At 42.0% G+C, this 119,344-nt stretch overlaps 4 protein-coding genes across 7 annotated transcripts; 1 reads left to right on the top strand and 3 right to left on the bottom strand.

Annotated features, from left to right (window-relative positions):
• Positions 1–8,533: 8,533 nt before the first annotated feature.
• On the bottom strand, positions 8,534–46,929 carry TMF1 (TATA element modulatory factor 1). Its single transcript, XM_081106189.1, has 17 exons — positions 45,849–46,929; positions 42,186–43,393; positions 40,412–40,515; positions 39,622–39,748; positions 37,022–37,127; positions 29,161–29,303; positions 28,760–28,926; positions 27,860–28,016; positions 25,816–25,908; positions 25,018–25,174; positions 21,541–21,733; positions 20,620–20,689; positions 20,128–20,220; positions 18,324–18,425; positions 16,649–16,801; positions 14,925–15,050; positions 8,534–9,768 (listed from the first exon to the last, which is right to left on the bottom strand). Exons 1-17 carry the CDS (start codon positions 45,988–45,990, stop codon positions 9,625–9,627), a joined length of 3,285 nt encoding a protein of 1,094 aa, XP_080962315.1. The 5' UTR covers positions 45,991–46,929; the 3' UTR covers positions 8,534–9,624.
• A 1,915-nt stretch (positions 46,930–48,844) lies between these two features.
• Positions 48,845–74,212, bottom strand: UBA3 (ubiquitin like modifier activating enzyme 3). 4 transcript variants are annotated; one of them, XM_081106193.1, is made up of 18 exons: positions 74,154–74,212; positions 73,930–73,971; positions 72,244–72,364; positions 70,906–70,986; positions 67,028–67,110; positions 64,983–65,063; positions 60,469–60,512; positions 59,805–59,869; positions 59,356–59,511; positions 58,529–58,631; positions 58,282–58,395; positions 51,967–52,020; positions 51,426–51,462; positions 51,259–51,340; positions 50,589–50,689; positions 50,406–50,469; positions 50,258–50,312; positions 48,845–49,936 (listed from the first exon to the last, which is right to left on the bottom strand). In XM_081106193.1, exons 1-18 carry the CDS (start codon positions 74,171–74,173, stop codon positions 49,848–49,850), a joined length of 1,392 nt encoding a protein of 463 aa, XP_080962319.1. In that variant the 5' UTR covers positions 74,174–74,212; the 3' UTR covers positions 48,845–49,847. The 4 variants fall into 4 exon arrangements, with proteins under 4 accessions (XP_080962319.1, XP_080962316.1, XP_080962317.1 ...); XM_081106190.1 differs by lacking the exon at positions 73,930–73,971 and having other exon boundaries at positions 74,154–74,206; XM_081106191.1 differs by lacking the exon at positions 70,906–70,986 and having other exon boundaries at positions 74,154–74,197.
• Positions 74,213–80,002: 5,790 nt separating this feature from the next.
• ARL6IP5 (ARF like GTPase 6 interacting protein 5) lies at positions 80,003–101,609 on the top strand. Its single transcript, XM_081106093.1, has 3 exons — positions 80,003–80,602; positions 97,779–97,996; positions 100,108–101,609. Exons 1-3 carry the CDS (start codon positions 80,427–80,429, stop codon positions 100,278–100,280), a joined length of 567 nt encoding a protein of 188 aa, XP_080962219.1. The 5' UTR covers positions 80,003–80,426; the 3' UTR covers positions 100,281–101,609.
• A 3,847-nt stretch (positions 101,610–105,456) lies between these two features.
• On the bottom strand, positions 105,457–119,081 carry LMOD3 (leiomodin 3). Its single transcript, XM_081106515.1, has 4 exons — positions 118,962–119,081; positions 118,255–118,577; positions 114,583–115,995; positions 105,457–105,846 (listed from the first exon to the last, which is right to left on the bottom strand). The coding sequence occupies exons 2-4, from the start codon at positions 118,546–118,548 to the stop codon at positions 105,820–105,822; spliced, it is 1,734 nt and encodes a 577-aa protein (XP_080962641.1). The 5' UTR covers positions 118,549–118,577; positions 118,962–119,081; the 3' UTR covers positions 105,457–105,819.
• Between the last annotated feature and the right edge of the window lie 263 nt (positions 119,082–119,344).

The following is a 119,344-nucleotide window of genomic DNA, read 5'->3' as shown; positions in this document are numbered from 1 at the left end:
GCATGCAGGAGGCAGCTAAGTGTTTCACTCTCATATTGATGTTTCTCTTTCTCCCTCTCCCTTCCTCTCTCTCTAAAAATCAATTTAGCCAAAACTGGTTTGGCTCAGTGGATAGAGCGTCGGCCTGCGGACTGAAGGGTCCCGGGTTCGATTCCGATCAAGGGCATGTGCCTGGGTTGCGGGCACATCCCCAGGAGGAGATGTGCAGGAGGCAGCTGATCGGTGTTTCTCTCTCATCGATGTTTCTGGCTCTCTGTCCCTCTCCCTTCCTTTCTGTAAAAAACCAATAAAATATATTTTAAAAAAAATAAAATAAAATAAAAAATAAATAAATAAATAAAAATCAATTTAAAAATCTTTATAAGCCCTAACCGGTTTGGCTCAGTGGATAGAGCGTAAGCCTGCGGACTCAAAGGTCCCAGGTTCGATTCCAGTCAAGGGCATGTACCTTGGTGCAGGCACATCCCCAGTAGGGAGTGTGCAGGAGGCAGCTGATCGATGTTTCTCTCTCATTGATGTTTCTAACTCTCTATCCCTCTCCCTTCCTCTCTGTAAAAAGTCAATAAAATATATTAAAAAATAAAAATCTTTGTAAAAAGTACATATTAATAGTAACAGTATCACCCGACCCACGTGGCTCAGTGGTTGAGCACTGACCTATGAACCAGGAGGTCACAATTCAATTCCCAGTCAGAGCATTTGCCCAGGTTGAGGGCTTGATCCCGTGTGAAGTGTGCAGAAGGCAGCTGATCAATGGTTCTCTCTCACTATTGAATTTTTTCTCTCTCTCTTCCTTCTTCTCTGAAATCAATAAAAATGTATTTTTAAAAAACAGTAATAGTATCTTATAATGAAAATATTTACCACTTTAATCCTCAAAACCCCCCTGCAGCTGTTATAATGTTTCAGATGTATATAGCTGTCAGAAATGAAACACATTACCTAAAAAGATGCAGTAGTAGTTTTTACTACCCAGGTGATATTTTGAGTCAATGATAATAATAAGAGAGAAAAAAATTGATGAGATAACCTGTAAGCAAAGGGTCTGGCACTTAGTGAGCTAAGGCCTAACTAAATAAAAGGCCTGGTTGCTGGTGCTCTCTCTCTGCCTTAATGAAACCACACTCAGAGTTACAGGTACCAACTTCGCGCTGAGCAGGAAGGAGAAGCAGGCAGCAACTGGTACAGGCGGATAAGCATTCCTAGCAGCAAACAACTTGCCGGCTCTCAGCCTGGTAACCCCACTCACTGAGTCACACTCGGACTGGACTTGAGCCTCCCTGTGCAAAGGACCGGACATCCTATCCTTTGACTCATCCTCCCCAGAAATAAAGTCATTGTTGTGACCAAGTCCTCCTGCCCGTTGGTTATCCACGTGTATTGTCCTGGACCGAGCTCTAGCCATAACTAAACCCACCATCACAGATCAGAAGCCTGGTTTTTGCAGAGGGCACGCACTCACTTGCATAAGCTAGGGGCAGGTGGCTGCTGGTGCAGGAGGCACACCCCGGCCCGGTGGAGGCCTTTGGGTGTGGAGTCCTGCCGCCAGGCCCCTGGGGAGGGGTGGGGGCCCTTCTCGGGCAGATGGAAGCTTTGGCAGCTGAGCTACTTTTTCCTTCAGCACAAAGCGGCCGGCTCCCTCCACTCCTGCAGCCCGAGTGGGTTTCCACAGGCCTAAGAGGAGGCAAGAGAAAACGGAAAAGCCTAAGAGACGACGAGAGAGGAAACACGGCGGCGGCCGGGGCGCAGTGGGTGGGCTGGGGCGGTGCTCCGAGCGGACGGGAAAGCGTGCAGGATGCAGTGGACCAACGGGCAGCTACACGCGGCTGAACAGGGACCCCCGAGCGCTCGCCCCGCGGTGCCCGAAGCCTGGCGGCGGCAGATGGCCGGAGAGCGGCCTGGCTGCCCGACGGAGAGGCCGCCAGCTCGGCTGGAACGTCAACGGGGACCAGCGCGGAGGAGTCGGCGCGAGCGCCCTTCCGCGGCCGCCCTGCCGCGCTCGGCTGCACACCCGGGCCCCGCGGGGCTGCCCCGGGGACTCCGGGATCCTGGGCCGCCCGCACCTGCCCCGCACGCCGCCCCCGCCGACTGGTCCCCCGCGCGCCCAGGGCCACGCGGCGCCGCCCGCGCCCAGAAGGGGCCAAGCGCCCGGGGCCGGGAGCCGGGAGCCGGGAGCCGGGAGCCGCGCCGGGAGACGAGGCGCTGGGGCCGAGGGCGCGCAGCCCGGCCGCCGAGGGAAGGGAGGGAAGGAAGGGGAGGGGGTGGGAAGGCGCCGCGGGTCCCGGGGAGAGTCCCACCTGAGCCGGGGAGTCGGGGCTCAGCCGGAGGAGAGGCCGCTGCTCAGGAGGAGGGAGTCAGCGCTCGCCACGGCGGCTCAGCGGAAACCCGCCGCCCGGGCCAGGGGGCGCCAGGGAGCCCCGCTCCGCCAGCCCACGCGGGCACGGAGGCGGGGAGGCGGGGAGGCGGGGAGGCGGGGAGGCGGGGAGGCGGGGAGGCGGGGAGGCGGGGAGGCGGGGAGGCGGGGAGGCGGGGAGGCGGGGAGGCGGGGTCGGGGTGCGGGCTCCGCAGAGCTGGGAGAGTGCGGGACTCCGGGACGGGCAGTGGGAAACCGGCTCTGTTCACCGGGCTGCGTGGCACGGAGGCGGGTTTGCTGTTCCCTGGATCAGACCGAAGTGCCCCTGGCTGTCAGAGCTGGCCCTTCCTGGTGGTGAGATTTCTGGGGTCCACTCACACTGTATGCACACTCTCTCCTACTATCAGAAACTCACCAAGTTCAAATGCTGCCTGTGGAGTTTAATCTTTACCAGTTTGTTATTTTATAATTATTTTAACTCTTTTATTGTATCATTTTTTGAACCCCCATCTACCCCACTGGTATAGAGCATACTAGAGTTGATCAATACTGACTCAACTTGAACGGATTGCGGGTTACATGAAGGCTGGCACAAAGTAACCTTATGCACAGAAAGTCACCAGTGTTAAGTAATACGATTACAGGAAACACAACAGTTTATTTCTGTTGTGGGCAGCGGAAGGGCACCGGGTGTTAGACTGGTGGGGTCTGACCGACCTGGGTTCAGCAACCTCGTCCAGCAACCTCGGTAACCTGAATTCTGGCTAAGAAAGAAATCAGAGCCAAGACCCAAATTAGAGAAACATTTGATAAATCAGAGGTGGAAAAAGTAATTCCTAGAAGAGATGGGCTTAGGAAACCAGTTACTGAGATAAGCGAAGGGGCCTTGGAGCTTGGGAGTGAGGAAGGTGATGGTAAGGCGCCTGCTAGGGGGGTTGGAGGAGGGGGCCTGGGGGGGACAGGCTCCCTGTGCTCCTGGGAGGGAGAGGCACCGAGCCCTCCATCCTGAGGGTTCTAAGGGTGAGATTTTAGGGGCGGTCCCAGAAAGATCTCAGTGGCATATTCAGCAGCTTTCCAGGGGTGTCCTTTCAGGGTCGGGGTCTCCACTGATGAATGGGTCCGAGCCTGGCAAGGGGTCATTATTTAATGCAGCTGGTCCTGAGGTCAGCCCTGGGGTCACTTGTCTGGTTTGGCTGCTTTCGAGCCAGGAGCTGAAATGTAACTGAGGCCTAAATGTTATCTCTAGGGAGGAAAGGTCAGGGGTCCAAAAAGCATGACCAGCAAATGCTAGGGGAGAAAAGAGTCACCCTGAGGGCCAGGTCCCACCCTAGCATTGTCCTTTGCAAGTCGCCCAGGGCTTTCCACCGGTGACCTTATGTGCCTGGCCCATCATCCTTGCTCTGCTCATGTCTATCTATCTAATTGCCGACCACATCTCCAAAGGCTTACATGCTTTTAAAATAAGTTTGTAGGTGCTACAAGTTCCATTAATAACCTGCTAAATTAGGAATGTTATCTGGACTTTTTTCAAATAACACAAAAACACATGGTATTTGACATGGGCCAGTAATTGTTCTGAATCACTTTACGGTATTAACTCATTTACTCTTCATGTAAGGACTTGGCCTATTTCATACTTTGCCCACCCCTTACCAATAAGGACAGTAATTTCTTTTTAATATTTTTATTGATTTCAGAGAGGAAGGGAGAGGGAGAGATAGAAACATCAATGATGAGAATCAATTGGTGGCCTCCTGCACGCCCTACACTGGGGATCGAACCCGCAACCGTGACCTCCTGGGTCATAAGTTGGTGCTCAACCACTGAGCCACGCTTGCCAGGCAGGATAGTAATTTTTGAAAATGCTTTTCTGAGCTTACTTGCCACCATCCTATTTTTGTTATGCACAGGAAGTGTAGCTTTCCTGTTAGTTGATTCAAATGAATTGCAGCCATTTAAAATAATTTTTTTAACAAGCTGGTTTGCCACAATAAAGAAATATATATAGCCCTAGCTCAGTGGTTCTCAACCTTCTGGCCCTTTAAATACAGTTCCTCATGTTGTGACCCAACCATAAAATTATTTTCGTTGCTACTTCATAACTGTCATGTTGCTACTGTTATGAATCATAATGTAAATATCTGATACGCAGGATGGTCTTAGGCGACCCCTGTGAAAGGGTCGTTCGACCACCAAAAGGGTCGCAAACCACAGGTTGAGAACCACTGCCTGGTTTGGTTCAGTGGATAGAGCATCAGCCTGTGGACTGGGTTCAATTCCAGTCAAGGGCACATGCCTGGGTTGCAGACTGGGTCCCCAGAAGGGAGTGTGCAGGAGGGAGCCGATCAATGATTCTACCTCATCATTGATGTTTTTTTCTCTCTCTCCCTCTCCCTTCCTCTCTGAAATCAATAAAAATAAAAGAAGCCAATAATGGCATCAACTTCAAAATATTGATTTAAAGATTAAGTGCAGGTATACAATCCCTTTTCAAATTCCCTGGGATCGGTCATGTATTCCTGAATTTTTTATGGAATAGGGTAATATGCAAACCATTTACTAACCAACCCCCTCAATGTGCCCTGGGTCAGCAACAAATGAACAAACAAAACAAACTCATAGACACAACAGTATGGTAGTTACCAGAGAGGAAGGCAGTGAGAAGAGGATGAAGAGGCCAAATGGGTCAACTATATGGTAATTCAAGTTAAGTACACAATATACAGATAATGTATTATAAACATGTACACCTGAAACTTATATTAACCAATGTTATCCCAACTAATTCAATTTAAAAAACACCAAAGCACAGGGCTCACTTAAGGCAAAGATAACCCCTTTGCTAAGGAAACTATAGGCATGACTGCCATTATGACCTACCCAGTTAGGAATTTATGACCACACCACCATGTGGTTACTCTTGCACTGGGCTCATCAGGCATACCAAGTAGCCCGAGCTTGTCCAGTTTTCTATATAGTCCCTTTTTCGTTCACACCTCATATTTACTACTAGAGGCCCGGTGCACAAATTCGTGCACAGGTTGGGGGTCCCTTGGCCTGGCCAGCGATTGGGGCTGACAGGGGTGGGAGGGGCAAAGGGGGGAGTGGGGAGGTTAGCTGTGGAGCTGTCGGAGTGCACTAACCACCAAGGGACAGCTCCTGCATTGAGTGTCTGCCTCCTCGTGGTCGGTGCACATCATAGTGACTGGTCATTCGGTTGCTTAGGCTTTTATGTAGATAGATTACTTGAGGATTCTAAAATTAAATGTATCTTACTAGGGAGTGGGGCAGTATGATGAATAAATTCTGGACAGCACTAGAGTAAATTCTCTGCATTGCAATCGGAATACTGAAGCATTTGGGGTTTTTGTGTGTGTTCTGTTTGTTTTGGAAAAAAAAGTATTAAGAAGATACTTTTAATTTCCATCCTATCTTGTTAAAAGATCTTTGTTTGCTAAAAGGTAACATGGATATGTATAAAAACAATAGCTTACAAGTACTTTAAGGGATTAAGTTGCAAAGTTCAAGAGTATAAGCCCCAATATAAACTCAAAAACAGAGGGTAGCATATCTGTTATCTGAATATAGAAATATTGTAAGACATTTAGTATATATTTTGATACTGTTCAAGATTTTTTTAAAAAAATATATTTTATTGATTTTTTACAGAGAGGAAGGGAGAGAGATAGAAACATCAATGAGAGAGAAACATCGATGAGTTGCATCCTGCACACCCCCCACTGGGGATCTGCCCGCAACCAAGGTACATGCCCTTGACCAGAATCGAACCTGGGACCTTTCAGTTCGCAGGCCGATGCTCTATCCACTGAGCCAAACCGGGTAGGGCTGCTTAAGATTTTTAAAAGACACAAAAATCATCCTTACAGTAATTGCCAGTTATAATCAGTAAGTCTTAAAATTGTTTTCCAAAAATACATCTTAATTAGAAAACTATGCGTAATACTAATAGTCTTAATAATGCCTACTAAAATTAGGGCTTATCCTCATTTTCTTAAAATATGAATTCCAAACTTATACAAGTTATATTATCTTCATAAAACAGTACCAGCTCCATTCACTGGTATTGGCCACTTTAAATTAAGTAAAAAATGAAATACATTACTATTTTAAAAATTTTATTCAAATTAGATCCATGCTTATTATTTACATTTCATTTAAAATTAAAATATTTATCAATTTGTAGTTTAAATCATACTTTCAGCCCTTTACAAAATTTTATAACTTAAAATTGAATAAGGAAAATTAACTTTTTAAATAAAAATGAAAAATTACGGTATTATAATACAAATGTATACATACTAAACAAACAAGTAAAACAAGATAAAGTGTCTACAGTCATTTTGTTTTCTTATGGCTACTTTCTAAATACTATAAATCATATACTTCTAATATTCATTATTAATTCAATTAATAAATCAAATGCCAATTGAGGGATCATGAGAACAAATTTTCCCTGAACATTCTTTTTCTTTTAATGTATTTTCATTGATTTCAGAGAGGAAGAGAGAGATGGAAACATCAATGATGAGCATCATTGATCAGCTGCCTCCTGTAAGCCCCACACTGGCAATCAAGCCCACAACCCGGGCATATGCCCTAATCGGGAATTGAGTCATGACCTCCTGGATCATATAGGTCGACTGCTCAACCACTAAACCACACCGACTAGGCTGAACATTCTTTTCATTTAACTACAAAAACTAATGTTTCCTTAAGTCAGAAATTATCCATACTTAGAATATCTTAAATCGCAATATAGATACATTCCTCTCTGTGCTAAATACTGTTTACACTGGAAGTTCGCAAAACAGAAGCAAAGGGGGAAAAGGAATGGTATTCTCAATTTAGTTTCCCCAGAGTTGGAAGGATGCCTAGCATCTGTGCTTAGATGTTTATACATAAAAACAATGTTCATACCTCTTTTACTCTTCTTTCATATTCTTGAAATTAAGATTTATAGTATCTTTCTGTTTTCTTCCAAGAATAGAAACGTCTAACTGCAAACTATATTCTTATCCATTAAAATATTATTTTTTTAGAATATAGATAGACAAACCTTAATGACAAAGTAAAATATGGCAACCAATATTCAATACATATTCTTTTATTTAGTGGAGTCTTTCAAGAAATTGATTTAGTATACTTTTCAACTTAAAAATGTATTGAGATATCTAAGTTTACAGTAAAATAGGATTAGTATGAATATCAACTATTCACAACATATGGTAATATACAGCCAGAGATGAAATTAGCTGCTTTGAATTTTTTAATTAAATAAATTGAAAACTCTTTAAAGTTTCAAGTTGAACTGGTTTTATTAATGTTAAGAAGGATTAAGAGAAGAGAATGTTTAATATGAAAATAGATATCGTTTTATTTCAATTTTTCCCCACAACTGAAGTGTTTTTTCCTCTCACTAATGAATATTTTAAAAACAATTTCATAATTCCTAAACTTCTAATTTCAAACATTTGTCAGAATTTTGCAACTTAAGTTTCCTGTATCTTCTAATTCTGAATATTTCTTATTGCTATCAGTCTTGCCATTCCCTGTCAGTCCCTGAATTTAAAAAAAAAAAAAAAAAATATCAAGGAGACAAAAAGCAATTACACTGATCTTACCACTAAAATATAGAAAGTTAATTTTATGAATTTGGCTCACTTTGAAAGAATATCTACTAATGCTAAATAAACATCAGAAATCCAGTGCCAGGAATGCGGTCTGGAATACAAAAAGAAAAGAAAAAGAATGTCACTTGAATTGCCCTGAAAAGCATTCCATTCCTTAACACGGCTTACTTATAGTTATACTCCAAAGTTCTAGTGTTTAAAATTTAACTCACAATTGAAAGTTTTTATTTTGTAAGTAAAGGCAGCTACATGACTTTCAGTAATAAAAGCTATTAAAATTAAAATATTTCATAAGTATACAACACAGACTGGTTAACTTCTGAATAAAATAACATTTGGAAGAAGGCATAGCTATTTTTAAAAGCTATTTTGCCCTATTTTTGTGTTTAAAGGTTCAAGAAAAAAAATAAAATTACACAGAATTGCAAATGCCAAATTTAAATTGATTCCTACATTTTGTTATGAATGTTCTATAACATTCACTTTTAATGTGCTAAAAATAAGGTTTTACAAAATGTGAAAGTATTTTCAAGAGAAAATTATATTAATTTTATTATGTTGATTCATTTCATAGGGTAGTACAAACAAAACCTCTTCAAAATCGCTTAAATGTTACTGATACCATCACAAATCATTCTGAGCACATTTTCCCCATTATCCAACCATGCCTAGATAACTGCACAGCTTAGCTTGCTCCAGACAGTAACACAATTTGTACAGACTTAATTGTGGAATCTGGGTAAAATAAATCTTGACCACAAAAATGTTTTAGTTTTTTTTGTTGTTGTTGTTAATCCTCACCCGAGGATATTTTTTATTGATTTTTAGGGAGAGTGGAAGAGAGAGGGAAAGACAGAAAGAAACATTGATGTGAGAGAAACACATCAATTGGTTACCTCCTGCAGGAGCCCCAACCCAGGGCCTGGGCCAGGAGGAACCTGCAATCAACGTATGTGACCTTGACTGGAAATCGAACCCAGGACCCTTTGCAGGTTCTATCCGCTGAGACACAAACCGGCTAGGGCCACAAAAATGTTTTTAACTTAAATTATTCATCCTTTAATCTCCTGTGTCAGTGTGACTTCTACTTTAAAGGAAAAATATTAAGTTCAAAATTTAGTAACAGGAAGTTTAATATTTTTTTAATATTGGACACTTAATACCCATTTTCATGAGCAGTAAATAGAAATGTTGAAGATTTAAGTGTGAAAGATTTCAAAGTTTCAATATGTCAATATCACTCATTAAATGTTCTCAATATATACAAACATATAAATTATAGATATAATTAGTTTTTATCTATAATACAATGTATGAACACCATTCTTCTTCCCCAACCATACTGACGTAAGGATAAAGTAATAAATCTCGGTGCTATTCATGGGAAAAAAAAAAAAGATGCTTTAAAAAATAAATCTTTAAAGATAGTTTCAAAAATAAAGTTCAAATATTGCACAAAATAATTTAACTGCAAATATTACTATATACTATAAAACTTTTTCCAATGTTTTATCTCTATAATAAATTCCACTTTCTAATTCTACAAGAGAATTTATTGAAAGTCTGCATTTAGTTATTAAATGATTACATTCAGTTTGATGGGAATGCAATTTTCAGAAGTTAACTGAGCCTCTGTCTTAAAAGTTCGTCTATTTGAGTCTTATACATATTTTTTACATCTTCAAGATCTAATCGAAGTTCTTCCGCCTCTTCTGCTTTTTCTCCATACATCTGCAAAATAGTGTTGTATCTCTGATCCAAATCCTACAAAACAGATTTGTTTACAATTTGTAAAGTAACTGTACAGAACATCTTGATTATATTTATATTATCATAAGTCACCAATAAATACATTACAATCTAAATAAAAGTATATAGTCAGCTCTTATGAAAATTAAATTCATACTCTAGTCCAGGGGTAGGCAAACTTTTTGACTCGAGGGCCACAATGGGTTCTTAAACTGGACCGGAGGGCCGGAACAAAAGCATGGATGGAGTGTTTGTGTGAACTAATATAAATTCAAAGTAAACATCATTACATAAAAGGGTACGGTCTTTTTTTTTTTTAGTTTTATTCATTTCAAGCGGGCCGTAGTTTGCCCATGGCTGCTCTAGTCTGTTGGAATAAACAGCAAGTAAAGGAACTTAAAGAAACTCCGTCAACATGGCAAACACTCTTCTGTCCCCCTACAGACTTATTTTGCATATTTGTCAGGCCATATCGCTTTACTTTTTAGGAAAACACTTAGTTCTATAGAAACTTCAAAGATTACCTTCGAAAGAAACTTTAAAGTGCCCTGGGAGGATAGGGATAGATTAAAATAATTTCTGGCTAGCATTTTTGAGCTGCTCCCAACATCTTATTAAAATACCTGTAAAGACCATCTTAAAGGTAAAATAGCCACTTTCAACAAAATTATGACTCATAGCTGGTAAGCTTATGGTTTAGGTCTAGCAAGAATTTCTGCTAAGAAAAAGGCAAATCTGAAAAGAATTAGAATGTAGCATTCACTACTATGTATGTCCCCCACACATACAAACATACATTCAAGCATTGTCAACCCAAAAGAAGGTGTGAGAACACCAGGTCATTCACACCCTGTGTCCTGACTCAAAGAAGCATCTGGTATGGAAAAACATTTCTCCAGGTGCATCAAGCAAAAGCACATGCAGGCCCAGTAACCCTGGTTTTAGGAGCCATGCCTAAAGAAAGAGCCAGATGGAGATTTATGCATAAAGTTGTTTATAGCACTTTTTAAAAAATATTTTATTGATTTTTTACAGAGAAGAAGGGAGATGGATAGAGAGCCAGAAACATCAATGAGAGAGATCGATCAGCTACCTCTTGCACGCCCCCCACTGGGGATGTGCCCACAACCAAGGTACATGCCCTTGACCAGAATTGAACCTGGGACCCTTCAGTCCGCAGGCCGACGCTCTATCCACTGAGCCAAACCGGTTTGGCTGTTTATAGCACTTTTTAAAAATCAAGTCAAAAAATTCACAACCACCTGAACAGCCACCAGCAAGGGAATTAAATAAATTATGATATAGAGAGAAACCAAGGTGGCGACATAGGTAAACACCGGAAATTGCTGCCTTGCACAACAACTTCAAAAATACAACTAAAAGACAAAACGGACATCATCCAGAACCACAGGAAGGCTGGCTGAGTGGAATTTCTACAACTAGAAGGAAAGAGAAAAGCACACTGAGACTCAGAGGAGGTGCGGAAGCAAAGTGCAGAGATACAGAGGCACACGCGGAAAGGGCTGGCAACTGAGGACACGGTTGTCTTTTTGAATCGGGAGGGAGACACAAGCTCCCGACTGCTCTGAACTCCAGTTCCGGGCGAGTCTCTAGGGACCCAGATTCATACGGGGAGAAACTGGACTGTCTGGAATCAGGCGGAACTCGAGGGCAGCTTCTCTCAGAGGTGCTTGCAGCAATTACCAGGACACTGTGACCCAGAGCCTCTTAGGGCAGGGCTGAGGATCCACCATAGCTGTTTGCTCTGCCCTGTTGATCCCCCGAGACCCCGCCCCACCCCACCCAAGCTGGGGCAGAGGCTTTTGCATATGAATGGCCTGGTCCTTTGCAATCTAAAATTACCTAACAAACTGCAGCTGGGTCAGAGAGACCCAGAACATCCAAAAGAAGGCCCAAGGCCCCATAGCAGCTTGCATTGCTTCACAGCTAGGCCTCATCTGGGCACCTCCAAACCCCAAACAAAGAAGAGGAATCTGCAGATCTCTCCTTAGCTCCTGCTAGGTAGCCTGCGGCAGAGGCTAAATTAGCACCTCCTTAGAGGTCCAAGAGCCAGCTTACCCAGTAGTCAGAGTGGGACCATCCAGATTACAACTCCTCAGATCCATAAGGGACACACTCAGGGGGCAGACTCAGAGAGCACCAAAGCCCCACTGAAGCAAGTCTTGCCCCAGAAGGGTGTTTCCAGCACAGAAGTTCTCCCTCTGTAGACACAGCTGATTCTCACAGCCAACTGGCCTGGAGTTCAATTCCTCCCAGTGATACCAACTACAATCAAGGCTTAACTACAACAAGACTTAGCACACAGCCCACAAAGGGGTGCACCAAGAGTGTCCACCTCAGGTAATTGGGGAGGCTGAGCCACTGGGCCCTATAGGACACCTAGTACACAAAGCCACTCTATCAACACAGGGAAGCAGCCAAAATGCAGAGGCAAAGAAACAGGTCACAAATGACAGAAATGGAGGAAAGCAAACTACTGGATATAGAGTTCAAAATCACCATTATAAGGTTTTTCAAGAATTTTCTAGAAACCACCAATAAATTTAGTAATACCCTCAATAAGTTTAGTGAGACCCTTGAGGATATGAAAAAAGGACCAACTAGAAATTAAGCATACACTGACTGAAATAAAGAATATTATACAGAGATCCAACGGTAGACTAAAGGATCACAAGAATCAAGTCAAAGATTTGAAGTACAAAAAAGTAAAAAACACCCAACCAGAAAAGAAAAAAGAAAAAAGAATCCAAAAATACAAAGATAGTGTAAGGAGCCTCTGATGAGCTGAGCTTAAAAGGAACAATTTAATTAAAATAACAAATGTTAAGTGTAAAATCAATTCTAGCACAAAGTAGGCATGAACAAATGCTAGCCAAATCTGAATACATGCCATGGAAGTAGTGATTTTTCAAAATAAATAAATTAGTCCATTGCAGATCAGTATTTCAATTGCTGCTTCAGCACAGGCATGGGGACTCTCCAGCTCACACTGTGCCCCCCACAATTTGGAAGGTGTTTCCAAATCCAGGAAACAACCCTCTCTTTGATGGATGCCAGACAGCATGGAAAGCATTGGAGCAGAGCCAGAAAAAACACAAGACATACAGAAATGAAAATAATGGAAGACCTAATTCCTATTAATAAAAGCCGAATATCCTAAGTGTCCAGTTGACCCTTCGGCCATTCAACCAATCAAAGCATAATATGCTAATGATATGCTAAGGTTGCTCAACTGCCCGCTATGATGACATACACTGACCATCAGGGGGCAGATGCTCCAAACGGTAGGTTAGCTTGCTGCTGGGGTCTGGCTGATCGGGACTGGGCAGGACGTACCGGACACGCTCTGGAGCCCTCCCGTGGTCCTTTCCTGGCAGGCCAACTCCCTGAATCCCTCTTCGGCCCCAGTCGTGCACAGGTGGGGTTCCTTGGCCTGGCCTGTTGCCTCTCGCAATCTGGGACCCCTGGGGGGATGTCAGAGAGCTGGTTTTGGACTGATCCCTCAGGCCAGGCCAAGGGACACCACTGGTGCACGAATTCGTGCACTGGGCTTCTAGTACAGGAATAAACCACCCCATTCCTAATTCCATACCAAATTCTCCCATCAGTGCCTGGGGATCAATTCACAGCTTCTTGTTAAAACTGTGTTTTCATGTCCCACAAGGACATGGAGTAGATTACCCTAAGACAAAAGCATCAGTGTGTCAAATGTACATAGAGATGTCCTAAGGCAATGAGAAATACATTTTCATTTCATTCTTTTAATTTTTTATCTGAATTGCATTTCTTGTTGTCTGGTGTTCTATGATCAGCCAGGGCTGTTATTTCTAGTCAGAATGGTACTTGGCCTCTCATATTTATTCTTCATTGTCTCCAAATAAAATTGTAAAGCTTTATCCAGGAACTAGAGGCCCGATGCACAAAGATTCGTGCAAGAATAGGCCTTCCTTTCCCTGGTTGCCAACACCGCCTTCACTCTGACCCAAAGCCGCCTTCCGCCTTCACGTGCTGCCCAGAGGGCCGGAGCGGTGAGGGCGGGGCAGAATGCCTGTGTCGTTGCCATGGCGACGACGCAAGCATCCTGGTCCGGCTGCCGCCATCTTTGTCGCATCAATTTGCACATTCCCTCCTTATCAGCTGTGGGCACCACCATCTTTGTCACAAAGTGACAGTCAATTTGCATAGTCCGTCTTTAGTAGATAGGATAACAGCACAAACTCAAAGACCTTTAGATTTTTAGAATAAATCATTATCCATCCAGAAAAGGAACATATGGAGTACTCAAATTTTGTCAGTGAAAACCTTCAACAAAAACAAGATAATTCTGAATATGTAGGTGTTTAATATTTTTAATGCAAAAGATGCTAATTAAATGTTTACAAATGCTAAAAAACAAAACAAACCCTAAGCCAAATGGCTATCAATCTTTTTTTTTTTTTAAGTATTTTAATTGATTTCAGAGAGGAAAAGAGAGGGAGACATGAATAGAAACACCAATGATGAGAGAGAATCACTGATCAGCTAACTCCTGCATGCCCCCCACTGGGGATTAAGCCCACCACCCGGGCATGTGCCCTGAGCAGGAATTGAACTGTGACCTCCTGCTTCATAGGTCAACTACTGAGCTATGCTGGCTGGGCAAATGGCTATCAATCTTACCACATCGCTCCACTACACCTACAATTTCCCCCATATATAGCCTAATCAGTGATTTCTCCAATTAATTGAAGCACATCTGATGACATTTTAGTCTCTTTGGTTCACTGTGGTTTAAATATTACCTGGCATTTACCCAAATTAAATATGGCTTAATAGTGACTACTAATACCAAATATGCTAATTATGATATATATAATATCAATAAACAAGTAGTATGGAGATAATATAAAAGTGTTTTATAAATGATCCTTGGCCAAATGAAATCTAGTTATTTTCCAAATGAGATTAAACATGATTGTGAAAAATGCTTTGACTGTATAATGAGACAAGCAAGATAAAACATTTATCCTTCAAGTTATTTAATGAAATATTAATACTCTAATTTTCAAATAAATCATTAACACATATGCATTTTACATAAATTAAAAATATGAGATTTAATGTAACTGGATTAAAATATCTGAGGTTCACCTTAAGTGAAGAATACTTACTCTTAGCTGAGTTCGAAGTTTGGGTATCTCCTTCACTTTCTCTTCAAGTTCATCATTTTGATTTGTTAATTTAACTAGCTCTTCAGCCATTATGGAGCGTGTTTTTTCTAGACTGCCAATTTCTACCTGAGAAACATTATCAGAAAGAAATTTAGACAAAAATATATCTCGTTTAATGTTCCTACTAATGTAAACATATTTAATGTGTTATTTTTAAAGAAAAGTATAACAGCATATAACCATGAGGTAGCTCTTAAGTAAAAGGAAATAGTGACCAAAAAAAGGTTTCAACTTTCTTCAGAGGTGTACCACTGATAGGGTGTACCATGAAAGACAAAGAACTAAAGAGAATTCAAGCATCTGTTTGAACTATGCAACCTTATATTTTTCTCTAATTTAAGGAAATAGCATATATTTCAGTTATTCTAAATTACTACAAAATCCCTGAGAAATAAAACCATACTTTAGTGTATCTCCAACTGTGTTGATCATATTGACAGACTACCAAAAATGTTCATTTGGTCCCTCAAGCATAGCATTCTGGGCTACATAAACATAAGTATTAAGATTATTCTAACCTATTTTTTCCCAATTCAAGATCTTCTTTAATAGAGTAATATTTTCAACTTATTAAAGTCATACAAAGGGAATAAATGAGGAAAGTTTTACTTATGAGTATATCAAGTTTAACAAAAAATAGTTTAAATGTTTTAACATTTCTCACTACATTATATTTAAAAAGGCAAGATATGATGAGCGGCTCCTCCCTTCCCACTTACAATGTTTACTTTCATGTGCACAAGGTTGTAGTTCTAATCTCTCTACTCCAACGGTTCTCAACCTGTGGGTCGCAACCCCTTTGGCGGGTGAACGACCCTTTCACAGGGGTCGCCTAAGACCATCCTGCATATCAGATATTTACATTATGATTCATAACAGTAGCAACATTACAGTTATGAAGTAGCAACGAAAATAATGTTATGGTTGGGTCACAACATGAGGAACTGTATTTAAAGGGCCAGAAGGTTGAGAACCACTGCTCTATTCATTCCTCACGGGAAGTCAGAGCAACTTATATGAGTGGTAAATCCAGGAAGAATAAAATGGGTATGCTCAGATCAGAAGCTTCCTTTTTTTAAAACTATGTTTTATTTATTGATTTTTTAAAGAGGGCAGAAGGGAGAGGGAGAGAGAGAGAAACATCAATGATGAGAAAGAAACACTGATAGGCTGCCTCCTGAACACCCCACTCCTACTGGGGATCGAGCCCACAGCCAGGGCCTGGGCCCTGACCAGTAATCAGAATGGTGACCTCTAGGTCCCTGATGGACGATCAATCACTAAGCCACGCCAGCTGGGCAACAGCTTTTTTTTTTTTTTAACGTGTGGAAAAGCTGCTTGAAAGGAGCACTCTGCTCCCAGATGCCTAAGTCTTACCTGGGCAGCTACCACACCTGGGAGCCCACTCCAGCCCAGCATTTCCCGTGATGGTGGTAAGTCAGTCTCCCCAGTTCTGGCCCTCAGCAGGCTCACTTGGCTCTTATCCTTGGTGAATTTCTCCAACCAGCCCTTATCATTAACATAGGATACATTTTGGTCTTCACATGCCACTATTTCATTTTATTTCTAAACTTGCTCAGAATTCAGGTGAATATAAATTCAAGTATACTTATTGGCCCTCAAATTTTCACCTACTTCTATAGCATATTTAATTTTTCCAATACCTGTAAATGAGTAATTTCTCCTTCCCTTAGTTGTAGCTGGGACTGTAGATTTTCGATAATGCTGGATCCTGCCCCCATCCTCACAGCCTCATAAAGATTGCTTCCACTTGCTGATACAGACATTGGTCCAAGTGAGAGATCATGAGGCTCATCCTATGTTAAGAAAACACACAGTTATTCAGAGAGTACAGACTGTATGCCCTTATAAGGTTCAAACAAAAGATCTGTCAATTCTTGCTTTAAAATGTCTTAACTCTCAAAGGCAGAAAATCATCTATACTTCCTCAGTTTTACAAATATTCAGATGACTTGCCTATGGAATGGCAAGATCATGATGATAGGCTAACTGCTACCTGCATATTCCTTTTATCATTATTCAGCTTAGGAATAAGCACATATCCTACATAATAAAGAGGTAATATGCAAATTGACCATCACTCCAACAAACAAGATAGCCGCCACAAGATGGCCAGCAGGGGAGGGCAGTTGTGGGCGATCAGGCCAGCAGGGGAGAGCAGTTGGGAGGAACCAGGCCTGCAAGGGAGGGCAGTTGGGGGTGATCAGGCCTGCAGGAGAGGGCAGTTAGGGGCAATCGGGCCGGCAGGGGAGGGCAGTTGGGAGGGACCAGGCCTACAAGGGAGGGCAGTTAGGGGTGACCGGGCCGGCAGGGGAGGGCAGTTAGGGATGACCAGGCCGGCAGGGGAGGGCAGTTAGGGGTGACCAGGCCAGCAGGGGAGGGTAGTTGGGGACAATGAGGACAGCAGGGGAAGACAGTTAGGGGCAACCAGGCTGGCAGGAGAGGGCAGTTGGGGGCGACCAGGCCTGCTGGCGAGGGCAGTTGGGGGCAACGAGGCCGGCAGGGAAGGGCAGTTAGGGGCAACCAGGCTGGCAGGGGAGGGCAGTTGGGGGTGGTCAGGCCTACAGGGGAGGGCAGTTAGGGGCGACCAGGCCTGCAGGGGAGGGCAGTTGGGGCAATCGGGCCAGCAGGGGAGGGCAATTGGGAGGGACCAGGCCTGCAAGGGAGGGCAGTTGAGGACAATCAGGCCTGCAGGGGAGGGCAGTTAGGAATGACCGGGCTGGCAAGGGGAAGGCAGTTAGGGGCAATCGGGCTGGCAGGGGAGGGCAGTTAGGGGCAACCAGGCCTGCAGGGGATGGCAGTTGGGGGCAACCAGGCCTGCAGGGGAGGGCAGTTGTGAGCAACCAGGCCTGCAGGGGAGGACAGTTGGGGGAGACCCAGGCCTGCAAGGGAGAGCAGTCAGGGGTGACCGGGCCGGCAGGGGAAGGCAGTTGGGAGCAACCAGGCCAACACAGGAAGGCAGTTAGGGGTGACTGGGCTGGCAGGGGAGGGCAGTTCAGGGCACCAGGCCTGCAGAGGAGGGCAGTTGGGAGTGACCAGGCAGAGGCTGTTAGGGACAACCAGGCCGGCAGGGGAGGGCAGTTAAGGGTGATCAGGCTGGCAGGCAGAGGCAGTTAGGAGCCAGCGGTCCAAGATTGTGAGAGAGATGTCTGACTGCCAGTTTAGGCCTGATCCCTGTAGGATTGGGCCTAAACCGGCAGTCAGACATCTCCCATGTGGTCCCCTGGTGGAGAGGGTGCAGGCTGGGCTGAGGGAACCACCCCCACCCCCGTGCACGAATTTCATGCACCAGGCCACTAGTATGAAATAAAACATCACCTGAGACAGGAAAGATGTTTGCAGCCCTGCCATCTCAACTCCACTTATTGAACTTGATCGTGACATTGTGGGTGTGCTAGAAACAGAAAATGGTTTCCGTTCCTTTAAGGAGTAAGAAAAAAATTCGGTTAGGATTAAGAGCAAAGTGGTAAATAAAAAAACAAGAAACTTTTCTAGGATTAATGACAACAAAGACTCATTCTAACTTCCTCATAAAATGTTACAGATATAACTTCTGAAGTCTTATCCTTGCAAGGCACAATATTTAGTAATCTGAAAGTATAGGCAGACTTGGTCAAATCATCTAGTCCAGTGGTTCTCAACCTTACTAATGCCGCGACCCTTTAATACAGTTCCTCATGTTATGGTGACCCCCAATTTCATTGTTGCAAATTGAACATAATTAAAGCATAGTGATTAATCACAAAAACAATATGCAATTATATGTTTTCCGATGGTCTTAGGCGACCTCTGTGAAAGGGTCATTTGACCCCCAAAGGGGTCGCGACCCACAGGTTGAGAACTGCTGATCTAGGGACTCATGTATATTGCAACAACATAATTTGATTTATTTTTAATGGAATGAAAATGTATTTTTTAAAACGTATTTCTTTTATTGATTTCAGAGAGGAAGGGAGAGGGAGAAATAGAAACATCAATGATGGGAGAGAATCACTGATCAGTTGCCTCCTGCATGCCCCCCACTGGGGATTGAGCCCACAACCTAGGCATGTGCCCTTGGCTGGAATTGAACCCAGGACCCTTCAGTCCGCAGGCCGACGCCCTATCCACTGAGCCAAACCAGCTAGGGCGAAAATGTTCTTGTTAAAACAATTATATGAACTCACTGCTTCCTATTATATAACCTATTTCTTCCTTTGTTGTTGTTCTTAATCCTCACCCGAGGATATTTTTTCCATTGATTTTTTGAGAGAGTAGAAGGGAGGGAGGAAGGGGGAGAGGGAGAGAATGAAAGAGACAGAGAAACATTGATGTGAGAGAGACACATCAATTGGCTGCCCCAGCACACAGCCCAATTAGGGTTAGGGATTTAACCTGCAACCCAGGTACGTTCCCTTGACTGGGAATTGAACCTTCAGTGCATGAGCTGATGCTATAACCACTGAGACACAACAGCCAGGGCAGACTAAACCTCTTTCTTTCTTTTTTTTTTTTTAAAAATTGATTTCAGAGAGGAAGGGAAAGGGAGAAGGAGAGGGAGAGAGGGAGAGAGACATCAATGATGAGAGAGAATCATTGATCGGCTGCTCCTGCATGCCCCAAACACCAGGGATTGAGCCAGCAACCTGGGCCTGTGCCCTGTCCGGGAATCGAACTGTGACCTCCTGGTTCATAGGTTGAGCCTCAACCACTGAGTCATGCTAGTGGGGGTAAACCTGTTTCCTAGAATAAGATTACCAATGAGTTTTATAAACCTTAAAAAGTTTCTGGCTTATCTACTTTATTTTTAGTGTATTTTTTAAAATTCCAAATAAATTTAAAAGGTAATTTCAATGTTGATACAGGTAGTTTCTATATATTATGCTAACTACCGAGTACATGCCAATACTTTAAATATAGGAAACTCACTTTTAAAAAGAGGTTCTACAATTCAAATCCTAGAAATCACTGATCTGTTTGGATAAACTCAAAATATTTTGGATCTACTCTGAACAAGACACTGATTACATTATTAGGGTTCATCATCCTACTGATTTTAGACATTAGAAATGTTATTTATAAAATTACAAAACAATGATTAATCACAACAGCTACTAACCGGTTACACCAAAAAATTCAATACCTTTTCTTTTATTGCTTCTTGAGTAAAAATGGCTTTCTTCCGTTCTTGCTCAACTTTCATTTTCTCCATTTCTAACTGACTGTTCAACAGTGTCTAATAGACAGAAATACAGTTAGATAATTCCTATGATACTAAATCATCCCCAAAATTAGGAGCATAAAGGATATACCTAGTTGTCTTACTACTAAAGAGCAAGTCCCAAAAGCAGTAAGTTCCTTCATTTCATCTTGTCATTACTTTGCTACCATCCCCTAGCCCAGCTGTGGGCAAACTACGGCCCGTTTGAAATGAATAAAACTAAAAAAAAAAAGACCGTACCCTTTTATGTAATGATGTTTACTTTGAATTTATATTAATTCACACAAACACTCCATCCATGCTTTTGTTCCGGCCCTCCGGTCCAGTTTAAGAACCCATTGTGGCCTTCGAGTCAAAAAGTTTGCCCACCCCTGCCCTAGCCCTAAGAGGTGAGTGAACAACTAACAGAAATACCTTTTCTTTCCTTGTCTCTTCCAGTGTTCTCACATAATCATCTTTTAGGTTTTCTAATTCAACCTGGTACCTATTAAGCAGAAGGAAATGAAACAAAAAAGATGACAGTACAGACTATTAAAAACTCACTACTTTATTAACTCCAGCTACATATATATAGTCATTTTTATTACCAGACTGATTTTCCTACTGTTGCTTTTTTCCAGACGACTTGGGTTTTACTCAGAAGCCAAACTACTACTTTTGTGCATTGTATTTATTGGTGCTTTGGGTTAAGATTTCATTTAAAAAGAACTTTCCTAAAAGAATTTTGAATGCAACCATTCCACATGTTCAGATTCTGCAAAAGGTTGTTAGGGGGTCCAATGAAAATGTTTGCAAAAGTTCAGGTATTTTACTTTATAAAGCATTTTTACTTGACTACATTTTTAAAAGTAAAATTTCCAAGAAAGAACTGAGGGTAAAAATGCACTAATCATAGCCTTTATATATAAAGATAGCCCTATATAATTTCAGGTGGATGTATTTTATAGCTGTGGTTTCCAAAGAACCAATACATTTATTTAGAAAGACTGAAACACTGCTAAAACCCTTGTAATATAAAAATAACTCCAATGAAATAACTCCAATATGTTTCCAAACTATTTTCTGGTTACAGACTCCTTTAACAAATCTGATTAAAGCAATGAATCTTTTCTCTAGAAAATGCACATATAGAACATGCAACACAATTTCCAGAATACATGTAAGATTCAATGACTCCCAGTACTATGTCTTGATGTCATATCCTATTACTAATGGCCCTAACTTTAAACACTAAGAGCATGTATTTTCAGTTCTCAGGGCCACGTAGCTAAAGCCAACGGCACATGTTTTTAAGTGCTTTAAAATGTCATCAAATAACTCAAGAAATATGCTCACCTATTTTTTTCATCTTCCAGTTTTATTAGCCTATTTTTCTCTGATTCTAGCTGGGCCTGAAATCTACTGTTTTCCTGTCTTAAGAGAGAATTCTGTGACTCCATGGAAGACAGCTGAATTTTGTTGGCAAGGAGTTCTTCCGTAGCCGCACGTTCTCTTTCAACGGCTGCTGCCAACAAGGTCTGAGATTCACCTGCATGGAGGATAAAAAGAGAAAATTCACATATACAGATACCCAAGAGGCCAAGACACCAAGTAGTTCTGACTTTCAGTGATGCAAGTAGCCACACTTAAAACTCTTAACTGCTTACTGCCCAAGGCAGGACTTTTTCCAAATTTTAAACTTTTGCTCTATGTGAACAGGATGAAAAGGCAAGCCACAGACTTGCAGAAAACAAATGCAAACCACACTATCTATCGAAGACTAGTATCTACAATATATAAAGAAGTTTCAAATCTCAGCAGTGAAAATACAAACAATCCAATTAGAAAATGGGCAAAAGACTTGAACAGACATTTCACTGAAGAGAATGCACAAATAGAAAATAAATATCTCAGCAATAAAAATAAATTAAAAATAAAAGCAGCACATGAAATAATGTTTAACATGATTAGTCATCAGGGAAATGCACATTAAAATCATAATAGATATCACTGCACACCTGTGTGGACGACTATATAAAAAACAGGGCCCTGGCTGGTGAGGCTCAGTTGGTTGAGCACTGTCCCAGCGCTAAAAGGTCAGTGGTTCCATACCTGGTCAGGGCGCATACCCAGGTTGCAGGCTCAATCCCCAGTAGGAACCATGTAGGAGGCGGCTGGTCAATGTTTCTCTCTCACATCGATGTTTCTCTTTCTCTCTCTCTCCCCCCCTCCACTCTCTCTAAAATAAATAAAAACATATGAAAAATAAAAAAACAGGGAGACACAAAATCCTGGCAAAGATATGGAAAAACTGCCCATGGACACAGATCATAGTGTGGTGAAGGCCTGGGAGGGGCAAGTACAGGTTAAAGGGGGTCAATGGGGAAAAAAGGGGGGGCGCACATCTGTAATACTTTCAACAATAAAGATAAATTTTAAAATAAGATATGAAGAAACTGAATTACTCACATACAGCCATTCTGGAAAACAGTTTGGCATTTTCTTTAAAAACTAAACATACACCCCAGAGGGAAAGTAGGGGAGGGTGGGAGTAAGGGGAAGGGATCAACCAAAGGACTTGTATGCATGCACATAAGCCAAACCAATGGACATGGACACCAGGGGGATGAGAGCATGAGTAGGGGGGAGGAGGGAGGGTGGGGGTTAATGGGGGGGAATGAGGACACATTTGTAATTCCTTAACTAATAAAGAATTTAAAGATAAATAAATAAATAAATGTAAACAGGACAAAAAAAAAAAAGAATGTATCCTGGAAAAGTATTCATTGTTGTTTTGTATTTTTATATTTATGATTTCGATTTACATAAATGCTGTTGTCTTCTAAAAAAAAACCAAAAAACTAAACATACAACTATCCAAACAACTCAGCAATTGCATACTTGGGCATATATCCAGAGAAATAAAAAACGTATGTTCACGCTAAAACTTGTATGTGAATGTTCATCATAGCAGCTTATCTGTACAGACAAAATCTAGAATCAGCCCATACAGCCATCATCAGGTAAACAAAATGTGGTACATATATATGAAAAAACACCTAGTAATAAAAAACCTAATCATTGACACACACAATAACTTGGATACATCTCCAAGGATTTATGCTGAGCAAAAAAGCCAATCCCCAAATGTCAGCTTGATATCTTTATTACAGTGATGAAAACATGAACCCGCACCAAGTGGTAAAATTGTGCAGAGCCTAATATACACACAGAAGCGCACACACACAAACAAGTACCAGCAAAACTGGGAAAATCTGAATAAAATCAGTGAACTGTATCAGTGTCAATACCCTGGTTGTAATATTGTAATTCTGCAAAATGTTAGCATTTGGATATACTGGAGAAAGTGAGAATTATTACTGCATGTCTATCTACAATTACCTCAATAAAGTGTTTCAATTATACTGCATCTATGGTCCTATTAATAGCATCACAGGCTATGTGTGTCCTGTGGCTCTGCCTATATTCCACCACATACCCCCGAGAGTATGCAGACCCCAGTGTAAAAACCACCAACGCGGGGCTTCTAGCCTCCACTTACTGCTAGATAGGTATTGGTTTCAGGGGTCATTTTCAGATACCTCACATTTCCTAACAAATTGGTCTCAAACTGACAGAGATAAATGACAGATCTAAAATGTATACACATAAATTAAACAATATATGAAGAGTCATCTAGTTCAGTGATTTTCTTTTTAACCAGGTAAGTCTTTTCTGAGACAAAATCAGACATGGAACTCAAAAAAAGATAGACAGCGGAGGCACTACTTCCACTGTGGCAGCTGGCGGGCCCAGCACATGACTGAGGAGCTTCCCTGGCACAGTGACAGCCCTGAAGAGCCTGCCGAGGGCCGTCTGAAAGCCACTAACTTACTTTACTGCTCAGGACTTCCAGTGAGTAGCCCGGAAAAGGGAAGTGACTCGTCAGCTGTGGGCAAACTACGGCCCGCGGGCCGGATCCGGCCCGTTTGAAATGAATAAAACAAAAAAAAAAGACCGTACCCTTTTATGTAATGATGTTTACTTTGAATTTATATTAGTTCACACAAACACTCCATCCATGCTTTTGTTCCGGCCCTCCGGTCCAGTTTAAGAACCCACTGTGGCCCTCGAGTCAAAAAGTTTGCCCACCCTTGGAGCTGGATGACTCAAAACAAAACAAAGCAAAGTCTTGAGTCCAGGTCTGCTCTGATCACTACACCATGATGTCTCTCAAATTCCATTGACTTTTCATGAATTTGCTAGCTGCTGGGATATCTAGTATATACATATATCACCTGTCTGTGCTTGAATAAACATCTTGGAAAAACAATTCTTTTTATTAACCACAGAAGGGCAAATTGGGACATTCCTATAAAGAAACAGAATATGAAATCTTAGGACTGCATAGCACCTGAATACTGGATTTATTTAACCTTGATCCTCCACAGACCTGGCTCTGCTCTTGGAGTTCCTCCACTGACTACAATATATCTACCCTGTACCTTCCACACAATCGCAGACAAGCTAGAAAAAGGTCAGATTTAGCAACAAACAAGGGGGAAACCGAGTGCAGTCTGTAAAAATGAATGAAAAAATGACATGACAGTAATTAGACAGGATCTGATAGGTTGTGTTAGGGAAAACAAATGATCTGGGAATCAATTAAGATATTAGAAAATAAATGTAAAACAGGAAAAGAGGTAAAAATCTACCAGTTAGACACAAAATACAACTATCAGATCAAGTGAATTTCAATTTCAGACCATTACCCCAATTCCATAGACAAGATGGAAGGGCTTCTGCATTGAGCTTAAGAACTAAAGCAGTTACCCAGCCTGTCAGAGAGATTCTTCTCTAACTTCTCCCACGACGATGTCTGGGACCCTAGTGTTGCCTGCAAATTTTCTATCTGTCGAAGCAATGGTCTTGTCGTTGACGAAACACTTTGACTCAGTTCCTGGTTTCGATTTTCTGCTTCCTGGAGTCTCTGAATCATGAAATTCTTAAGTTATTACCACTGACAACAATAAAAACACTAGCAAACAAACTTTATGGGATTTATGGAAAAAATTATTTCTCCAAGATAGAATTACTTTTTGAATTAAATTATTTTATAATTATTCAATCCTAAAGTTAGTTATGTTGCATGATTATCTAAATAAGTGCTCTTTTAGAAAGCATTTTCTAAGATAGAGAGAGCCTTTGACCATCATAAGGTAAACACAAGTATCGTCCAAACCTCCCTGTAGTAACCTCCCCATCCACATTTCTAAGTATTTATTAAGACAGGCAAGTTGATCGGAATTGCATTGCCTCTCCCTTTTCCTATGCATGCTCACTGACTGGAAATGAATAGCGGGTAACATAAAAACCGGGCAGTGCTCAGGCTGATAATAATGAATAAAACACCTATTACAAATGAAAACAATACTGAATAAATTTTTCATAAAATGATTTGCTCTAAAACAGAATTAGGGCTTTTCTTATATATTTTTAAGGTTCCAACTCTGATTTTATTCACACAAGCCACACAAAAATAGCAAAGGATACATATGGGAGTAATCCTCCCAATTCCACGAACATTACCCGCTGAGTCACTTTTTATTTCTAAAAGAACTGTGGCAGCACCTGCTGGAGTTCACTGATCTCATGGCGCAAATAATCCTCTTTTCTGGCAGCTGTTTGTTCTGCACGCTGCAGGGCCAGCCTCAGGTCCCCCACCTGCATGAGGAAAACCAATCCACTATCACCGTCTCGAACATGGCCTGCTAACTACATATTCTGTGTTCTGTTGACTTACTGTTCATGTATAATACTGTATACTATCCAATGAGCTTTAACGTATGATTATCACACATCCCATTCATCAAGCAATTCCGAAACTATATGTATGTTCACTTCGTACTAAGAAAAGTACTGTTAGGCTGTTAGGCAAAAAAAACTGTACGTGTGTGTATACAAGGCACAGCCACTGCCCCATAAGATAAGAGATGACGTATCCATATATGTCTGCAGTGCAGGCTGCATGTGACAGCTACATGAGCTATGAGAGCTAGTCCTGAGAATTCGCTCTATGGAAGCAGATCTCTATAAACACAGACATGTTTCCTATATACTGTCAGCTACATCAACAATAACACACAAATCATGAAATATTGTAAATATCCATCAGTAGTCATCTATTTTTACAAGTCTCAATACAACATAAGCATACTCATTAAAAATTATGGTACATGTAAAAATGTATGATTTAATCGTAAATGAAAAAAACTGTAAAATAATAAAGTATAAAAATATGTACATGGAAATAAGAACAAGAAGGTAACACACAAAATTGACAGTACTCCTAAAGGTGATGATTTTATGAATGATAGTGCCCTACACTCTAATTCCCATTCCAATTTTTCTTTATTATTTTATTTTTCTAGTGTATTTTTTTAATGTAAAACATTAATAATTTCTCTATCCTAGTGATAGAGTTGCAGAAACACAAGGGGAGTATGGACTATCGCATGACTTAAACAACCCAAATATCCATTATTAAGAACTGACTGAATACAATGAAGCGTTATAACTGTAAAAATAATTTTTTTAAAAAGCTTTAGGTTAAAACAAAAGTTCTATGTTCTAGTATGGAATGATCACAAAGATACTTTATTTTGTAAATAAAGCAAGCTGTCAACAGTATAAACAGTAAACTATATATATTTTTTCTTTTTTATCTTCCTTGCCTCTTTACTTCATCAAAATTAAAAACTTTTGTGCATCAAAGGACACTATCAAGAAAGTGAGACAACCTATATAGAATGGGATAAAATATTTGCAAATCCTGTGTCTGACAAGGGTCTAGTATGTAGAATATATAAAGATTAAAAAAAGACAACCCAATTTAAAAATGGGCAAAGGATTTAAATATTTGAAAAAACTTCTCCAAAGAGGATACATAATGGCCAAAAAGTACATTAAAAGATGCTCAACATCACTAGTCATTGACACCACAATCAGATATTACTTCACACCCACTAAAAGGGTTACATTGAAAAAAAAAATAGACAATAAGGAATACTGGGAAGCATGTAGAGAGATTAAAACGCTCATATATGGCTGGTGGGAATGTAAAATGATGCACGTTTGCAGAAAAGTTTGGCAATCCTCAAAAAAGTTAAATATACGGCTACCATATGACTCGAGGGTACATATCTAAGAGAAATTAAAATATATGTTCACACACAAAAATTATAAATGAAGGTTTAAAACAGCACTTTTCATATTAACAAAGAGTGTAAAAAATCCAAATATCCATTAACTGATGATTTTATAAGACAAAATCTGACAAATTTGGGGGTTCCTCATTCATCTGAGTTTCATGGAGTTACACAGATTCTCCTTAAATTATATGAACGTTTAGTATTTTTCTGAATACATGCATTTCTCTGGTAAGAGGTCCTTAGCTTTTATAATATTTTCAAATAAGACTGAAATTCACAAAAAATTAAGCAATACTTGTATAATTTAAGCATCACTTTAATAACAGTTAAAAAAATACACAATTAAGTTAGCCTAACAGCATTATAAAGGAAATATAACAATAAGGTTTGACTCTAACGGATTTTTTAATTCACAGAAGCACCAGGATCTAAAAAGCGGATGTAATTCATCCTCCACCGCGTACCTGAATGGCTAATGCTTCTTGCTGCTGACGGGCTTCTTCTTGGACCTTCTCTAGAGCTGCAGAAAGTTCTTCCTTAGCTTTCATTTCGTGACTCAGAGCAGCTTCCTGTGCCTCACTAGCCTTTGCAGCATTGGCTTTGTGGAGATCAGTAAGTTCTCTTAAAAAAATTAGATTGATTTAAAATAATAAAAATTTAAATAAAATTTGTTTTATTTAAAACAATATGCAGTAGCCCTGGCCGGTTTGCTCAGTGATTAGAGTGTCAGCCCACAGACCAAAGGGTCTCGGGTTCAATTTCAGACAAGGGCATGTACCTTGGCTGCAGGCTCGATCCCTGGCCCCAGACAGGGCACATGTGTAAGGCAGTCAATCGATGTGTCTTACATCGGTATTTCTCTCTCTCCCCTTCCTCCTTCCCACTCTCTCTAAAAATGGATCCTAGCAAGTGTGGCTCAGCGATTGTGCATCGATCCAGGAACCAAGAGGTCATAGGTTTGATTCCCAGGCAGGGCACATGCCCAGGTTATAGGCTCGAACCCCATCAGGCGTTCAGGAAGCAACCTATCAATGATGTTTCTTTCTCATCAATGTTTCTCTCTCTCTCGGGTGAGGATTAAGGAAAAAGATAAATTAAGTAAAATAATTTACAGTAATTACATGGCCAAGGATATGAAGGTTCCATGTAGATTTCCATCAGATTTACAGAATGAGGGAGAGTTCACCACATAATAAACAGTGACTGCAGTTAAGTACTCTCTGTTGAATTTGCTTTGGAAAGTTTCAAGTTCATTTACAGCTACATTTATGCGTTGTCAGTGATCAAATAATAGAAAAAGGATTTCTTCAACATCCTGCATTTAACGGATTGTGAATGAGTTGCATATTTATTCATTTTCTTACTTGTATGCACTATCAAGAGCAGCCTGAATACTTCGGTTCTTTTCTTCAAGTTCATTCATAGCTACTTGAAGTTGGCCAAGATCTTTCTCTTGACGTTCGACCACAGAATTTAGTTTTTTAATATTTTCTCTATGTTGTTTCTCAACTTCTTCTTTACCATCAAGGACCTATATTATAAAAACAGGTAAAAGTATTCTTCAATAAATAACACTATGGTAAATAAGTGTATTCCAGGAATCTCAAGTATTATAACAAATAATAATCTTAACATTTGTCTATTAAATTGTTGAAAAATACTTCCCATGTGATATATCCCAATAAATCATTCCAAATATTTTATAAGCCACAGTGAACTGTTCATATAGTAATAACAATTTATATAGAAAACAATTAACATTCACCTGTTTCAAATGTTGCAACTCTTCTTCTAGCTCTTTAACTTTTTTCTTCAGCTTTGCAATAATATTTTCATTTTCTTTGTCTTTAGCTCTTAATTTCTTAATGATGTTAGAACTCTGCAACTGCTGTTTTGAAAGTTTTTCTCCTGGCAATGGCAAAAATGTATACATTCAAATAACAATGATTCCCTAAGAATCTAAATTGAATATTTCTCTAAACAGTGATAAAAAAAAAAGAAAGAAAAAAAAAGATAGGATGTTTTTAAAAATCACAATACTGTAAGCACCAATGTTTTGGATAAGAATTATTAATGAATGCTAGAATTAGTAGGTGGAAGCATGGTGGGAAACAGGATATATACAGTCTTAAAGAAGCATTCCCACATATTTCTTATGAGTTCCAAAAGCAAAGATGTGCTTTTACAATGGAAAACTCTGGCAGTCACTACCATAATGAAACATTATCAATGCCTGTGGTACAGCCTGACATTATGTGTCTACTGATGGGATAAAGTGGCAGGTGCACAATATCACTTATAATATTTCTTATTAGAAATTTGATTTGAATATAATCATGATGTGAAAAATTCCTGAACCTGGGGCACTCTGTGAGACAACTGGCCCGGACTCTACACAGTCTTCAATGTCAGGAAGAAGATAGAGCTATCCTAGATGGATGAAGTCATGGCCAAATGCAATGAAATAACGGCCAAATGCAATGAAATAACGGCCAAATGCAATGTACAAACTCTGAATGGATCTTGAGGCAGGACAAATGACCAGCTATAAAGGTCATTTTTAGAGGCAATTGGGATAAATGATGAAATATATACTGGAATACATTTCTGATTTTCTTATATGTGATTATGATGTGCTTGTGGAGGAAAATTAATTGCCCTTAGGAGATGCAGACGGAAGAATTCAGGAGTGGACTACAGATTCAATGCAATCCTATCAAAATTCCAAGGGCATACTTCATACACACACACACAGAAATAAATAAATCCTAAAATTCATCTGAAACCACAAAAGACCTCAAATAGCAAAAGCAATCCTGGATAAGTACAAAGTCAGAGGTATCACAACATATTACAAAGCTACAGAAATCCAAACAATATGGTACATACATAAAACCAGACATACAGACCAAATGAACAGAATAGAGAGTTTAGAAATAAATCCACACATTTATAGCCAACTTATCTCTAACAAGGATGCCGAGAACACACAGTGGGGAAAGGATAGTCTGATAATAAATGTTACTGGGAAATTGAATTTCCATATGCAGAAGGATGAAACTGGACTTTATCATATACCAAATATAAAAATAATTTGAAAACAGATTAAAAACTTATATGTTAAGGCCTAAAACTGTAAAACTACTAGAAGAAAGCACAGGAAAAAAGCTTGGCATTGGTCTTGGCAATGATTTTTTGGATATGATACCAAAAGCATAGACACAAAAGCAATAATAAACAAATGTGATTACATCCAAGTAAAAACTACTGCACAGCAAAGACAACCATCAACAGAATAAAAAGACAATCTACATATTAAAATATTTGTCCTTTTGTGTCTGGCTTCTTGTTTTCAAAATTCATCCATGTTACAGAATGTATCAGAATGTCATTCTTCTTTTGGCTCAGTAATATTCCACTGCATGGATATACCACATTTGGTTTATCCATTCATTTGCTGATGAACATTCGAGGTTGTTTACACCTATTGGCTATTATGAGTAATGTTTTAGTGAACACTGGTGTACAAGTATCTGACTAGGGACAATTCCTTTGGGTATATACTTAGGAGTAGAATTGCTGAATCATATGGCAATTGTATTTTTAGCTTTTTAGGAACCTCCAAATCTTTCCATAGTGGCTACACCAGCAATGTTATGAGGGTTCCAATTTTTCCATATCCTCCCCAATACTTATTTTCTGGTTTTTAACTTTTTTTTTAATTGAACTTATTGGGGGTTACATTGGTTAATAAAATTATATAGGTTTCAAGTATACAATTCTATAACACATCATCTGTATATTGTATTGTATGTTTACCACCCCAAGTCATGTCTTCTTTCATCACCATTTATCGCTTCTTTACCATCTTCTACCTCCCCCACCTGTTCCCCCTTTCCATCTAGTAATCACCATACTTTTGTCTGTCTCTGAGGTTGTTTTTTTCTTACTCCTTTCATCCTTTCCACCCAGCCCCACAACCCTCTCCCCTCTGACAGCTAGCTGTCAGTCTATTCTCTGTATCTGTAGGTCTGTTTCTATGTTATTTGTTAGTTTATTTTGTTCATTAGATTCTACACATAAGTGAAATTAATATTTTAATATCTAGAATATACAAATTATTAGACACAAAAAATAGATTAGAGGTTACCAGGGACTAGAGGGAAGAAAAAATGGGGATGTATTGCTTAATGGTTACAGAGTTTCTGTTTGAGGTGATGAAAAAGTTTTGGAAATAGTGATGGTTGCACCACATGGTGAATGTAATTAATGCCACTGAACTGTACACCTAAAAATCATTAAAATGGCAAATTTCGATATACTTTATCACAACTAAAAATAATATAACACACCAAAACCTCTGAATTGTCCACTTTAAATGGGCAAACTATATATTGTAATAACTATGCATGGTGTCAGGTGGGTATCAGATTTACTGGGGGAATCACATCACAAATTGCATCAATGTCTAACCACTATGATATCCACCTAAAACTAATATAATATTGAATGTCAAATGTAATGAAAAATAAAAGGCAATCTACAGAATGGAAAAAAATAGTTATAAGTCATATATCTGATAAGAGATTAATATCCAAAATATATGAAGAACTCATACAACTCAACAACAATAACAAAATTTAAAAATGGGCAAAACGTATTAATAGACATTTCTTGAAAGACAAAAATGGCCAGCAGGTATATGAAAAAGTGATCAACACCATTAATCATCAGGGAAATGCAAATCAAAACTACAATGAAATATCACCTCAGACCTGTTAGAATAGTTATTATCAAAAAGACCAAAAAAAAAAAATAGCCTAGCTGGTGTGGCTCAGTGGTTGAGCATTGAACTATGAACTGGGAGGTCACCATTCGATTCCTGGTCAGGGCACATGTCCAGGTTGCAGTCTTGATGCCCAGTAGGGGACATGCAGGAGGCAGCCAATCAATGTTTCTCTCTCATCAATGTTTCTCTCCCTTCTTCTCTGAAATCAACAAAAAAATATATTTTTTGAAAGACAAAAAATACCTACTGGCAAGAATGTAAAAAAAAGGAAAGCCTTGTACATTACTAATGGGAATGTAAATTGGTGCAGCCATTATGGGAAACAATATGGAGATTCCTCAAAAAATTAAAAGTAGAACTACCTTATAATCTAGCAATCCCACTTCTAAGTATATAACCAAAGAAAATGAAATCACCATCTCAAAGAGATGTCTGCATTCCCATGTTCACTGTAATATTATTCACAATAGCCAAGATATGGAAACAACCCAGTGTCTGTCTGTCAATGGATGAATGCATGTGGTGTATAAAGGAAATGTGCCTGTGTGGCTCAGCTGGTCGGAGCATCGTCCCGACTGAAAGGTTGTGGGTTTGATCCCTAGCTGAAGTCCCTAGTTGGGATGTTTACAGGAGGCAACCAATCGATGTTTCTTTCTCTTTCTCAAATCAATAAGCATGTCCTCAAATAAAGATTTTTTTAAAAAGGAAGTGTGGCGTGTGTGTGTGTGTGTCTGTGTGTGTGTGTGTAAATGTAATATTATTTAGCCTTAAAAAATAAGGAAATCCTGCCATTTGCAACAACATGGATAAACCTAGAGGAAGAAATAAAATAAGCCAGGCACAGATACTGCATGATATCACTTATATCTAGAACCTAAAAAGTTGAATTCATAGCCCTAGCTGGTTTGGCTCACTGGGTAGAGCGTCAGCCTGCAGACTGAAGGGCCCCAGGTTCAATTCTGGACAAGGGCACATGACCGGGTTGTGGGCTCGATCCCCAGTGTGGGGTGTGCAGGAGGCAGCCGATCAGTGATTCTCTCTCATCATTGATATTTCTGTCTCCCTCTCCCACTCCCTTCCTCTCTGAACTAAATAAATAAATCTCATCAGACAGTAAAAAAAAAAATTGAACTCATAGAAGCAGAGAATAGAATGGTGGTTAGCAGGAGGGGGCGGGAGGATGGGGAGATGTTGGTCAAAGGGTATACAAAGATTCAGTTTTGCAGAATGAGTAAGTTCTGGAGATCTTATGTATAGCATGAAAACCGAAATTAAAAATACTACATTGTACACTTGAAATTTGCTAGAAGAATACAGCTTAACCACACACAAAAAAGGGTGATTATATAGGTGAGTGATATGTTAATTAACTGTGTAATCATTTCATAATATATACATATATCAAAAATCATGATGTATACCTTAAATATATACAATTTTTCTCAATTATACTTCAATAAAGCTGAAAAAAACGAATTTAGGAATGAAATGTTATGTTATGTCACCTACTTTCAAATGCTTGGCAAGCCCTAGCAGGTTTGGCTCAGTGGATAGAGGGCTTGCAGACTGAAGGGTCCCAGGTTCGATTCCATTCAAGGGCACATGCCCAGGTTGCTGGCTCCATCCCCACTGGGGGGCATGCAGGAAGCAGCCAATCAGTGATTCTCTCTCATAATTGATGTTTCTATCTCTCTCCCTCTCTCTTCCTCTCTGAAATCAACAAAAATGTATTAAAAAAAAACAACACACCACAAACAAAAAAAAAATGCTTGGCAAAAAGTGTAGTTAGTGTATACAGAAAGATATGGAGGTGTTGCTAAATGTTAATAGTTGATGAATCAAGGTAATCCACTATAGCATGCTTTCAGCTTTAAGTCTTTTAGTTTTTCAACTGTGAATTTAAAAATACCTCTGGGGGATACAGAAGCAGTATGTAAGTACTCTCATAAAAAAATCGTGCTAGCCCAGCCAGTGTGGCTCAGTGGTTGAGCAGTGACCTATGAACCAGGAGGTCACAATTCGATTCCAGGTCAGGGCACATGCCCAGGTTGGAGGCTTGATCCCCAGTAGGGGGCATGTAGGAGGCAGCTCATAAATGATTCTCTCTCATCATTAGACATTAAAATTTTTTTTGTTAATCCTCACCCATATTTTTCCATTAATTTTTAGAAAGAGTGGAAGGGAGGAGGAGAGACAGAGAGAGAAACATCGATGAGAGAGAGAGAGAGAGAGAGAGACAGAGAGAGAGAGAGAGAGAGACAGACAGACAGACATCGATTGGTTGCCTCCTGCATCAGCCCTGACCAGGGCCAGGGATCATGCCTTTGACTGGAATCAAAGCCAAGACCCTTCAGACCGTGGGCCAACACTCTATCCACTGAGCAAAACTGGCTAGGGCGATATTAGTATTTTTAATAATAAAACCGTGTACTTAGCCTTCCCCTCAATCTCTAACGTTGTAGCATAAGGCAGTTAGTGACTTCAAGGTGTTTTAATAAACTCTTCCTTCATTTTTCTATTTCAGTGCTTAGACTGTGTTTGATAATTATGTTTGTACCTATATTTCACTCTTCTAAAGGACACCAGGGTGTATTGTATTTATTACTATATCAAACATAACATTTGATATGCTGTTAAATAATAGCATAACAAAATAATCAGAAAGAGAACAAAAAAAGCCCAGAGTAAGTAAAAGGAAGGAAATAATAATGGTCAGAGCAGAAATAAATGACAAAAAGACTAAAAAAACCAATAGAAATGATCAATGAAACCAAGAGCTGGCTCGTTGAAAAGATAAACAAGATTGATGGAACTTTAGCCAGACTCATCAAGAAACAAAGAGAGAGGACCCAAATAAATAAAATCAGAAATGAAAGAGGCAAGAACACAACTAAGATCACAGAAACACAATGAATTGTAAGAAAATACTTTGAAGATCTATTTGCCAACAAACTGGACAACCTGGGTGAAATAGACAAATTCCTAGAAACATACAATCTTCCAAAACTCAATCAGGAAGAATCAGAAAACCTCAATAGGCAATAACAACTGATGAAATTGAAGCAGTAATCAAAACATTCCCAGCAAACAAAAGCCCTGGATCAGATGGCTTCATGGTAAGTTTTACCAAACTTTTAAAGAAGAATTAACACTAATCCTCCTCAAACTATTCCAAAAAATTCAAGAGGAGGGAAGACATCTAAGCTCTTTTTATGAGGCCAGCATTCTCCTAATCCCAAAACCAGATAAAGACACTATAAAGAAAGAAAATTATAGGCCAATATCCCTGATGAACACAGATGCTAAAATCCTCAAAAAAATATTAGCAAATAGGATCAAGCAATACATTAAAAAGATCATACACCATGACCAAGTGGGATTTATTCCAGGGATGCAAAGATGGTTCAATATTCGAAAATCAATAAACGTGATACACCGCATAAATAAAAATGAAGGATAAAAATCATATGATCATATCAATAGACACAGAAAAAGCATCTGACAAAATCCAGTATCCATTTATGATAAAAACTCTCAGCAAAGTGGGAATAGAGGGATCATACCTCAACATAATAAAGGTCATATGACAAACCTACAGCCAACATAATACTCAATGGGCAAAAACTAAAAGCATTTCCTTTAAGATTAGGAACACACAGGGATATCGCTTTCACCACTCTTATTCAACACTAGAGGCCCGGTGCACGACATTCATGCACTGGGGGGGGGGGGGGGGGGGGGAGGAGCCGGGGGAGGTCCTTCAGCCCGGCCTGCACCCTTTCGAAGTCCAGAAGCCCTCCAGGGATGTCTGACTGACTGCGGGGAGCGGGCCTAAGCCGCAGGTGGACATCATTAGCGCTGCCACTGAGGCAGGTCGTGGTGTTCACCAGCCGCCAGTCTGGCTTGTAGCTGAGTGGCGCTCCCTCTGTGGGAGCGCACAGACCACCAGGGGCAGCTCCTGCGTTGAGCGTCTTGGTTTAAATGATAGGCTGTGCCCAACTGGCGTGGCTCAGTGGCTGAGCGTCAACCTATGAACCAGGAGGTCACAGTTCGATTCCAGGTCAGGGGATATGCCTGGGTTGCGGGCTCGATCCCTATTGGGGGGCATGCAGGAGGCAACTGATCAATGATTCTCTCTCATCACGGATGTTTCTTTCTCTCTCTCCCTCACCTCTCCTCTCTGAAATACAATGGGGAACCTAGCCCGCAACCCAAGCATGTGCTCTTAACCCTTTGAGTGGCAACCAATATCCTAGGAACTATGCTAAAATTGCCAAGGCATTTTGAGGTAAGGTTTTTAAATTTTTTTTCCCACATAAAGAGTGAACTACTAGCATCTAATAGTGACACTGCAGGAGGAGCGTGACAGCGCTCCCGGCACTTTTGGTGAAAGACAGAAGGAGCGCGATTGTGCCCCCCGGCACTCTAGGGGTTAACTAGAATCGAACTCAGGACCCTTCAGGACCCTTCAGTCCACAGGCTGACGCTCTATCCACTGAGCCAAACCAACTAGGACAATAAAAATATTTTTTAAAAAAATAAATAAATAAATGACAGGCTGTAAGACCTGTTACAAGCTTGCTTCAGGAGGCACAAACTTCTATTTTTCAGAGAATTATTAATTTCCCTCTCTAGAAAAAAAAAGCTACATTATGTGTCTATCTGCCTCTGTACATCTTGCTCCTCATTCTTCCATAAATTATAACCTACCATTTCTGAGATTTAAGTGCAAACCTTACTTGCTTCCAATGTTTTTTTATTAGGAAGCAGCAGCTAGTTATGTTGCAAGTATTTTTCCTATCTTTACCAGATTTTTCATAATCAATTAAATACGCACCTTCTTCCAATAATCCTCGGATCTGCTCATCTTTCTCTTTCAAAAGGTCTGAAGTTTCACTACAATTTAATCTAGTCGCAAGTTCTTCTTTCATAGTTTTGATTTCCTAATTAAAAAAATAATAATGTAAATACCATAAAGAATTACTTTCATTCTGGGCATATTTTTCAATTATCTTCCATATTCCCAAAAGTCATCAATAATCACATTCTTGATAAGAATTCATAAGTTTTGTTCTGTTACCCTGAATTTATTACCTTGGTTAACAGCTTTGAAAATGATATAGAAAACCTGAATTCAGATATAAACAGGTTTTAATATGGAAATGGAAATGAGAATAAGTTAAATTTCAATACTCAATTCTTGAGTTTCTCTACCTACATTTTCTACAAGCATTATAATTGGAACAACATTTCAAACAGTACATGTCTCCATTTCTCACTATACTTCTTTTCCTTATTAAAACTCACTCACACTACTAGCGTGTTGTGAAATGAAAGGAAAACCATGATTATATAAAGTTTGATCTACTTTAATAAAGCAGAGATTCAGCAGAAATATTTCAAGATAGTTTATCTTTAAAAGCTACAATGAAGCCGAAACCGGTTTGGCTCAGTGGATAGAGCGTCGGCCTGTGGACTGAAGGGTCCCAGGTTCGATTCCGGTCAGGGGCATGTGCCTGGGTTGCAGGCACATCCCCAGTAGGAGATGTGCAGGAGGCAGCTGATTGATGTTTCTAACTCTCTCTCTCTCTCTCCCTTCCTCTCTGTAAAAACTCAATAAAATACATATAAATAAATTTAAAAAAAATAAATAAATAAAAGCTACAATGAAGAAGTGTGATGAGATGGAAAGTCTTCTATAATTTAAAATTTGGTTTTAAGAGATGCTCTGGAATTAAAAATAGCTAAAAACAACTAACATTTATTGGGTATGTAAAGCATACTTTGTATCCATTATCCTTTAATCCTGACAGCAATCCTATGAGGGAGGCAAGTACACAAACAAGAAAACTAAGACTCGGAAAGACGGAGTAAACTTTCAAGGTCAGAGTGAAGACTGGAAACCAGGGCTGTGGACCCCAAAGCCCATGCTCTGAGCCACCCATAACACTGCTCTCCATTAACCACCCATAACACTGCTCTCCATTAACCACCCATAACACTGCTCTCCATTAACCACCCATAACACTGCTATCCATTTCTAATTGTCAAAATGTTGATTCACACATCAAGGTCCAGTAGGAACGTCATGTCTTCCGTGAAACCTTCCTCAATTACCCTGGTTAGAATCCATCCTCTATCATACCATTCCAAACTGCTTATTCATCTGTATAACTTATTTAATTCTGCCTAGTACTTTACAGTTGTTGACATTGTCTTCTATCACTAGAAAAGCAAATTTGTCACTTAAGGTAATTCAATTTACCTTTGAATGAATGGTCTATGGCTCTTAAGCAGGTCATACATGGTAATACACATAAAAGTGTGTTAAAATTTAGGGCCCAAGTTTTTTCCTTTACAGTGAATGGTTTCAATCTATTTTAGATCTATAATTCAAAGTGCACTATAGGAAACAAACATTACTTAAAATCCAATTTCTTGATTAAATTGGACCAGATGAAATACAGTAGGGACAAGAGGTAACTTGGTTAGGTAGTCTCAGGTTATTACTAGTGTCTGAAATGAACTAGCTAGTTAAAACAACCAAGCAAATGGAGGTATATGACATATTTCTTTTCTGTAAGAGTATATGCAGAAAAATTATATTAACAGTGGTCAAGAAGGGGAAAGGCAACCTAACTGAGAATGGCAAATGCTAAGAAATATGATTACTCACAGCTGGATTACAAGCAATAATGACTAACCTTAGTTGGTTACCAATTTCTGAAATAACCAACTGTTCCAAATGGTAAGACTCAGAACAATGGTCCCCAACTAGGAGTGATTTGACTCCAAGGGGAACATTTGGCAATGTCTGCTAACATTTTCAATTAGCGCAGCTGAGGGGAAGAGGAGGACGGCAATAGGGAAGGGTGATACTGTCATCTGGTATGTAGGGCCTGGGATGCTGGTCAGCACCCTACCATGCACAGGACAGCTGTATACAACATAAAATTATATACCACAAAATGTCAACAGTGCTAAGGTTGAGAAATCCTACATTAGAATAAATAAATGTTATGCCCCCCAAGAGTTAATATATTTTAAAATTACTTTGACTTGAACAAGTATGTATGTTTGAAGTGGTAGAAAATTAACAAACCAGAGTAATGATAAATTTTATTTAGAGGGACCATTTAGACTTGTATTATTTACTTTCATGAAATTATCATTTACAAAAAATTAGTCTAGTGATCCTTGCTATATATTTTGCAAGGACTTATAAATTACACAGACAAGTATTTGCTTAGAATTTTTTAAAGTATCAAAATTTATCATTTTAAAGGTATTGAAAAATTTACAAATTAAGTGTTAATATTCTATAGTATCCCTTTACTCTTACCTCTCTTTTTTCCAATACCAAAATACAATGAAGGCACTGCTCAAAAATCTATGTCCCTATAGAGTTTAATTAATATTATTTTAAACTTCCATTACCTTTTTAGCAGCATCCCTCTCTTTGCAGGCTAGCTGAACTTTCTTTTCTGCTTCTGCAATTCTCTGAGCAAACTCATCTTTCAAGGAAGAAATGCTGCTGCTTTCTTCTTTCACTCTGAACATTTCACTAAATTTAAAATAATACTGAGACTGAGGATCCTTGTTTAAACATTCCCAAGTTAACAAAATGAGTTCAGTTTGCAAAAGGAAAATGACATTGTCTTCAATACATGGTATAATAAAGTAGATTAGTTTTAGTCCTGTCACCTTTTCAGAGAAAAATTACCCACTTAATTTATTTTAAAACACCTGAAAGAAAACCCATTAATAACTGAAAATGTCAACAATGTTTGTTATGTAAAAATAAAAGTAAATGAAATTTTTCATTTTGAATCTTATGTCACATTTTACCAATCACCTTCATAAAGCAAGTCAATACTCAGTATATTTTTAAAAACTGTAATATCACTGTTTTAAATCTCTAATACTAAAATATTATTAATAAGAAGGGAAAAAAGGTTGGTTTTTTTTGTTTTTTTTTGCAAAATACCTCTCCTCTCTTCAATGCCAAAGGTAATATGGTCAAGATAATGTGAGGAGAAAAGTAATATCTAAGGTTAGAATTGAAATGCTATTCAAATTTTAATAATTATAAACAAATTAAATTATAAACCATTTTAATTTAAATAATTATAAACAAGTTAAATTATAAATCATTTTCTTAAGTAATATCCAAGTGTATGGGCTTCTATGAAGTGTAAAAAGTGACTCACATTTGTAAAATACTTACTCTTTCAGATTATCATAAGCTTCTTCTAGAAGTGCTTTTTCTTTACTGAGAGATAATAACTGAGCCTCCCTTTTGTCCAGTTTCTCGTTCAGAAATGCAACTTTCTAGACAAGGAACATGACAAAAGTCAAATAGTTAACATCAGTGACGAGCTGAAAGTGACTAACCACTATAATCAATAAAACAGCATTACCTCATAAAAAGAATCAAATACTGAGAACAAAATGAAACAGCACAAGAATTCATACACAGCTTGTAGGAGAGTATAAAGTAGTACAAGCACGTAGCAGGTGGGAGTATAAATTAGTAAACCACTTAGAAAAACTATCAGGCAATATCTAACTAAAGATGTAGAAAATTCTACTTTTAGGTCTACCTTAGAGGAAAAATTGCTGCATGTGTTATACAAGAATACCTACAGTAGTTAGTAACAGCAAAACTTGGAAAGAGTGTGCATATTTCACCAAGAGAGGAAGAGAGAGAGAGATGTGATAAAAAATCCTATATAATAAAAGCCTAATATGCTAAGTGTCCAGTCGTCCAGTCCTCTGTTCAACCAATCAAAGCATGATATGTTAATGATATGCTAAGGCTGCACAACCGCTCACTATGACATGCACTGACCACCAGGGGGCAGATGCTCCAACCGGTAGATTAGCTTGCTGCTGGGTTCTGGCCGATAGGGACTGAGCAAGATGGGCCAGTCATGCCCTGGAGTCTTCCCACGGTCCCTCCCCAGCTGGCCAACCTTCCACGTCCCTCCCCGGCCCTGATTGTGCAATGGTGAGTCCCTCAGCCTGGCCTGATCCCTCTCGCAATCCAGGACCCCTTGGGGATGTCAGAGAGCCAGTTTCGGCCTGATCCCACAGGCCAGGCCGAGGGACCCCACTGGAGCACAAATTCGTGCACCAGGCCTCTAGTAAATAAATAAACGAAGGGCTTCAAAGGCTCTAATAACGTTCTATATCTTAGCAGGGCAGTGGGTATACAAGTGTATGTTTTTCCATATTATTCTTTAATCCAAACATATAACATGTAACCTTTTAAATATAATACACTACATTTAAAAAGTAACTTTAGAAAATCCATGGGCATGCAATTTTAAAATCTCCAGAATATATTGGAATAAAATAAGCTAAGCCAAAAGAAATGGTTATTAGATCCTGCTGGAGCAGTGATACACTTATTGAAGGGGAAAAAATGGTGCCTTTTGAACTAAAAAAAATTAACTTACTTGATTTAAGTCTAGATTAATCTAGGAATCACTTATCTTCTTAAAATAGTTCAAAAATATCTTATTGAAATAAATAGTATTGTTTTCTAGGAATTCAAACTGCTAGTAAAACTGCAGCAAGGCATTTCATTTGTGAATATTAGACCCAGGTAAGAGAGGCTGGCACTTTTTTACATAAGTAATTCAGCACATGGCATTTACAGGGCAGTTCTTCAAACATCCTATATTTCTCAGAGGAGGCTATCAAAGATGCCGCATGCGGCCTGGCTGGCGTACCTCAGTGGTTGAGTGCCAACCTATGAACCAGGTCATGGTTCAATTCCTGGTCAGGGCACATGCTGGGTTGCGGGCTCAATCCCTAGTGTTGTTTGTACAGGAGACAGCCAATCAATGATTCTCTTTCATCATTGATGTTTCTATCTCTCTCCCTCTCCTTTCCTCTCTGAAGTCAGTAAAAATACATTAAATAAATAAATAAAATAAACACATGATTAATCTCTGAAGAGTATCCAAAAACCCTCTTGCACTTTCTAGAGTTACCTTGCAAATGTCCTCCTCCTCAGAAAGTGCTTCTGGCTGACTTCCTGCAGCTTCGCACTGCTCAGCCACCTTGTCTAAGACAGTGTGTCCTTCATTTATTGGCGGAGAAGAAACCAAGATATCAGGCTGTTCACAGTTCACAGGAGTTGCACTCCGTCCACTTTCTTCCATTTCTGTTTCCTCAGTGGGTATAACTGTTTCATTTACTTCTTCCTCAGATTTTCCTTCAACAGGTTCAACTACTTTAGTCTTTGGGGTTGAAGGATTAACTATAATAGGTACTAAAGCATAACCCTTGCCTGACAATTCGTCGTCTGAATTGATTTCACTTACACTTCGGCTATCTAATGACTGTACACTAAACGAGTCTATTCTTTCAAAAGCATCAGATGAGCAGCAACTCTCAGTGAGTTTGGGGAAGTCGTCTAAACGATTATACTCAGGACAAGCAGATGCCGAGAGAAGCTGAAAAGATGTCTGCATCAAGTGAAGACTTGATTTTGCATCTGTAGTCTCTTGTCTCGAACTTGCTGAGCTCTCACTTATTACACTTTCATGATCTAGAACTTCAATATCACTGGTAGTAGAAGTACCTGAGGAGAAGGTACTAACGGGAGGAGAAGGTGTATTGCTCTGTCTGTCTTCGTGTTTCTGTTCCTTTGCTTCTGAAGCTATGTCCTTTGTTTCTGCTGTGGGAGACTGCGTAGACATGTTAGATACACTTTCCCTAGTTGTTTTAACATTAATTACACTCTCAGATACTTTCAAACTTGTGGTTGACACCTTCATATCAGAATCTTTATTAACGGTTTCTCCATGCTCGCCTTCAGTTTTAGGTGACAGAGTGGCGACTGCCCGATTTTCCCCAGGGGATACACAGGGAAAAGAGTCAGTCCTTTTTGACTCAGTTGTTTCAGGTGTTCTTGACCCTCCAGTGTGCACGGTCTCCTGTAAGGTGCTTTTCACTTCTTCTTCTGGTCTCTGTGATTTAGCCGGTGGTTTGGATACCACTGGACTCTTCTGAATGGTCTGGACATCCGCTGGCGAGAGAAAGGCACTGAAGAAATTTTCAGATTCATCTACCACTGTTCTCCGAACTGGCTTTGTAATTGCTTTGGGAGAGGCTGCCGGTTGACTCTGCGGCTCTGCGTTTGATTTTATTCCCCAGGTTGAAGTATCCCATCCTCCACTGACAGGGGGACTTATTCCTTTGACAAAAAATATATATATACATATTTAAAAATAAAAATTATATATATTATACAACAATCATTATTGTTAGTCAATATAAATGTTAAAAAAAGAAAGTCAATGGAATATAATCTATAATTTGTCCCTGTCAAACTCCTTGCCTACTATATAATTAATTAGTTAGTGGGTTAACTTTGGACCTTAAAGAGGAAAACTGGTATGCATCTGTCCCAAAGAAACTAAAAACAAAGATAAAAACTGGACGAGGCCTGGACTACCAAAGCAAGTATATTATTCTCTCCCACAACAAATCAAGAAAATAATGGTATGTTCTAAAACATGCTAAGCCCAAGATACAATTAATATTACCTTCTATTAAGTTAGCTTCATATTAATTTTATTCTTGTAATATCAAGAATACAACAGAGTTATGAGCTAGACAAGAGAGCAACACTAAAAATCTGAACCAAAATACTGGTGACAGATGTCCTTTTTTCAAAAGATCAAAGTAAACTGATGGGGACAGTAACTGGAAATTCATTTTCAGTCACTTAACAACAAGCTCATTCTCCAAGTCCCACTTTCCAAATCCACTCCATGAGAAAGTTTTGTTCTAATTGCTAAATTATGTCAGCAATTAGTAGGTCATATGAATTTCATAAATGTGCATTTTTATTAAAATTACTGCTGTTTGATATAGATGGTAACTTACACTAGAATTTTTTAAAAACAGGAAAAATATCGCTGGGTAAAAAAAAGGTAATTGTATTAGTCATGGACATGTATGCTACTAAAAAACCCAATGATAAACCAAAAATGGCATATTCCCTAAAATGTTTAAAGAATTCATTTTTTTAAATTATGCCTTTTCTATATTTAAAAGTGGCTGAGAATTATCACAAATTATGCACAATTAGAAGTTGGTGGCCAGAACACAAATACCTAAAAACTCCTACAAACTGCCAAGCCCTATATTAAAGTCTATCCTTTAATATGACTTTGGCGGCATATAGAAAACTTCAGTTTAAGGACAGTTTATATCCACTTGTTCAGCATATTAAAACAATGTAAAAAGGTGAAAACCAAAATTTAAGATGCAAATGAACAAGCAAGAATAAGTCTGCTAATTTAGTTTAAGTCATCTTAATGAATTATAGAAGTCAAATTTGCCTCTTGGAAAATGTTTTATATAAAGCCCAGGTTATCTGATATCCACTTAAAATACTCCTTTCTGGCCCGGCCAGCATGGCTCACGGTTCGATTCCAGCCAGGGGCACATGCCCAGGTTGCAGCTCAAACCCCAGTGTGGAGCCTGCGGGAGGCAGCAGATCAATGATTCTCTCTTCATTGATGTCTGTCTGTCTGTCTCTCTCTCTCCTTCTCCCTTTCTCTCTGAAATGAATAAAAATACATTTTTAAAAAATACTACTTTCGGAAGACTGGTCATGTTGTAATCATGGCAATGTAAAATAAAAATAGGTGATCAATAAATATTAATGGCATTTCACTAAAATCCGAGTCTATTCTGGATAACATTTTAAAAAATGATTATATAGCCCTGGCTGGTGTAGCTCACTGGGTTGGGCTGCATCCCGTGCACCAAGAGATTGCCAGTTCCAATCCCGGTCAGGGTGCGTGCCCAAGTTGCAGGTTCGATCCCTGGTCCGGCGTGTGCACGAGGCAAACGATCAATTGTTTTTCCTCTCACATGGATGTTTTTCTCTCCCTTCCTTTCTCTCTAAAACTCAATAAAAAATATTTTAAAAACAATAAAAATTTAAAACGAATTATAAAGCACAATTCAAGCCCCAGGTTTCATAGAAAGAGTATTCTTATATTTAAAACTTACTGTCTCCTTTAAAGTTCAGTAATTAAAAATGTGGGGTACCTATGGAAAGGGCAGTTGAGCTACTCCAACAAGGTCTGGCATCCTGTAATAGAGTAGTCGGATCCTGACAGTAGACATGGGCCAAGAAGTCTCAAAATGTGGAACCTCAGATTCAGGTCCTGACTTTTCAGCGACGTGAAATTAGGAACAAAACCGGGAAAGGAGTCGCTAGGAATAACTTGCTCCTTCCCAGGGGCCACACAGCCAGACCCGCACGCCTTTACCCCCACAAAAGGCTAACGTTTCGGACACGCAGAGCCAAGCGCAGCCCGAGACCCTGCGAGGGTGGGCGGCCCCCGGACAGACCCACGTCGGCCGCGCACACGCCCGCCGCGCCCGGCGCCTGGATGAGCCTCGGTTTCCCGCGGGAAACACTGACCACGCGACCCTCCCTGGGGAGGGGCGGCCGCCTGCGGACTGGGGCGCCCCCCTTTTCCCGGAGGCCGAGCTCGGGGCGCGGGGCCCAGGCCCGCAGGCCCGCCCCCGGCCGCGGCAGGGAGGACCGCGGGGCGCTGCCGCGGGAAGGGGCCGCGCGGACCCGCCCGCCCGGCCGTACCCGGATCCCCGTACCCGGATCCCCGTACCCGGATCCCCGTAGGGGATGGTCTGGGCCCAGGCGCCCGGCTCCTCCTCCTGGATGTCCAGGACCCTGTCGATGGACTTCTGCGCCTGGGACAGGGCCTGCTTGGCGAAGCTGGAGAGCTGCGACGCGTTGAACCAGCTCATCCTCCCGTCGGGCCGGCCAGCCCGCAGGCGCGGGCCCGGGAGCGTGCGGGACCGGCCTCGCCCCTCCTGCTGTCGTCGGGCCTTCAGCGGGCGCCCATGACCGTCTCCGAGCCGCGGGCTACCCCCAGCCCTTCCCACCCCAGACGACTGGACGCACTGCGCATGCGCCGGCTACTTCCACGTCCACAACAACCAGAGCTCGGAGTTCCGACGGTGGGCGGAAGGCGAAGCACGCTGACGTCACATCCGGAGCCCAGAGTTGCCATTAGTTACCGGAGAACGCGGAACGGTTTCCCTTGATAGTGAATTTAGGGGTAGAGCAGGAGTTCTCAGCAGTTTTCCCGTGAGTTCCTTCCTAGAAATTTGCTCGCTATACTAAGAACTAGCGCCTTGCCAACAGTAATTGCAAACAAATGAAGTTTGGGAAGCGCACTACTTAGCGCTTTGCCTCAAATATTTACTTATGTGCTACGTGGTGGTAAGAAGAAACCCTGGGTTTGGGGATATACCTAGAAATACTCGACTTTGTATTAAAAAACCTGACCCAGCCCACCTGAGAGAAAAGGCCATCTTCCACGAGTTTACAGGCTGGAACAAGGGTGTAGAAGGCACCATCTCCCTTACCATAGAGGTCCTCCCTCTGCCCCTGTCAAAACAAACCTGGGAATCACTAAGCTTATTCCTCTCTTAATGTGTACTGTGCATATTATTTAAAATACCACTGTTTCTGCATGCAGTCCTCAAACATCTAGCTATATGAAGAAATCTAATTGGTGCCCTTCCTAATCTAATCAGAGGCTGTTTGGTTTGGCCCTATAGTGTTAAAGGTAAAATTCTACCAACATTTAAAAACCAGATTTCATACAAAAATCCAAATTTCCAGTTGATTTTGAAAAAATAAGGATTCCAACATGGAAAACACAGATAAAGTGATTGCCCCTTTTAACAAGTGCTTTTCATTCCAAGGTTGGGGGAAGGTGAGAGAGGGTGAAGGGGAGGGAGGAGGCAGGATGTGTTGATGTAAGGAAACTTGACTTGGGGCAATGCACAATACAATATACAGGTGATGTATTATAGAATGTACCAGAGGCCCAGTGCATGAAATTTGTGCACTGGGGGGTGGGGGGGGGGGCAGGGGAGGTCCCTCAGCCCGGCCTGCGCCCTCTTGCAGTCTGTGCAGTCTGGGAGCCCTTGGGGGAGCAGGCCTAAGTCATCAGTCGGACATCCTTAGTGGAGGCAGGAAAGGTTCCCTCCACACCACTGCGCGGGCCAGCCGTGAGCCCGGCTTCTGGTTGAGCACACTGACCACCAGGGGGCAGCTCCTGTGTTGAGTGTCTGCCAACTGGTCATTCTGCCATTTGGTTGATTTGCATATTAGCCTTTTATTCTATAGGATTATAGAAAAATACTTTTCACTCCAGTTTGCCACAGACCCTAACTAATCTTATTGTATTCTTATTACACCCCCCCTTGCTGTGGTTATTTACTTTACCTGTCCCTTCCCCATATTTGAGGATTTTACCCCACTGCAAGGAACTATTTTTCTTTTAAAATCCCTTCCAATACCTCTAATTGTACATTTTTGGATAAATGACCTAAACTCTCTAAAACTATTCAGCTCTTAGATGAAGATATTGTCAACTTCTTACAAGTCTACTTTTTTTTCTGTAAGGACATGTATTTGCAAGTTATGGAGGTAAAGGAAGGGCCATTGGAGCTTGGGAATGAGGAGGCTAATGGTGTGGTGCTTGGGGCAGGGAGGAGGTGGGGGAAGGGAAAGGAAAAGGGAAGGGCATGCTCTCAGGAGAGCCCTTACAAGTCTACTTTGAGAATGATTATAAAAGTGCCAGATGTGCTGAAACCGGTTTGGCTCAGTGGACAGAGCGTCGGCCTGCAGACTGAGGGGTCCCAGGTTCGATTCCGGTCAGGGGCATGTACCTGGGTTGCGGGCACATCCCCAGTCGGGGGTGTGCAGGAGGCAGGTGATCGATGTTTCTCTCTCATCGATGTTTCTAACTCTCTATCTCTCTCCCTTCCTCTCTGTAAAAAATCAATAAAATATATTTAAAAAAAAAAAGTGCTAGATGTCAGTTTCTTCACTTTCAAAAATTTATACTAACTCTGTCACTTTTTAAGCAAAGAAGTCTATCCCATATGATTATATAATGAAAAAATTATTTGTCAATGTGGAGCTTAAAAAAAAAAGTGAGTATGTAGCCCAGTGATAATTAGTCACAAAGCTTATGAATAGAAGATTGCCATCTAAGTCAAAGACATAGTGAGATCATATACATGTTTCCACACTGAGATACTAAAACTCATTTTTCAGAACTTATGCTTGACTTTGTTTTAAACCTCACTGTTTTTTTTTGGGGGGGGGGGAGGAGAGGGATTTTAAGAAACTTTAATATAAAAATATAGTTATTCTACTTCATTACAATATTTATGTGAGAGCAAATTAAATTAAAACAGTAGATATTTACTGTGGCAAAAATATTAATGCAGGTGCCATAAAAATTCTGTATTACTAATTCTGCTATACATTTAAAAATTATTCCTACACTACAAAACTACTTATTACCCTTAATATTTTGTTTGTTTATTTTTAATATTTTTTTTATTGATTGCAGAGAGAAAGGGAGAGGAAGAGAGAGATGGAAACATCAATGATGAGAGAAAATCATTGATCACTTGCCTCCTGCACGCCCCCTACTGGGGATCGAGCCCGCAACCTGGTCATGTGCCCCTGACTGGAATTGAACCTGGGACCCTTCAGTCCACAGGCAGATGCTCTATCCACTGAGCCAAACCAGCCAGGGCACCCTTAATATATTTTTAAAAGATTCAGTGAGGAAAGTAGATAATATATGATTTTATTAATAAATAGTGTGAAAGCATCAATGATAACTTTTCTTTTAAACAACCATGTCTTGACTTTAATGTTGTGCATACTGGCCTCTATGGCCTGCAAGTAAACACATGAAAATATTTCTCATTTCCATGCACAGGTATTCAGCTCTAACACCATTTACAAATTATCATGGGCAAAGTAATCTTTGCAAAAGTTAATATTCATTTGAACAGCCACAATTAAATATTAAAACAAGCAAGATACAGATTATGTTCAATATGCACCAGATGTCAAATTATAACATTTAATGTTTAGAACTTAATTTTCTTATTTTCTTTATAGGGACATCTTTTGTATGTGTGGGTGCTCAAATGAAAACTGAGGAATGCACTATTTGACCATAATAACAAAATTCACACACAAGAGGGTGTTTGTCTCCCCTAAAAGAAGTAATACATTTTTGCTCATACTCTCTCTCTAAGCATTATTTCTCATACTAGAGGCCCGGTGCACGAATTCGTGCATGAGTGGAGTCCCTCGGCCTGGCCGGCAATCAGGGCCACGGGAGGTTGCCTGGGGGGGGGGGGGGGGGGGGGCTGCAGGAGGTTGGCTGGCCTGGGGGAGGAGCTGTGGGAGGTTGGCAAGCTGGAGGGAGGGGCCACAGAAGGTTGGCTGTGGGAGTGCACTGACCACCAGGGTGCAGCTCCTGTGTTGAGCGTCTGCCCCCTGGTGGTCAGTGCCTATCTATCATAGCAATCGGTTGACAAGTCGGGTTGTTCAGTCGCTTAGGCTTTTATATATATAGATTATTAATGAAAATACTTACAAGCACCAACCCCAAATTTTGTTTTCAAGGGACAGTTATTAAAAAAGAGTGGCTCATTACATTTTAAAAAAAAAAAGGTCAAATTTCAGCAATACTAGTGCTAAAAATAAATCAAATTTCTTAGCATCCACAAAGTATAGTATTTCCATAAATTTTCTATTATGTGCAGATTTATTTTCCTTAAGAAGTAAAATGAAGTTTGAATAGTACTGTCTGTGGTGTGGTGACATCAGCAACTGCCAGTTCTTGTCCATCAACAAGTCCCAATTCTAAAACAGAGAAAGCATAATTAACCCAAGGGGAAAATAAAAACTCAACAAAAACGGTAACAACACACAGATACACAAACTATAGAATATTATGGTTAAGATAAACATCAGTAAAATATATTGATTAAAGGCAGTAATATGTTTGATTTCTTTAGATATTTTTTGTGTATTCTACTAAAAGAGCAATTAAATCTATTATTTCTAAAGATATAAGTATTTAAGATGAAATCATTATTTGAAAGTATTAACAGCAAATCTAAAAGGAATTGTTACTTTTACCAAAAAAAGAAGTTGACTATGAAATATACTCATTTAAAATACCTTTCAATGTCTTGGAGAGATTTGGCCTTGTTCGTTCTTCAATAGAGGTTACTGACTAGAAAACAAAATTATTTTAATGTAAAACACATTAAATGAAATTAGACTTTTAATGTAATTGTGAAAGAAATAAAAACTGAACACTTCTCACCTGTAAGTAAAGGGTTCTATTTTTTCCCTCTAATGTTGCTGTGATAGCTGGAGATTTCATCTGCCTAAATATAAGTATGAGGGGAAAAATCAAAAATCACTTTTTAAAAAAAAATTCTTGTTTTTAAAGTTTTAAAATATCAAAAAATATTTCTACAACATAACAGAAGTCCAGAACACTTACAGAGAAGCACTATTGGTTAGATAATCCAAAACCTCCTGTAGTTTTGCTGATGGAGAAAACTGAATATTTTGCGGAAGCTGGCTACAAGCTGGACAGTTTTCCTACATATATGAAACACAATAAATCACAGCAGCACATGCACCAATAATAGTCTCCTTATAATAATGAAATAAAAATGAAGCTGTGTTATAACCATGCATGTTTCCTATGAATGAATGTTTATGCTTAAAAAATCTTTGCTTTTCATAATCAGCCATTTTTCCTAAATTACTTTGCTACATGGTAGTTCTTTCAGGCTACACTATAAAAGATATATAGTATAGTAACTAAGGTTCTGAAAGCTAGATAAAACTTAGGCTATGGCAGTGGTTCTCAACCTTGGCTGCACATTAGAATCACCTGGGAATCTTTTTAAAATCCTGATTTCTGGGCCTCATCCTCCGGAAATTCTGTTTCTTTGTTACTAATGTTGTGGCCCCACCCCATAACAAAGACACAGAATTTCCGGAGGATGAGGCCCAGAAATCAGGATTTTAAAAAGATTCCCAGGTAATTCTAATGTGCAGCCAAGGTTGAGAACCACTGGGCTATGGGCAATTTCATTTATTAACATTTAAAAATCAAAGTATGCATGATCAAAAAAAGTTCCCATTAGTATAATACTACTAACCTTTCTCTCTGCTTCAAATGTGTATGTGTACAGTCCATCTACATCATTGAATACCAAGTAATTATTAAGGGGAATATATGCGCTGTAATGAAAAAATGTCCACATTTATATAAGTGAACCAGATCAAAACAGAAACTTACATCCATATTAAAAATAAAACTCATTACCTGGTGGCTATTTTAAAAACTTCAGTGGCACACACAGCTGAAAAGGGGAGAAAATAAACATGCTCTAACTCAATGAAAATTAAACATTTAAAATTGGACATTTTTTAGAAAGTCAGTAGTAAATCAGAACAGATAAATTTACAAGGCTATTGATTAAAAATAGATTAAAATTTATATACTCTTATTTTTAAAACACTGAAAAAGTAGTAACATTTTATATTTTTTTTGGGCAGTCCAAGTAATAGAGTATGTTTTCCTTCCTCTTCAGATTAATGAGCAGCCTGTTATAAAGATTAAACAGAAATGGTATGAAAATATCTGCTTCCTACAGAGCACTATGTGATATAATGTAAAACAAATTATATGCAAGGCCTAAAAGCTAATTCTTTTTTGGACAGCTTAATTACACCATCCACCTAAAAGATATCACATTCCTATTGCAACGGTTTTCTGAGATCAAGAAGCTGCAGAAATGTCAATTTAGATATCAAATCAAAAACTAAAGGAAAGACAGCGTCAAGTGATGGCCTTTTTTCCTCACCTGCAATGACGGCATTTGTGGAAGCTACTGCAGGGATGATTCGTTTTACTACCCCTGAAAAACACACTGATTAAAACACGAGCATTTCTTTCAAAAAGTAGGTATCTTAAGTTAGGCAGTATGATTTATTAAATAACATTTTCCACAACTTAATTTGTCAGGCTTTCAAGTGACAAAATAGACTTAAGTTGAACCATGAAGCAATCTTCTTCCACATTCCCATCATTTTGTAGCATGTTCAGATTCTTAAGGAAGTTACATTAGCAAAGAAAAGTAAACTCTTCACTAAGCTTCACAGATGAGACCATGAATAATAGCTAACAATTAGGGTGTTTATTGTGTTCCAAGAACATCGTGAAAATTAAATAGATGTTACTGAATTTTCCGAACATCCTTATGTTAGTCGTCTTACTCTGATTTTAAGGACAAGGAAAATGAGGTTGAGAGAAATTGTACCACATCCACAGCTATATACCTAGTAAGTGATGGGGGTGGTATATGAAACCCAGATCACCCCAAAGTGCATAACCTTAACTGATACGTGATATAATACTATACTCAGTAAGGGTTGGGTAAACTGTAATGAACAAGAATTACCTTATCTTCATTTCACTCTACAGCTTGCACTCCTCTATTACATAGTTCTCCATTTCTACCCTACTTTTTATATCAGTACTCAGATTAGCAATGAACAAAGCTCTACATTAAACAATTTTTTAAGTAGAAAATACTCTATTTTATGACTACATTTGAATTGTTCACCTTAGGAAAAAAACTACAAAGGCAATACCTATGTTAATTATATTGAAGTGTGAGGGAGCACTGAAAAATGGGACTTCTGGTGTAGGCAGGATTCAAAAACTTCAGAAAAAAGGCAAATTTCTTAGAAGACATGAAGTCAGTTAAGTCTGGAAAGCTGTTTTTAAAAAGTTAATTCTGATCATATGATTACGTATAATTCCAGAGCAGGAGAAGTAGGGAGGAGCTAATCTGATGACAGTTAAACTGGATGTTCTCCAGTGAGCCACATATAGGAGGACGTAGTGAAAGGAGGAGCACGTAGTCACAAACAGTAAGGAGTAGAAGACACTGCCCAGCAAGAACCAGAATGGCAGCATAGGTAAACGCCAGTACTTGCTGCCTCCCATAACCACATCAAAATTACAACTAAAATGCAGAACAACCATCACTCAGAACCACCTGAAATCTGGCTAGATGGAAGTCCTACAACTAGAGAAATAAAGAAAGTCTATCAAGACTGGTAGGAGGGGCAGAGGCGCAGAACTGGCTGGTCCAACACCAATGTGTGGTGTGTTTTGTTGTTGTTGTTTTAAAATATATTTATTGATTTCAGAACGGAAGGGGGAGGGAGAAAGAAACATCAATGATGAGAGAGAATCATTGATTGGCTGCCTACTGCACGCCCCACCCTGGGGATCAAGCCCACAACCCAGGCATGTACCCTGACCGGGAATTAAACCCATGACCTCCTGGTTCATAGGTCAATGCTCAACCCCTGAGCCACACCAGCTGGGCAGTGTGGCGTGTTTTTAATTTGGATATCTCCCCTGCGGAGGCATTACATGAGAAGCCATGGTTCCCAGGCCTACACCAGACCCCCCAGCCCAGGGTTCCAGAGATGGGAAGAGAAGTCTCTGAAACTTTGAACTGTAAAAACCAGCTGGGATTGTTGCTGAGTAACAGGGAGGATGCTGGATACCCAGGCAGTTCCTCTTAAAAGGCCACCACACAGCCCTGACCAGTTTTGGCTCAGTGGATAGAGCATGAGCCTATGGACTGAAGGGTCCCACGTTCGATTCCAGTAAAGGGCATGTACCTTGGTTGCGAGCACATCCCCAGTGGAGGGTGTGCAGGACGCAGCTGATCGATGTTTCTAACTCTCTGTCCCTCTCTCCTCCTCTCTGTAAAAAATCAATAAAATATATTTTAAAAAAGCAGAAAGAAAAAAAAAAGAAAAGCCACCACACAAATTTACACGGTTCCGCTTCCTCTGAGCTCCAGCCCTGGGGCAACGACTCAGGAGGGATTCAGGGAAATACAGGGAGGAACTGGATTGTCTGGCATTGGAGCAAGAACTCGGGGGTGGCTTTCTCCCAAGCAGGGGTACTCAAAGGGGTCATTGTTCCTATGCTGAGACCTCCCTCCCCTGCCCCTGTCACAGAGCTGACTGGCAGCTGTATCTGAGTTCCCATCAGCATGGCTCACATTGTTGGCTCCATCCTGGTGATTTCCTGAGACCCCACCTCAACCAACTCGCAGGCCCACTCAGGCTGTTTGCAGTGACTTTTCCACATGAATGGCCTGTCCTGGCTCAGGCTTCAGACTTTCCTAAAATCTCTCAAACAAGCAGCAACTGCCATCAGCGTGCCCCAAACCTATTAATAAGAGGCATAAGACCCAGCACTAGCAACAGCCTGCCTTCCTTCACAGCTTGGCCTTACCGGGGCATCTTCAAGCCCAATACAAATAGGAGAAATCTGCAGATCTCTCTGTAATTCCTGCCAGGCAGCCCCAGGCAGTGGATGACTTTGCACCTCCTGGGAGGCCCCAGAGCCACTGCACCTGGTGGAGAGCTTCAGACTATACCAGATTACAACTCTATACATTCACAAGCAACACACTCAAGGAGCAGACCCAGTGAAAACAAATGCCCCACTTAAGCAAGTCCTGCTCCATAGGGGTATTTCCTGCAAAGCAGCTCACACTGTAGTTGTAGCTGGTCCTCACAGCAAATTGGCCTGGAGGTCAATTCCTCTCAGTGATGCCAACAGCAGTCAAGGTTCAACTACAACAAGACTATGCACATAGCCCACACAGGGGCACACCTAAATTGTCCAGCTCAGGTGACTGGGGAGGCTGAGTCACTGGCCCTACAGGACACCTACTATACAAGGCCACTCTACCAATTCGAGGAGACATACCAGCTTTACTTATAGAAACAAATACAGGGAAGCAGCCAAAATGCAGACACAAAAGAAACATGTCACAAATGAAAGAACAGAAGAAATCTCCAGAAAAAAGACCTAAATGAAATGGAAGCAAGCAAACTATTATATACAAAGTTCAAAACAATGGTTATATAACATTGCTTAATGACTTAATGAGAACTTCAATGGATTTAGTGAGACTTTCAAGGATGTTATTGAGAATTTCAAAGACATGAAAAAGGTCCAGTCAGAAATAAAGGATACACTAATTGAAATAAAGAATAATTTACAGGAACTCAACAGTAGAGTATAAGATGCTAAGAATCAAATCAATGATTTGGAATATGAGGAAGCAAAAAACACCCAATCAGAAGAGCAAAAAAAAAAAAAAAAAGGAATCCAAAAATATGAAGATAGTGTAAGGAGCCTCTCAGACAACTTCAAGGGCACCAACATTTGCATTATGGGGGTGACAGAAGGAGAAGAGAGCAAGATATTGAAAACCTATTTGAAGAAATAATGACAGAAAACTTCCTTTACCTGGTGAAAGAAATAAATTTACAAGTACAGGAAGTGCAGAGTCCCAAACAAGAGGAACCCAAAGAGGCCCACACCAAGACACACCATAATTAAAATACCAAAGGTTAGAGACAAAGAGAGAATCTTAAAAGCAGCAAGAGAAAAGCAATTACCTACAAGGGGGCGCCCATATGACTGTCAGCTGATTTCTCAACAGAAACTCTGCAGGCCAGAAAGGAGTGACAAGAAATATTCAAAGTGATCAACAGCAAGGACCTACAACCAAGATTACTCTGCCCAGCAAAGCTATCATTTAGAATTGAAAGTCAGATAAAGAGCTTCACAGACAAGAAAAAGCTAAATGAGTTCATCACCACCAAACCAGTATTACATGAAATGTTGAAGGATTTTCTTTAAGAAGAGGAAGAAGAAAAGAAAAAAAAGGTCAAAAATATGAACAGTAAAATGGCAATACATACATATCTATCAACAATTGCATCTAAAAATAAAAATAAATGAACAAGATACCTAATGAACAAAATAAGCTGATGAATAAAATAGAACCTGAGGCATGGAAACATGGAACAGACGAATCTCAGAGGGTAGGAGGGAAGGGGGGCCAAGAAGAGATTAACCAAAAATCTTATATGCATATATGCATTACCTACAGACAATAGGGTGGTGAAGACCTGGGATGGGGTGGGAACCCGGTAGAGGGGGGACATCTGTAATACTTTCAACAATAAAGATTTTTTGAAAAATAAATTAATTTTAAAATAATTTTTTTTAAAAAAGAGCACTGCCAAAATGATAAGGACTCCCCGTACCCTCCACCCCTTAAAAAAGCAAGACTTCACTTCTCATTTTGCTTTGTACTCCTTGTGAAGGCCCTTCATCACCAGGCTGCAAAGCCTGCACCTGCTCAAAGGTCCAAAGGGATGAATGAGAATACATATGAAAAAGAGTTTCCAGTTCCTGATCAGGACAAACTGAATTCGTTTATTAATTCAGACCATTACCAAACGTGTACCATATGCCAGACACTGTTCTAGGTGTTACACAAAAGTCACCTGCTCTCATAGAGCTTTCATGCTGATGTGGGGGATAACACTCAAGTCAGTACAGGAGGAAATTTCAGATACTGAAGAGTTCTGTGAAGAAGAGTAAAATGAGGTGTATGTTACAGTTGGATGATCAGGGAAGACCTTTTTCAGGAAGTGATAGTTTGAGCTGAAATCTAAACCCTGAGAAAGACCTGACCATACAATGACCTAGGGAAAGAGCATTTCTGTAGAGTAAACAGCAAGGGCAAAGGCCCCGGAGCAGGGATGTATACGAGTGTGCAAGTATGCAATATTCCTTGCAGAGAAAAATGAGACTAGCATTAGTTCTGAGCAATTATAAAAAGGTAAAATACTGAATTGTTAAGAAGTCCTTTTCAGTTGAATGATCAGGAGAACTGGTTAATACCTGAGGGATAAGCAGCCAGGCTTGTGGGGTCCAAGGAAGAGCAGTGCAGGCATAAGGATCAGGAGGATAACAGAGCTCAAAAATAGGAATGAGTTTGGTGTGGTCAAGGAACAGGGTCAGAATAGGGGAGTTCAGGAAGCAAAAAGCAATGTGTAACAACGGAATTTTCAAATGACATTACTACGACATCATTATGCTGTATATAAGGAAATAATCACAGAAGAGAAATGGCAGATTTTCAAAAAGAAGACAAAGTTCTTTCTTGGGAACTTGACAATGACCTTGGAAAAATTCTATAAAGGATGAACTGTGAGTTCCTAGACCAGGAAGCATTGATCCCTAAGACTGAGCACTATGATTGTTCACTGAGACAAGTCCTCTTGGACTAGTCTCATTTAGTCACTCTGACTAGCTTAGAACATCTGGAAAGGTCTTTCATGACATCCTTATGAACAAGACAAAGAAATACAAAGTACTCAAGAAGGCCTGATCAATAGAATGAGATAAAACCTAAAATCTAGGGCCAGATCAGAAGTATGATTCAGACATCAATTCTCTGCCAATTCAGTCTTACAGATGAGGCTTAGCAACTGCATATATAGAAGAACTTCTACATTTTAGTGGACAATTACCTCAAAAAGTTGAAAATATAGGATCAATGTTAGCAACAAACAACAAAAAACCCTCCTCTCCTCTAAGGCTACATCAATTATCAGAATTATCAGAAGGCTGTTATCTAAAATAAGAATATTTTAGATATTCTATGTAGATTCTAACCTAGCTAAGAGAATTATGGATAACTGAAATATGGTTATAAAAAAACAACATGATGGGGACTTAAAAGTCAGGCACATGTCAAAGGTTTAAAGGAACTAGGGAGGTTCGTGGCAGTGATAAAGATTTGGAGGGAATGTGACCACGTTCTCAATGTGTTAAGTGCTATTACTTAAGGGAGTTAGGTTTATACATATATGGTATATACCCTGGGACAATACTCAGACCAAACTAAAGATGGAAATTTCTGCTCAATAGATAATTTTCTAACAGTCTTGTCCAAGTGTGAAACAGACTGCCCCAGGTGGTGATAAATTGCTCTTCATTGAATGATAAAGTGAGTGAGTCAATTTCCAATACTAAGTAAATAAGATTCAATGATTTTATCAAAGTCCTTCTAGCTAAGTAGTAGTATGGATTCTGCTGCTCATTTCCAACTTTGGGGCATCTGAAAACTATTATTTCCATGGTACCTTTACTGAACTTCAAATGGATGGTAGTGTCTAAAATCACTTATCACTTATTTCCTCCAAAGTATCCCGAGACAGTAAAAAAAGGATCGTTCCCAAGATCATTCATTATTCATGGCAATTTGCTAACTTACCTTGCGTGAGTCTGTATGTAACACCCCTAATATTATAGTGTGATGCTCTCTCTAGAGATTTTTGGAAAATCCACTGAATATGATCAGGATCATCTCCATCTAATGGAACCCCTTCTGTTAGGGGAAAAAAGAGAAGAGAAAAACAGAAACAGAAACATGAATCAACTTGTTTTTGATGTAATTATCCAAATGAGTAATGTAGACGAATAAATACTGTAACTCTGGATTATAAAATTAGGTTCCTTACCTCCAAAAGGGTGCTCCTTAGGCCACTGCAATAGCCTTACATACTCAATACAGTGTTCTGGTAGCCTGGGCATAGATGCAATGGTGCACATGGGAAAATTAACCTAAAAACCAAGCCCTTTTTAGTGGATTTAAAACATTGACTTATTTTAAAAATGTAATTTCTAGTTATGATTTAATTTGTAACAGTTTGTTATAATTCACCTTAGCCCTCCACTTATAGAAACAACTTTGAAACCATTAAGATTTCTAAAAGTAGCTGAGTCACTTCACTCAGGTTTTCCCTATGTAAATTTAACTTTGTTAAACTGTGTAAAAAATATGCTGAATAAATTCTCAAATTTGTTATGTGTACCTGATCTAAATCTGAAGGTATGAAACAAAAGCAAATTCACAGAGTGAAATTAATTCCAAGTGAATACTCATAAATAGATCAAAATTCTAACTGTCCTCTAAAGTGGATGTATAGATGAAAGAGCCTCATCTTTGGAAAGATCATTCTCATCCTTGGTATCTTTATTTCCCAAAAACAATCACAGGCAAGGAAAACAGATGGTAGCTCTACCCAACATACAATTTTAAACTGATCCCTTAATCCCTACTCCCAAATAAATTAATACAAATAAATTATGAAAACAATAGTATCAAAACTATATTTTTTCCTCAAATAGAGCAAATTTCATATTTTATCATTTTTTCTTCTCAGCATGATTTTAAAAATCTTGTTACCCCTAATTAAAAATTCTAAATATTGAATAGATTTAATATTTCAACCATAATTCCATCCCAAGATACTGTAAAATAAATGCAGGTGCTTTTTAGGGTTACCTGTGGTGGATACAGCTCCAGAGTGCATTCAATACAAGCAGTCATCCCAGGCAGAATTACCCGGGCATTTCCTTTAAAACCTTCTGTCCCCCCATCTATCAAAGGGACAATGGAGCTTGGATCTAATACACCATCTTCATAATTGAGAAGAGATATCTAGGAAAATTATTTTAAGGGTTTAAAAGGAGAAGGGGATAAGAATTCAAAAGACAAAGCATGCTGTCAAGTAATTCCACAAATCAATAACATGACTATATACTAATATATCAAATCAAGGGATATTAGCAATATTGGTCCTCACCTAAAAATTAATGATAGCAATAAACAAGTACATGAACTTAAATGAAATTAAACTCTGATTTTTAAAAAATATGATATGCAATTCTAATTTTCAGTGTGTTAAGAGCAACAGCAAGAACTTCAGAGAACTGTAACACTAAAGTCTTTACCAGCATGCCATTTATCCATCTTCTGGCTATGATAGAGTCCAATCCACATACAATTATATGAAATTCTATAAGAAAAAAAATGCAAGCTTAGTTTTTAAAGATGCCATGGTACAACATAATTTACACCTTCTAAGAAAACACACACGCACGCACACACACACCACATCACATTTAGCCCTGGCTGGGGTGCTCAGTGGTTAGAGCATACGCCTGAGGGCAGGTTCCATTCCAGTCGGGGGCACATACCTTGGTTGTAGGCTCAATCCCTAGCCCTGGTTGGGGCACATGTAGGAGGCAACCAATCGATGTGTCTCTTTTCACATCAATGTTTCTCTGTCTCTCCCCCTTCCTTCCACTCTATCTAAAAAAATCAATGGAAAAAACATCCTCAGGTGAGGATTAACAACAAAAACAAAACCCACTTTTTATTATAACACACACATATACAAACATCTCCTAATCCTTACTCAAGTCAATGCAGAAAAATGCAGTTAATGGTGTCAAGAAAGAATTAAAACAATGGCACTGTGCTCTTTTCAACCCGTCAACAACCTTATTGAAAAGCAACACCACGAGATGAAAACAACTAAATAACCTTCAAATAGCTACCAACCAAGTAATAGTTAGAATTTAGTGGGAGATGAATTTCAAGAGAACAACTTACGTCGATAGAAAGTGTCATTAAAATCCTGGATCTTGTTGAAATGTCTGAATATAAGTAAAGGAACTTGAACTGCTAAGCTTGTAATTTTTAAAGTGAATTTGATACCATAAGGAAAAACTTATAAATGTATTTTTAAAACAAGAAATAGATCATAAATGTTCAAAGTAGTGGAATTCAAGGAATATGACAAAATGAACACAAGCCACTTCCTGACAAAACCACTTTTATAACACTCCTCTCCGGAACTACTTAGTCTCCCTCTCATCCCTGAACCCCTATATCATTTAATTATATTTATGACTCTAATATTTTCTACTTGTTTTTGTATCAAATCCTGAGCCCTGGGAAAGCAGAATGTGTGTATCCTCAACCATCAGCATCAAGCCAAGAGACAATAAACATTTAGCGATGGGATCAAGTATATCCTAGTTCCTATTTAGCTGGGTGATTTTAAGAGTTACTGCAAAACTAATTAAAAACAAACACACACCCTGGCTGGTGTGGCTCTGTGGTTGAGTGTCAACCTATGAATCAGGAGGTCATGGTTTGTTTCCCAGTCAGGGCACATGCCTGGCTCGGTCTCCAATGAGGGGTGTGCAGGAGGCAGCTGATCAATGATTCTCTCATCACTGATGTTTTTATCTCTCTCCCCCTTCCTCTCTGAAATTAAAAAAAATATTTTTAAAAAACACACAGAAGATCCCAAAAAACAACTTTTTCAGTTGTCAATGACTTACTATTGGTTTTTGGGGAGTGGAGGTGGGGTAGAGAGAGATGAATTCTTTCTTCCTCTCTCAGTTTACTAGTTTTCTAAGTCTCTTTCTTTTATCCAACAAAACCCTGCCAGCAGTCTCCCCCTGCCTGGGGGTGCAAAAAGAACCCCATTCAAAACTGGCTTGGCATGAACCAATCATAGCACTTACCACTGTAACAACCCATATGCATGCAAAGCGTTTAACTTTCTAATGGAGCAATTTTGTTTAATAATAGATAAGTTATACTTCTCTAAAATTACAATAAATAATCCATTATTCATGTTTTTAAAGCAAAATAGAAAAAGAGGAATAAAAATTTGACCTACAAACGAAGCTATAAAAAATAAATTCAATACAAGCCCTCACCCATTCAGATCTGTTTCTTGAAGCTAGGCAAACAGGGGACATAAGTGACAACTAGAACAGAAAGATCAAGAGAACCCGACCAAACACTGGAGGAGCAGCCATGGGGGGGGGGGGGGGGCAAGGAGCCAGACCCAAAAATCCCATCTCCTGGATTTCTATAAAATGCCCGTTTCCCAGATCTAAATAATGGGGACAGACAAGGTGTACATGTTTGTTTCTTCCTCAACAGGGGCCTGTATTTGCATCTTTATACCTCTTATTTAGAAGTAACAGATTCACAGGGAGTTGTTGTAAAGAGAGTACAGAGAGGTCCTGTATCTTTCACCAGGTTTCCCCCACCGGTTACATCTTACATTAGTACAACCTCAAAACCGTGAATAGGACATTGGTACAAGTGTGTATCGTTGTCATGTGTAGACTGTGTAACCACCAGCCTAGACATACAATCGATCAGCACCAAGATCTCCCTCCTGCTACCTGCTCTGAGTCACACCTTCCCTACCCCCACCATGCCTAACCTGACAATCACCGATTTATTACCATCTCTATAGTTTTGTCATTTGAAGAGTGTTATATAAATAGAATCATACAATAGATGACTTTTTGAGATTGGCATTTTTCATACTGCATAATGGCCTTGATATACATCCACACTATTATGTTTCATAGTTGGTACAGTTTTATATTGAGTATTATTCCATAGTATGGCTGTATCACATTAAACAATTCATTTATTGACGGATGTTTGGGGTGTTTACAGTTTTGGGCTACTACAAATAAAGCTGTTCTGAACAATCGAAAACAAGTTTTTATGCAGACTTAAGTATTCATTTCTCAGGGATAAATGCCCAGGAATGAAACTGCTGGGTGATATGGAAAGTGTATGTTTAGATTTTTCAGAAACAAACTACTTTCCAGATGGCTATAGTATTTTACATTGAAGCATAGTGGTCCCTCCTTTGGAAAAACTGCTGTGTGAAACTGCTATTTGAACTACTTTGTTATTCTTAGTCTCTTATTCTGTAGGTCAACTCTATTATTTTTAGACTGTAAAAATAATTGTTTTTTGCTTGAATAGAAAAGATAAACTTAATTGTCTGACCTTGCAAGCTAGCCATCTAACATAAGGGACTAATACAATAATACTGATGCCAGATGTCTATATAAATATGTACCCAAGGTTACAAATGTCTATATAAATACTCAAAATTACAAAATTGTCTATATAAATATGACAAATATTAAACATAATACTCAAAATTACAAACTGTCTACAAAAGTAACTTACACAAAAAACTAAAACAAATATAGATAATAAAAAAATAAAATACTCCCTCCTGTATTTGTTCAGGAATTTGACAGAGGTAATCTGCTCTAAACCTGCACGCAATAAAGATGACTCCTAACTAATTGGCTCATTAGGCATCTTGTCCAGCTCGATGATTTTGCAGTACATTTCCCACCAGCAATGAGCAATCCAGTTCTTCTGTACTTTTGCCAGCATTTTAAAAATTATTAAATATTTAAATAATTAAAATTATTATAATTTTAATTTTAGATAGTCTTATAGTTGAGTGATAGTATTTCAATGTGGCCATAATTCAGATTTGTCATAGCTAGTGATGTTGAACACCTTTTCATGTGCTTTTTACCATCTTTAGTGAAACATCTTTCGTTGTTGTCCATTTTCTAACTGCATTATTTTTACTGTTGAGTTCTGAAACTTCTTTATATTCTGAGTCCTTAGTCAGACACCTGCTTCCTAAGCATCTTCCAACCTGCAGCTTGTCTTTTCATCCTCCTTCACAAAGTAAAAGTTTTTAATTTTGATATTCAATTTATCAAATTTTTTTATATATCATGCCTTTAATGTGGTCAAAGAACACTCCACCAAACCCTAGATCCCAAAGATTTTCTCCTGTTATCTTCCAAAGTTTTTGCAGTTTTACGTTTGACACTTAAACCTTTTAACCCATTTTGAGTTACTTTTGGAGGTTAGGTCGAGATTCATTTTCTTATCTATGGCTATCCACAGGCCTCACCACAATTTGTTAAAGCAATTATCCTTCTTCTGTTAAACTGGTTTTGACCCTTTGTCAAATATCAATTGGCCATACTTGCATGGGGCTATTTCTGTCTTGTCTGTTTGACTGATCTGTGTGTCTCTCTCTGGCAATCCGACAGTCTTGATTATTGTAACTACGTAACTCTTGAAATTAGATAGTAACCCCTCCTATTTTATTTTTTCTTTCAGCATTTAGGTATTCCTTTGTCTTTCTATATCAATTTTAGAATAATCTGGTTTGTACTGACAAAAATTTTCCTGGGATTTTGGCAGATTGTGTTAAACTTAGATACAAATTTGGGGATAAGTGACATCTTTACTATGTTGAACTGTCCAATTCCTCAACATGAACTCTCTATTTATTTAGATCTTCTTTGATTTCTTTCATCAGCATTTCACTGTTTTCAGCATATAAATCATATACTTATTTTATTCACACCTAAGGTGTTTTTTTTAACGTGGTTATAAATGGCATTGTATTTTAAATTTCAGTTTCCACATGTTAACCACTAGCACACAGAAATATAATTGAATTTTGTATGCTGACTTTGTATCCTGTAGGATTTTCTATACAGCAAATCCCATCTCCTGAATTTCTATAAATACTAAAAATTCCCCTGATCTAAAGGTATGAAAACCAAGAAAGTGAATACTTTTTAAAAAACATACTTCTTATATAAATAAATTGACTCTGACACACTTCCATTTGGTTAATAATATACTGACTCTCTATTTTATCTGCTACTTTAAGGAGACACAAAGATTAATTGGATCCAACCTAGGGGCTTAGAGTCTAGTAGAGGAGATATGCAACTGATACTGAACATAAGGGCAATAATGCAGAACAACAGTACTAGTTAAAAGCAGCTTAATTAGTGCAGCCCTAACCGGTTTGGCTCAGTGGATAGAGCATCAGCCTGCGGACTCAAGGATCCAGTGTTCGATTCCGGTCAAGGGCATGTACCTTGGTTGCGGGCACATCCCCAGTGGGGAGTGTGCAGAAGGCAGCTGATCGATGTTTCTCTCTCATCGATGTTTCTAACTCTCTATCCCTCTCACTTCCTCTCTGTAAAAACTCAATATTTAAAAAAATAAATAAATAAAAATAAAAATAAAAACTAGTGCAAAATAATGTATACAACCTTACAGAAAACACTGGAAGATAGAGCAAAATGTTATCAGCAGATAGCTCGGTAATAACTTACTGCTACTGATCTTTTTCTTTTTGCTTATCTGTATTCTCTGTGTTAAACATGTCTTTCATAGTACAGAAAAACACACAAAAGCTTCATAAAATCAAGTAATTTTTTTGTGTGTGAAAAGGATACGGAACTACAGTGCAATTCGGAACTCTGTCATTTAGAAATTCTGCAGCAACTTCAGCTTTAGGTCTTCCAACATCTTTAGGCCTACAGGAAAAATGATATTTCAGTCATTACTCATGACATAAATCTAGATGGGCTGCATCATTTCAAACATAAAAATATCCATGTTGAGTTTAATTAGAGGACATTTAGAAGGAATATTTATATCTAAGTATTTGGGATGGACAATCAAAATGTCAACCCTTATTAATGTTCCAAATTAAGTACTGACAAGTCTAAGTATTTAGATGAAAAAGAGAAGTTTTATTCCCTTAGAGAAAGCATAATAATGGCATGTTTCATGGTCATTTCTCATTGTAGCATTTCTCAATGTAAAAAACCAATTATCCCAGGCCTAGGGCCTTCCAAGTATCTACCCTGAATCCCAGAACTTAAAGATGTTACTATGCAGGTCTCGGCTGAAATATACATAATGAAATTCATTCTAGGGATGCAGGAGCCTTCACTTATCACAAGTAGTAAATTTTGTGTCCTGTAGTAAGTCGGAATCCCATTTTTGTAAAAGGAATAATTCTAAGGGCATTATCTAAAATTCAAATGTCACTAATATTTTCATGAAGCTAAAAATACAAGGCCTTAAAAGATCATTCCTTGGTAATAACCATAGCTATAAGTAAGAAATGACAGGAATTCTCTCTTCTCATCTCAGTGCAGATGACATATTCTTTCCTAGTACTTCCTCATTCTCCTCACAGAAATCATTCCCAAATAGTATATACATAGTAAGTGCTTCATTACTACTTTTTTATAGCATATTTTTGTTATATACATATAGGTCTATCATACCCACTGGACTGAACACCTGGGAAAAAATGGCCATATTCTTATCTCCTTCATATGTAAGTACAGGATAAACACTTTAAAAATAACAATTTTAAAAAATCAATGTGACTATTTTATTTAAAATAGGAATATTAAAGAGCCCCACCAGCGAGCTCAGTGGTTGAGTGTCGACCTGTTCTAGGAGGTCATGGTTTAATTCCCGGTCAGGGTACATGCCCAGGTTACAGCTCGATCCCCAGTGTACAGCATGCAGGAGGCAGCTGATCAATGATTCTTCCTCATCATTGATGTTTCTCTCACATATACGTTTTTAAAATCTTCATTCATTATTTTAGCCACAAATTGAAGGGCATAGCCATTATTATGATAACCAATTAACTCGATCGTGGTTTTTTTGAGAACATTTACACACCAAAGTTAGTTAGACTGGCAAGGACACCAAAACTTTTCTATAGAGAAGGGAAACTTCAAGGGTTAAAATATAAAGAAATAAATAAAAGTTAAATGAGGAGTTCACATTGTAACAACATTTCAATAACTTGACTTAGTTTAACCCATTATTCAATCTCTTTAAGAACTTCCACAAAGGTAAGTTAGAGGTTTTATGCCTATCCTAAATCTTTTATCTTTTCTGCTAACCTAACCTCACCCTGCATATCCAGGACCAACTGATTGCTTTCTGTCAGTAACCTAATCACTAGAGAAAGAAAAGTATTTCATTATCCCTGCACATCTATAATTCTTTAATTAACAGACACTTTTATCTAGCCACTCAAATCCCTAAATGTTACATACTAAAATTTATTAATGAACTTTTCCTCAGAACTACATATGTGTGCCACTTCCAGTTCTCAAAATTATCTCTAACAAGCCATTCCCAGAGGACTCTGTATTTCATGTATGTCTAAGGTAATTATCCCTTTCTTCCATTTCAATTGCTCCTGGCTTTTTCTACTTCATTCTTCATCTCTTTTCCCCCTCTGTAAAAAGCTCAAATTCCATCACAACTTCATTGTCCCAGAGTCACCACTCAGAGTTTGGCTCATGTGTCCCCACCAATGTACCTCACTAGGGCCTAATATTCCAGCTGCTGCTCTCTTATGAAATCACCAGGAGGAGGACGCTGAACTTTGTGTCTTCAGAGCACAATCACCCCCAAATCACATAAACCTGTTGGAAATTTCTGTTAGGAAATTAAAACTTACCTAAATAAAAACTGCCTATTTAAATTGGAAACATCTATAGTGTCCATGTCTATAACATGAATCTGTCTAAAACCAGACAAAGCCTGTGGGAATAAAAAAAATCCAATTAAGCAGAAATTCCCTCACACTTGAAAAATTTGACATTTATTTTCAATGTAGTCCTAAATCTACAAATTCTCAATAATAAATTCTGCATAATCGTATTCAATTGTTAAAGAGACTTACAAAGTATATATAACATTTATGTTCCTGGAAAGGTCAAAATGTGTAACTGCTCAGTTTTAGTTTGTAACCAAAAGAGAACAATTCAAAATTTCTACAGTTGTTTTATAATCTCATAAATACATCTGTAAAGTTTATTGCTTTGCTATTGCTGGATACTTTAATTTTACTAATCTTACTAATTAATTGCACTTACTAGTCTTTTTTCAGAATATTATTATAAGCAATTCATACAAGCTTTATCTTAGTTTACATAACATTAAGCATGCACCATTCAGAAATAACTATTATAAGGTACATATGTCACAAACACACACACACACACACACACACACACACACACAGAGATACACTGCACATGTAAAAGAAAGATCTTAAAAGTATTGAGTCAAGCCCTGGCCACTGTGGCTCCGTGGTTAGAGGGTCAGCCCGCACACCAAAGGGTCTCGGGCTCTATTCCTGATCAAGGGCATGTACCTGAATTGCAGGTTTGATCTCCTGCCCTGCTCGGGTGTGGGAGGCAACCAATCAATGTTTCTCTCTCTCCCCACCCCTCGTTCTCTCCCTTCCTCTCTCTCTAAAATTCAATGAAAAAAAAAATCCTTGGGTGAGGATTAACAACAAAAGTATTGAGTCAAGAATAAGCAATCAGCCCTAGCTGGTTTGGCTCAGTGGACAGAGCGTTGGCCTACGGACTGAAGGGTCCTGGGTTCAATTCCAGCCAAGGGCACATGCCTGGGTTGCAGGTTTGATCCCCAGTGTGGGGCGTGCAGGAGGCAGCCAGTCAATGATTCTCTCTCAACATTGATGTTTCTGTCTCTCTCTCCCTTTCCCTTCCTCTCTGAAATCAATAAAAATATATTTAAAAAATTAGCCTGCTGTATTTGGTCAAACATTTAATTCATCCCTAATGCCTTGGCAGGACCAGACCAAGTGATTTCGTGGGCCTTATACAGCCCAAGCCTGCTCTAAACAAATGTTCCCTCTCACACTCCACTGAAAACAGCACTTGTCTAGGTCACCAGTGAACTCCATGTTGCCATCTCCAGTGACCTGACCCGTCTGAAGTACTAGTATTTGGCACTGTGTGGATCAATTCCTAAGAACACATTCTTCACTTGGTCACTACATGCATGAGAATTTTTACACTTTACCACATTCAGTTTTCCTCCTGCTTTACTGGCTAGATTCTTGAGAGCCCTTATGCTTAATTCTGGTGATCTCAGACAATCTTTTTTTTTTTTCCCCCAGACAATTTTCTAAGCATAGCCAACAGACATCTCAACAGTTTCCAAATCCAAACTCAAGCATCTTTTTCACCAACCCCACCAAATCTGTCCTTCTCCCAGCCTCATGTCCGTGAATGCTAAACCCATCTTTCCAGGCGCTCAGGGCAAAAACCTTGTCATCCTTGACTCCTTTCTCTCCTGTCCCACAACCAACCCATTAGCAAATCCTGTTGACTTCATTCTCTGCCTGCCTCTCACTACCTCCAACACTACCACCCTGTCCTCAGACAGTCATCTCTAGCTAGATGACTGCAACAACCTTCTACCTCACCTCAGCTTCCTCCTCTATTCTTCTTTAGTCTTTTCTAAATACATCAGCCACAGTGATCCAGGTTAAAAGTCAGATCAAGTCAACTCATCTGCCTAAATCTCTCTCCAATGGCATTCTGACTCAGAGAAAAAGGCTAAGTTCTTACAGTAACCTCCTATGCCTTTTGTGGTATTAATTTCAAACATCTCCATCTCCCATTGCCTCCGATATCCTCTCCGAAAATACTTCCCTTACCTACTTCTGCTTTAGCTGTAAGGACCTCCTTGCTATCCTTGAACAGGACAGTCATGCTCCCACTTCACAGCGTTTGCACCTGCTGTTCCCTCTGTCTAGAATGTTCTTGCTCACCTCTTTGCTCAAATAGCACCTCATAAACCCATTCCCTTTCGACCAGGCTACCTATATTTCATCTTTCCTTGCTCCAAAACATCTGACATACTATGTATTTTACTTATCTTTTTCCTTTCACTAAAATGTAAGCCCCACAAATACCTATTTTGTTCAATGCTATACATGCCTGGTTTGTGGGCTTGATCCCGGTAGGCAGCATGCAGGAGGCAGCAGGCTGATGTTTCACTCTCACATAGATATTTCTCTCTCTCCCCCTTCCTCTCTAAATATCAATTAAATAATAATAATGTCATACTCTTTTTTTAACAATGAGCCTTGGGGGGCATACAATCAATTTATAAAAAGATGTGTATCTCTTATGTACTGAAATAAGCAAAGTAACAAGTGGTAAAATTAAAAACCCTATTTTCTTCTTCTGTGTAAGAGGGTATTGCAATGCAATAAATAATATGGCCACCTAAAGCTGCTTGATGACTACTCTTCAGATCTAATCTCCAATTACTTTACATTTAAAATGCGTATCTATCTCCTTTGCAAATAACAGCTTCAAAATGGAAATGATTAAGCAATAGGGAATATGTACATGCAATGCCTATCAAAACCACTACCCACTCTTCCCTCCTAGAACTCTGGTTCTCACATTGCTCGAGTATTTATATCTGATAAGGTACTGACATTTGGGTACCCCACAGAGTACATCATACATATTGCTATTTATTTTGCGTGAGTTGTCTCCCCAAAGAAACTTCATATTCATTAAGGACAGAGAACACGATGATCTACAATCCCCACGGAGCCCAGCACAGCACTACGTATCATGAAGTGTATTGAATTTTTGCAGTTTCACCAGGAGTGATGTTGTGCTTCCTAGCAAAATTAACATGGTTGTTTATATTTAACCTTTAGCAACATGGCTGACTTTTTAGGTATTTTATCTGGTTCTTTTACTTCATTTTCTAAGGAGTCTACTCTAGCATTTCCACTTTTCTACACATCAGTAGAAGCCTAGAATATATCAGCTCTCAATCAATTCTCCTCCTATCCATCTTTGTTAAATAAACTGATACTTGTTAAAAAAAAAAAAATAAAGCTTCTTTGTGGTTATCAGAAGTTAATGAAACGAATTAATTAAATCACAAATTATGGATTTCAAACCAGTATACGAAATAGTTTCACTAAATAGTACCCTCTCTTAAAATGATAGTCGTTAAAAACAAATTAACACATGGTTCAGTGAACACCTGACTAAGAACTGATCATCGGGATTCGATTCCAGGCCCATCAGTGTCATCCAAAACAGCGAGGTAAGCCATGTAACCTCTCAGAACCACATCTCCATCTACTAGTACATAACATGAGCCAATGCCCTATCTATCTAAGTGGGTTATCTTAAGGAGCAAAAGAAATAATCAATACTTGCAAATTGCATGTTAAAATATGAATTTCCAGTTTTGTTATTTGAAATTAATGAGTGCTTTGCGAGAGGATGCACAAAGATTTCTTTGATAAAGAGCAGAGAAGAAAACAGAAGAATGTCTATCAATGATTTATGTTGAGCACTTTACAATTTAAGACCGTCTGGAAGCTGACTTGCTAAACTTATCTAACAAAGGCTCAAAACAGAGGTTAATAATCATAATAAAGAAATTTCCTAATATGACAGAAAAGGAAAATTACCACAAAGGAGAAAAACACATATTATATATACATACATGTATATATATATTTCCATATATATATATTACCAGATTTTTCAGGAGCTCACATCCTAAGCCGCCAGCGCCAATGACTAGAACTTTACATGTGTCTAACAAAAACTGGAGCGACTGTAAAGAATGAAAAGGCATATTAAAACCTAGTTATAAAAACACAAGTACCATTAACACAACAAGCCGTAGTTTCCGATGTTTCCATGAAGAATGCAAATGAGGATCAAGAGCAGACTTTCTATTTAATAAACTCTTTTAAATTTATGAACAAGGTAGAATCAGAAATTCTATAACCCTAATGATTTCAGAGCATTTCAATTTCAATGTGTTTACACTGACTCTTATTGTATGAAATTAAAGGTTATTTCTAAAAACAAAAACTATGGCTAGTTAAAGGTTATCTTTTTTTAATCTTGAGAGGGGATGGAAAGCATCAAATTCATTATTTAACTGGCTTCCTATGAAGAGAAAAGTATAAAAATCTTAAGAACTGGGGATCAAACACTGCACAAGGTGTTTAAAGGTCTTCAGGAAGAAAAAAAAAACAGATAAAATTCTTAGAAAGCTGTTTATCAACAGAAATACAATTCAAAACACTTAACAAAAGTATCTTAAATAATCAGGCAAAAAAAAAAAAATTCAAAAGCACAGGAAAATAAGATAGAGACAAAGAAAGGCAGAACACTGTCAATTCTGTCCAAAGGCTAAAGGAGAGAAAAGTAATTCAGGTGAGACCCTGGTCAAGTCCAAGAGTTTGTACTTTAATTCTAGGGGTAGCTCAATATTTTTATTTCAAAACAGTATCTCTTCACAAACATCAAATGACATAAAAGTTTACTTAAGGATACTTTTTCTACCTTGTAATAAAAAAATAAGTCTTATCTAATTGAACATTTGCTTTAAGTCAGACACTATCCAAAATTCCATTCGTTTTACAGAACTCATATAATTTTTAACATGCAATTAGTTATACTCAATCCTAAAATGCTCAGTTGAATTAAATTCCAAGATTTAAACAAGCATACCTATCTTCCTATCAAAAGTAATTTCTAAGAGCAAAACTAAAAGGGGAGTGTGTCTCAGAAATCACTTTAAACTAAAATTTAAAGTGAAGTATAAGTTAGAATTTTAAATGAGATTATAAAGTTATTTTACTAAAAAAAAAGTCAACATATTACATGAGAAATGCAAAAATGACTTAAATATTAGCCATTCAAATAAAATCAGTTGCAAATATTCAACTTAGTATTTCAAGATAACTTACACAATTTTATTAGTATTTTTACTATAAGAGCAAGTGAAAAAGAAAGCATCTTATTTTTGAAACAAAACTATTAGAGGAGTTACTTCAAAATAAAAATAAATGTTTCTCACTTCAGTGCTCGGTTCGAAATCAGGGTGTGTGAAGGGTCCAGATCGCTCGAGGAACTTCTTTACATGGTTCCAGCGACCGTCCCAGTCTCCAGTGTCCCCACACCCACCATCAACAGCCATTCTGCACAGAACACAGTAAATTCAGCTGCAAAGGTCAGTATGAAAAAAACCGCACCTACAACTATTATGGCTTCCCCAAAAGTAAAGGTAACACCAGACCTGCTCAATAAAAAAGGAATTATTTAATGTGATCATGCTCACGCTTTTAATTATTTTTCTTGGCTATTATAATTTATCTAAAGGTAAGAACTGCATGTGTTCGATTAAATAAATCAGTCTACCTGTTTCTGGGTTCCGAAAGCAAGCCAAAATCAAACTTAGGATATTGTTTAGACAGTGAGGAATGGGCTTTTATACATTTGGAATTTATAAAAGGTCATTGCAAACTTCCCCAATCTGTTCCTTCAACACACTTGGGTCAGGCAATATGTTATAAGAGGAAAGTAAATATGTAACTCCACTGTCAGAATTGTGATGGTTCACATCTAATACAACTCGGTGTCCTTTCCAAGTGTGAAAGATGTGACTTAAAGATCTTTGATGAAAGGAACTTTCACACATTTTTATCTGAAACAGAGGTCCCAATTTTTCAAAAAAGAATCTCTTTAATACTATGAGATGGTTTTTGTTGCCACTGAACACAAAATGTTTTAGGTTAGAATCTTTTATATCACACAACTGAGCGTGTTCTAAGACTGGACTCCTCTATCTACTTAGTAATGATTTTTAGTTTTCACATTTCCTATAACCCAACAACTTCTACATCCAAATATATTATTAATATCCAATTTTAACAAAAGGGACCAATAAGTATGGCCTGGCAATAAAGACCTTGGGTTTTGATATTATAGCTCACTTGGTTCCACAATTAATAGCATTGTGACCGTAACAGCCATAAAACTCCTCTACAGGTTTTTATAGCTACTTGGGGTAAGAATGAGGCCCTGGGACAATGCTTGGCATATAACTTTATCATGTTAAGCAGACGTGGGGAGGAAGGGCGGGGAGAAACGTGAAAAGCAGCGGCCAGGCCGGCCCCCTGCATTGCAATCTCCTGCGGGGGCGACACCTGCAACCTAAGCGCCGCCGGGACCCGGCTCCGGAGAGACCGAGCGCCACACCCCCCGCCCCGCGGGCCGGAGCGGGACCCTGCGGCGGGCCGGGCGGGGGCTGCCGACACCGGCCCCACCGCGCAAAACCAAGCCCCAGACCAGCGGCAGGACGGGGGGTAAATGCGCACAACACGTTCTTGGCGTCAACACTCCTTTAGGAGCCAACTGCTCTGCAAAAGTGGCCGAAGCGCTCAGTCCGATACCATAGAAAGTTCCCGGAGTCTGCAATTAAGACTGTCTCCATGTGTACGAGCGGCCAGTACTCGCTTCGTGTGCAAGTCAGAGCCCTTCCCAAGGTCACGTCTCTGACGCGGGGGCGCTGGGAGAGGGGCGCCAGGCGGTCCCCAGACCTGCGGCCAAGCACCGGCCGGGCCCGGGCGGGGACCGAGACCGCGCGGCCTGTGCTCCGGGTGCCCCCTCCCAGCCCCCCGGGCCCGCTGCGGCTGGTCCCCTAGGCCTGGGGAGGGGAGGCGGGGGTCCCCGGAGAGGACCCCGGCCTCCCGGCAGCACTAACTTCTCAGCCAGCAGCTCCTCTATTCTCCTTCTTTTCTTCTCCCTAAAAGAAAGAGAGAATAAAAGAAGGGTCAGCATCACGCTACACACTGGGCGCCGCGAGAGGATGGGGGGCGGGGAGACGGGGCGGGAGGTGGGGGGACCCCTAGTGGCGACGGCGACCCCCCACCGCCGCACTCGGTCACAACCCAGCCCGGCCGGTGCCCGAATTGCCCGGGTACTTACGGCTCCTCGCCATCCGCCATATTGTTCTCCGCCTCTTCCCAGGTGCCCCCACGGCGGGCGGGGCCGGAGGGCGGGGCCTGTGTGACAGAGGCGGGCAATGCGTGGGGGCGGGGGAAGGAGGGCGGGATTGGCGGGGTCAGAGGGCGGGGCCTGTGTGACAGAGGCGGGCAATGCGTGGGGGCGGGGGAAGGAGGGAGGAGTTGGCGGGTCCGTAGGGCGGGGCCTGTGTGACAGGCGGGCAATAAGTGTGGGCGGGGTTGGAAGGGGCGGGATTGGCGGGGCCGGAGGTCGGAGTGGGCGGGGCCTAGGGGTGGAGGGCGGGGCCTAGGGAGGGTGGGCGGGCCCGGAGGGCGGAGTGGGCGGGGCGAACGGGGCCGATGTCGCTGATACTCCAGTGGGCTTTGTAATGATAATCTTGATAAACTACACTTCATTACATAAATCTTATCCAGTGTATAATGTTATGCTGCTTTAAAATATAGACGCAATACATTATATGTTTATACAATTTATATGCTAAATAATTATATAAAATGGTATACTCTATGAAAAAAATGGAAGAGCCACCGTAATATGCCAGAGCTTCCATCTGAGGCAAAGAATCGGGGATTTTCTGGACAGTTCCAACATCTTTGCATGAAGGCACTGACTTTAAGAGTGAAATTTCACAAATCAGTTTATAGGGGTTGGATAAAGATATTTTCTTTCTTTGTTAATAGTAATATATTTTTATTGATTGATTTCAGAGAAAAAGAGGAAGAGAGAGAGAGACATCGATTTGTTGTTCCCCTTATTTATACATTCATTGGTTGCTTCTTCTTTGTGCCCTTACCAGGGATCAAACCCGAAACTCTGGTGTTAATATGTTAATATAGTGTCACATTATTTTGTCAGATAAGAAATTCAGTGGCAATGGAACGATTAAAGAAACATTTTCCCCTGAGAAAAATGTAATATTTAAATAAAAGAAAATATGAGAAAAATAAAAGAATAATTTAGAACACCCATGATCTCATTGTTTAAAGATAAATGATGATACAATTTTGGACTAGGTATTTTCTTCCAGAGTCAGAAACTGATAGATAAATAGATAGATAGATGTGTGTATGGCTGGATAAGGAAAAAAAATCATATTGATTTAGATATAGATATAGATACACACATATATCCCCTCTTGGAGTGGACAAAAATGAGATTTAGAGTCAGAAAGAACTTAAATGTTTAACTCTCCACTTATTACCTATGACATATTGGGCATATCTGTGTCTTGTAAACTGAAGATAATAATATTCACCTTATAAGACTCTTTGAGAATTAAATTAAATCAACAGTGATTTTCAAAATATAACTCCTGATCAGTCACATCAGCGTTATTTGGGAACTTGTTACAAATGCAAATTTTCAGGCCCCACCCAACCTTCTGCAAAGCCCTGGATGTTTCTGTGAAATTAAAGCTTGAGGACTACTGAAATGCAACACTGTATGAAGCCTGATTGGGTACTCAGTAAATGTAGCTGCCGTTAATTATGATACTTAATCTCCTCTATGTCCTTTATCATCCCCTAATCAGGTTCAACTCAGTAGCATTCACTGAATCAAAAGTCAGTTACCCTAGGCAGTAAGTGGGGGGCGGGGATGGGGGGGGGGGCGGGAATAGAGTCCACAGGAAACACCAGCCTCTTTCCAGGTCACATGTCTTGATATCTTGACCAGACAACTCCACAGAAGAAAACTATTAAGGTTAAGCCTGGCCCATGTGGCTCAGTGGTTGAGCATCAACCTATGAACCAGGAGGTAACAGTTCAATTCCTGGTCAGGGGCTCCATCCCCAATGAAGGATGTGCAGGAGGCAGCTGACCAATGATCCTCTCTCATCATTGAAGTTTCTATCTCCCTCTCCTTGCCTCTCTCTGAAATCAATAAAAACTTATTTTAAAAGGCCACTACCTTAGAGATCACCTAGTCTACACCCACCCATTACACAGGGTAGAAAACTGAAGCCCATGGACAGCATGCTGCTGTCCATTGTACCTTGGAACTAATACTCTCACTGTGGTGGTATTTTGATAGATGACACCAGGCCCTTCCCCTGGCTCAGACTCATTGATTGGAAATAGCCAACTGACCTTGCCAGTAATGAAAGTAACAGAGACATGCAAGCAAAACCTGCAACAGAATTATTTCATTCCAAAGAGAATATATCTTAAACTATTGGTCTGTCCACTATTGTTCCCATACAGTCAGATAAATATTCCGAGTGGCCCTCTCTTGAAGCACAGGTCTGGGTATAAGAGCGCTAGGAAGGCCCCTACAGTGACTCTGGTCCCCCCTAAATGAATAGTGACAAAGAGCTGCGACCAATAGAATTTCAAACAATGCCTGAAATAAAGTAAGGATTCCATATGTGTTCTTTTTTTTATTTAAAATAATTTTATGACTGAAGGGGAGCAGAATTTGCCACCCCAAAATATTGATTATTAATTGATTATTTTAACCTAGTTAGTTTTAAGAAATGAAAGACGTAAAAAAATCTTTTGATTGTCTCTCTAACTGGCTAAAAGAATTTAGATAGAGGACCTGCTTTAGGAAGAGAGAGATCATCATAGATAACTGTAGCTTAATATGAATTTGTGTGATAGTCAGGGAGGAGCCAGCAAGACCTGTGCGATCAAAGTCTTCTCTGGGCCCATTGTTACAGTGGCTCAGCAAACATTTGTTCACCAGACATTTGCTCTCCCATCTCCACGTGAATTGCCTTTCTCCCCTTTGAAGTTTCAAACCACCACCCTCCTTTTTCTCCTTAGCTCAAGATGGCAAATAAGCCTCAGGTGAGCCAGTGTTCCAATGAAACCCCTGTACTTACATAGGTCATTAAATGTGGTTCTTTTTCTTCATTAATCTGTTTCATATCAATTTGATTATTACACCAGCCAGAAGAACTAAAAGAATGGCAGGGGGGGAGGAGAAAAATGACAAGGGTAGAAATGTGTAGTGAAAAATATAAAGTCCCATAATCAAACTAGAAAGAGAAGCATATTTAACGTTTTGGGAGAGGGAGAAGCGGTGCATGCTCTGTACCACTATGCCTAGCTTTGCCCCCCATTTCTTTTGTTATTTTTATATTATTTTAAAAATATGTCTTTATTGATTTTTTTAGAGAGAGAGGAAGGGAGAGGGAGGAGGGAGAGAGTGTGAGAGAGAAACATTGATGTGAAAGAGAAGCATCCATCAGTTGCCTCCTACACTTACTCTAACTGGGATCGAACCTGCAACCTGGGTATGTCCCCTGACCTGGAATCGAACCAGCGACCTTTCAATGACTGAGCCACACTGGCCAGGGCTCTTTTGTTATTTTTAAACCTCTTTGGAGGTTTGAACAAATAAATAAAATTACACTGAACAAATGTTTACTGAATATTAATGACTCATGATCACATTATCACTATCACGCACTGATGGCTCATGGTCGTGTGGTACTGAGCAATTGAAAGGTAACAGTTCTTGATCACAGCCCCTAAAGGCCACTGATCTCTCCAACAAAGGTGGGTCCTACTGGGGCCCCTATGTTGGTCTTGACCAAGATCATTTATTCAGCTTACCCACAGTGCAGCTTCTTGAAATTTGTAAACCCCAGGGAATTCTTCCACACCCTCTGACTTCCTGTAGCTCACCACCAAGGCCTGGCCCATCTCTAGATAGTACTCCTCTCACGCTTTGGTATTAAGTTAGTGTTGCCACTACATTGCAAGATTCTTGAAGACAGGGCAAGGCTGCATCCTTCTCAACTTGCCTCTCAGAATGTTTTCATAGAGCCTTGAAGGGATACAAAAGATCTTTGACGTCACACTAAAAATTTTCAACCTCTTGTACCCTCTCAAGTCTACCCAGCTGCAACTACAACAATAAAGTTGCAACAAAATAGAGCAAAGTCAGTGGATGTTCATTATGAAATCATAAAAACAAATCAGGTTCAAGCACTATTAATACCATGATGCCAAGTGAATCACGGGCTGTGTTGTTATTAATAGCAATACCAGTAATATCTAACTGTGAGCAATTACTATACACTATACACTGAGCACTTCCCATTCACTCGTACTCAGCTGCAGGGCAGACGTTCTTAGTAGAGCCACTTCACACATGAACAAACTGAGGCTGAATGAGACTAAGCAATTTCTCAAAGTCACCAGCAAGAAATGGAGGAGCTGGAACTAATTTTGCTCTGATTTTAAATCTTCCCATTTTTCTAGAATCAAGAAAATATGAGCACTCAGGAATATTTTCACATTTTAAACTTTATTCAACACCAATGACAGTATTTTCTTTTTTTAATAATATTTTTATTTTTTTTAGAGGGGGAGGGAGAGGAAGAGAGAGATAGAAACATCAATGATGAGAGAGAATCATTGATCGGCTGCCTTCTGCACGTCCCTCACTAGGGATAGAGCCCGAAACCCAGCATGTACCCTGACCAAGAATCAAACCTGTGACCTCGTGGTTCATAGGCTGATGCTTACCACTGAGCCACACCGTTCGGGCTGGAGTACTTCTTACGAGTCATTGTAGGTTCCTTAACTGCCTTCTAACTCATCAAGGAAAATCAAATTATGTCTTCTAGACTTTGCTTTAGGTATATTTTATTGTTTTCTGACTTTTTTGAAAAGTGGTGGCGGCCTGTGGATAGTGAATTCAGTTTTTAATAACAGCACCATCTGCATGTTTAGAGACTCTGTTATCCTTTACACTAGCATCTTAGAATTTTCCCTACCACAGTATGAAGTTAACTAAAATACTTTTTCTCATGCATTTGAGATAAAAGGGGGTTTACTATATCAACCAGCCCCTTAACTGGGGGCGGGAGGGGAAAACCCTTTGGAAGCCATAGCAGGGAATGTACAACTGAATTGTTTGGGCTGGGATACAAAACTATCATTATCTATTAAAGTGATAGGAGGAAGGGCATGTATTAAGAATAGGCCCACAGGTGTTTAGGATTATTCACCTTACTACCTATAGGTAAGAGGTTTTCTTACAGGCCCTGGGAACTGGAGGACGTGCTGCAAGGAGAAAAGCAGGGCTTTAAAGAGATAAGAGTCACCTCTAAGCCCAGGTGAGCCCATGGCTCAGAAAAGAAAATACATTTTGAGAACAAACCAAGAACAGCACAAGCTTTGATTTGGTTGCTGTGCCTGGACCCTGACCCCCTTGGGGTCTGCGCCTCAGGAATGCTGACCTTTCTCGGGTCCTGGAACGGGCTGAGCGGGGTTTTAGCATCTTAGAGAACTAGCAGGAGCGGTCAGAGCAGAGCTTCCAGGGTGACCTCGCTCTCCCATGCTGCGGGCAGTATTGGAATAAACACTCATACGTGACTCAACCCTGCCTCTGCTTAATGTGGCTCAAGTAGCCACAGGTGGCCTGGGACCCGTTCTGTCCGGTATCAGAAGCACTGTGCTCCCTGCCTGAAAGTTGTCCCCAAATATCAGGATAAAACGAAGAAAGGTCTTTTTGAGAGGAATCCATGTTTCTGCCCAGTAAATACTGAGTGCAGAACAATAGTTCACTGCAAACCATTGTTTGCTTTCAAAGGCAGACAGCGTGCCCAGATGGGGCTGGCATGACCAGGGTGCCCACTGGATCAGAACGGCACGGGACCAGGGTGCCCACTGGATCAGAACGGCACGGTCGTTGAATAATTCTGCTGGGAGAGAATAGACATGGAGAACAAACCCATAACGAGACAAGAAGTGAGCAAACCACGCCTTCTGCTCTACACAGTCTTCCCCCCGATTCTGCCGATCTGATCTCACTCACAGTGACCCGTGAGGAAACAGAGCACACGATGATACATCACATTCAGATGTGCAGGAGTTAGTACGGACTTCGTTTCCCAAACCAGCTCCTCCCCCAGCCACACCACAGTTGCCTCCATTCCGTCTCTTAGGCGGGCGTCTGAACAGCTGCAAACCTTCCCGCAAAGGCCTGCACGCATTCCTAGGCAAACACTCCAAAGGGGTGATTTAAAGGAGCCTGAGTCTGCACTCCCAGGAAGGTGCCGGTTCCTTTCTGTCACTTCATCTCTGCCCTGAACCCTGCCCCTGGCTCTGTCGCAGGACAGAGCCACCAGAAAGTGAGGCTAGGAAAGGCGCCCTCCCGCCTCCGATTCCCCCGGTTCTGCTGCCGCCAACCGCAGAGTCACCGCTCGCCACCCGCGGGCGCTTGCCGTCGCCGCCGCCTCCGGATTCCAGAGGCGGAGAGCCCGGGCGCAGAGCAGACATGGACGTGAACCTCGCTCCGCTCCGAGCCTGGGACGACTTCTTCCCGGGCTCCGACCGCTTCGCCCGGCCGGACTTCAGGGACATTTCCAAATGGAACAACCGCGTGGTGAGCAACCTGCTCTACTACCAGACCAACTACCTGGTGGTGGCTGCCATGATGATTTCAGTGGTGGGGTAAGTGGGTCCGCGCGGCACTGACGGGGCAGCTCGCGGGGGCGGGCGGGGCCAGGCGGGGGCCGGGGCAGGAGCCAGGACTTCGCTCCCCGGCTCCCATTCTCAACCTGTGGGTCGCGACCCCTTTGGCGGTCAAACGACCCTTTCCCAGGGGTCGCCTAAGACCATCCTGCATATCAGATATTTACATGACGATTCATCACAGTAGCAACATTACAGTTATGAAGTAGCAACGAAAATAATTTTATGGTTGGGTCACAACATGAGGAACTGTATTTAAAGGGCCAGGAGGTTGAGAACCACTGGATTGGGGTCTTGCTGGGCGACAGTGTATCGCCCGTCTTGGAAGCACAGGAGGGAGGACCGCGGTGTGAGCCCGACCCGGGCGGGACCGGACCTGCCCGTGGGTGGCAGGTGTGGGAAGGGCCCTGGGGGGCGACGCGCCGTGGACGTGTCTGCGCGCCTGCGCTCTGCTCCGAAAGCTGCACTCGGGGCGCGGGGAGGGGGTGGGGGTGCGGGTGGGGGCTGCTCCCTGGGGTCGCGTCGCCCAGCGCGGGGCGACGGCCGACCTCCCTGCCTGCAGGAATGGGGTCCCCTTCTGGGTCTCCACTTGCAGCCCGAGGTCTGGACGGAGGCCTGTCCGGCCCCTGACCCTGGAGGTGCCCAGAGCCACAGACAGTGCCACACCCGAACGAAAGCCTGCTTCCGCGGAGCTTCTCCCTCCGCCGGCTGCGGGTGGGTGGCATTCTGGCTCGGCGGCCCCGGTGCCTCCCTCAGACCCGAAGGGTCCCTGGCCGCGAGGAGAGCCTGGCTTTCGGAGCGAACGCAGAGGGCGAGCGAGCCGGCTGGGGAGGGAGATCCAGACCCGGGTGGGAAGGGCGACGGGGTGGCTTCTGTTCTTTGACTTACTTACTGGGTCACGCCTCCGGGCCAAGCTCCGAGCACAGCGAGGCCAGCAGAGGGGGTTCTGGCCCAGGGCAGGGCGTGGTGCGGAAGCTGCGGGACCAGGCAGCACCGAGGAGCGAGCCCACCATGTCTGGGTGTGGCTCAGCACAGTCCCCCGATGCAGGAGCGAACGCTCGTTTGTGGGGTTCGGTGGACAGTGACCTGGGTGCTCGTGTGTGGCCGAAGGAGCTGCGCTCTGAGAATGGCTTGTGGGGTGGAGGGCAGGCTCCCAGCCAAGGCTGAGTCAGAGGCAGCCACGTTAAAATGAGTTGGGGCAGAGCAGGCCTGAGGCAGCTGCCCACGTCTCTATGCTAGAGGCTTCTTTCCTAGAACACTAACAACGCCTTAAAAAACAAAATAAACAGCAAGGAGGATTGTATCTGTGGTGTTGATTTTGTTTCTTTTTGTAAAGAAGCGGGCAAGGCATCTTATCTGGTGATCTAGTTATGGGCTTTTGTTGTTTGTTTTGATGTGGGGCAAGGCTTGACACAGACCAAGCAAATGTAACAGTACCCCCTCCCAAAGCAAAAGCAAAAACAAAAACCAAACCATTGCTTTTCAACCAGACCTACTGCCCAGAGGGACACGCCGGGCAGCCTGGCTGGAGTTCCTTTTTACTGGGAGGCAGGGTCCTTCCTTGACGAAAGTTCGCTCCCTCCTTGGGGAGCCAGCTCACTAACTCAGACGGTTTGAGGGTTTGCCTTTCTCATTCCCTTTTCAAATGGGCGATGTTGGTTGGCAGTGAAATTTTTGAAGGTAAAAATTAGCCATGTTTATTTTTTATTATTCTTATTTTTTAAAACTTAGAAAATATATAGGCTGTAAGCTGCTTTGAGAACTGTACAAAATGTGAGAGTTCCTTTGTAGCCCAGTAAAAACTTAATGTATGACCTTCAACTGTTTTCTTTATGTCTACAAACATACACAGCCTGTAGTTTTTCCCACAGATTGCCCTTTTCTTTCTTTCTAATCTATAATAATAAAAGTGTGATATGCTAATTAGACCAGATGTCCTTTTTGACGAAGCCGGGGCTGCGAGGGAAGCCTGGATCCCGGGTACCTGCGGCAACCAGAGAGAAGCCCAATTCCCGGGGGCCAGAGGGAAGCCGGTGCCGGCAGCCAGGGGAAGGAAGGCCTACTCTTGCACGAATTTTGTGCGTCGGGCCTCTAGTCTATCATAAAGTAATTTACCTCATTCCCTCATACAACCCAATGAGATGAGATATTACTGTTACTGTACTATTAAACTTGAGGCTCCAAGAGCTTAAATGACTTGTTCAAAGTCTCAGCCCCAGAGTTGTACTCTTAGTTACTGTGCCATCTTCCTGTGAGTCATGAGGTTTAGAATTATAGTCGCTTAAAGCTGGAAGAAACCAGATATCTTCAGGGTCAGGGAGCTAAGTTGATTCTGGAACATTTCTCCTGCAGAGAACTCTCTTGATGAAGTCAGTAGGTGGGTGGGGCCAGAGCAGTGCCGGAGGCTGTGATCTGGATCCTCTGCTGGCATCTGAGAGTCCTTGATATCCTGGGAGAGTTGTATGAAAATGTGGCCTGTCTGCTCCCTGGGGAAAGGACCTTCCCAGGGTGTCCTTCCAGGTTCCATCCCTGCTGGGAGGAAGGCTCCAAGGCATTGTGGGAGGGTGCTCGGCTCCGCTCTGAATGCTCTTGTGTTGAAACCCACTTGAATGAGGATAGAGAGAGCCTGCTCTTCAATTTTGCAGGAACGGGGAGGGAAGACTAAGAGGATGTCATCTAGCTCCAGAAACACTGGAAAGGTAAAGTTAAGAGGGATTAGGGCCTGATCAGACAGGGCCTGGTATCCATGTTTACAAATTGGTCTTCATCCTAAGAGCATGGTTTACCAGCCACATGACTTCCCCTCACTAGGTCTCCTGTGCCTGTTAGGTTAACCCTAAGTCTCTTAACTAATAGCTTGTTGAAGACAGTTGTCAGACCTTCTGAGTCTTCAAGTAGCATAAGGTGGTGGGTGAGAGTTTAGGCACCAGAGCCAGATTAAGAACATCTTGAATCCCAACTGCCAGTCGGCAGCCATGTGACCTGGGCAGGTCACTTGAACCACCTGTGCCTCAGCATCCTCCTCTGTGAAGTGAGGCTAATTGCAGACCTGCCTCCCAGGGCTTCTCTGAGGATTACCTGAGTTAACGTAGGCAAGTCTAGAACAGCGGCTCTGAGTTTTTGGTCCACAAATGTTACTTCTTTGTTTTGTTTTGTTTTGTTTTGTTTTTGTTAATCCTCACTTGAGGATATTTTTCCATTGAATTTTAGAGAGAGTGGGAGGGAGGGGGAGAGACAGAGAGAGAGAAACATTGGTGTGAGAGAGACACATTGATTGGTTGCCTCCCGTATGCAGCCCAACCAGGGCCAGGAATCGGGCCTTGACTGGAATGGAACCTGGGACCCTTCAGTCCACAGGCTGACTCTCTATTCACTGAGCCAAACTGGCTAGGGCTACAAATGTTACTTCTTAATTTTATCATTGTTGGTGTTATCATGGAGATTACTGAGAAATAGAGACAGCATCTTTATCCCAGCAGCTCTCTCCATTCAGACTCTAGTCCCCATCTTACTCACCTCCTCCTGCTTCTCCCACAATACTCAACTTTGGTACCATTCTGTGAAGAAATATTATGTTTTCTCCCTCACTCCCTGTGTGAGTTGGGTCCCTCACCTTTGCCTGTATCTTTCCTGGCTTTTAAGTTGCCTCCACTCTGGGACTGTGGACTTCTGGAGGCCAGAGACTATGGGTTTTATTTGTGACTATTATTTTTTCTTGTTATGGTAGTTATCTTTACTTTCCATCTCTGTATCTCTGAGACCTACTATACAGCGGATGCTTACTTGGTGAGTGCACGGAGTAAATAGTGAACGTAAGGCCTCAACATGATCACAGGGTCACTTTTAACCTCCTTAATGGAACAAATTATGAAACACATGGCAGCATGCCAGTTCATAACAACAACATGCCCTAACGTGATCCTAACTGGCTCCTTGCTGACAACACCTGCTACATATTGGTGAGGACGACTATCCTGTAAAAACTCAGTTTAAAAAAGGTTATAATTCAGACTAACTCATGCTGCCCTGGTCGTCTTGTGATGGACGCTCTCCTGCGGGTTTCTGAGCCTCGGCACTGTTGGATCTGGCTCGCGGGGCTCTCTGTTGTTGGACTGTCGTAGGGTGCTGAGCGGCATCCCTGCTTTCGGCTCACTGGATGTCAGTAGCACCCCCACCTCCCCTTAGGCTGTGGCAATCAGATGGGTCTCCAGACATTGCCCATGTCCCCTGGGGAGCAAAATCCCCCCTGACTGAGAACTCTGCTGCACTGCCAAGAAGATGGTGATGATTCTTCAGCATCACCACTAAAGGCAAGTGGCTCCCTAACAAGTTACAAAAAGAGTTCTTGGCAATTACAGAGGGAAGCATTTTGACTTAGCTCCTGGCTTTTCAAATATAAGAATGGAGTGTATTTGAGCTTCACATAGCTTCGATCATTTTCCTTAATTTGTTAAATTGGTATGCTATCATTCTCCATCTGCCCAGGACTGCGGCTCTCGAGCCACATGCGGCTCTTTGGCCCCTTGAGTGTGGCTCTTCCTAAGCCTTAGGAGTACCCTAATTAAGTTAATAACAATGTACCTACCTATATAGTTTAAGTTTAAAAAATTTGGCTCTCAAAAGAAATTTCAACCATTGTACTGTTGATATTTGGCTCTGTTGACTAATGAGTTTGCCGACCACTGGCCTAGGAGACTCTACTAGCTCCACAGTCTTGTTCTTTTTGATTTATTTTTTAACAGAATTCTGGCATTTGCTTTTATTAGCTTTCTGATGAAAAGTTCACTTTCTCTTGGGTTCTGCGATTATAAAACAGGAATTACATGGCTTCAAACAAAGCTCATCAAGGCCTCGCAAATGCCAACACTGCAGTGTTAGGTGTTGTTATTCTAGTAAATCCCAGGTTACAGGCATATTTAAAATTCTCACAACTTGGTTGTTCTTTAGGCAGAAGTAGTAGATGGAAACTTTAGTGGTTTTGTCATAATTGCAACTTGTGTTTCCTACTTTGCTTCCCTTGAAGACTTGAGTTTCCTTTTGAGATTCAGGTGTCACTTCAGAAGAGACTGAATGACATAAAGGAAAAACATGAACCACGAGCTGGGGAATGTGTGTGTTGCTGAAAATGGCCTGTGTCCTTTAAATCCAGAAGGAATGATGTCTAAGGTGAAGAGGACATGGCTTATCTTCTCCATCCTTGTCAGGAGACAGCTCATGCAGCGATAGAGTCTGTGCCTCTGTTTTTACAGTGAAAAGCGAAGGCAGCATCTAAGAGCACTTGCAATGGAAGCGCTAAGCGTGCGAGGCATTCCAGTTGTGAACAGGAATGTCCATGTGCTCAATAGAATGCCAAAAGCCGGAGAACGCTACCGGGATCTGCACCTTCCACTCTGGGAGCTTGTGAGAAACGCAGAACCTCAGGCCCAGACCTACTGGGGCGGAATCTGCTTTCTGACGAGACTCTCATCACTCACAGGCACGTGAAAATGTAAGAAGTGTAAGTCTGGTCTGGTTCAAAAGAAACACTGAGAACATTGAAATAACTATACCCATGTGCCCAGGTGTCTCCTTCAGAGATTCTAAATATATACTTCTTGACTGGATCCAGGCATCCGTGGTCTTATCTGAACTCCCCAAGTTATTCTGGTATACACCACCAAGTTGAAGTTGAGAGCTACTGATCCCAACCCACTCCCCAGCATTCACAAATATAAACGCTGGAGGTCACGTGGCTAATCGGAACCAAAGCTGCTGACAGCAGCTGCTTTTATTGATATCAAGTGAAATGCTTTCCCCATTTAATCATATTGCAAATATCCTAAAGCTCCTAATTAACCAGTTCCTCCTGAATAGTTACTTGATTTTCACAACATCTGTATTTTTGCAAGTCTTTTTTTTTTTTTAACGTTTTTCATTGATTTTTAAAGACAGAGGGAAGGAGAGGGAGAGAAAAACATTGATCGGCTGCCTCCTGCATGCCCCCTACTGGGGATGGAGCCCGCAACCTCGGCATGTGCCCTGACTGGGAATAAACCTGGAACCTCTTGGGGCATGGGACTATGCTCAACCACTGAGCTGCGCAGGCCAGGACTATTTGCAAGTCTTATTCTCACAAATTCCGCCCTGTGAGCAGAACCATATTTTGTGGTGTATCAGAAGGTCAACCACACAGAGTTTCAAACGCTGCGCCTCCAATTAGAAAGGCACATATATGTTCAATTGCATACATTCACACCTTCCCTTTAAGAAAGCACAATGCAGCTGATCAATGAAAAAGCCCATTATTTTCGTAGAAAGTATGTCATCACCTGTGGCCTGTTACCAGGGTGGAAACTAGAGTTACCCCTTTATGCTTTCAGTTGCTTGAAATGTAAAGGACTTTTGGAGGGTTGGTAATTCTACTTGAAAAGAGCATTCTATAATCTTTTCAGAGTGAGTGTGGTCCCATAAAATGATCTAGGACTATGGCTCCCAGCATCTGGTATTAAGAAATGGTTTGGTTTGGTTATTTGTACCTTTCAATGCCACAGGAATGAAAACCACGTTTCCAGTTAGCAGAGGAAGAAAGCAATAAGAGAGCCTTGGGATTCTTAGGGCAGGAATGTATTGAAACGTTTGCATATGAAATTTATTGCAGCCTGTTCGTGCTAACACGTAGTGGAAATGGTTTTTGAGATTAATCAGCTTCAACACCAATTCTATGATATTACTCTTATTTGTATTGCTTCATTCTTTTACTCCACAAAGTGTGTAAGCCTCACCAGCTGCTCACACACTCTGCCAGGAGACGCCGTGGAGAAGGAACAGTTGTGCTTCCTGCCTTCGCTGTATTTAGAATCTCGAGGGGCAGCTGGACAACACTGAGCACATACTAATTCATCACTGTACAAGTACAGGCAAAGCAAGCATTCAGAATCACACACCTACGCAAACATGCATGGCTTCCAGGCTGCCTTACTTTATTTCCTCTGTACATTATGATTCCCAAACTCTCAGATGTTGAGAATTCCCAAACTCTCAGATGTTGAGAATGGGAGAGGCATTTAGTATGTGGACAGGCAAAAAGGGTATTAAATTTTATTAATCCTTCCCCTTCATTTGGTTCAATAAATATTTTACTGTCTGGCCGGTGTGGTTCAGTGGTTGAGCCTCGACCTATGAACTAGGAGGCTACTGTTCGATTCCTGGTTAGGGCACATGCCTGAGTTGTGGGCTCGATCCCCAGTAGGGGCCGTTCAGGAGGCAGCCGATCAATGATTCTCTCCCATCATTGATGTCTCTCTCTCTCCCGCTCTTCCTCTTTGAAATCAATATCAAAAAATATTTATAAACAAAAAAGAGATCTTTTACTAAGCACTTATTTTGTGCCAGACACCATGTGAGCCCTGAGGATCCAGGCAGGAATACAAGTCCACCCAGCCCTCCCGAGTCCTCCCAGAATTCCTCTTCCTGTCCTCGCAGAGCCCGCGTGCTGGCCTGTCTTCCCCAGTGCATTACGTGTTTCTTCTGATCACAGGATTTTAAGAAGTCTGTACACACTCAATACAGTTTTGACCTCAAATAATTTGCAAAATGTGTCATCTAGTAAGGATTGACTTTGGCTAAATCATCTTCTGACACTGTAACCTTGTTCTTCGTACATCTCTCCACACACACTTTTTTTTTTATGTCCCCTGCCACTGTCAGCTGGTTGATAGTTTCGATCCATTTGCTTCCCTAGGGACTAACAGTGGTTCCGGGTAAGTGTGCAAAATAAGTGAGCATGTGTCGGATTTTTCAGAGGGCAACAGCTCTCACCTTATTAGAGGACAAGACCTCTGTACAGGAACTCCAATCGTGAAAGAGAAACTTGGCCTATCCCTTTAACACCACATGGAGTAGCACTGTTGGGAATTTCTTATTATTCTGCTTTTGGACAGATGAATTCTGCTCTTTATCACTCAGCTTCAGAATATGCACCCATAACATCATCCCATCTCTCGCAGTGGGTGTCGCTTTTGTTTCAGGGAACACTCTCATGCCCGTGATCTTAAACAAAACCTGCAGGCGCTTCTCCGCTCTGTAGGCATTGACCACAGATGTGTAAGAGTCCCAGCCCTCTGTCCCCGGAGCGTACACGGGCCCACCCAGAAGGCAGAAAGCCATCTGAGGTGGAAAACGGGGGCTCTCGTTCTCCTGATCCTACTTCATGTCCTCACGCAGCTGCCCCTCGGCTCTGAGGAGCGGAAGGGAGAGCAGCGTGGGGCGTTCGTGGGCGGCCAATAGGCAGGAAACGCTCACGCGAAGGGAATTTATGTGTCACTGGGCTCTTCAGCATTTGGCCAACCCCTGGCCTCGCTCCCTCTCTGTAAGAACGCGCCGTGTGACAGTTTAATTGATTCTACTAAAAGCAGTCAGAAAAAACAGTTTATAAACGAGTATCTTCCCACTGCAGTTCTAAAGCGTGATTTGTTTTGAGAGTGAACATTGGTTCCTTGTTGTTGAAGGCACATACGTGAGGCTTCGTTATCCATTCTCTCTACCTATGTGTTTGTTAGATATTTGCCATAATAAAAAGTTCCTAAAGGGTTTGTTGCAGTCTAATCTGAGCCTTGTAACTGACGGTTATTGGAAGCTGCCTGCGGAGGGGAGTAGGAGATAGGTGACTTCTAACACTGATCCAACCTGCTGTATGTTAGAAACCAAACAAGCAATTCGCTGGGTAAGTGCAAAAAACAAAACAAAACAAAAAAAATGGAGGTTCATAAGGTGTCTTACTATGACTTTTAGCATGCCAGTGGCTGCCAGTTACCAAGGGTGCAATACATTTCAATAGACAGCGAGTATGCAGGGGACACAGGGGACTTCCCAGGTCACTCGTGGGAAAATCTCCCGGCAGGTCACTGTGACGAAAGAGACAGGCTCCCGTCTTGTCTTAACTACTCTGGCCACTGGGCCCGGGAAGGACTGCTCACATTACTCAAACTGGCTTGTGTATTTACATTTATACTTTACAGTAGGAATAGTTCTTGCCGGGACGGAAGCCGTGTTAAACCAACGTTGCCCTGGCCAGTGTGGCTCAGTTGGGTGGAGCATCGTCGGGTAAACCGGAAGGTTTCAGGTTCAGTGCCCTGTCAGGGCCATACCGGAGGAGGCAGGGGATCGATGTTTCTCTCTCACATCGACTTTCTCAAGTTTCTCTCTCATCACCTCCCCCCCCCCCTTCCTTTCTCTCTCTCTCTCCCTTTCTCTCTAAAAAAAAAAAAAAAAATCGATAAGCATATCCTCGGGTGAGGATTGAAAAAGAAAACACTCTGCCTGGCCCCACTGCTTAAAAAGAACAGAAAGAAAGAAACGCAGGCACCGCAGAGGCTGTGGGCTCTGGGAGGTGTCAGAGCCAGAGGGGCCCAGACAGACAGGTCGGGCTGCGTCTCCCGTGGCCCCGCCTGCTCGAGTGGCAGCACTTCCAAACCCCGCCATCAGACCGTCAGTATTGCTGACATCTGCATGGAGTTTAGGTGATTTTCTTACTTTTGCTTTTTTATTTGTTTTTTCCATCACAGCTCAGTGAAGGCACAAAGACAGGGACTGTTTCTCCAGTAATAGTTAGTGTCCGATGAAACAACAGTGATTTCTCTAAGATGAAACTCGTGTCAGTTCATCTGTGGCCATGGAAAGCGGCTGGGCTTATTTCAATAACATGAAAATATGCTAGATTCTCACTTAGCTTTTTTCTTTCTTTCAGCAAATACTTACTGAATACGTGTTCTGTGCTCGGTGCCGGGGAGACAATGTCATGGTGCCTGCCCTTATGGAGCCCGATCTGCAGTGGGAGACACAGTACTCATCCGGTCCTCACGCAGATAAACGCACCTGCCAGGTGCCAGTGCTGGGGAGAAGACAGATGGTGCTCTGACCCGGTCAGAGGGACCGAGAAAAAGCCGATTAAGCGGAGAGGTGAAGGTGGGAGGGAGTCAGGCGGAGAACAGCTGTGCAAGGCCGGCAAGGCCAGAGGCAGGGTGAGCTCGGGAAACGGTTAGAAGCCCCAGCGGATGGGGTGCAGAGCAGGAGGAGGTGGTCTGTGAACGCGGGTGCCAGGGCGGCCGCTGGCCTGGGGCTCCCTCCTGCTGTGTGAAGAGCACCCTCACCTGCTGCTGGCAGATGCAGCCTCAGCCAAAGGGAGGCTCGGCCAGCACAGCGTGGCCTGGACTCCAGGCTCCTCTTCCTCCCGGAGCTGAGTCTCCTGTTGGGGGTACAACTACACAGCAGTGTCAGTGTCAGTGTCAGTGTCAGTGTCAGTGTCAGTGTCAGCGGCCGTGGCCTTGGCCCTGGAGGCAGGCGGGCCGGACTCCGCAGGGCCTGGTAGATGTGGGAAGAGTTCTGTTCTTATTCTGAAAGCAGTGAGAAGCAAGCAAATGGAGGGGTGCCTTCCTATTTGCCATGATCCCTCTGTCTGTTGAGGGCTGTGAAAGCACGTGAGCAATTTGGGGAAGTTCACTGTGAGAGTTGCCCCGCTTTCTTGGTGAGTCAGGCTTCCTCAGGAACCAACTGCAAATACAGCTTTTTGGGTTAGAACGTTGTGATTCGGTATAAAAGCTGCTTCTGCTGCTCAGGAAAGGTGTCGCTGCCTCTTTGGTTCTTGGCGTTGCAGTCTGAAAGAAGTGACTAAATATGCCCTTGAATTGATCTGAGGGTCTCCGTTTCAGTAACTTGTGTTGCCCACTCTGCAATGGGTGGTCTGGGGGCACATTGATTAATTTGTCTGTTCCCTCGCTTGCTTTTATTCTATGTAGAATGAGGTGAGTTTTCAAGGTCAAGATTTTCCCCTTCAGCAGCTGTGCTGGCACTGTGGCTACAGTTAGCAGAGTCACATTGCGTGTTTAAGGCATGTGTCCACACCTAGTAATAGCTGCCTCCCTTCAGAGGGAATGAGAATGCTAGGGACTTCCCAGAATGATCCTGAGTTGCTTATCCCAACTAGAAGAATGGGGTTTCTTAGGATGAGGCGGGGGGGGCGCGGGGGGGAAGTGTTGGTTGAGAGATTTCTAGGCTGATTAACAACACAGAATGGCTTATATTGTGAGTTGCTGTCAACAATTACATCAACTGGCACCTTTTTCTCCCCTGTGAATATATTTCTTCACTTCTCTGGGCCTCAGCTTATTCATCTGTGTAATGGGACTAAAATGGTTCCTCTTTGAAGATTTTGTTCTGCTTTTGATTTGTGAAACTAGGCACTGTTTCCACCAAGGACAGAAAATCCACGCCCTCTCCCTCCCTCTCTGCTGTTCTCCCTTCCTCCCTCCCTCCCTCTCCCTCTGGCTGGTTCGTGCACTTGCTCTACGTGGTGTGCATTTCACCATTTCTTAGAATGGAATTGCCTGTAATCCGAATAAAGCAGGAAGTCATTTCTGCTCTGAGTAATTTTGTTCATTTTTTCCAGCTTAGAAGCTTGGTTACTTTCTAGTTATAGATTGTGACTGGGCATGTTGTAAACTCCAATCAGTTCTATCTGTTTGCTCTGTCCCTTCCCCTTGAACATGAGCAACGGGAACAGGTGAAGAGCAAATCTGGAATGGCTTGAGTCAGGCCTGGATTGTTCATTGTTCTTTTGTCCTTGGCTTTATTTAGACATTCAACCCCGATAGCTACTTTACTTGCCCAGAGGAAAACAAAAAAAGCTTGGCATGCATTTTATTACATGCTCACTTCATGAATTATTTCAACAGGTATTCTAGAAAGAACTGGGTAGGAGACCTTTGACACTTTGCTGTCAACCAGTCATCTTCGATTTACATTTTATGCAAAGGACCTCCTGAAACTTGAACCTCCACTCTAGTTCTTTGCGATAACGTTGGTCTTTTCTTTACAGCTCAGAAACCTTTGGGTGAGTTCTAGGTCCACGTCAAGGCTACGTAAAAGGGTTTGTTTCTTTCAGGTACCTTTTCTCACTTTCATTTGTTCGTTTTTAAATATCAATTTTTAAAATATTTAAGTAATACTTGGTTATTGAAAACATAAAAATAGAAATAAGCAAGTGGAAATAAATGAGCCATGATCCTACTACCCACTAGAAGTGCTGTAGTCTTCAGTGTCATTTCTCTCAGATTCCTGTTGGCGTTAGGATGAGAGCTATGGACCCGTGAGCATCTCTGGGCCTCTCCACTGAGTCTCCCCACCGCCTGCTGAAGAGGATTTTGCTTTTGCCCTGTCCAATTCTTTTCTTCCTGAGGCCTATAAGGAAATGTTTGTCTTTCTCAGACCAATTACCAGGTTAAGTCAGGAGGTACGGTAAAACCACATAAAATTTTAAAAAGAAAAGAAATGAAAAAAGTACAGAGAGACTAGTTAGATCCAGGTAATAACTGGAGAGGAGGACAGACAGACCAGCACAGGGGCTGGATGCTGGGGAAGCTTGGGGGCAGGAGCCAAGGATGGAGTGAGAGAAGGGACGCCTCACTGTGCTTAGGAGTGGAAATTGCGTTCAGGTCACTGATGACATGAACGCAATTCATTTTGTATTAGCTGTGCCACGCCTGGGTGTGGAGCTGGGAACAGCTGCTTTTATATTTTTTTTTTATATGTTCATATTATTTCTGGTCACAAAATAATATACTAATTGTAATAATTTCTGCTTCTGAGCTGTATAACAAATATGATAAATCTACCTAACAGAGAGACTGTGTTCCAGTTGATTTTACCCATGCAATATGTTATTAATATCTTCCATATTATTAATTGCCGGAAGCCGGTCCATCCTTGCTGTTTCAAAGGACCTGGCATATATGGCATACTGTTCTTAATATGTTTGCTCACCTTCTTGGCACTATATGTTTTAACCATGGTCTCTGAGAAAGGTTGTTTCCCCAGGTAGGGATTTTCCCCTGAAGTTAGGGAGGGAATAAAACCTCTTAACTAAGTGCCAGGCGGGTAATTAATCACTTTAACTATGAACAATCATGCTTAAGCTACATAATCTTTACTCCCTGGAATGGAGATAAGAAACGCCCTAACCTTTGTAATAGAGATTGATAGGATTGAATCAACTAGTATAAATACAGATGTAACAAGACAGCAAGAGACAGAGAGAGAGACAGAAATTGGCACAGAACCTACACAGAACATTCTCTAGAGACAGAAGAACTTCGCTGGAGAGAACATGGCAAAAGATCCTAGACAGAAACTGGCCTCAGAACCTAGAGACAGAACCTAGCGAGAGAACATGGCAAAGGATCCTGGACTGAACCTGACTACAGAAATTGGCAAGAGAACCTGACTAGAACCTGGTGACTGAATCTGGCTGGAGAACCTGGACAGAACCTGGCTGGAGAACCTAGCGAGGGAACATGGCTACAGAACCTGGCTGGAGAACCTGGAGAACCTGGCTGGAGAACCTAGCAAGAGACCATGGACACAGAACCTGGCTGGAGATCCTAAACAGAACTTCGCTGGAGATCCAGACCAGAACTTGGCTGGAGATCCTGGCTAGGCTGCTGATCAACTGAACGCTGTCTCCGTGTCATTCCTTCTTCGCCGACTCCATCCACACCTTTGGGGACCCCTGGACCCGCTGGGGTTGGACCCCGGCAATTAATTATACTTCAACTTTTAAAAAACTTCTGTATATACCACCATCTAATAAATTTTGGTCCCTATAGGTTATTTCTAAACGTTTTTAATCATAAATACCACTCATGTTACAACTCAATCTTTGCATTTCTTATTATTTCCTTAGACTCTATTCTAGGGAGGGATTTAAGTATTTGTAAAAGTTTTGAATGAAATGAACAATTTATTATTGTAGGGTTTAATTTTAAATTAGGTTCCACTGTTTAATTCCATGCCTTTTAATAGAATAACTTGTTAAAGCATTTTGACATTGATTATATTTTTGATTTCACCCATTAAGGTATGCAATACGTTCACTCCTATTTGAAACTATTTAAAATAGCTTTTGTGTTTTTTTTTTAAATGTATTTTCTTGATTTTTTACAGAGAGGAAGGGAGAGAGATAGAGAGTTAGAAACATCAATGAGAGAGAAACATCGATCAGCTGCCTCCTGCACATCTCCTACTGGGGATGTGCCCGCAACCCAGGTACATGCCCTTGACCGGAATCGAACCTGGGACCTTTCAGTCTGCAGGCTGATGCTCTATCCACTGAGCCAAACCGGTTTCGACGCTTTTGTGTTTTAAGAGGTAGAATCAGAGCTAAAGTTGAAAGAGATTTTAAAGGAAGTTTCTTAGTTATCCTCCAGATGAATCCCAGCATGAATATGAAACCTCCTCTGTTTCAGAGGGAGTCAGCTGTTGGTCTCACCTGTCATTATTATCCTGTCTTCCCCGTCCCTCGCAGCCCCTCATGGTGACATCCAGAGCATGATGAAAACACAGTGACCCTCTTTGTCCTCCCCAAGTGAAATGCTCGTTAGCCTCTTGTGAGGGTAAAATGCTAGTAGCTTATGTACTTGTTGACCACAACTGTCTTGTTAAGGGTTTTGTATGCACAGTGGGTTGGGGTGGAGGTGGGTGCAGTGTCATGTTTGCTTGTGAAATACTTGGTCTAAATTTCCTCTGCCCAGTGTGTTCTCCCATTATCAACAGTAGTGTAACCTTTGACTCATGGACCAGTGAATCTGCGAGCTCTGTATTTGGAAATTCCAGTTGGTAACCCATCTCTCAGTGATGCTCGGGGCCCTTTTAAAGAACTACAATGGACTCTCTATGCCAGGAATCATAAACTCAAATGCCTCCACGCTGGGCTAGTCATGTAAGAGAGGCTGCAGGCCAGTTATTAGATAAACGATGAGTAATGGCCGCTCACTGGGGCCTCTGTGTCCGAGATGCCGGAGGTAGTGGTGGAGACTGGGGCAAGAGAGAGATGCTTGTTCGATCTGAGCAGGAAGGCAATTCCAGCCCTTGACATGTGGGAAAGTGGACCTGGTCTTGTTAGATTTTCATGTTTCCACGAGAAGCAAGAAATCCCAAGTTTTATGGACTTTTTAAACTCTTTGGGACTTGAGTAAAAGTTTTTTTGTTTTTTTTTTTTATGACGTGAAAACTTTGCCTTTTTCTTTCTTTCTTTTTTTTTTATTGTCTACAGTTTTACATATGTCTCCTTTTTCCCCAGTTGACACCTCCCCCCACCCCCCAGTCATTCCCACCCTGGGAAGCCCCCGCTGCCCCAGTGTCTGTGTCCATTGGTTATGCTAATAGGCATGCATACAAGTCCTTTGGCTGCTCTCTAACCTCCCCCGCTCCCCTATCATTTGTCTCTGGATCTATTCTTGTTTGTCAAATTATGTTGATCATTATATCCCACATTTGAGTGAGATCATGTGATATTTATCTTTCTCCGACTGGCTTATTTCACTTAGCATAATACTCTCCAGTTCCATCCATGCTGTTGCAAATGGTACAAGTTCCTTCTTTTTTATAGCGACATAGTATTCCATTGTGTAGATGTACCACAGTTTTCTAATCCATTCATCTGCTGATGGACGTTTAGGCTGTTTCCAAATCTTAGCTATTGTAAATTGTGCTGCTATGAACATAGGGGTGCATATATCCTTTCTGATTGGTGTTTCTGGTTTCTTGGGATATATTCCTAGAAGTGGGATTACTGGGTCAAATGGGAGTTCCATTTTAGTTTTTTGAGGAAACTCCATACTGTTCTCCACAGTGGCTACACCAGTCTGCATTCCCACCAGCAGTGCACGAGGGTTCCTTTTTCTCCACATCCTCTCCAGCACTTGTCGTTTGTTGATTTATTGATGGTAGCCATTCTGACAGGTGTGAGATGGTATCTCATTGTAGTTTTGATTTGCATCTATCAGATGATTAGTGACTTTGACATGTTTTCATATGTCTCTGGGCCTTCTGTATATCTTCTTTTGAAAAGTGTCTATTTAGATCCTTTGCCCATTTTTTGATTGGATCTATTATCTTCCTATTGTTAAGTTGTATGAGTTCTCTATAAATTTTGGAGATTAAACCCTTATCGGAAATATCATTGGCAAATATGTTCTCCCATGCAGTGGGCTTTCTTGTTGTTTTGTTGATGGTTTCTTTTGCTGTGCAGAAGCTTTTTATTTTAATGTAGTCCCATTTGTTTATTTTCTCTTTAGTCTCCCTTGCCCTAGGAGCTGTGTCTATAAAGATATTGCTACAATATATGTCTGCAATTTTGCTGCCTATGGAGTCTTGTAGGATTTTTATGGTTTCCCATCTTACATTCAAGTCCTTTAGCCATTTTGAGTTTGTTTTTGTGTATGGTGTTAAATTGGTTGTCTAGTTCCTTTTTTTGCAATTTTCCCAACACCATTTATTAAAGAGACTGTTTTGACTCCAATGTATGCTCTTGCCTCCTTTGTCAAATATTAATTGAGACTAGTGGCTTGGGTTGATTTCTGGGTTCTTTGTTCTGTTCCATTGAACTATATGTCTGTTCTTGTGCCAGTACCAGGCAGTTTTGAGAACTGTGGCTTGGTAATATAGCCTGATATCTGGTATTGTGATCCCTCCAACTTTGTTCTTCTTTTTCGGGATAGCTGTAGCTATTCAGCGTCTTTTTTTAGAGTAAAAGTTTTTTTAATGCACAGTGCATTTCAAACACAAATTTGGCTGTAGACTAGATCTGGCCCACGGAGACTATTGTGTGACCTCTATGCCAGCGGCCACCAAGCTTTTGGACTTCACGGACCACCCGTGGTCTGTGGACCACCGGTTGGCGACCACTGCTCTATGCTACAATCGCCTATCATGGCCATGTATAAGGATTTAAGTAAGCCCTCAGAAAATACAATTTCATGTGTACTAGAGCCCAAAGAATGAACGCCAAACACAGCCCCGCCCAAGAAGGGGGTCTTCTAAGTTTGACAAATCTTTTAAAACTGTGGGACTCTAAGGAGATAAACTGACGAGTCTGGCGGGAGTTAAACTGCCGAGGTGTGAATCTTACCTCCGCCATTTTCTTTCCTCTGCACCCCAGTTTCTTCTTTTGAGAAATGACTGAGTGGTCTCTGCTTTCTCCGGTTCTCAGGATTAAATGAAGCGACTCAGATAAAATGTTTAGGTAGTAAATGCTACACACTTGTTTCAACTCCTCCCCGTCCTCATCTTCCTCTTCCTGCTGCTGCCACTACTGACCCAGCCTCCCTTTTTTCTCTCGTTCCAGGTTCCTGAGCCCCTTCAACATGATCCTTGGCGGGATTGTGGTGGTGCTCGTGTTCACAGGATTTGTGTGGGCCGCCCACAATAAAGACGTCCTCCGCCGGATGAAGAAGCGGTACCCCACGACCTTTGTCATGGTGGTCATGGTGGCGAGCTACTTCCTCATCTCCATGTTCGGGGGGGTCATGGTCTTCGTGTTCGGCATCACTTTCCCTTTGTTGTGTAAGTGAAGCCAGAACTGGCTTTTCTTACATCGTAAAAAACGTGGGAGGGATTGTTCAGTGGGGATTACATAACCTGTTTCTTTTGTTAATTTAAATTATTTATTATTGAATGTATTACATCATAACCTGTTTCTTACGTGCGTTGGCATGTCTGCAAAATTATCAGAATTTCTGAAATAGCAGATCCAGGCCTGTTGTACATTAATTCTACAAATATGTACTGGGTACCTGCTCAGTGCCAGATCTCTTCTGAGGACACAACAGTAAACAAAAGAAATACAACTCCCCAGCCACGGCAGGCAGGGGCCCAGCGACACTGGGCTGCAGATCTGCCTGAGGGGGGTCTGCTGTCAGTCTTCACGCCACTCACACAGTCCTCACAGCACCTACTTAACTCTCTGCTGCTCGGGAGATCATGAGGCAGCGCTTTGAGCCGCCCACTGGAAATTTCTCTTCGAGTGCACTTTCTCAAATAAGTGTTCTCTAGCGAGAGGAAAAAGATCATTATTGGTGTCAAAAGTTTTATAAGCCTATAGAAATAGTTGGCTCAGAAATAGATACCAAGTGCTCCAGTTCTGGTGAGGAATAGATAGTTTGTAAGTTATTTTGTGGTTTTTTTTTGTTTGTTTTTTTAACTGAGATTCCAGGCACATGAAGCCTGAAATAGAGAATATATCAAATTCAGTCTCATTGGCAGAAATCTGGTTAAAATTCTAGTGTATTAAGTGACAGGAACATCCCTTTAACTTTAATAACATTTCACATGTACATTATTTCATTAAGTAAAATCAATTGGTGTTGTGTTAGATTAAGAATATTTATAGATGAATCCCCCACAATATTTGACAAAATACTTAAAAGCAGCAAATTGCTACTTTTTGAAATATTCTTCAAGCTTTCCTTCTGTGCTAGAGGCTGGGTCAGTATTTCAGTGATTCTGCTTAGACACACAGCTTGTTAACTTGAGCACCTTCCACCTCAGAGCCTGAGACAGGCAGTGCAATGAGAGTTATCATCGGTAGCGAGTCAAAGGTCTTGATTTCTATTCCTACACCTGCTGGGAACCAGCCATGTGATTTGGATCAGGTATACGATATGGGCTGTAGTTCACACATTCTATAAACTACAGGAAATTAGACAAGATAAGTGGTTCTCAAACTTCGATGATTATGAGAATCACCCAGGATGCTTTATAAAAATATAAAACTTCCAACCATATTTTTTAAAAAAATATTTTTATTGATTTCAGAGAGGAAGGGAGAGGGAGAGAGATAGAAACATCAATGATGAGAGAGAATCACTGATCAGCTGCTCCTGCACGCTCCACACTGGGGTTTGAGCCTGCAACCCAGGCATGTGCCGTGACCTCCTAGATCATAGGCCGATGCTCAACCACGAAGGCAGGCTAGTCGGGCAAATCTGTTTCTTAATAAACAAACTTTGGTAATTCTCAGTGATGAAGCAAATTTGGGGAACGTGAGGTACATTAAATCTATAAAGCTGTCACCTCAGGTGGTTGGGCATCGTGCACCAAAAGGTTATGGGCTCCATCCCGTTAGGGGCGTGCAGGAGGCAGCCCATCAATGTTATGCTCTCACATGGGTGTTTCTCTCTTCTCCCTTCCTCTCTAAAAATCAATAAGCTACTTTTAAAAATCTACAGAACTGTTAGTTTTGGTCTATAAATCTATGTCTAACACTTCAGAAAACCGCCTGTTGGCTGGGCTTCACCGCACATCCCTGGTCAGCTCAGAGCTGAGCTTGAGTTCCTCTCTGGACACGCTGTGCGAGGCGGGCTTGGCTGCGGCTGGAGCATGTAGGCGGCTTTGAATGTCGGCATTGCAGTAGCAGCTGGAAGGTGGCGGCATCGTGCAGGTGGGAAGAGTGTGGCTGCTGGGCCGCATCCTTCCTGCGGCAGGCAATCCCTTTCTTCGCACGAGAAGAAAACGCCCTATGAGGCTTCTGTGCCGTCCGAGGGGCATGTGAGGGTTTGGACGGGTTAGAGAACCGGTGGACTCCAGCTAAGGAGGTGGGGACGGCGGGGAGGAGAGCGTGTGCTGTGGATGGGAGGGCGGCAGCTCACGTGTCTCCATGTCTCCCCTCTCCGCAGTGATGTTCATCCACGCCTCGCTCAGGCTTCGCAACCTCAAGAACAAGCTGGAGAATAAGATGGAGGGAATCGGCCTGAAGAGGACGCCCATGGGCATCGTGCTGGACGCCCTGGAGCAGCAGGAAGAAAGCCTGGGCAAGCTCACTGACTATCTCAGCAAAGCGAAGGAGTGAACCGGCGGCCGGGCGAGGGCTGCGGCAGAGCGCCGGGTGCAGCTGCCTCGTCCAGACCCACTTTCTGTTTGTGTCTTTGAGATGAGGGGGGACATTCCACCCAGCAATTGGCCCGCATGCATCTGCAGGCCAAACTGTTAACGCCTCTGTTGTTACAGAGAGAGGGCCCAGGAACCGAAAGGAACCCCCTCCCAGTCTGTCTGAACTTTCAACTGTGTTTATAAAAACTGGTAGGAAATGGAGCACACTTATGTCTGTAGGGGAATAAAAGAAAATATAGGAATTGATTGTACAGCCACAATACAGTTATAGGGAAAAAAAGCAACTGTAGAGTTCAAGGCAATGAGTAAATGGAAAGACTGGTCACGTAGATAATGACATGCATTAGCCTGTTCAATCCCCCAGCATTCTCCAAATGTATTCCCCAGGATTATATGTGGGCTATAACTTAGTTTAGTGTTTATTGTTTTAAAATAAAAAAATGATCTCTATCCCTTTGCCTCCTGTTTGACATGCAGAGGAAACTGGACAAACCAGTTGTTTATATTTTGTTTACAAATATAAAGATAGCTGTTTCGGAGAATATTTTGTCGAATTTTTGTAATTTTTGAAGTGCTAGTCATGTGTTTTTACCAGCAGGCATTTGCTGCAAACTGAATGTCATCTTCCTTAAGGCACTCACAGCTGTGTACCCTGTCTTCTTCTTTAAAAAGTAATAAACAAGTTATGTCTCTATCCCACGTTTTTTGTTGTTATAATAACAGAAAGGTGTCTGAGATAATGTTTCCTATATTTTTTCATTTTCAGTTTTAAAATGAATGTGTGTTTAATTTCTCAGGGGCACAGCGAGGATGCGAATAGCTGGTTGTTTGAAATCTGAAAAGCATCTTTAGATGATCAAGGAAAAGACTTTAAAATGGGAATGAAAGTGGTGTGATCACCAGCATTGGCAGTTCATAGAAACTTTAAGCAGCAACTGTTACAACCATGCGTTTGATAGATAGACATGAATTAAGATAGCATGTGTTCATATATTGTGACTTTCTTCCTCTCCTTCCCCCTGTGTTATGTTTAGAAATAGATTATACAAAGTGATTTCATAGGGGAATAGGACACATTTTGGTTTCCCTCCGGCTGAATCGGGAAGACAATGGAGCAGCACTCCCTGAGGGGGCGCGGTGTGTCCCAGAGTAAGAGGCCACCGCATTTTAATTTCTCAGCCAGCCTGCAGCCTTCATCTCTAGCACAGTGACGGCGTCACGACTTCACAGACATGGTCTAGGAATTGTACCCTGACCCGAATATGAAGAATAAAATGTTTCAAAGGTTTGTTTGTGAGACTTTATTTAATGCACATCTGTGTTAAATGTCTAAGATACTCGGGGACAACTTGGTTTTATAAATGATATACTACACAGTAAACAATCATATTGCATTTCAAATACTGTTTAATAAAACCTTAGTACTTTATTATAAATTCCCAGTCTGAATAAAATTGAATTCCAATGGGATCCTTTTAAGATTTTTAAATAATTTTTTCATTTTTCAATTAAAGTTTACATTATATTATTTCATGTGTACACCCCAGTGACTAGACATTACATAACTTATTTTTTTTAATATATTTTATTGATTTCTTATAGAGAGGAATAGAGAGTTAGAAACATCGATGAGAGAGAAACATTGATCAGCTGCCTCCTGCACACTCCCTACTAGGTATGTACCTGCAACCAAGGTACATGCCCTTGACCGGAATCGAACCTGGGACCCTTGAGTCCCCAGGCCGATGCTCTGTCCATTGAGCCAAACCCGTTAGGGCTTACATAACTTATTAAGTGATCATCCTGATATATCTCATACCCATCTGACGCCATACATAGTTATTACAATATTATTGGCTGTATTCCCTATGCTGTACCTTACATCCCTATGACTATTTTGTAACTGCCAATTTATACTTTTTAATCCCTTCACCTTTTTACCCATCCCCCAACCCTCTCATCTGGCAACCGTCAAAACATTCTCTGTATCTATGAGTCTGTTTCTGTTCTGCTTGTTCATTTGTTTTGTTTTTCAGATTCAATTGTTGATAGATATGTATTTATTGTCATTTTATTGTTCATATTTTTAAAGATTCTTTCTTTGTAACTTTTTGCATTTTAATTATGATGTGTCTTGGTGTGGCCTCTTTGAGTTCATCTTGTTTGGAACTCTTTGTGCTTCTTGGACTTGTATGTCTATTTCCTTCACCAGTTTAGGAAAGTTTTCTGTCATTATGTTTTCAAATAGTTTTTCAATTTCTTGCTCTCTTCTCCCCTGGCACCCCCATGATGTGACTGTTGGTGCGCTTGAAGTTGTCCCAGAGTCTCCTTATAGTATCCTTACTTTTTTGGGGGGGATTCTTTTTCCTATTTGCTGTTCTGATTGGATATTTTTTGCTTCCTCATATTCCAAATCACTGATTTGATTCTTGGTTTCATCAACTTTATTGTTGATTCCCTATAAATTACTCTTCATTTCAGTTAGTGTATCCTTTATTTCTGACGCATTCTTTTTTGTGGTCCCATACCCTTTTTCATGCTGTTGAAGTTCTCACTAAATTCACTGAGCATCCTTATAACCAGTGTTTTGAGCTCTGCATCTATTAGACTGCTTGTCTCCATTTTGTTTAGTTCTTTTTTGGAGCTTTGCTCTGTCCTTTCATTTGGTGGCTCTTTGTCTCCTCATTTGGCAGCCTCCCTATGTTTGATTCTATGTATTAGGTCGAGCTGCTCTGTCTCCCTGGCTTGGTAGACTGGCCTAATGTAGTAGGTGTCCTGTAGGGCCCAGTGGCAGGGCCTCCCTGTTCATCTGAGCTGGGCACTCCAGGTGTGTGCCCCAAGCCCTGTGTGGGCTGTGTATACCCTCCTGTTGTAGTTAAGCCGTGATTGCTGTTGGCATATCAATAGCAGGGATTTAGCCCCAGGCTGATCAGTGGCAAGGACTGGCTGTGAGCACTGGAGGATCAGCAGTGCAGGGGCCCACCCCAAGGAGCAGGACCTACTTCATCTGGGCTCTGGTGACTGCTGAGTCCACCCTTGAGCGTGTCCCTTGTGGAGGTAGTTGGGTGGTGCTTTGATGTGGCCTGAAGCTGTCAACCAGGTACCATGGCTTTGGGGCCTCCTGGGAGGTGCAGGCCAAGTTTAGTCACTGCCTGTGTTCTGCCTGGAGCCTCCTGGCACAAACTACAAAGCGATCTGCAGATGGCTGCTACTTGTGCTGGGCTTAGAGGTGCCCAGGAGAGGCCAAGCTGTGAATCACGGCTGGCTGCTGCTAGTGCTGGGCCTGGAGCCACTTAGTGAGAGGTACACCGAGGCCAGATATTTCTTGTTTGAGAGATTTTAGGAAAGTCTGAGGCATGAGGCAAGATAGGCCATTTGTATGGAAAAGCCACTGGAAATAGCTTGGGTGGGCCTACAAGTTGGCTGGGGCTGGGTTTGGTGGAATCACCAGGGTGAGGCAAACAGTGTGAGACAGGTTGATGGAATCCCAGATATGGCAGCTGCCCGCCAGCTCTGTGGAGAAAGGGCTCATCAAAGGAACAATGGCCTCTGCCTGCACTTCTGTCTGAGAAAGCCACCCCTCCAGCCCTGATGCCAGAGAACTCAGTTCCTCCCTGTCTGTACCTGGTACCCTTCAAGCAGTGCTGGAGCTGAGTGGTGAGTCTGAGTAAGTCTGTTTGTGGGTCCTTTAAGAAGAACATCTGGAACTCCAGCAGCCCTCTGTCTCCCTCAGCCACAATCCCTGCTGGTTGTTACAGCCAGAAGTTATGGGGACTTTTCTTCCTGGCATTGGAACCCTGGGCCGGGGAGCCTGGTATGGGACTGAGACCCCTTGCTCCTCAGAGGGGACTTCTGCAGCTGAGATATCCCTCCCGACTTTCATCTGCCACATGTGGATGTGGGCCCAGTCTAGCCCACGTCTCCATCTCTCCTACCAGTTTCGATGTGGCTTCTTCTACATATCCTTACTTGCAGGACTTCCATTCAGCTTGATTGCAGGTGGTTCTGAATGATGGTTACTCTATAATTTAGTTGTAATTTTGATGTCCCAATGAGGTCCTTTTTAAAACCTGACATGGGTTTATACACATTTTAGCCACTTCCATTTTCTACATGATGTTTTCTGCTGACTAAATACAATAAACTTGGAGAAAGTGACAAGTTGAAATTGGAAAATGTACTCATTTTAATTAGTACATTCTAGAAAAGTAGCATGTGAATGCTCTAAACTATTACATTTTTTCTATTTTTATAACATTTTCTATAAGTACACAAAGTTGCTAGATAGCATACAATTTCTAAAAATGCCCTGGGTTTTTGTTATATTCCATTTTTAGAGGATGCACTCAGATCCATGATAAAATGCAGACATCATGTGATTATTATCTTTGGAAAACCTATCCTCAGTATTTGGTCTCTTCACAGTAGTAACTTGGCTACCCACTTTGTGCAGAGTCTGCCATCACTAACATGCCATAAAATGTTAGATTGTGAGTATTTCCAAATGGCAGTAATAGCCCCTGGGCCTCCATGCCCACTTCACATCACCTATCTAAACAGGCAGGGTGATAACTCAGTGATCCCCCTCTCAATCAGGCAAGAAGCAAACATTTTGGGGGAAATTATTACATTTTAAAAACAAATTGAAGTCTTCAATGTAGAGATTTTTAGCGAGGGAGTGGGTCAATAGAAAAAGCATAATGTGAACAATTTCACCTGTCTCTTGACAAAACCTTGCATTGAGACAATAACTGTCCCTACGTGTTTGGAAATAGGGAAGGTTTTGTGTATATAAAGGGTTTATTTTCTCGATTGGGTTTTCCAGAAACACTGTTTTCTCCATGTCCTTGGCTTACACATTCTGCTCCTCACAGATACTTCTGTCAGAAGTGTATCCCAAAGCCCCAGGAGAATGGCCAAGGGAGAAAGCCAGGTGTGGCTGGAAACTGGAAACTCCAATGGATTCGGAGAGAGGAGCTAATTAACGATTCTTCCATTTCAAAGCAGCAGAAGGGCCTGGAGCTCAAGTCACCCACCACATTTCCGGAGATGAAACATGAGTTGTTCCTTTAAGATACTGTGTGGTGAATTACAGCACAGGAGATGGAAGGTGAAAAAAATGGAACTATACTAGTAACACTTCTATAGTATTTATTGTTACTTAGTAGAAGAGAGCAACAGTAAAGCGAATGTTTACAAAAAATGTTTTGTTTTTTTAACTTTTGTGCTGGGAGCATGACTAAATTTCACCATAGTTACTCAAACTGATGGCAAGTAGAAAATGTTGCCCCTGAATATCACTACTTAGTCTCCTTCCTCTTCCTTGTCAGCCACATACTGCCATGTGCCAAGCATTTTGCCTTTTATAAAATTCTTCCATCAGACGTTAGCGTTGTTCCCATTCCACCTGGATCCAGAACCACGCTGCTGATACAGCCTCAAGCTCCAGTCCAAGTCCTTATTCCAATTCCTGCTCTTCTAGGTTAGGCTGTGGCCTCTTATTCCAGTTCTTTTGGCAGTTGCACCTGTGATTTAAGCATTTGAAAGAAAGGGGAAGAATTAATCCTGGAAATTCAAGAGCTTTACAGCAAAAATGACATTTACATGCCTCAAAGGATGTACACTGGAGTAGAAATTCTGGCCAGAGAGCCCCTGAATTCATGATAAAACACCCACAGGCACCCTTCACTGGGCATCTGCTGAAGCTGGGAGCTGATCCAGGGCTGTGCGCACACAGTGAAGCATGTCATAGAAGCCAGGCCGCGTGCTGGCGTCGCCTGGTCACCTCCTGGGACTAGCACTAGCCTGTGGTGCTGGGCATCACCTTTCTCAGGTGTAAGATGACGATAGCAGCATCTAACTCACATGGCTATCTTAAGGGTCGGATAATATACTACAAATTAGTAATTAGTGTTCACAGTTATTTTTCCCCTTTGTTTTTAATTGCAGCTTACATTCAGTATTACTCTGCATTAGTTCCAGATGTGCAGCGTAGTGGTTAGACAATCATGTACTGTACAGAGTGGTTCTCCCTGGATATTTCAAGTACCCATCTGAACACAGTTATTAAGATATTATTGACCATATTCCCTCTGCTGTACTTTTCATCCCTGTGACTGTTCTGTAACTACCAATTTGTACTTCTTAATCCCTTCACTTTTTCCACCCAGTCCCTCAACCCTCCCCTGTCTTCTCTGTATCTATGAGTCTGTTTCCATTTTGTTTGTTTGTTTATTTTATAACACATATTTTAAAAAACATTTTTTCCTTGTAAAGAGGTACAGGCTCAGACAGGGTACGTAAGTTGCTTAAGGTCATACAGTGGGAAGTGGCAGAGCAGGGTTTGAACCCAGGTCAGTCTGATTTCAGTACTTATATCTCAACCACCAAAAAATACCACCACACCCATATACATTATTTTAACAACCCATCTTTCCTGTGTGTAGCATGGTCCTACTTTGGTGCTCACTAAAATTTAAAAACAAAATGTTATTCACAAAAGAGAAGCTTAAGCCTGGCTGCAAATGAGCTTGTAGCTTTGCTTCATAGGAGCGACTTAAGGCCAGTTCTTCCGGGGTTCCATGTGGTGTTATATCTTCAGAGGGTGACTCACCATCGCATACACGCCACCTTCCAGAGGACGCTGGAGAGGGCCGGGGACCCACAGCGTTTGAATAGTAATGACCGAGGCTGTTTCTCCTGTGTGGCCCATGCCCACCTGCCCATGTGATGACCCATCCTGGCCATGTGCTATGGCCTCTCTTGCAGCTGGTTCTCTGCCCATGACCTTTGACTAGAAAAGTTCCCTCACATCCTGCCCGCAGAGAGGACTCTGACGTGCTGCTGCCTCACAACCTTCAGACCGCAGCCCTTCGTGCGCACAGCCTGGCCTCTCCTTCCCAGCGCCAGGCTTGCGAAGGAGCCGTGACTGCACTTGGCAGGGCTTACGGGGAGAACACCAACAGTGAGGAACCAAGGAGCAAAAATAGCTGCAAAGCTGCAAGAAATGAGTAAGACAGTGTGTTCTCTGTATTGTTGAGTGGAAATAAGAACACATTTTATACAGCACTATTCTCAATACATGTTCATATGCACAACAGGGCTCCAAATTAATAAAAAATATCTTAAAAGCAAAAGGTGGCACCGACCTAGTAGTAAGCCAGAGCCATTGACTTTTTAAAATAGGGTCAGGCGGGCAGTCCAGGTCCTGGCAACAGCGGGAGTGAGCCACGACATGGTCGGTGGCTGGCTGCTTGGGGAAGAAGTAGCAAAGCAGACTTCTTACTTCCTACTTCAACATTTCCCCATTGATTTGCCTGTGATATGGGATATTAAACAAATAAAACTATAAGAGCAGCCAGAAAATATAGGCAAATCTGTGTATATAAAAGGCTAATATGCAAAGTGTCCCTTCGGGAGTTCAACCGGGAGACCGGGAGTTGGATCACTCGCTATGATGTGTGCTAACCACCAGGGGGTGGTGCGGAATGAAGGAAGGCCCTGGCCGTCAGCCGACAGCTAGGGAAGGGAAGCCCTTCCCGGTCAGGACACATACCCGGTTGCAGCTCTATCCCTAGTGTGGGGCATGCAGGAGGCAGCCGATCAATGATTCTCTCTCATCATTGAAGTTTTTGTCTCTCTCTCCCTCTCCTGTCCTCTCCGTAATTAATAAAAACATATTAAAATAAAAAAAAAGAGAACTCTGGGCCTTAGACCTGAAGGTGTGCAGGAATGGAGACAGCGGGGAAACGGGAGCGGGAACAATGACAGGCCTAAAGAAAGAGCTCAACCTGGGAAAGGGAGCCTCAGGGGTTGTCCCACATTATGTGGTCATTGAAACAAGGGGAGGAGGTAAGACGGGAAAGAGGAGAAAAACCGCAGGAGAGGATCTGGAGAACCTTGTTAAAGAGAGAGAAGGTCTTATAAATGAGATGTGGGAGAAATGGCCAGAGTTGGCGATGAGGCTCGAGAGTCTAGAACAGGGGTGGGCAAACTTTTTGACTCGAGGGCCACAATGGGTTCTTAAACTGGACGGGAGGGCCGGAACAAAAGCATGGATGGAGTGTTTGTGTGAACTAATATAAATTCAAAGTAAGCATCATTACATAAAAGGGTACGGTCTTTTTTTTTATTTTTTATTTTTATTCATTTCAAACAGGCCGGATCCAGCCCGCGGGCCATAGTTTGCCCATGGCTGGTCTAGAATCTTACATTCTGTGACCATAAGGACTGTTTTGACTACGGCAGCTGCTCACACTGTTACACCAAAGCCTTTCCCAAGGAGACACTGACAGTGTCTGCAGGCGCCGGCTGGAAGCAGCGCAGGGATGCACAGAGGCGAGCCCAAAGGGGATGAGAGAATGTTGAAGGTACCTTGTTTGGCACAGAAGCTTGCATGTAAATTACACGTAGGTGGCCTCTGAGAAGAGTGCAAATACTCATCTTAGATGGTGAGCAGTAAACGGACCACAGAATTTTCAAATGAGAGGAAACCATGCATTTGCTTTGAGGGATAAGCCTGTACAAGCCTAATGTCTTTGTTTTGCACTACTATCTATCCTATCTAATAAAAGAGAAACATGGTAATTAGCGTACGACTGCTACCCTTCCCATTGGCTAATCAGGGCAATATGCAAATTAACTGCCAGCCAAGATGGCGGCTGGCAGCCAGGCAGCTTAAAGCGAACATGAGGCTTGCTTGCTTCAGTGACGGAGGACTCCAACGTTCCCCGCCTGCCCCTGCAGGCCTCTGAGCTGCAACTCTAAGCAACTATGTTACAAATATAGAAGCTAAACAAAACCCCAGAAACCTGCTTTAGTCGCTGGGCTTCAGCCAGCAGGATCGCAACATTGTTTCAAATACAGAAGGTAAACAAAGGCCAGAAACCTGCTTTCAGCAGCGGAGGCCTAAGAGCTGGAGCCTCAGAGCTAAAGCTGGCCCAGAATAAAAAAAAAAAAAAAAGAAAAAAAGGAGTGGTTGGGAGCTTCAGTCACCCGCCAGCCTGAAAACAGCCCTCAGCCCCTCACCCAGACTGGCCAGGCACCCCAGTGGGGACCCCCACCCTGAAGGGTGTGTGACCAGCTGCAAACAGCCATCATTCCCTCATCCAGGCTGGCCAGGCACCACAGTGGGGACCCCCACCCTGATCCAGGACACCCTTCAGGGAAAACCAGCTGGCCCCCACCCGTGCACCAGGCCTCCATCCTATATAGTAAAAGGGTAATATGCCTCCCAGCACCGGGATCAGCGGAGCCGCGAGGCCTCCCGGCACCGGAATCAGCGTGATGGGGGCAGTGCCCAAACCCCCTGATCGCCCTGCAGCTCTGTGTGTGACAGGGGGCGGGGCCACAACCTCCCTATCCGCCCTGCTCTGTTCGTGACAGGGGAAGGCACCCCAACCCCCTGATCAGCCCTGCTCTGTGCCTGATAGGGGAGAGCTCCCCAACCCCCTGATTGCCCCGCGGCTCTGTGTGTGACAGGGTGCAGCGCCCCCCCCACCCCCCGTCACGGGCCCTGCTCTGTGTGTGACAGGGTAGAGCCATAACCTCCCCATCGGCCCTGCCCTGAGTGTGACAGTGGCGGCGCCCCAACCCCCTGATTGGCCCTGCTCTGTGCGTGACAGGGGGTGGCGCCACAACCTGCCCATCGACCCTGCCTTGAGTGTGACAGGGGGCAGTGCCCCAAGCCCTCAATCAGCCCTACCCTGAGCGTGACTGAGGGTGGCATCACAACCTCCCGATGGGCCCTGCTTTGTGCATGACAGGGGGCGGCGCCCCAACTCCCCAATCAGCCCTGCTCTGAACCCGACCAGGGGCTGCACCTAGGGATTGGGCCTGCCCTCTGCCACCTGGGAACAGGCCTAAGCCAGCAGGTCATTATCTCCTGAGGGGTCCCAGACTGCGAGAAGGCACAGGCTGGGCTGAGGGGCCCCCCTTCCCCCCACAGTGCACAAATTTTTGTGCACCGGGCCTCTAGTATATATATAAAAGCCTAAGTGACTGTTACAACCAGTTGACCACTCGACTGGTCACTATGATGCTCACTGACCACCAGGGGGCAGATGCTCAATGCAGGAGCTGTTTCCTGGTGGTCAGTGCACTCCCACAGTGGGAGCACTGCTCAGCCAGAAGCTAGGCTCACAACTGGTGAGCACAGCTGTGGCACCAGGGGCCTCTCCTGCCTCTGCTGCAGCGCTACTGAATGGTGGCACCCGCAGCAGGGCCAGGATGAGTGGGAGTGGAGGTGCCTGGCCCTGGCTCCTCCCAGGCTGCCTGCCACTTCTTGCACTGCTCTATCCCTCGGGGAATGTCGGACTGCCGGTTTCAGCAGCCCCATGGGATCGGGCCGAAACCAGCAGTCTGACATCCCCCCAGGGGTCCCGGATTGCGAGAGGGTGCAGGCCAGGCTGAGGGACCCCACCAGTGCACGAATCCGTGCACCGGGTCTCTAGTATTGATTGTAAGTTATTAATTTATAGTCATTATCTAATAAATTCAGTTTGTTAGACAAAACGAAAGCTAAAAATATCAAGAGTGACAAAAACTAAAACCTCCTACGGGAGCCAAATAAGCAAGGGAAAGGAGGGAAGCAGGCCCGTGTTGGGCAGCAGGGCATGTTGGGGACTGAGGAAAAGCAGAAACGGCCGTGCAGAGCTAGCTGACTTGCGCCGTGCACATGCAGTCCCAGCAGGGCTGGTCTAATGCAGCAAGGAGTCCAGGTAGCTGGACATTTTAAAGTGATGTGCTGTATTTTATATAATCATACCTAAGCCAAATAACACAGGCTTTCAGAGCTGGCCTGCAGTCCGGCAGTTTTCAACACCAGGCCTACAGACTCACTCTCCTTTAAGCTGGTTAGAAGGGCAGTTCCTTGGAGGAGGTAACCTTTGAGCCCAGCAAGTTGAACAGATTTTCCTTTATTCTGTGCTGCCAACTTCATTTCAGGGTCTTGGGCCAGAAGCATGGGGTAGAGAGTAAACATTAAAGTGAAAAAATACAATCTTAAGATATAAATGGACTACTTAATAAGATATATCCTAGAAAATACAAAAATCATATTTCTAAGTCCTTGAGAGGAAAATAATCTTTTTCTATTTTCAAGTTTTCTAGGAGTAAGTAATTTCTAAGCACATTTTTGGCATTCAGTAATCTAGTTAGGAACATCAGTAAAAAGAAAAATCACAAAACTTCAAAATTGTATTTCAATTTTAACTGCATCCTTGCAAATCCAGGGGTTGGGCGGTCATCTCTGCCCTCCAGCACAAGAGGGGGGACCCCAAAGCCTTTAGCTTCACCTCTCCAAGTGGGCACAGGTGCGTCTCCCCTGACTGCCGAAGGCACCCCTTGGTGCTGGCACCTTGTGATAGCCAAGCTGCTGGCATCTACAGTATTTCATCGTGTGGAAGATGCACATTTTGTGCCGGTTAAAGCGCCCTGAATAGCGTTAGTGGTGTTCACCACGTCCAGCTGTGCGTGTGCCTCCCCCACACCCCGCCACACACACACACACACACACACACACACACACACACACACACACGCCAGAGCCTTCCTTACTGTTCGCACCGCCATTGAGCCGCAGGCCCTGTGGACTCTGCACATGCACAGGTGTAGTGCCACTTAGAATACCTTTTAAAGAACGATAAGGCAGAGGTGGCCATGTGTGATGGGTACGTAGGAATTCTTTGTACTATTTTTGAGCTTCTGTAAGTCTACAATGATTTCAGAATAAAAAGACTTAAAAAGTCTGTTACAGATTACACCACGATTCGGCATTAAAGCAGACGTTTATTGTGCATGTAGCGGGGCAGCGGGAGCAGACGGAGAGCAGCGACGGGCATTTTCATCAGGGGCGATGCGTGCCCCCCCCCCCCCCGGCTTACATGTTGTCCCTGAGGCACATGCAGAGGCGCCTACCGCAGGCCAAGCCAGGCCCTGACAGCAGCGGGGTTGCCACGCCCTTGCACACATGAAAGGCATTTCCAAGCGGAGGCCCATGTGCGGACGTCATGGAAAGCCCATTGAGTGCACTTGGAAGCATGCTTTTCTTAGTCGACATGAACAAACACAACGTAACAGCGGCAACCCCGTAGAACTGATCGGAAATGTAAAGTGAGGTACTGAGCAGGGGGTACATGGAGGGTGTCCTGTGCTTTCGGGTCTGGTGCTCTCAGTTGAGTAAAAGGCAGTGCTTTGACTATGAAGATGGCAACACCTGCACTGTATGCTCCATGCCATTGAGACTGGACCTGTCTTACCCCTGGTGGCAGCCCTGACCCCTCGGAGGGGGCCTGACGGGGCCAGGGGGGAGGCACCATGTAAATATTTGTTGCATTAATGGGTGAGTGGTCAGTTGGAGTGGAACAGACTTGGGGAGGCAGGTTTGCTCAGTAAAACATTCCCGCTAAAGGCAGGGAGCTGGGTCAGACAATCATTGGAACTTCATCCTCTCTTCTATTTTAAAAAGAGTTCTCTTCATTCTTTTCAGACTAATGTTGTTTTCGGACCGTATCACACCAAGGCAGCTTGGGTATGCTTTACTGGTGACCAGTTACCGAAGTGATAGTTTCTCTCAAAACAACCCCTCACCCACCCCTCAGAGGTCTGGCTGCCGGGAGAAGAGCAGGTGCAGCAAATCTTAATGCTGTGCCCAAGCGCAGGCAAAGAACTCTGCCCTGACCTCATGTGACCTCCAGCAAGAGTCACAGTCCCCCTGAGTCAGGGTGGGGGTGCCCGGCCTACAGGCAGTATGAGGCCCGTGAAATCATTCGGGCTGGTCCTGCCAAGGCATTGGGGTGAGTCAACTAAATGTTTGACCAAATACAGCAGGCTAATTTTTAAGCTGATAATTTTCTGTGGCCCGCGAATGATGTTATGAATGTCCAACTGGCCCCGGGCAGAGAGAAGCTTCCGCACTCCTGCCTAAGTGACAGCCAGTTCTGATCTAGAACAACGGAGTGTTGTCAGCTCTGCATTGCCAGGGGATGAGAATAGGGTCCTAGGTGTGTGTGTGTGTGTGTGTGTGTGTGTGTGTGTGTGTAAGTAACAGCTACCTTCATTTATAATGTATGGCTTTTTGAAGCAGAAAAAGAACACGCTTACAGGAAAATTTGTTTAAAACATGTTTAAAAAATGGTGATTCTCCAGCTCTAGCCAGTTTGGCTCAATAGATAGAGCATCAGCTTGTGGACTGAAGGGTCCCAGGTTCAATTCCAGTCAAGGGCACGAGCTCGGTTACAGGCTCAATCCCTAGCTCTGGTCAGGGCGCACGCGGGAGGCAACCAACAGATGTTTCTCTCTCACATCCGTGTTTCTCTCTCTGTTTCTCCCTTTCCCCTCCAGTCTCTCTAAAGAAATCAATGGAAAAATATTCTCTGGTGAGGATTAACAACCACAAAATGAAGGCTCTCTATGATGAAATAATATATTAACTATTTTGTCAATGTCATCTCTTGACTAAAATTACACACTAGATTTAAAATAATAGCTAATTATCAGCCACCCGGGCCCCTTGGACGTACACCTTTCAGCTTCCATTAAAACTATCTTAGTAATGACAGAAGAAATTTATTCCTGTAACTGAACCTGCAAAGAATAGAACATTTTCATATGTCAGCAGCAGTAATAGTGAATCATAGTAAATATTCAAACGGAAATAGTAGTAAAATACTTAAAACTACTAATTTGTGGCGATGCTAACCTGAAGTCTACCGTTTGCCTACACCGTGAGGAGTACAAACGCAATTGCCGCTCGTCTCCCTTCATCTACTTACAATGAACCCAGTTTTCCGCGGGCTGGAAGCTCTCAGGCGCCATTCTTACTCCCACCGCAGGCTCCTCGCGACCTCCATGGTCAGCTCAGTGTCGCGGGCAGGAATTAAAGCCTGACCCCGGACTCGGAACTGAATTTCAACGTCAAGTGTAGCGCTTCCTACCTGTACCACCCAGATGAGTGACTTAGCTTCTCTAAGCCTCAGCTTCCTTTCGGTGAAATGGGGAGAATACCGATACCTACCATATGGGGCTGTTAGGTGGTCACGTGAGTTAGTTCATATAATGAAGCTCACCTATAGTAAGTGCTAGTGACTGTTCGATGTTAATATTATTGTTACGGAAGCTACGCAGGTGTATGTCCTTGGGGGTAACCAGTAATTCTGACCTCAGTGAGCCCGTTAGTGAGACTGTCCTGATGCTAAACCGAGCGGGACTGGCTGAGCCGGCGGAGTGGTGCTCGTTCACCGCTTCTCCCTCCTTCTACTTACAGGTTTAAGGTAGGCGACGTTGCTCTGACGAATGTCGTTCAAGAGCTGGTCTCTGGGAGTGATTTCCACCAACGGCGGTGGCCTATTTTTGGGCACCGGTTTCAGTGTTTTGATCACATCTTTGAGGTTGGTTTTCTCAGCGCTTTCTCTGGCTTCTGGCATCCGGGATTTGCGCTGGGTCCTCTTGAGCTTCACGCCCCGGAAGGAGTCAGCGTCCGTCCTGCATGGAGGGGACTGCGATGGCTTCTTCATCGCTTCATTTCGTCGACCGAAGGGGACGGCTGGGGGGTTGGGAGGACGAGGAGGAGGCTGGAGGAGCTCCTGCAAACTGGAATCCGGCATCGGTCCTCCCAGCATCTCCCACATCCCTGGTGGCAGCCCCAACCCGTTCTCCAACATGGCTATTAACCGCCTCTGCTCTTTGAGCTGTTGCTGCTTTTGCTCTTCTTGCCTTTTCTGCCTTTGCTTGTCTTGGTTTCTGGTGAGCAGATTGGTCACCACCATCCTGGGACCCGGGAGCTCAAAGTGGTAGCCCATCTTCAGGAGCGTGCTGTTTGCCTTCAAAAGCCTGGATATTTCCATCTCGGCCTGGTGGCCCAGCATGTGCCTCTGATTGTGAAACCGCAACTCGGTGAGCGTCTCATTAAACTGGAGACACCTCATGATGGCCACGATCCCTTTGCCTGTGATGAAGTTGGACTCGATGTTGAGCGTGGTGATGCTCCTGTTTTCACGCAGCATGTTGGCCAAGGCGAAGGCCACGTTCTCGTCCGCGCCCACGTTGGCTAAGCTGAAGGTCTTGATGTGCTTGTTTTTCTTCATCGCGTTGACAAAGTCCAGTAACATTTCTTTGGGGATGTTTTCAATGTTGTTCAAGTTGAGTTCCTTCATGTCAGGATCGTTTTGTCTAACTCGCCTCAAGCTAATATCTAGGTCGGTTTGGTTTCCTGAAGGCCTTGCACTTACCTTCAAAAAACTGGTGTCTAGAGCTAACTTTTTAGGGTCTAATTTTGATATTTTTTTCTCACTTTTTTCTTGGGCCTGTGGTCTGTCTTTCTGTTCTTCAAAGGCTTTGTTAGTTTTCTGTTGGCAGCTGCTCTCGCCATTTCTGATTGGCTCCTTTATTTTGCCTTTCTCTTCTTTTTTTGTTCCTTCATCACTCCCTTCACTCTCATTTTCTCCATCATCTTCATCATCCTCATCTTCGTCATCATCATCTTCCTCCTCCTCCTCCTCTTCATCATCCTCATCCTCATCATCATTGTTATCCTCATTATCTCTTTCTTGGACATTGTTGCTGCCATTTGAGTCTCTTTTACTTGCAGCGATTTCATTATTGAGATTTTCCCTTAAATACTGGGCCACTTTTTTATTACCTTTGTCCATTTCTTCCTGCTGCTCTTTAGTGTTTTCCTGAAAGAGAGGTTTGTGAGGGTTAGAATACATAGCAGTGGAGAAATATGAAGTAGAGCAATATCTACTGGAGATAATAAAAAGATTTATTATTGAGAAAAAGTAAGCAAACAAACTATGTATAGTCTTCCATTTGTGGAACACACATACAACATAGAAAAGTTTATAAATGTGTAGCAAAAAAGTCTGTCGTATTGTTCACCAAGTTAGTAGTTATCTTTTAGGAAAATAAATAACCATGGAGGTAAGTGAAGAGGGGAAGCATTTGGGGCATATTCACTTGTTACAGTGGGTAATTCAGGAGTGTTTGTGTTTTTTAAACAAAGTTTAAAACACATAGTCGTTTTGTAAGCAAATACAACCAAAATAAAGATAATTTTCTATAGACACATAAGCACACATTTTTGGGCTGTGTTTACCTTCATTCCATATATTAAAATGAAACCTAGTAGATTTAGTGTTCAGACTCTGTACTGTTTTTAAAATTCTGAACAATTTCAGAAGCAGCTAACAATTATTTGTTTTGAAACCTTATGGAGTTATCTACCAACACACTGTTTTGTATATAGCTGAATAGATATCTTTGTATTCAATAACCCAGAGTTACACAATAATTTCCTTATTATTATAACCAATATATTTTTTTATATATTTTATTGATTTTTTACAGAGAGGAAGGGAGAGAGATAGAGAGTTAGAAACATCGATGAGAGAGAATCATCGATCAGCTGCCTCCTGCACATCTCCTACTGGGGATATGCCCGCAACCCAGGTACATGCCCTTGACCGGAATCGAACCCGGGACCTCTCAGTCCGCAGGCCGACGCTCTATCCACTGAGCCAAACCGGTTTTGGCTATTATAACCATTATTTACATTCCTCATATGCTTGCTAATCTGCTAAACTGTATACATCAAGTTTCCCTAAAAAGAACATATTGTGGGGAAAATGAGAGCAGTGTGATGTGTTGGAATACACCGAGAGCCTTGACTTTGTCCCCTCAAGCTCTGTGGAAACTGCCCCGGCTGCTCCAGAACAGGCTCATAGTCTCGCTCCTTTCGGAGGGAGGTCTCTAGGAGAAACCAAATATTTCCAGCTGCACAGGGGACAGAATTATGCAGAGATTTAGGAAAAATTGCTTATCTGGGAGGAAAGTGGCTGTCTTTATCAGTACTGCCTGCTAGATCGCTGCCCAGTATGTCTCATAGGTATCATTTTGAAAGCTGGTTTTAGCAGTTTGAGTCACAGGTTCATCCGAACAAGAGCTTGATCTTTTTGCACATAACATTGTAGGTTGGAAGAGACAGCTGACAGTCCCTTAGCAATTGTCATCTTCCCCAGCAGGGGGAGCCAGACATCAAGCTGTTTAAATTCTATCAAGAGAAGAAAAGATGTGAAAAGTATCTAGTTTTTTTCTGGAATAATTCATATAGAATTGGCTTTTACTCCAATTGTAAAATGTCTGAAAATTGAATCTTAAATTTCTAACCTTATCAAGCCAGCAATTTGTGTTCTTGAGTTCCTGTTTAAATTTTCGTGACCTGAACAGTTATAACTTGTCCACCTGCGGCCAGTGTGACAGTTAATGTGACAAAGTCTATCGGTATTATCAGGGATAACAAAAAGAGATTTTACTTGGGGGATCTCTATTAGAAAAAATCTGCTAAATACAATCCGTTTATAGATTCAACCACAATTCTACTTTTCATAGGAAAACATTTAAAACAGCTTCATAGGTATTCATCTCTAAACTAATCACTGTTATCAAGTGACCTGTGGGAATATTGGCTATTTTCAGTTATTTGATTGGTCCAATTGTAGGGTATGTGGATGGACTTCAGGGGACTGTGCACCTCGCAGCTGTATGTGAAATACGGCATGTGTATGAACGTGCCTGAAGCGAAGGCACAGAACTTTCATCAGCGTCTTAAATGGGCTTGTGAGCCAAACAATGATTAAGAACAACTCTTTCTGGGTTGTGAGTTAATTCATGAAATATCATGTCTATAGACTACAAGCTTTCCTACACAGCAAACTCAAAAGCAATTTTTTTTTAAAAAAAGAGGCATTTATAAGAAACGACCCACTTTCCCCTTACAGCTATACCATATGTTTCAGAGAGCTCCAACCTTAAATATTATGATTTAATCTTTAAGTGGCAACAAAACAACTCAAAACATGAAATCTTGGGAAATATCTGTTGCCTCGCGGACCCCTGGCAGGCCGGCGCCATTGCTCGGTGCGCACAGCCCCGGTTACCTGGGAGGGCGCGAAGGTGACAGGGACGCGCTCGTCCTCCAGCAGGCGCCGGGACGCCTTCTGCCAGTACATGTAATCCACCAGCGACTTGTGGTCGAAGGTGCCCGTGGGGGGCTTGTCGGTTTGATCTTTCTGAATCATTCCCACGGGAAGCCTGGGGTCCGGGGCCATGACTTCGATTTCCGATTGCAGCTCTAACAGCTCTTCCGGGGACAAGTTGGCCAAGATTTTATCTTCATCAATCTCTTCATCAGAGAGTTCTTCTGGATCTGAATTCCTGCTGTTCTCGGACATGATTCTTTTCTGTACTTTCTTCTATCTTCCTAGAAAAGGAGAAATAATCAAGGAGGACTTAAAAAGCTCTCAAGAAGTCTCCCAGGTTAACAAGCGTCCCAGGTCAACACCCTCTGAGCGATCCCCCCGAGGACCACGCTGGCTGGGCAGCAGGGGCGCTCGGCGGGGCCCCAGCGTCTATCTTAAGCCGGGCTTGGCTGCAGGCGCAGTTTACGGAGCCACCATGCTGCTCTCTTTTCGGCAACTTGAGTCAGCTGTGCAAATCCATCTGACATTTCAGCAGCTGCTCGGCTCGGGGGGCAGGGCCGGGGGAATGGGAGCTCCTTTCCAGGCTCTCACGCTGTCCGCCGTTCATGTAGGCCGCCACCCCTCCCGGAGCCCTTCTTTTTATTGAAACGATTAAAGCAACTTACACTATTTCGGGATGCAGATCCAGCCAGCGCCTTGGGGTCTCCTGCAGTGAAACTCGCCTCTCCGCTGCGGTGTGGCCCGACGCCGATGACCCGCGGGCTGGGCTGCTGTCCCCTGTGTGTAAGCCGAGCCTCGGCGACAGCGTTCCCTGTGCGTCCGGATCCTGTGACCTGACAGGTGCGACGGGCAGCGCTTGAATTTCCACTGCGAGGGGACTTTGCACGTTTTAAGTCATTTGTTTTTCTCGAGCGTCCATGCAGCCAGGGTACATGTAAAGCAGTGGTTCTCAACCTTCTGGCCCTTTAAATACAGTTCCTCATGTTGTGACCCAACCGTAAAATTATTTTCGTTGCTACTTCATCACTGTCATGTTGCTACTGTGATG

Source organism: Myotis nattereri (assembly GCF_964212035.1).
Source record: "Myotis nattereri genome assembly, chromosome: 14".
In the NCBI taxonomy this organism is placed as follows: domain Eukaryota; kingdom Metazoa; phylum Chordata; class Mammalia; order Chiroptera; family Vespertilionidae; genus Myotis; species Myotis nattereri.
This window is presented reverse-complemented; position numbering and strand designations above follow the sequence as displayed.

What these genes read in the sequence shown, in the direction of transcription:
- LMOD3 (XM_081106515.1), bottom strand. Translation starts at nt 118,548, where the DNA reads ATGTCCGAGAACAGCAGGAATTCAGATCCAGAAGAACTCTCTGATGAA. An exon ending in TCACCTTCGCGCCCTCCCAG is followed by an intron (nt 115,996 to 118,254) that starts GTAACCGGGGCT and finishes CCTCTCTTTCAG; the next exon opens with GAAAACACTAAAGAGCAGCA. An exon ending in ACGTCGCCTACCTTAAACCT is followed by an intron (nt 105,847 to 114,582) that starts GTAAGTAGAAGG and finishes CTTAAATCACAG; the next exon opens with GTGCAACTGCCAAAAGAACT.
- TMF1 (XM_081106189.1), bottom strand. Translation starts at nt 45,990, where the DNA reads ATGAGCTGGTTCAACGCGTCGCAGCTCTCCAGCTTCGCCAAGCAGGCC. An exon ending in AAGAAGCAATAAAAGAAAAG is followed by an intron (nt 18,426 to 20,127) that starts GTATTGAATTTT and finishes TACTCCTTAAAG; the next exon opens with GAACGGAAACCATTTTCTGT. An exon ending in AAACATCTTTCCTGTCTCAG is followed by an intron (nt 16,802 to 18,323) that starts GTGATGTTTTAT and finishes TTCTTAACATAG; the next exon opens with GATGAGCCTCATGATCTCTC.
- UBA3 (XM_081106193.1), bottom strand. Translation starts at nt 74,173, where the DNA reads ATGGCGGATGGCGAGGAGCC. An exon ending in TGGAGCTGTATCCACCACAG is followed by an intron (nt 58,632 to 59,355) that starts GTAACCCTAAAA and finishes CTTGGTTTTTAG; the next exon opens with GTTAATTTTCCCATGTGCAC. An exon ending in CACAAATGCCGTCATTGCAG is followed by an intron (nt 51,463 to 51,966) that starts GTGAGGAAAAAA and finishes TCCCCTTTTCAG; the next exon opens with CTGTGTGTGCCACTGAAGTT.
- ARL6IP5 (XM_081106093.1), top strand. Translation starts at nt 80,427, where the DNA reads ATGGACGTGAACCTCGCTCCGCTCCGAGCCTGGGACGACTTCTTCCCG. An exon ending in ATGATGATTTCAGTGGTGGG is followed by an intron (nt 80,603 to 97,778) that starts GTAAGTGGGTCC and finishes CTCTCGTTCCAG; the next exon opens with GTTCCTGAGCCCCTTCAACA. An exon ending in CATCACTTTCCCTTTGTTGT is followed by an intron (nt 97,997 to 100,107) that starts GTAAGTGAAGCC and finishes CCCTCTCCGCAG; the next exon opens with TGATGTTCATCCACGCCTCG.